At 46.3% G+C, this 121676-nt stretch overlaps 1 protein-coding gene across 1 annotated transcript; it reads left to right on the top strand.

The window, feature by feature from the left end:
- The first annotated feature begins 5629 nt into the window (after positions 1-5629).
- On the top strand, positions 5630-76580 carry Otoa (otoancorin). The gene is made up of 29 exons (XM_021635693.2): positions 5630-5716; positions 15896-15990; positions 16800-16828; positions 16921-16951; positions 17069-17096; positions 18695-18782; positions 19756-19887; positions 22544-22779; positions 25224-25327; positions 29485-29585; positions 32769-32908; positions 36088-36211; positions 38886-39101; positions 42213-42380; positions 43588-43728; positions 46111-46169; positions 46844-46961; positions 47887-47960; positions 48324-48459; positions 49369-49559; positions 52532-52625; positions 56156-56285; positions 57884-58071; positions 60099-60254; positions 68000-68142; positions 68603-68739; positions 69257-69354; positions 74179-74374; positions 76361-76580. Exons 2-29 carry the CDS (start codon positions 15900-15902, stop codon positions 76429-76431), a joined length of 3420 nt encoding a protein of 1139 aa, XP_021491368.1. The 5' UTR covers positions 5630-5716; positions 15896-15899; the 3' UTR covers positions 76432-76580.
- The last annotated feature ends 45096 nt before the right edge of the window (positions 76581-121676 follow it).

Genomic DNA, 121676 nt, shown 5'->3' with positions numbered 1-121676 from the left:
GAATCCAGGGTACCTCCAATAAACCCAGAAACGTGGTGATGGAGGAGACCTCATTAACAAGATCAGTAATCATTATGGACATTAACCCAAAACCTAAAAGTCCCAGTAGTCACAAGCAGTGACAGTGTGAGTGATGTAGTCACAGTGTACTATCCAGGTGTTCATTAACTATTCACATTAACGCCTGGGCAGAAGGGCCATAGACTGTCCATTAAGAGACACCCCTACGTCTCCACCTCAGCAGCCCTCGGCTGTTGTGTGTAGTCCTATGAGGGGTCGTGTGGTTCTTAGTGGTGTTCTGTCTTTTCCAGGACTTGAGGTTAGTGAAGTACAGTTAGAGCCCTAGATAGTGAACAGGGGAACACAACGACCCTAACATGCTTCTCTGGCAGTGGAGACTTGCTTCTTTATCTTGCTGTCATTAGGGGCTGCTGTTGAATCCCACCAGACCAGGGAAGGGTGTTCAGAAGCAGGTGGCTTCAGAGCAGCTCCTGTCTTCGAAGTTGAGGTCTGTTGAAAAAGGCCGCAGAAAAGCATAGAAAGCACATGTGTTTATGCATTTTAAGGACAATTTCTCGAGAAAATCAGAGGTTCTCTGAAGACCAGTTTATTAAATATGCCATTTTGTGGTTCAGAAACCAGACGCAGATGTATTCGCACGTGGTCTGGGAAGTCTTGGTGTGTTGTGACCACTGGCCACTAGATGGCGGTGTTGCTTACTGAGTGACAGTGGCTCACAGCCACCCCGCCACGTATCCCCCTCCCCGAGGGGATCACGCTTTCCTCTCCAAGTATAATAATGCTGCCTTGTGCGCTCCATTCCTGGCGTAAATGCCTCAAATCCAGTGAAGGTAAGGTGTTCGAGAAACCAAGAAGAGCTCCATCTTTGGTAGGCAGGCCTGCTGGTTGACCCTAAAGGTGAGTGGAGAAAGGAAGCACGCCTTGCACCTGGGATTCCTGGGATTCCTTGGAAACCCCTGGAGCCTTGGGAGCACCGATTACAGTGAAGGGAGGGGTGAGTGGACACAATACCCTAGTCATTTCCCTTTTGGATGAGCTCATTAAAACCGCTACTGTATTTTCCACCATCCTGTTTGAACCGGCAGCAGGTTGTTTGTTTTGTATAGCCAACTCGCAACACTTGATAAGCTGCGCTGGGACGTGAGTGAAACTTAGGTGTTTCCAGCCTCTGTGTGAAGCTCTCTCAGAATATGTCACTAGCATTGTACAGAAGTCAGGCTTGGCACCCCCACAGCACAGACTTGACTGCTCACAGACTTACAGCCCATGTAGCAAAGATCTAATGGGTTGCCGGATAGTTGAGTTGTATGTGCACGAGGACTGGGGAACTTAGGTCCCCAGGTAGTCATGGAGACCTTGGAATCCCAGCGTGTGGGAGCCAGATATCCCTGGAGCAAAGTTGCTTCCTAGGTTAGCTGGAACAGCAAGCTACAGGTGCAGTGGAAGCTCCTGCCTCAGTATATAAACTGGAGTGCAACTGAAGAAACTACCAGAAGTCAGCCTTGGACCTCAGCACACACATCTGCACAAGTACCTCACACCCAAACAGGCGCACGCGTGCGTGCACGCACTCACACACACACACACACACAATATATAACATGAATGAAGAATTTCATATTGCATCCACGTGAAGAGACACTTGTAGTGGAAATCCAGCACTGTGACATGAGATTCCAAGGTCTCTTGTAACTACTGGGCGGTGAGACATGGCTAAAGATAGCGCACAGGCTGAAGCTATGCACAGCTGCATTTCACCTGGTCAGTTTATCTGTCCTTCCAGGCAGGGATTCCAAAATTCTAGTAGCTTACTTTTAATTTTAAAAGTAAGCTAACTTGGGGCTAATTTTAGGTTTGTAAAAGTTACAGCTTTGATTTAGCGCTCATTTAATTGGCCCTAGTGCTACTGTTCAGGGGACCTGTCCCATGTTCAAGGCTGCTGGAGGTTTTGCTACTTTTTCTTAAGATTGTCTTCCTACCCTCAGTTTCCATTAAGGGCGTCCCACTCCACCAGCTGGTTTTTGTTTTTTCAAAGATTTATTTTTATTTCCTGCATGTGAGTGTTTTGCCTGCGTGTTTTTGTGTGCTGGCCGTGTATGCCTGGTGCAGGTGGAGGTCAGAAGAGGGCTCCAGTTCTTACAGAACGGGAATACAGCTCTGTTGTGAGCTGTCCTGTGGGTGCTAGGAACTGAGCCCAGGTCCTCAAGAGCAGCCAGTGCTGACACCCACTGAGCCTCCTCTGCAGCTGATTCTGTTTTTTAATTATCAGTGCTCACTGAAATAGAATGGCAACATTTGCTTTTCCATTTTTTTTTTTTTATGTAATCAAATCCATGTAGCATAAATTAACCAACCATTTTGTTAGGTGTAATCATTACAGTGCAATCTTTTTCCTCATCTAGCTCAGGAGCACTTCATTTTGTCAAACTGGAAACTACCTATTAAATGAACATTTTTTTGTCTAGATTTCTTGCATATATAGAACCAAAGTGTTTTTGTGTATGTTATGGGTGACTGGCCTATTTCACTTAGCATATACAAAGTTGCAGCCATATTTATAAAATTTTCTTTTTAAGACTGAATACTATTCCACTATATGGACCTACCACATTTTGCTTATCTATTTCACTACTGATAGAGTGCTTCCACCTTTCAGCTGTGTGTACCATGCTGCTGTGAATATGACTCTATAAATTCAAGACTGCTTTTATTTTTGGAGGGTGGGGTGGGAGCAGATACCAAAAAGTGGAATTACTGGGTCATATTGTAACTTACTCTAGTTTTATTTTTTTAAGGAACTACAATGATGAAACCGTTTTCTATTTCCACCAACAGTGCATGAGAGTCCCAATTTCTCCACAGCATTGGCAGCACTTATTTATGTATTTTAGATCACCACCGCCTAATGTGTAAGAGGCGAAACTATTTGATTCTCATTTCCTAACGATTAATGCATCATACTTTCATAGTTCAGTTTGGGGCATTTGGCTTCGTTTCCTGGTAAAGTGCACCTTGTAAATATCTACTGGTGCCCTGAACAACAGAATCCTTTTTCTCTGTGAAATCTCAGACTTCTCTGGAGAATATTATTACATAACTAGAATTTAAGAGTCCCTCTGGGCTTGAAAGTCACGGTGCCCTATTCAGATGAATCAATGCTTTCATTATAAAGTCATTTTAAAACTAACTTTCAATACCTGTAAAATGGTGGGCATGGCATTGGCTAGCTGAACTAAATAAGTTCTAGAACATAAATAAGAACAGAGAGGGTACCTAAAAGCTGTTATCAGACACCCTGATTAGGATTTGACATTGTAATACTGATTTATTTTTTGAGATGGGGTCTTGCTTTGTTGCCAGGCTGGTGTCAAACTCAACAGTTTGGAGTGATCCTTCTAGTTCAGCTGTTTGAGGGCAAGGGACTGCAGCCTTGTGCCACTGCCCTGGCTGGAATATCGTGTTTAAATGCCTGTGAGCCCCAACCCAGGGGTGGGCTGAAGGGGCCAAGACCACTCGACTGTCCTCCCAAACTCAGCTGCAGTTTCTCTTGTTTTTGACACTGATGCCTGTTTCTGGTCCCAAAGCCCTGCTGGGCTCTTGGGTTCCAAATATCACACTAGAGAAAAGAAAAACAGGCAAAACGAAGCCAATGTCGGTGAGCTTCACCTGTCCGGCCTGTAGCCGTGTGCACTGCTGTTGGTGTTTTGGTAGGTGTCCTCGAATGGCTCTCCAGTGGTGTGTGTGTGTACACGCCTGGTTCATGGGTCTTCGTGTGGCAATACATGCTTTTATTTCGATAGGAGAAATCATGCAGAGCTCACAGGCACCTGGTTTCTAATTAGAAGCTGACAAAAGATGCAAGATATGTCCTATCGTTCAGGGCTTGAGGACAAATTGATCCAAGGCCCGGGAGACAAAAGGCTGGTTTTTGAGGATGTTGGAGAAAGAATATAAAAATTCATTGATAGGCATCAGAACACCTCCGTGGGACCTTTCTGAAGGGAATGTTTAATGCTGTTGTGACAAAATAATGCAAAAATTAGGATGACTGAAATGTTTCATTAAATGGGAGAATTGCAAGAAAGCCTCTTGGGTCCATAATTTTGTTTTCACTGGGTAAGATGAAAAACAGGTATGCATAATCTCACTGATGCAAACCCATTATTTTAATGTATTTGTTTCTCATTTTAATAAAAGCACATATATTAGTAGTTGGCTTTTTTTTTTCCTTGTTTTGGGAATGAAAGGATTCTCTTGTGTTTTTTATTGTATGATCTTTTTTAAAAGACATTCCTTCCATGTTGCGATGGGACCCGGGGCCTGGCACGTGTTTATTCTCTACACTGAGCTATATCTTCAGCCCAAGACTATTCTCATGGGAGCATAATCTGTTCAGTCTATGGATGCTCATCTAGCTGCAGGCTTGCTGCTGAGGATCCAAGGTAGATCTCTGCCTGCTATCTCTGATGTGTGCATCTACTGTAGCCTTGCTTGTAGGAATGGCTTTTTTTTTCCTGGAAAGTTCCAAACATGTTTTTGTTTTTTTTTTTTTCAAATGCATGGGGTGCTGTCAAGTCTTATGTCTACTTGACACACGAACTAGAATCATCTGTAAGGAAGGAGCCTCTATTGAGAGAATGCCTCCATAAGATCCAGCTGTAAGGCATTTTCTTAATTAGTGATTGATGGGAGAGGGCCTAGCCCATTGTGGGTGGTGCCATCCCTGGGCTGGTGGTCCTGCGTTCTGTAAGAACGCAGGCTGAGCAAGCTGTGATGCACAAGCCAGTGAGTGGTACCCCTCCATGGCCTCTCTATCAGCTCCTGCTTCCAGGTTCCTGCCCTGTTTGAGTTCTCATCTTGACTTCCTTTGATGATGAACAGTGATATGGAAGTGTAAGCCAAATAAACCCTTTCCTTCCCAGCTTGCTTTTGGCCATGGTGTCTCATTGCAGCAACAGAGACACTGACAAGACATGGCTTCAGCAACTACAGACGCCACTTCCTCCTGCACACTGGATCCCATCTCCTTTATGCGAGGCCCCGCCTACCTTACAGTTTGTAAACATGCTTTTTTGTTGGGTTTTGAGATAGGGTTCACTATGCAGCCCTAGAACTTGTTTTGTAGGCTAGGCTGGCCTCAGAGATGTGTTCACCACACTGGGCTAAGACGAGACTTTTAAGGAGCCTGCTACGATGGTCCTATCTTTAAACAGCCCGTGGCCACATCACTCCAACTGTAATTTTGCTTTGTTATTGTTGTTTTTTTTGTTTTTTTGTGAGACTGGGTCTTAGCTTGTTAGCCCATGGTGCTGTCCCCAAATTCACAGTCATCCGGTCTCGGCCTCCAACGACAGGTGTGCTGTCACTCCACCCGGCTCGACTTTTAATTTTGAATGGTGTCTTTGAATCTGCATCCAAATAAACTCACTATTGTCACTGGTGCTGCTTTCAGCGAAGCTGACTGCCCTGTTCTGGCTGCTGTCCCGGAGGGTGCAGGGGGGGACCCCAGACAATCTGGCTTTGGCAGGGAGGGGAGTGGGGGAGCTGTGTGGGCAAGCGGTCCTGTCCTGAGAGGTGTGGCCCTGGCCCCACTGTGACCAGACACAGAAGTGGAACCCGCAGCAAATCAGCTGAGGACTCGAGGGCCAGGCGCCGGGAACCCGGAGTGGACATACAGAGGGACGGTAGGCAGAGTGTGAGTACACAAGGGATGTGTAGGATGATGGGAGGGTGTGTGTGTATGTGTGTGTATGTGTGTGTGTGTGTGATGACGCTTCTCAGAAAGGCATCAGAACCCGCTTAATAACAGTCACATCAGCAACAGAGGGACACCATTGTAAGGACACCTGCAGCAACCATAGCATCAGTCACACACATAACAGCAACTGCTGTTCGAGTCCGGAGAGACAGGCTGGGCTGGGAGCTTTGGGCATGTTAAAGGTGAGGAGGTGATGCTTAATGCTTGCCCGGCTCTTGTGAGGAAATGTGAGGAGATGGGCCCAGCACACACCGGATACATATATTTTGCTCTGGGTAGTGAACGCAATCCACACACAAACACACACACACACACACACACACACACACACACACACACACACACATGCTAGGTGAGCAAGCTCTCCCATTGAGCTAGCCCAGCCCTGCCGTGATACATTTTATGAATGCCTAAAAACTTGTTTTCATGCCATCCTCATGTAAAGATGGAAAAGGCCAGAGAGATTAAGGAATTTGCTCAGTCACACACAGCTAGAAACTGGTAATCCAAGTTAAAGCTGTGATCCCATTCCTGGGTTGCTTCTGGGTACTTGGGTTTGGGTTCTGGGATTGCTGAGCGTGTCGACATTTGCAGTTCCTCAGCCCAGGCTTGGCTCTGTCACCTGGCAGCTGCGTTAGCTTTGGTCTGCTCACTTGACTTTCTGGAAGGCTTTAGTGTGGCAATGCACGCATGCGAAGGGCACACTCCTGGCCACCTCATTCAGTGTTTCCAAGTGCCATGAATCCCAGGGAGCCTGCAGCTGGGTTTTAGGGTATGACTGCCATTTGCTTGCTGTGCGAACTCTTCAAATACATGAATTCACCTGTGAAACATAGCAGGGCTATGTTTCAGGTGAATAACAGGTGAATAGCAGGGCTGATGGAGTGAACAGGGAGGGACTCAATATGAAGGACACCTGGTGAGGAGAGCACACAGGAAGTACCGCCTCTCCTTCCTTCCATTTACGGAAGCCAGAGTCTTCTGACGATGATCAAGACGGGTGTGTCTGAGAGTTGCATTCTGGGCAGAGGGGGATAAATACTTAGGCCTCCATACCTCTCCCAACACACTCACTATCCCCCTGACTTCTGCAGCCCTAAGCTAGCAGATTCCAACATGAAGGACTGAAATAAAATGCAAGTTCCCTTAACTCGGGCTGTTTTCTTTTGCCTTAGCCATGAAATACCCTCGCTTGTTTTATTTTTGTTTTTGAGAAAGGATTTCACTATGTAGCCCAGGCTATCTGGGAACTGGATACATACATGTGGCCGGCCTTAAACTGGCAGTGATCCTGCTTCTGACATCCTCCACAGTACTAGGAGTAGATTACAGGCACATGGCTGCATAGCTTGTCACACTCTACTAGGAAATAATATCTTTTATTTATTTGTGTGTGTGTGTGTGTGTGTTGTGTGTGTGTAAAACCAGTCAGTGTCCATGGGCCCATGTGTGGTGCTCAGGCCACAGACTTTAAACGAAGCTGCCTCACAACGGTGGTAAACTATCTGGTAGATGTCTGGGTGGCGTGTCCCAGCTTGAAGGAACCTCCCAGCGTCACTTCTCATCTCACAGAAGACAATTGCCCGGGCTGCACACAGTCTGAGCAGCTTGTTTCTGGCTTGCCTGTGACAGGCAGGTTTTGAGATGTTATGTTGGAAGCCCCCCTGTTCCAGCTGGCAGGACAGCTGCCCACTCCCTCCGGCAACCTCTGTTCGGAGAAGCTCTGAGGTCTGTAATGACTGCTGCTGTCTTCCTCTGAGCTCCTGCCAGGTGGTTTGGTGGAGAAGGGGCGGGGCCACAAAGAAAGCTATCGGCTGTCCACCACCAAATGGCCCACACCTTGCCCGTTTCTTTCAGTCTTTTGACCAGCCCTCTAAAAGGGAGTACCCCAAAGGGCCTTTAATTGGCCTGGTGGGCTGGAGTTTCACTGGACTGAAGTCATTCTGTGCCCAGCAAAAGGAGTATTTATTTCGTAATCGTAGAGCTCTCACAGAGGTAACAGGATCAGCGTAGCCATCAGCACAAGAAGCCTCATTGTCTGGGAAACTAGAGGACGGTGAATGAAGCTGATGCCCCAGAGGCGTGTGACCAAAGAGAAAAGGGAAGGAGGCCAAAGGTTTCCCAACCACACGAAGCCAGGAAGTTATTGTTAGAGCTGAACGTAGCCGCTCCCGGGCCAGGCAGAATGTTCTAGAACACCATGAACTGTGGTTGTTCAGACCCTCTTAGAAGGTGGGGTTTTGGTGCCTGGAGGTTTTGAAGTGTCATGGTCTGCCTTTGCCCTGGAAAGTCAAACGTGCGCAATTGTTTTTCGATGTTTTGCTGTGGAGGTTCCCTGAGAGACAGAGCAAACCACTAATAAGTTAGGCAATGCTAATGAGAGTTGGACTAGGCAACGCGGAGGTGCTTGTAATTTCTGGATACCACGCCTCCTGGGGTTTTCTTTACCACCGGAAGTTCCTGCTAGTACCGGAAGAGGGTGCTGTTGCTCCCTCGGTACTGGAGAAACCGAGGGAACCGACGTTCCCTTTTAAGGTTCTTACTCTCACAATTTATACATTGACTCAGAAGGAAGGCCCAAAAAACAGTTTTATCAGAGCTCAAGAGAAAAACGTAAAAAGGGGAAGTGAAAAATCCCAGCAGCCACCAGGAGGAGGAGAGATGGAGAAAGTCATTCCTTTAAGTTGCTGATAGTTTACCAGGAAGGGACGAGCACTCCAGAGGATAGAGGAGGGATAGTGAGTGAGCCAAGGACAGAGCTCAAGTGGCTCAGGGCTGTGGTCTCTGATAGCACCCCTTCACCGCTGGGCTTCCTTTCACACGTGCTCTGTTCATCAGATGAGGGCAGCATGAGGAAGTCTCCCTCTACAAACCAGCTTCTTTCCTGTCTGTGTTGTCCAGCCTTTTCTAGTCTTTACCCTCCTGTCTCTTCATCACCTCTCTGGGGGTGTGGCCTGCCTGGGGTCAGCGGAAGCAAAGTGCAGTTTCCAGTCTTCATCCTGCCTGACCCCCGAGCATCCCCTGTTGCTCACCTCTCTCACCTGAGGTACCCCCGCCCCGTCACCATTCCTCTTAATTTTCTTTCCTGATTCCTCGACATCTGTCCAACAAACTTTTTACTTAAAGACAAAACAAATGGCCAAAAACAAACAAACAAACAAACAAACAAAACAACAATAAAAAAGCGGTTTCTACCGCTGTGTTTAAAAGAAGCTGAGGTGGAGAAAATGTCAAGCATTTACACAAAGAAATGTGGGCATGCGCAGTGGTGGGGACAGTGTCAGACATCATGTTATTGAGGATTAAAACTATTGTGCATGCTTATGCGGTCTGGATACTACAGGTCAGTCCTACCATGTGGTCGCTCACAATCAGATCTGGCAAAAATGTGTTCATGAGGTTTCTGTTGCAGACACACAATGCTTCTCAGTAAACAGTTTAAAACTCCATTTATGTATTGATTTTGTAGGTGGGTGTGAAAATGTAAGTTTCCTATGTGGAATGTTTATGCTGTCAAGAATTCTTTTTCTTTTTCTCCTTCTTCTCCTTCTTCTTCTTCTTCTTCTTCTTCTTCTTCTTCTTCTTCTTCTTCTTCTCCTTCTCCTTCTCCTTCTCCTTCTCCTCCTCACCCCCCTCCTCCTCCTCCTTCTTATTCTTCTTCCCATTTAAACAACCATTTGTGGTCACCATCAATATACCCAAACACCTGAGTCAATCAGTTTATAAAGAGAAAAGGTTTACTTTAGCTCATGGCTTTGGAGGCTCCTCCATGACAAGTTGGTGCCTTCAGTGCAATGGTTCATCGTGTCTGGAATGTTTGGTGGAGCATAAGTGCTCACCTCATCAGCCAGAAAGCAGGAGAGAAAGAGGGAGACTCCAGGGTGCCACAGTCTCCTCTCAGTCCCTTTGAGCACAATCTCCCACTGACCCAACCAAAGAACCTTCCACAACGTGCCACCTCTCAAAGGCTCCACCCCCTCCCAAGAGTACCCTCCTGGGGACCAAGCCTTTAACAGGAGCTTTGGGGGTGTGTGGGGGAACATCTGTCATCCAACCACAGTTCCATTCTGCACTCATGAGCTCTATAAACCAGGCAGCCATTTGAGTTGGCCAAAGGTGCAATTTGCTGATCCCTCTATTAGAATATTAGATGGCTCAGCAGTGGCACTCACTGCCAAGCCTGATGACTTGAGTTCTATCTCTAGAACCTGCATGGTAGAAGGAGAGAACTAACGTCCACAAGTTGACCTCTGACCTCCACATAAACCCTATGGCATACTCCTCAAGATAGGGAAATTATTTTAAAAGATGAGAGCTCCTTAGAAAATGTAACGGCACAGTTTCATTTTCAGATTTAAAAAGACTAACAATTATTCTTTGCAATATGTACACAGTCAAGGCTCAAATTTCCCCAGTTGTTTGTCTTTTTTTTTTTTTGTGAGATAAAGTCTGATGGGTAGTCCAGGTTGGCCTTGAATTTGCTAGTCAAGGAAGACTTGAATGTCCATCCTCTTGTCTCTGTCTCCCAAGTGCTAGGATTCCAGGTATGTGCCAGTACGCTTGGCTAATGTAGTGATAGGAATTTAGCCCATGATTTTTGTGTATGCTAGGTGACCTGACTGCATTCTCAGCCCTAATTATTTTCTTAATGTTATATTTGAATCAGAATTCAAATTAAGCATGCACAAGTGATGAATGTAGCCCTTAAGCCCACCTTTCCACTTTCATTTACTGAAGGGGCTAGGTTGTTCTGACAGTTTTCTGCTTGACTTTGCTGTTGGTACTTGTATAACAAGACATCGTGATGGTAGAGTCTTGCCCTCCTCGGGCCCAACCATGTGCCTTTAGAAATCTCCTTTCTCTCTGTGCTTATTTTTCACCTAGTTCCTGAGTTTAAAAATATGCTGGCTGCTGTGTGTGGATAGCTTCTGTCTGAACTGCTCCCCCAAACTGCAGACTCAAATCCTGCCTTTTCCAACGCCATCCGTACCATACCATGTATTCAATAGGCCCCTCAAAATTAGGACATCCAAAATGGAGTTTCAGTGATTCTTCAACAAATTGGTACTTGGATGCTGCCCCAGGCTCCTACTTTTTCTTTTCTTTTCTTTTTTTTTTTTTTTCACACGCTCAGACCAAAATCTTTGGCATCATTTATGGTTTCTCTTACCCTGTACATCAAATGTTTTGGTTTCACCTTTGAACACCCCCGGAACCAGCCAACTTTCCTCACCCTCACTGCCTGCAACTGAGTCCTCTGCACACCGCTCATGTAGGCTGTTTCCCTGATATAGCCACTGTTCTGTCCAAGGTGTTCTCTGTGTTCAGGATCCAGTTAAAATAAATGCCAGAGTAAGATGCTCCTGTGCTGGGCAACAGCAGGACATCTGAGAGGAGTCCCAGTGAGGATACAGTGTTGATGCTGTAGCAGAAGCCGGAAGCCTCGGACCAGATCAGTGACTCACTGCAATGAACATTTGCATGCAAAGAAGTGTGGACAGAAGTATATACTGCTGGACACACTGCTGAACTGCTACAGCTTTCACGTTGAGATATTTTTTCTTTTGGGGGTGTTACAAGGGCCGAGGGTGGGTACAGGGGGACAGGGAGATGAGTGGGATTGGGGTACATGATGTGAAATTCACAAAGAATCAATAAAAAGTTTAAAAAAAGATGTTCCTGTGCTAATGCCCTTCCAGTGGCTCTGCCTTGTTTCAAAGCCAAGCGTAGGTGCTAACCTAGGAGGCCAGCCGCTCCCAGTTTCACTGCCTTCCTTTCTCCTTCTTGTGTGGTTTATGGGAGACCTTGCAAATAAATCATACTCCTAACTGCAAAGGCCTTTGCGTTTCGTTTCGTTTCGTTTCTTTTCTTTTCTTTTTTTTTCTTTCTGGAACTTTCCTTCTCCCGATATTACTGTAACTCATTCCTTCCTGTCCTCAGACCTTCCCTGCTTGTTTTACCATGGTTCCCATTCCTTCCCTGCTTCTCTTTCCTCTGTAGCGTCCATCACTCCCTGACATAAACAGAGTTTCTTGATTGTCCATTTATTTTCTTCCTTGCTCCCCAACACATCAGTGGGGATTTGGCTCTGCAAGCTGCTGTATCCCCGGAGTGTAGAATGATACCTGGCCCTCAGTGCCGCTCAGTAAACATTTGATAAATGAATGCATGAAGTAATTATGCAGATATAAATATGTACCTCAGCCATGCCCGGATCTCTAAAAGAGAAGTAGTGGCTTTCTCTCCTGGCTAATTGTCTTTCTTAGGGAATTCACAGAGGGCTGTGTGGAAGACTTGAGGTTTATAATGAGTTGAGTTAGCCAGGCCAAAAGGGATCTCTAGCCAGGAGGAATCTTCATAGGTGACCTTGACCTGGGAAATATGACATCTTGGAGGGACAGAAAGAAGCCCTGAGCAGAAGCCTTGGGGAGTGAGGCACAAAGAAGCAGGTTGCACGACCACTGAAGTGTTTCACCCAGGAGTAAGAAGAGAGTAAGTGACAGTGACAGGCATAGATTGGAACTTTGAAAACTGCATCTGACCTCTTCGGGTATTAAAAACTCATGCTCAGAACTTGTTCCGAGCAAAGCTCCATCAAAAGCGACTAGTTTATTTCTCAAAGGGCAGTGTAAGGTAGGAAGGTTCTGGTGCTGGTTTGTTTTTGTCAACTCAACACAGACTAGAGTCCCCTTGGGAGAGGGAGCCTCAACTGAGGAACTGCCTTGATCAGATTGGCCCATAGGCATGTCTGTGGGACATTTTCTTGGCTAATGATGTAGGAGGGCCCAGCTCACCGTGGGTGGTGCCGGGCCTGGGCTGGTGGTCCTGGGCTGTGTAGGAAAGCAGGCTGAGCAAGCTGCAAGGATCAAGCCAGTAAGTAGCATCCCTCCACGGCCTCTGCCTCCACTGCCTGCCTCCAGGTTCCTGCCTTGGCTTTCCTGGATGATGGACTGTAAGCTGGGAGCCAAATAAACTCTTTCCTCTCCAAGTTGGCTTTTGGTCAATATTTTATCACAGTAACAGAAAGCAAGCTAGGACAGTACCACTGTCTACCCCATTTTATAGCTGAGAAAAGGGAAAGACACAGAGATGAAGCAAGTTGCCTGCCATCACAGAGCTAGTGAGTGGGCAGAGGTGGGACAGAAGCCAGCCTGTGTGACTCTACAGCCCCTGGCTTCCTTTGCTCTTAATATCTCAACTTTCAGGAGGTATGGCTTAGATGTAATAATATCCACCCATTAAAAACACACATTTCAATGAGAATTGGTAAGGGTGGCCTCTAGGTAATATCTGCTGCAATCAAGATGCAGACATTTGAGGGCTAGAGAAATGGCTCAATGGTTAAGAGCACTGACTGTTCTTCAAGAGGTACTGGGTTCAATTTCCAGCACCCACACGGCAGCTCACAACCGTCTGTAACTCCAGTTCCAGGGAATCCAACACCCTCACACCAGTAACAGGCAGGTAAAACATCAGTGCACATAAAATAAAAATAAATTAGAAAAGACATAGACAGGCCCATCGTTGGGACTAGAGAGGTGACGCAGTTCAGAGCACAAGCTACTTTTCTCAGCTCGAGTCCCAGCACTCACATGGTGGTCCTCAACTGTCTGTAAGTCTCCTTCCAGGAGAACCTGATGCTCTCTCCTGGCCTGCACACACACAGACGAAGGCAAACACTCATCAGCACACAAAAATAAATAAAATAAATTTCCATCACCCTTCCTAAACTTCTCTTGTGCTCTTTTGCAGCAAGGCTTACCACCATGCCCTCAGAGGGTCCCAGGTGACTCCTGACTTTGTAACGGTGGATGATTTTTCTTTTTTTAACTGTCTTGGAGTTTCACATGAATGGAACTTTGCACAATATATCCTATTTTTTTGTGAGCAGTGTACTTGAGCATGCGCCCATGCTTGTAGTAGCCTGAAATCGACATCAGGTACCTTCCGCAGTCACTCTTATCACCTTTTGAGAGAGGCTTCCCCATTTTGTGTGAACCCGGAACATGCTCATTCAGCAAAACTGGCTGGCCAGCAAGCCTCAGGGACCTCCTAGCTGTGCCTCGCTAGCACTGGGATTACAGGCATACGCCGCTGCCTCTGGCTTTTACTTGGGTGCCAGGGTTCTGAACTCCGGTCCTCACGCTCGTGTGGCAAGTGCTTATCCACGGAGCCACCTTCCCTAGTTCCATTTCTATATTATTTCTTCCCACTCTGTATTTTGCTGATATTCATTCTTGTGCTTGCATGTATCAATCATTTGTTGGTCTCTATTTTTTTCCCTCCATTCTATATGCTTTTCTTTCGTTTGGATGATTAAAATTGTTTTACATGTTGAAGTACGGATTGACAGGAGGTTAACAATGTGGAACGAAGCCTCACACATTCTTCGCCTAGTCTCCTCCCACAGTTTCTTGTGCAGCTAAAGCACGGTGTAAGTCCGGACAGTGCTGCAGGCTCCAGTGGCCATCGCTGAGGCCTGGAGGACTGTCTCGGCGTTTGCTGTACACAGAGCATTTTCTGCTCTAGCTGTGGGGTCCTAAAGGCTGGTCCACCTTCTGTGGTTTCATTCCTCTTATGTCAGATGGCATTTTCATTCTCCTTGTCTCGAGGAACCCTCCCTCAGGTCTCCAGAACTTTCTAGGTGTAGCTTACTCCTCTTCAAGTGCTCCTCCCTGGAAGTCTGGCTGCCCTGACTTTCCTGAAGCCTCTCCCTGCCTCCTCAGGTTGCACAGTGGCCTGGGGACTCATTGTGGTAGCAGGGAACGGTGGCTGAGCTCAGCTGATGTCTGAGAGACCTCAGTTCCTGATTCTTGCATTCAGCAGCTTGAAACCTTCATGTCATGTATTTTGGTTGGTTTTCTAATTGCCTAAGGTGGTAGGTTTAACTTCTTTTATTGCTGAGTGGTGATCCATTGGTTCATTTAAATATATATGCTATCTTTAACCTTGTGCCTATTGGACATTTGGCTTGTTCTAATATTTGGCTGTTTCAAATAAGGCTGAACCAATCTCTGCATCTGTATGTTTCTATTTCCCTGGGCAAAACCAGACATTGAAATCCCTTTTTCTAAATCCCCTTTTCTTTTCTCCTTTCCTTTCTTTTTTTCTTTCCTTCCTTCCCTCCTTCCTTCTTTCCCTCCTTCCTTTTTTTCTTCCTCCCTCCCTCCCTCCCTTCCTTCCTTCCTTCCTTCCTTCTTTCCTTCCTTTCTTTTTTGGAGACAGTCTTCTGTAGCCCAGTCTGCCCTTGAATTTTCTAGGTAGTTGAGGATAACCTTACACTTCTGATTCTCTATCCTTTTTTGCCTGAGTGCTGGGATTAAAGGTGTGTACCTCCAACACCAAGTTTATGGTGCTTGGCTAGAACTTAGAGCTTTGTGCATGCTAGACAAGCTCTCTACCAACTAAGCCACAACCCCAGCCCCTGAAATTCCTTGATCATAGGAATTTTAATTCCTTGTAATTTTACAAAACTCTGGCAAACAGTTTTCCAGCCACAACACCGCCACCATTTGATGCTGTCAGTCTTCCTCGTTTTTGCTGCTTTAGGGACCGTGTGTGTGGTCTCAGTGTGGGTTTACTTTATGTTTTATTTTATCCCAGGGAGTCATAGGAAGGAAGGTGACATGCATGGATTTAAATCACAAAAACAAGCATCTGTCCTGTCTGCTTATTAAACATCCACACATGGAGCTTGTTTTGAGCAGAGCCCTGTCCATATAAAGTGACTCACATTTGGTGTGCATTTCACTTTCGTATCTGTTTTAAAGAGGTTCAACTCTGTTTTCCCGTTGACCTGTCTTCTTACTGTACTGTGAGATTTCTTACATCCTGGATCCAGAGCACATGTGAAAGATGATGGAGCGAGCACTTAGAAGCACTACTCTCTTCTGGGTGTGGAGGAACAGGGGTAGTGGCAAGAATAGAAATTGGATGTTGAGGTCACTGGGGAAATGATGATGTGTCTTAGGTATACACTGGAATCATTAACTCATTTTAAACATTTTTTGAGGAATTTGGTTCCTGTGTGTTCCTTTTGCTACTGAATGTTCTTAAATACGTTTTCTTTTAAAGAAAAAGAAAGCTGAATCAATTCCGTGCTTGACTTAACTGCAGGAGAATGTCTCAGGCATCTGGGATGTACTCCCTTCTCCTGGTCCTCTTTCTGAGCCCTGGAGGTGTGGGTCAGAGAAACGCAAGCTCCAGGCAGGGTAAGTCTTGAGGAGAGAAACGCCATTTATAGCTTCCACACATTTCAGAGGGTGGAGCTGGGTATATCAGCTTGGGCTCATGATGTATTCAGGTGAGAGGGGCGGTGAGCTTTTGTGTGTCTGTGGATATGTGTGGGTCTTTTAGGGTTGTTACACATCGTTTTCTTTTTTATTAGTGAGTATTATTTATACAAAGTAACAAGCTCATTATGACATTTTCACACATACACACAGTTTGCTTCGGTGGAATTCTCCCCCAATACCCTTCCTTTCTCCTATTGCCCGTGGGCTCACCAGATCCCACCCGTGAAGAAAACGTGCAGTGCCTGTCTTTCCGAGCCTGGCTTGTTTTGATTAACACGATGATCTTCAGTTCCAACAATTCTCCTGCAAATGACATAACTTCGTTCTCCCTTATTGGCCAACTAATACTCCATTGTGCATATAGACCACATTTCCCTCACCAGCATTTTGTTGATGGATTTCCAGGCTGCCCCCACATTCGGGTAATTGTGAATCCTGCCTCACTGAGCATGCACGTGCAGAGATCTCTGTGGTGTGCTGCCTCGGCCGCCTCTGTGTGACACTGAGTGGATCTGTCCCAATTTCCACAGTGGCTGGACAAACTGATACTCCCAGTGACAGTGTGTCAAGGTTCTCAGCGGGGGGTTGTAAGCCAAGGTTTTCTCACAATTGCAATGATGACAACTCATGGAAAGCCTGTTGTTGGGCTCCCGTGGTAGCTACCTCTGCCTTTATGAAGGTCATACTGTTCAGTTCTAGTCACATATCCAACGGCTTTCTTACAGATTTGCATCCATTGTTGCAGAAAATGGCGGTGAGTGTTCCGTTTTCATTTTAATCAAAATCCCCTCCACAGGCACTGCCAAATTTGAATGTTATACTTGATGTTATCTCTTTGCCTTGTAGGAAGAAATAATAGAGGGAAGCTATCTGAATGGTAATGTCCCCAGTCTGTCCCCTTTCGTGCCTTCTGAGACCTTCAAACAGAATACGGATGTGGTGTCTGTGAAATGATTCCGTTTAAAGCTGTCTCTTCATTTTGTCCCCACTGTAGCATTACTGGATCTCATATACTTTGAAAGGTAATGTGCCTCTGAGGGGTTGGAAAAGATGGTATTTTTTCCTGCTAATAACCATTAGACGGAGTTTCTTACTTGAGAAAAGTAGTGTATGCTCACTGCCGAGAGCATCAACCAATGTACAGAGCTTTAGTTGACACACTTGCTTCCCAAACGTTCCTTGGATGTGGTTTTGGTAGCTTGAGACGCAGATGCCTGAAGCGCTCCTGAGGAGGCAGCATTGTTCACAGCGGTGGTGCAGAGAAGCCCTGTTTCCTCCACCTTGCAGGCTGGGGCCGGTTGCTATCCCTTTGGGCAGAATAGTGAAGCTGAGGCTTGGGGAAAGCAGGTTGAGGCCACACAGCTGGGGGTGGGGGTGGCAGGGCCGGAGGGTGGCACTGGTGCCTGGCTCCAGGGCCTGCTGCCACCACTGCCCTGCTCTGTGCTGCTCGGGCCTGTATGAGAGACAGGAGAGATGGGGTGATGTGACAGTGTTCCTGACAGGAAGCTATCCACATGAAATCTTAATGTGCATTCTCTAAAGAAGAGGAAATGGGGGCCTCGGACCCTTTCCAGGGACAGCCAATCACATCAAGGTGAAAAGCCCCTCAAAACATCCCTCCCCACTAAGAACTTCAAAGGGAGGTTTTAGATATTTTCTCTCAGGATACAATTTTTTTTTTTATTTACTAGCTATATTACCATCCATCCATCTATCTGTTTATCTACAACAAAAAAGAGATTACAAAAAAAAAGCTGTTTGTGCCTTTAATCCCAGCACTCAGGAGGCAGAAGTAGGCAGATCTCTGAGTCTGAGGCCAGCCTGGTCTGCAGAGCGAGTTCCAGAAAAACCAAAGCTGTGCAAAGAAACCCTGTCTTAAAAAGCAATAAATAAATAAATAAATAAACAAACAAATAAATAAATAAATAGAAAAAGAAAGGAAGGAAGGAAAAAGGAAAGAAAGGGGGAAAAAGCTGTTTGTAGGGGCAGGAGAAGGCTCAGTCATAAAGAGAATGAGAACCTGAGTTTGACCCCAGAACCTGCATATAAATTTTGGGCATGGTGGCACATGCTAGTAATCCCAGTCCTGGGGCGCTATAGACAGGGAATTCTTAGATTCACTGGCTAGCTAGCCTAGCTGAATCAGTGAACTCCTGGCCAAGGAGAGACCCTGTCTCCATGACACTTGAGGTTGTCTTCAGGCATCACTGTGAAAACAAATACATCCCTATATACACACAAACCTATATATATACACACAAACCTATATATATAAACACAAACATACACACACACACACACACATGCCTGTATACACACATGCCTGTATACACACACACACCCCTGTATGCACACACACATGCACACACACCCGTATAGATGCATACATGCCTGTATGTACACATAGCTCAACACACACACAGCTGTATGTACACATATGAACACGTCCCCTCCCACGTTGCCAGGTGAGGGGGTCTCTTACTTCTCAACATGGAGTTCCCTGGCATCCCAGCCCATTGACACCGTCCGCTCTGAGCCCCAGGGCACACAGCCAGGAAGGAATGTTTGCAGGGGACCTGGCCGCTGCAGCTGACTTTCTCCCATCTGTCTTCTCTTGAAGCTCCCATGTGTGGACTGAGGACCTGTCCCACGGAGTCCTTGCCTATCTGAACTCACGGAATGTGGCCTTCACCATCCCCAGCCTGCAGGTGTGCACGTGAAACCTGTCCCTGCCTTCTGCGATTAGTCACGTTCTATTACAAAACCACCTGTGGAAACTGGAGGGACTTCACCGATTAAAGAACAGCAAGAGTGTATTACTCCTATTATTCTATTACTGTAACACAATAGCCAGGCCCCTTCCATCACTGTAACAAAAACCCCAAGACAGGACAGCGAGTTTGAAACCAGCCTGGGCTACCTGAGACCCTGTCTCAAAAGACAAAGCACAACACTCGAATATGAGATACCTGACTAAACCGAAGTTCAGATAAGTGTGAACTTGGAGATTTACATACGTGTTATCTGTATTTTATACCCAGTGTCTGCCCACAGGCATTATTTCACACTGCCTTCCCAGAGCATATTTGTGTAAGGGACATTTAAGAAACCGAGGCTGGGCATACAACCCTAAGCCCAGCACCTGGGAAGCTGGAGCAAGAGGAGTGTGGATTTACGGCCAGTCCGGACCACATAGGGAGATTCCCACTTCCAAGGCTGAACGGCAGCAGCAACAAAACCCAAGAGCTCCTAGATCAAAAAGAAAACACGTTCGAAAATAGCAGAGGAAAGGCTGGCGGCCTCACGGGGCACAGATTGGTCCTATCTGAGTTTTCTCCTGTGCTCAGCGCTAGGGATCGAGTGGTAGGAAACCAGGGATTTTCAGCTTCCTGGCAGAGGCCTACTGCCTCGGACAAGGACGAGGCAGGCCGCAGAATGGGGAAATCAGACTGACCACCTGAGGGGGTGGAGTACGTCCACTGTTGTCCGTTTTTGTTTGTTTGTTTGTTTGGTTTTTGCACTTTCTAAATAGAATTGGGAGTCTGGATTTTGTTGGCAATAACCCCCCAGGTACAAGCTGCTTGACAGCCGGCGGACCCCAAAGGGAGTCTAACTCGCTAAGTCGCTGGCCATGGTGCTGACCCGCTGCTCTGTCTCTGTCCTCACTGCTCCCGTGCCCAGGCAGTCATGGAAACCCACCTGGAACAGTACCTGTACCAGCCCCAGAAGCTGCTGGAGGACCTGAGGGACACCGATGCCCAGCAGTTCCGCACTGCCATGAAATGCCTTTTGGAAGACAAGCGGGACCGCCTGGTGAGGCAAGCTTGGCCTCGGATGAGGAGTAGCAGGGTGGGGGGGGGGGCGTTCTTGACTCCTTCCTCTCTTCTGCGTCACCACTCTAGCTTGGGACTCTAGGACCTGGCTTTTCTTCTTCAGTTTCTCCTAGTTACGTTTTTCTATTCCTATGGGCACTAAGGGTACTGAGGGTCTTCTAACAGTTTGAGTTGGTAAGTGTCTGAGGGTGACTGCTGTGTGCAGTGAGTGTAGAGAGAAAGGACTGTCCCTGTCCTTAAGGTTACAGTGTGGGATGAAGACAAGCAACAGCTGACAATGACCACAAAACAAGCTTATGACACTCACAGAACAGAGAGTAAGGTCCCCAAGCCCCCAAATGCCCTGAGGCTGCAAAGCTGAGGGCTAGTGGCTGTTCATTGGAGAGAGTTAGGTGTGGCTCACTGCTCCAAAATGGAGTCAAGCCCTTGCCAAGTCTCAGTTTCTGCATGTGAACTCAGGATGGAAATCTTCTTCCTCTTCCTTGTCTTCTTCTTCTTTAAAAGATTGGTTTATTTATTTTTTAATGTGTATGAGAGTTTTTGTCTGCATGTATGCATGTGCACCACATGTGTGCCTTGTGCCCGTGGAACTCAGAAGAGGGCGCTGGGTTCTCTGGAACTGGAGGTTCTTGTAAGTATAAGCTGCTCTGTGTGGATGCTGGGAACTGACCTCTTGCTGACACTTCACTGACAATGACCACAAAACAAGCTTATGACACTCACAGAACAGAACCATCTCTCCAGCTCTAAAATGTTAAGATTCTTATTAGTTTTAATTCACATGGATTTGGGAAAGATTTAAACATTTTAATGGTTATATAGTTATTTTTTATTTGATTATTATGGTAGTGTTAGGGATCAAACCTACGGCCTCAGGCGTGCTGGGCAAGCTATATTCCTAACTCCTAATCTATCTTACTTTAATATTGGCTATTAAGATCTAACAGCCACTAGTTTGGTATGAATAGAATTTCATTTTGAAATGGACTTCAGCTTTTAAAATTAATTTAGTTTAAAAATCTATAAAAATCTGTTATAATGTTTATTAAGGGTTTTCTATATATGAGATTTTTTTCTAAGGGAATGACCAACAAGGGACAAATGAGTAAAAATGTAAGGTTTGTAGGCCACCCCCCAAGACACAATTAATTAATTTTATTATTAGGTATGGGTATATGCCAATAAAACTTTATTAAAAAACAAAAATCAAGCCATGTATCAGTTTTGGCCTGTGGGACAGATAGCCTGTCTGTCATTTTTTAAGGACTTAGCATGCATGGATTAATTTAATCTTCCCTACAGCATTTTTCAAAAAGGTTAAGAAGAATGTCACCATTGAAAGCCAGGTTTGCTGGCTCTTGCCTGCAATCCTGGGACTCGGGGGGCTGAGGCAGGAAGAGTTTTTGACATGTTCTGGGCTCCATAGAAAGTTTCAATTCAGACTAGACTACAGAGTGATACTCTGTACACACCACACACACACACACACACACACACACACACACACACACACACACACAGGAAAAAGGTCTGAAGGTTTAGCATAGTGGTCAGGAGCTGGCCTAGGATGAACAACATTCTAAATGTCATCATAGCACCTTCAAACAAAATAAAAAATAAGAGGTAATTTAACATTTTAATAACCGGGTGAGGAAACGGAGTCTTGGAGAGCATAAGTAACCTTTAGTGAAATATCTTAGAAGAAATGCCTCTGAGATTGGGAAACGGGTTCCTGCCTGTGGAAGCCATGGGTCCATCTCAAAGTGGTGTTTTCAAAATCTACGAAACAAAATACAGAGAGTTGGTGCTCTTGGAGAACGCTTACAGAAAGGCCCCGGTACAAACACAGAGGTAAACTGTGTGTGCCTTTAACACATCCACTGGTAGAACTCGGCAGCAGGTCCGGTGACTTCTGGATCCCTCAACAGGTGTTAACCGTGGAGATCTCAAGATGTCTGCATAACTGTTGTGCACTGTGAAAATGCCCACGATTCCAGTCGTGGCAAAGATCCTGCTCCCATTGTGAAGCCTGGAGCCTTCCCCTACCCCACTCCCAACCTCCAGGAAGCACCATAAGGCAGTTCTAGGTGATGCTTAGGTTGTCTGGTTGGAGAATGGGAAGACAGCAGTGTAGGGAGAGCAGGTGAAAGCCTTGCCTTCGATCGAAGGTGATAGAAAATTCTACTGCTTTCCACCTAGCCGCGTGGTACAAACCGTGACCCCAAATTTCTTTATGCTGTAGTATGTGATGCCTTTCCAGTGCTGTCGCATCGAGACAGCTTTCGTGTGGCTATCACGGTTGAGGATGCGCCCCATGAGCTCACGGGTCTCTATCCGATGGGACTATTTTGGGAGATGTGGTGGAGACTCCAGGAGGTGGGGCCTGATTGCAGAAGGTGGGTCAGGGAGGGGTCAGGTCTAGAAGATTTTGAACGGCCCTTCCACTTCTGCTTCCTGTTAACAATGCAGTGAACTACGCCCCTGAACAAGCTCCCCCTTAAGCACATGGAGCCACTCGACTGTGCAGCAATCCCTCTGAAACCCGCAGACCAAATAAGCGTTTCTTCCTTGAAGGTGTCTTCTCATGTACTTTGGCCACAAAGCTTCAGTGGCCCTAATTTCTCTCCTTCCTTCAGGACCTGAAGGACATTGTCATCCGCTTGGGGGACATTCGGAAAGAGGCCCTTCAGAGCCCTGGTGTGAACCGCAGCCTGTTGCTCATCGTCCTGGAGCGGTGTTTCCAGGTGTCGAACCCCTTGGAGTGTGTGGAGGTCCTGGGCAGGGTGCTCAGAGGGTCCTCGGGCAGCTTTCTGCAGCCGGACCTCACAGCCAGGCTTCCCCAGGACCTGCGCGAGGATGCCTTTAAGAACCTGTGAGTCTTTCCCTCCGAACCCTTGATTCCGAGTGCTGCTCACGGGCTGCAGCGAGGGTTCAAGGAGGTTAATATCCAGCAAGGGAGGAGATGGTGGGTGCAGGTAGGCAGCCACCCTCTGAGGCGGAGCTGAGAGATGCTTTGATTAAAGCTGCCTTCTCTCTCAAATTGGAGTCATCTGGAAACTATTCTAGTTTTTGCCACATCTAGCTGCCTCCTGCCCCGTGGTCTGTTTCGTGATTTTCTTTATTATCTTTCATCCTTTCCATTTAAAAAAAATAATTTGTTTTAGGGCTTGGGGAATGGCTCAGTGGGAATGCATCCGCCGAGCAAGCATGACCGGAGTTTGGATTGCCAGAGCCCGTGTAAATGGCCGGGGGATGTGGCAGTGTGCCTATAATTCCAGTCTGGAAAGACAAAGACAGGGCATCCCCAGAACAAGCTGGCTGGGGAGCCTAGCCCCATCAGCAAGCTCCGGGCTTGGCTCACAGACTGCCTCAATGAATAAAGTGGGAGAACAAGCAGTGAAGATTCCCACTATAAACATTAGCCTCCACAGGCACACACATGTACCCACACACATGCAACAGACGTGTACACCACATACAGATACCTGGAAAAGAAAAGTAAAGAAGATTTGGCCTCGTTTCCATAAATGAGAGACCAGTCTTTTTGTCTTAAGTAAAAAAATGATCTTAAGATACACTGAAAAACAGTGCCACTGTATCCTACTGTCTGCATGGCTCTCCTGAATGTCGCTGTCAGCTGTAGGCAAGGTACTTTGGATAATAGAGACTTATCTCTGGTGTCTGGGATGTCCAAGGCTGAGGCATGGTAGATTTGGTATCTCTCCCTTCTGGTTCATAAGACTATCTTCTTGCCGAGCCCTCTCCTGGCAGAAGAACCCTCTAGAGTCTCTCAGACAAGGCCGCTGATCCCAGTCAGGAGGGCTCTACCACGTGAGGTGATTTGCCCCAGGTCTTCTCTCCCCTTCTCACTCTACCTGCCCTCCCTTTTCTCTTTTTTATGGATGAGGAGAGTGGAGGGCAGAGAGGCTAAATGACTCACCCTAGGGCAGAAGCATTCCCTACCGACTGGAGTGGGATAAATTTCTCTTAAATGACGCTTATCACTTTGTATGTGTTTGTGTGTGTGTGTGTGTGTGTGTGTGCGTGTGTGTCTCTGTGTTTCTGTGTCTTTCCATTGCCCCTGCTTTTTCAACTACCCTTGCTCTTAAAAAACAAAAACAAAAATAAAAGGGTGCCGGAGACAGGGCCCATTGGTTGAGAGCGCTTGCTGCTCCTGCAGAGGACCTGGCCTTGGTTCCTGGCGTCTGTATCCAGCACTTGTAACTCCAGTTCCAGGGGCTCAGAAGCCCTCTTCTGGCCTCTGCTGCCACTGCACACAGGTAATGCACATACAGCTAAGCAGGTGCACACACACACACACACACACACACACACACACACACAGAGAGAGAGAGAGAGACACACTCAATCACAAGATACACACAAAATAAAATTAAAATAAAAACCCAAAGGAAAGGAGAGAAATAGACAATACAAACAAAGACAGCACTGTGTGGGGTTAAGGGAAAATGTGTACGTTCACACAGAGAATGACTGGGAGGTTTGGAAGGTTTTCAGCATGAGCAGGGAGACTGGGCAGCGCCAGAGGCTCTGAAACGGCAAGCCCTCTTTGTACCCCCTGGGGTCTCTGCGCTGGGTGAGAAGATGATGGTGACGGAGGCCATGGGGGTGGCATGGCAATGCCAAATCAGAGTGCATTGGCTCAGAAACTGACAAGACGACCACTCCACACCAGTGAGGGATTATTTGTCAAAACCCCAGAGACTGACAAGTGTTGGAGACTAAGGGTTGAGGGCTGACGGCTGAGGGGGTGGAGTTTCTTTGTAAGCTGCTCTCCTACAATGTGTGTGTAAAAGGCAGAAGCTAAGATCTGTGAAGGCTGTGTTCGGAGCCCGAGTTACCTCACATAATGCAATATTTTTGAGTTCTATCCATTTTCTTGAGAGTATCGTAATTTCATTTTCTTGAGACACGGTCTCATGCAGCCCATGCTAGCCTCAGATTTGCTGCAAGGCTGGCCTTGAACAGCCAACTTCCCTGATTCTGCTTTCGGGAATGTTGGTGAGTTACATAATTTAGACAGGTGAATTATAGGGCATGCGAGCTATACATCTCAAAAAAGTTTTTGCACACAGAAGAAGAATTAAGAGCCGAGGAAGCAGAGACAGGACCCAGAGGCTGCTCTTTGCAAGGTGTTTAGTTGTGAAGGGAGAGCGAGGAAAACAGTCAACACGGCAAAGGCATGTGGAGGGTTTCAGCACGGCAGCACCTGGGCACAGTGCTCTCATGGCTCCTTCAGGGTGGGCGTCTTCTACCTGTGTGTTGGTAACGGACACGCGGGTCTGTGTGCCTTAGATCTGCAGTGTTCAAAGATCTCTACGACCAAACATCAGCCCACACCCAGAGAGCTCTCTACAACTGGATGGCCCGGATCCTGAGGACACCCTTCAACGTCACTGGTGAGACCTGCTTGCCAGGGAGGGGTTGGGGGTTGGTTGGGGCCACTTCTAAGGGAATTCCACCATCCAGACAGTTGCTCCGCCACCAAAATCAGGGTTGATTTCATTGCTTTTGCGATTTTCACCCCGTCTCCTCTGCCACACTTCCTGAACAGCCTGCTCTTTAAACGCTGAACCTTCTGAAATGAGGATGTGTCTGTCTTACGAGCAACTATTGCATGTCCTTGGTTCTGTGGTGACGTCTTTCATTTGATGAGAGCCTTTGGAGTGGAATTACAAGTTTAAGACCTGTGTAAAATGTGTGCACTGAAGTGAGATAAGATAGTTTTTGTTAGAAAATTTCCTGTTGGTTCTTGGCAACCAAAGCAAAGATTCCTTGGGGTGCATTTGTTTGACAGATGTGCACTAAAATCTTGCTGAGGTCCCACGGTGGCCAAGGCAGAGACGGAAACACTGTAGAGCTTCAGGCTCTTCTATTTTCTTTCTCGTGTGTGTGTGTGTGTGTGTGTGTGTGTGTGTGTGTGCGTGTGCCTCAGAATATCAGGTGGAGAGTGACCAAGAAAGACACCTACTTTCAGCCTTTGACCTTCACGTGTACATGCATACACACAGGTCTCCACACACATATGAACACTCATACACACATGCACATCATGCACACATACCCGCGCCAACAACCGGTAAATGCTTTAACCTTTTAAACCTGTAGTCAGACATCAAATCTTGAAAGCGCTCACAGATGATAAATGAACGAGGAGGTCTGCATTCCAGGAAAGCTCTGCACGGAAAATTGGTATTTGAACAAATACAGTGTTCATATTTTACCAAACATTAGGGCTTTTTAATTTCTTTCCAATCACATAAAAGCCGTTCTTGATTTTCGGACTATATAGAACTTGGGTGGCCCAGGTTTGTCACATGGGCTGGGGTTGGCCAGTCTCTAAACTAAGAGAACCAGGGAAGACTTCGCCAGCGGATGTCATCTGGGTTAAGTCCACGATGAAGAGATTGACTCTGCGTGTGAGGCTCAGAGAGGGAAGACATTTGAGGGTGAGGGATGGCAGACGCATACAAAGGTTTTGGAGTGAGCATGAACGGAGCTGAGCGTGTTGGGAGGACATAGAGGAAGTCAAGAGGGGTGGAACACAAGACATGTCAGCCAGTCCTTTCCTGGAATTAGTCTCTAAGACTCTGGTGGGAGTAACCTTAAACCGTGTGTAATCAATGTCTTTAAACACGTGACTGAATTCACTCTGCCTAGTGCTAGTCATTGGCTTCCAGGAGCCTGAACCTCACACCACGTAACCCTGAGGAGGTCACTCAAGTTTTTTTTTTTTTTGGTCACTCTAGCTAGGAACCAGTTTTCCTTCTAGAATCCCTATGTGTCGCAAGTTCCATTATGAAATTACAGTGAATTCAAGTTCGTTCTATTTGGGCCCTATATTCCTTTAGTCTGTGAACTTCCCAGAGGCAACGGGCTGCACTTTGACTATTGAAATACTCCTTGCTTAGGGATCTTGGCTCTGCAGGATGCAGGTCACATTTGGTAGTTGGTTGGGAAAAGGCTAATTCAGCTTGGATCTTGGTGAACGTTGTGGTCCTTGTGGCCATGCCTTCTTTCAACAGCTATGCCAGATATCAAAGTGACAGCTACACACTTAAAAAACATTTATATGTTTGTAGTGTGTGTGTGTGTGTGTGTGTGTGTGAGTGTGTCAGGTTTCTTCCTTAGTTACTTCACACTTGATTATTGCAGGACAGGGTCTCTCGCTGAAGCTGGGGGTCACTGATTTGACTAGACTAGTCAGCCAGTGAGCACTGGGATCCACTTAAATCCTCACGGGGACCACTGGAGTGCTGGGTCACAGATGCTTCCGTGGATGCTAGGGTCTTTGTGTTTCTGAGGCACTACTTAACCGACAGAGTCCACTCCCCAGTCCCCAATCCCCACATCTCTGGCTCCCTAGCTTGAGGAGATAACAGAGCTTTTGTTTGGTTTGGTCTTCTGTGAATTATGTCTATCTCATTTAGACCTTGTCAGTGTCCATATCTCCTGAAACAGCTCTTGGGGACGGAATCATACGTCCTCACTTCTTCCTTTTCTCTAACTGCCACCAGTACAATGCTGTGTGTAAAGATCTGTACCAAAGGCCTGGGGCAGGGCAACCTACAGGTCACTGAAACTTGACATTGGATCCTGGCTGTGATTGTTCTTAGAGTTTTATTGACATGTCACAGATGGGGATTTCAAATGCCAGAACACAGTGACTCTGAGTGCCAAGAGAAAGAGATTATTTCTGGCTAAAGAGAGAAAAGATAGCTTAAGCTGGGTTTGATAGCACAATCCCAGGTACATGGAAGGCTCAGCAGGTTCAAGTTCAAGACCAGCCTGGGCAACTGAGTAAGACCTTGTGAAAATGGGGTGGAGTTTCTTGGTGGTAGAGCCCTTGCCTGGCAAGTGTGAAGTATTGGATTCAATTCCTAGTAATACCTAAAAACAAACAAACAAACAAACAAAGTAAAAACCGAAGGGCTGTGGAGTGCTTGTTCTGAAAGCCTGGACACCCAAGTTCAATCCCCAGGGTCCATGCAAAAAAGTCAGGCATGGAAGTGTGTGTTTATCATTCAGTGTTGGGGAGGGAGAGATAGGTGGTCCTTGGGGCTCACTGGCCAGCCTACCTAGCCTACTCAGTGAGTGTGAGGTAAGTGAGAGATCCCATTTCGAAAGTCAAGCAAGCGAACAATCCCCCAAACCAAAGCCAAAACAAAAAGGAGTTGGATACTACATGAGAAATGGCACCTGAAATTATCCTTTGGTACACACACAGGATCCACACACACATATATAAAATCTTTTAAATAAATAAGGTGGAAGGTGATTTAGGGAGACTCTAGCATTGACATTGGCCTCCACATACACACACACATGTGCTTTTGTGTGTTATATGGTGATCTAAGGTACCTTTGATGCTGGGACTCTTTGTGGCACTTTTTAATTCATTCAGCTGTCATCTATTGAGTCCCACCATGAGAACCCACGTGACATAAGCGCCACAGCCACGGACAGTCACTGCCTGAGAAGGTTTTTTTTTAATAACTCAGATGGTTTTTTAATAACTGAGACCAGAGAATATAGTGAATTCAATTCTTTAGTCAATAATCTGACAGGTCGAAGTCTGCTTGGCTCTCTTTAATTACTCCCTCATTTTAAGCCAGCTCGTAATAACGAGCGGGTTGTCATCCTTATTCCTACTATGCTTTGTATCTGACCGAAACCAAGCTTACCTGCACCCCAAGTTCTTCTGGGATCTCTGCTTGCCCGGAATGGCTTTCCTTAGTTTTCACCCACCTTCAAGACTGGGTTCAAATTTTCTTCTTCCTTGAAGCCTTTTGGATGTGTGTGTGTGTGTGTGTGTGTGTGTGTGTGTGTGCGCGCGTGCACATGTGCATGCCTGTGGAGGCCAGAAAACAGTGTCAGATACCCTGGAACTAGAGTTCTTGATGATTGTGAGTTGCCCAACACAGGTTGGGAACTGAACTTGGGTTCACAAGAACATTTAGGGCTCCTAATTATTGAGCCACATCTACGCTTCTCCAGCTTAGTTTTTGAGACAAAACCTACCTTCCTTCCTTCCTTCCTTCCTTCCTTCCTTCCTTCCTTCCTTCCTTCCTTCCTTCCTCCCTTCCTCCCTTCCTCCCTTCCTCCCTTCCTTTCTTCCTCTTTCTTTCTTTCTTTCTTTCTTTCTTTCTTTCTCTCTCTCTCTCTCTCTCTCTCTCTCTCTCTCTCTCTCTCTTTCTTTCTTTCTTTCTTTCTTTCTTTCTTTCTTTCTTTCTCTCTTCCTCCCTTTCTTTGTTGTTTTGAGACAGGATTTCTCTGTATAGCCTTGGCTGTCCAGGACTAGCTTTGTATACCAGGCTGGCCTCGAACTCACAGAGATCCACCTGCTTTTGTCTCCCTGAGTGCTGGGATTACAAGTATTAAAGGCAGGTCACTCTGCCTGCTTTTTGTTTTTTCTTTTGATGAGGGCTCTGGGGGAATCGAACTCAGGTCCTCATGATTGTCTGGCAAGCATTTCTTATTAGCCGAGCCGCCTCCCCATTTAGAAGCCTTTGCATGTTTGCTTACTTATTATTTATTTGCTTCTCTCTCTTTGTAGATGGTTCAGTTTCATGGGTCAGCGCAGAAAAATTATGGATTTTGGGCAGATACATGGTTCACCTGTCATTTGAAGAAATTATGGAAATTAGTCCCATAGAAGTAAGTTGGAAAGGTATAATTTTATGTCCTTATTGCTAATACGCCTTGAATGAGGAGTGCTTTAAACTTCCCGCGTTTGTTAAACTACCCTGTCCTGGAACTTGTACACTGACCTCAGCCCAACCTAGCTCTACCTTTTAAACCAAACTCTCAGAACAAAGCCTCAGAGGGTCAGTGGTGGAGTTGTATCTTAGCAAAGAAGAGCTAAGGGGAAAAGAGAATCATGGCCAACTGAGAGCTTTGACAGGGCCAACAAGCTATTGAAGGGAACACTGGCTATGAACCAAGACTCACGTAAGGGGATTTTTTATTTTTATTTTTATTTTTTGTACTCAAGAAAAGCCAAGGACAATAGTTATCGAGTTTCCAGTCCTGGGAATCCTGAGCTCAAGCCAAACTAGCGGAAATTAATGGTTGCTTCTATTAATAGTGATTTCTATTAATAGCTACTTCAGCAGGGGCAATGATTGGATCTGAGCTCTGGACTTTACAGAGGAGAAAATGTTTGTGGCTCACGTTACTTGACTTGTCAGTCCATTTGTCTCTTTCCTTCTGATGTTGACTCGATGGAATTAAGATCCCTTGGGTGTTGTGACTTTGAAATGTAGCCTCTGAAGAACACTCCGACAGAGGTTCCTAAAGAGTAGGGGGCTGGATTCCATCAAAAGAAAAACAAAGAGCGCAGGAGCCCCATCTTTCACCTCGAATCACATGACAGCCTGCTTCAGAGAGCATGAGGGTTAGAAAACCCAAGGCAAGGCTTGGTTCTTCTTCTATCACCGTGATGTGTGGGTGTATGCGTTGCCATGGTGCCTGTCTCAGGGCCTGACGACAGCTTTCAGCTGATTCTTTTCTTCCGAGAAGGGTTCAAGAGATTGAACTGAAGCTTGCATGGCAAGCACCATTACCTGCTCAGCCATCTTGCCAGCGCTGGTTCCTCCCTTTTACCTACGAGGCTAGGGGCACATCAGGCATCTACAGCTTTCAGCCTTTAGGAACTGGGGGATTTCTACCATCAGGCAGCCATGGGCAGCTTCTCATGACATACAAATATAGAGAGGGGTGGGCTTACACAGGGTCAGAGTGTATAATCCTCAAGGGAGGAGTTTATGGTCATCTACACATATATAAATTACATATTTGCACACATTTACATATGTGTGCAATAGTGTGTATAGACCCAAAGTCAGCGTCAGATGTCTTCCTTGATTGCTCTTCAGTTTTTTTTTTAATGTTATTTTGTTATTTTTGTTTGTACGGTGTTTTCCCTGCATATATGTCCATGTACCATTTGCAGGGTCTGGTGCTCATGGAACTCCAGCGAGAGCATGTAATCCCCTGCAATTGAAGTTTCAGATGGTTGTGAGCCCCTACGTGGATGCTGGGAATTAGACCTGGATCTTCTGGAAGAACAGCCAGTGCTCTCAGCTGCTGGGTCCTCTCTTTCAGCCCCTGCTCTCCCCTTTGTTTATGTGGGCAGGGTCTCTAGCAGAGCCCAGAGCTCGTCTACTCTGGCTAGTATAACTAAGCAGGTTGGCCCCCCGGGGTATCCTGTCTCTGCCTCTGAAGTGCTGGGATACAGGACACTGCCTCTCCCGTCGGATTCTTCATGTCACGTTTGGATATCTGAACCCTTTCCCTCAAGCTTGGACTTTACCCGCTGAGCTGTTTTTCAAGTCCATTGAGCACGTTTTGAAATACAGAATTAGAGTGCATTAACATCTAGAAAGCAAAGTCCATTAGAAATAGGAGGTAAAACCATAATAATTCCTATTGTAGTATAAAATGTGAGTTTGATACTCTTGGACATATAGGCAAAATGGAGCAGGAATAGAGTCTGCACAATACGCTTAGTACTCTGTGAAATATGTATGCTACACTTTCTATCTCGCAAAGAGAACACACACTCTGGCCATCACCACGGGGCAAATTTGTTTATCCACTTCAAAGATAATTTTTATTCTTCAAAGAAAAAAAAATCCATGGATTGCCTTGTCTGCCCTCAGCACAACAAACGTAGGAACACGTGAACAAAGATCAGCTTTGAAAACTTTCAACCACTGGGATATTACAAAGTAACACCTCCCTGCCTGCCCAGCCTGGTGGCCCCATGCAACTGCAATTCCTTCCCCAGTACCTAAAAAGAAAATGCTGATGAGGATACAGACAAGAGGCAAGCCTTAAAGTTGGGCATGGTGGGCATTCCTTTTATCCCAGCGCGTAGGAGGCAGAGGCGTTGCGTCTATGTGAGTTTGATAGCCAGCTTGGTCTACGTAGGGAGACCCTAGCTCAAAACAAACAAGTAAGGCAAACAAAGCAAATAACCCTCGACCTCGACCTCCCATCTGGCCCAGCTACAGTACTCCTGGGTATCACAGAGTCAGCCCTCACAGAGACACTTGGATGTCAGTGTTCAGTGTAGTGCTCTACAGCAGTGAAGTCATGGAACCAGCTAAATGTCCAAGAAGAGGAGAGCGGATAAGGAAGATATGGTCCTGTATGCGCAATGGGCTTTTAAAAAATCTTCTCACTTTTGTTTATTTGTAGTCAGTGGGACTGTTTACTCTTTAAGGATATTGTATTAGTATTGAAGAATTTTATTGTGTTTTGACTATCTTCACCTTCTGTCCCCTTGCACACAACTTTGAGACCGCTATTTTCTTTTGTCTCTTTCCCCATTAAGTCCAGTTTTACACAATGGAAATTTTCAGCCAGAGAATGAAGTTATGTTGTTTGCAGGAAATGAGTGCAACTGGAGATAATCATATCAAGCTAATTAAATCAGCCCCAGAAATACAAATATGCTTTCTTTCGCTTACGTTCCCAGATTTGGTACAGATACATAAAACCATGTGTGTGTGTATAAGATGTGAAAGTAGAAGTGAAATGTTTAGGGAACAAATGGGGTAAGAGGGGGAGAGGTGAGAAGGGTGAGAGGCAGGGGGATCAACACACAATATATATTCATAGAAACATCTTTGTGTAACATGGAGCCATGTACAATGAGTATATACACTGAACATTTCAAAAATAGTAAGCGAAGAGAAATAAAGTGATTTGAGGACTGGTAGCGCATAAGCATATGGCTGAGATGGGCACAGCACAAGCGGCCAGGATAGGTCCCCACTGGGTCACTTGACCCTCCTCACGGATCTCACCCATCTTCCCATCCTTGTCTACCAGATTGGGCTGTTTATCAGCTATGACAACGCCACCAAGCAGCTGGACACGGTGTATGATGTCACCCCTGAGCTGGCCCAGGCATTCCTGGAGAGGATCCGCTGCTCCAGCTTTGACATGAGAAATGTATCCACCATCCACAGGCAAGGACGGCCCTGGACCCTCTTGGTATTTGGTCTAAGTGCTGGGGAGGTGGCTCAGTGAGTAAATGCTTGGCAAATGAGTGCAGAGACCTGAGTTAGATTCCCCAGCACCCAGGTAAAAAGCTGGGTGTATCAGCATTTGCTCCCGTCACTGAGGGAGGACATGAGGTAGAGAGGAGGATTCTGGGAGCTGGCAAGTCAACCAAGCTAGGTAACTGATGAACTCCCTGTCTCCAATAAATAAGGTGGAGGGTGACTGGGGAAAACATTCTATGTCATCCACTACCCTCCACATGGAAACACACACATGTGGATGATTGCTTACACGTGCATGTGTGCACACACTCTAACACACATGCACACACATACACACACACTCAGATGTGGACAAATGCAGTCTACATACCAGCTATCTTGGAGTGACTACAAATCTGGGGTTCCCTGAGAATAGTCCCACACTTCTCTGCATTTGAAGAGAGGAATTTGCTTCCAAGGACTTGACACCCTTCAAAAATGTTTGAAAAGGGAAAGGGAACAAACCCTTGAGTGCCTCATGGAGCCCAAGCATTTTCTGTCACCTCCCCTGTGCCTCTTCCAACCGTGAGCTGGAGCTAGGCCATCTTCAGTACCCAGGGTGCCATTGCAAGGTGAACATGGCATTTCCATAGGTTGGAGCAAGTGTTGGAAGCAGCTGGTGGGTTCCTGTGTATGAGAGAATCTCTTGTTATCATTAGGCTGTTAGAATCTGTTTAGAATCTTGTCATGGTACCATGATACTCATCTCTAGCCATTTCTAGTCATGGATGCCTCACCCTGGAGGGAGAGAGTGGGTCAGGCAGGGAGGGAAGTGCTGAGGGGATCTGTTCTAGTCTGATTTTTGTTGCTTTGATAAAATACCAAGAGCAAGCTGGTGGTTTATCTCAACTTACAGATTGTAGTCCAGGGCAGGAACTCAAGGCAGGAACCTGGGGGTAGGAGCTGATGCCGAGACATGGAGAGGTACTGCTCATTGCCTTTGCTCTCCATGGCTTGCTCAGCCTGCTTTCTTATAGAACCCAGGACCACCTGCCCAGGGTTGGTACCATCCACAGACTTGCCTACAGACGACTCTGATGGAGGCACTTCTCTACTGAGGTTTCCTCTTCTGAGGTGACTCCAAGCTTGTATCAAAAAACCCAACCAGTTTACCGTGTTCTCTCCATCCTCTCAGAGTCCTGACCGTCACGGCTCTTCTTACCTTCAAATCTTTCAGATGAATCCTTCCAGAGTGAGTGTTCATTTGGAACTATGTCACAATCTTCCCCATCCATAATAAATTTCACCTATTAGGGTGGACCCTGTTTCACTATTTTACACACACACACACACATGTAACCTGGTAATTAGAGGACATGGACCCAGAGCTAGACTTCTTGGTTTCAATCCTAACTCTGTTCCTTGAGTGTTGTGACCTTGGCCTCATCATCACCTCCATGAACCTTTGAAGGACATTCAAGATGGAAACTACAGGGTTGGGGAGATGGCTCAGTGGGTAAAGACACTAGCTATGCAAGGGTGAAGACCTGAGTTTGAATCCCAGTGCCCACATAAAAGCAGGGCAAAGAGCATGAGCATCTGTAATGCCAGCTCTTCTATGGAGAGATGGGGGAGGTAGAAACAGGAGAACCCTCAGAAGCTTGTGGGACACACAAATGTCCCCCCCCCCACACGCACACATGCTCCTACCCATGAATAATAAAAAAACCCACCCATAACATTCACAGATTGCAGACTGGTTAAACTGAGTCACTCACATGTCCGTTTCCTTCTATACATGTGTGTGTATATGCATGGTGAGAATGCTTAGAATCCACCGTGAGCTCCGTGGTTAACTATAGCCACCATGGCTCCCAGAACTTGATCCTTTTCTCTAACTGAGATTCTGTGTCTGTTGACATCTCTCCCTCAGTCTCCGGTAACCACCATCCTACCCTTCCTGTAGCTTAATGATCTCCTGTGTCCATGCCCGGACACGCCACTATCATTCTGAGAGGGCTGAACCAGGCTGCTTGCGGTCAACCAGCTGGTCTGGCTACCCTGAGCAGGATGTCTTCATAAGATCTCTTAGAACAGTCACTTCCCAGTGGCTTAGTATCCTGGGATACTGGGAAGACTCACCAGTGGTTCTACCTGTCCTTGCTTTCATAGTCACCCTCATTCCTGCATCATCATATTTCCCATGATGCACTATGATGACTGAAATGAACCTAGTTACTAACTCTTTGGGGAGACAGGCTCATCCTGTCCTGTAGCTCACAGCATGCACTGCTGTATGCAGCTACCTGGAAGAGGAGTCAAGTGATTCACCAGAGGCAAATATCTCACAGAGCTGGCATTCAAACTAGTTGGCCCGAGTCTATGATCTCACCCCTAGAGATACTTACTGCTCCTAGCTAGAGCAGAGTTTGAGTCCCTCTGCTCCTGCATTATTCTGCCTGTTTCTTGCCTTCTGAAGTCTTAACATCATCGGTGTGGGTAGGTGGTAATGCATCCTGGGAACAGAGCTGCCATTCAGGGTGGATTGGGGAGGATTTTGGTGTCCTCCTTTCCCCGTGTTTGCCCTCTTAGGAGATGAGGTGGCCTAGTTGGATAGGTCTAGATTTAAGTTCCAGCTCCATTACTTGGGAACAAATTCCCTGATCCCTCTGGGTCTCAGTCTTCCCTTCTGTGAAATGGGATTATATTAGTTATTATATATTGTTATTTTTCTTGTTGCTGTGATAAAAAAAAAAAAAAAAACAACCGAAGCAACTTAAAAGGAGAGTTTCAGAGGGGATAAACCCATCATGGCGAGGAGCACATGGGGCGGATGCATAAAGCTACCACTCCTTACACCATGACCAACAAGGAAGTTGAAAAGACCAGACTATAACCCTCAAATATGTGCTCCCTGTGTGCTGCCTCCTCCAACCGTGGTTGTCACCAGCTGGAGATCTCATGAGCCTGGGGATGACATTGCACATTTACCCCATACCCTGGGCTATTGGAAACCATTTTGTTTGTTGAAGGGTAATGTGCAGGAAGAAGCAGGTGAGTGATGGCCTCCATGTTGACATGGCTTTCATGGTTTGGATGGTGGGGAAGGGTCCTGAGGCCCTCAGCTCTGAGCAACCTCGCCAGTCTCTCATCTTCTCATGCAGGTTGGGGCTGCTGGTCTGTTTCTATGATGATCTGGAGCTTCTGGATGCCACCCTGGCCCAGGTCCTTCTCCACCAGATGCTCAAGTGCAGCCGCCTCCAGGGTTTCCAGGCTGGCATCCAGAAGGTGAAAATGAGATTTGGGTCACGGTGTGTGTGTGTGTGTGTGTGTGTGTGTGTGTGTATGTGTGTGTGTGTCCTCTTAGAACAGTCAGACAAGGTCTCAAAAACAAAAACAAACCCATATATGAAAAGGGCTTAAGGATATAGCTCAACGGTAGGATTCTTGCACTAATTGTGGGTCCCTAAGTTTAACCCTGAGAACTGGAGGGGCAAAAATACAGTCACCAGGGCAAAGGCCAAGCTCATGATCTGAGTTTGATTCCCCAGAACCCACAAGGTGGCAGGAGAGCACTGACTCCTGTGAATCGTCCCCTGATGGCTGCTTGCATGTTGTGGCACTTGAGCGTACCGCTTCTCCATGAATACTCATTCATTATACAAAATAAAAGTCTCCAGTTGATCCCAGCATGGCAGGATGGAGGCGCTCTGGATGAGTGTCTACTATTTACTGAGCATCTAGACTTGTTTCTGGTCAAGTTAGCAAATACAGATGGCTCCCCCAACCCCCGCCTCCATTCTTTCCCCTCTCAGTTTATTTTAGTTTTTCAGTGAAGTCTGGTTATGTAGCCCTGGCTGGCCTCCAATTTGCCATCCTCCTGCCTCAGCCAGCTGAGTGCTGCGATTTCAAGCCCATGTTACCATAACATGGTAACATAACATAACATGGTAACATGTTACCAAACATGCTTTCTTATTTCTACATTTTTTTCCCATTGAGTTTCAAATCATTTTTAAATTAAAAAAATTGGAACCATAACATTAGAATACTATTAAAAGAAAATCTTGGTGAAGCCACCAGTAATTCCTCAGCAGTTTTTCCACACATTATCCCAACTACCTTGTTATAGCTGGCATCTCCTGTCATGGTCACCTCTCTGTCAAGGCCTGTTTTTGTGCCCAAGGAAAACGTGGGAGACACCTTTGGGTCACTGGGAAACAGGTTAGGGATGCAGAGCTCAGCAGTTCTCAGGCTTGAGGGCTCACTGGGTTCTGTGCGACCCGCTCTGATCCCTCAGGTCTGGCTGTGGTCAGGAGTTAAGCATTTCTAGCCACGCTGTGCTGCTGCTGCTTCCCGTGAGCAGGTGTTGAGAGCCACCGCTGACTCCTCCCTCCCTTCTGTGGCTTGGGAACACACAGCTCTGGGGAAGGAAGCCTGCTGACCTGACCCTGAACTGGTTTCTTCCACTTAGCTTTGCTGCCCCCGAGTGGCAGTTTCAAGATTGCAGCTTCAAGGGTTATGCATGTGCAACCTGAAACGCATGTTGCTTATACAAATTCATGTGTTGGAACAGGTCACTATCCTCATGCTTTACAGCTATCTGTCTATCTATCTTATCTATCTATCTATCTATCTATCTATCTATCTATCTATCTATCTATCTATCTATCTATCTATCTATCTATCTATCTATCTATCTATCTATCTATCTACCTATCCATCCATCTATTTAGTTTTGCTTATTTCTTGTTTCTGTGTGCATGTTTCTGTGTGTATATATGTGACGTGATGCCATGGAGGTCAGAAAACGACATCTGAGAGTCAGTTCTGTTTATCCACCTGTGGGGTCTGGGATCCTCCAACTGAGGTCATGAGGCTTGGTGGCTAACAACATCCACCTGCTGAACCATCTCACTGGCCTCTCATTTTCTTTGTACAGAGGCTGTGATGCAGTTGGTGAGTTTATTACCTTCCCTACCAGAATCAGATGGGAATTCTTGACTAATTAGGGAAGTGTATTACAACAAAAATAATCGTTAAGGCAGTCTTGGAGACATGCAGACATGTATAAGATATGATTTAAGTTGGAATGTAGAGCGTTAAGTAGTTCTGTGCATACTATAAATCTAAGAACTTTTACACTGTATGTTTCTAAAGGCATAGGACCAACTGGACAGATAAACACCAGCTTCCTTCTTCCCTTCCTTCCTCCTCTCCTTCCCTTCTTCCTCTTTCATCCCCATTGCTTCTTCCTTTTTCCTTTCATACCTCCTTCTTCCCTTCCCATTCCTCCCCACTCCCTCCTTTCTTTTTCCATTTCCTCCATCCCTCTTTCTCCCTCCTTCCTTTTCCCTTCTTTCTTCCTTCCTTTATTCTTTTTCCTTCCCCTTCCCCCTCCTTCTTTCTTTCCTTCTTCCTCCCTTCCTTCCTAAATCCACTTCCTTCCCTCCTTTGGGATGTGTTCTGTGACTGAGTTCTATGCTCATTTGATCATTTCCATAGTTACTTTCATGAGTCTGGATTTTCACTTTATCTTTCTTGTACTGCTAAGAATTATTTTTTTATGTAGATTACGCATTACCATGAAAAAGCCCCTGGGTAGTTCACAAAGAAAAGCAACCAAATATATGGATATAGAGCTCAAAATCACAACAGGAAGATAGACACTACAAAATGTGGTGGAGTCACAAGGGAATACAATTCTTCCTGCCATGCTTGAAGGTTGAGTTAACAACACATTAATATTTAAATGAAACCCAAAGTGAATTTTCAGAACATGAAAGCCAGGCCTGGAGGATGCATTTTCAGAGAGCCAGTCACTGTCTAGCCATGGCCAGGAATCCCTTGCTATGTAGTCCCTGGGCCCGTGTCTAGGGAGAGTCCTTACAACAAGATGTGTTTGGAGGGAGCTGCAGCCTTGTTTTCTGTCAACACCCATACCGGTTTGTTATCTCTCCAGCTCAAGGCCAACCTCCTGGACATTGCTACAGTGAACCAGACCCTCAACGAGACCCTAGGCTCTCTGTCAGATGCGGTTGTGGGTCTGACCATCAGTCAGCTGGAATCCCTCTCTCCTGACGCGGTACACAGCGCCATCTCTACCCTCAACCAGGTTACAGGCTGGAGCAGAAGCCAGATTGTTGTGTTGTCTGCCAAATACCTGGCCCAGGAAAAGGTCAGCTGGAACTTTCAACTTTCTTGAAGTGCGTGAGGGCTAGCGTAGTGTTAATCAGGTTGCTGTAACCAAATAACACAGAGTCGGTCGTTTAAACAGCAGGATTTCCTTCTCATGCTTTTGGGTAGCTTAATTTCGAGGCCTGCTGTTTTAGCTGTGGACAACAGACATCTTTCTGTGTACTTATGTGAACTCGGTGACAGCAAGCTTGCTCTGTCTCTGTTTCTTTGTGTATACATGTATGCTCATTCGTACAGGTATGTGTAGAGGCCAGAGGGATGTTGAGTTGTCTTCTTCCAGCATTTCTCTACTTTGTTTTACTCAGACAGGGTCTCTCATTGAACTTAGAGCTTGCTATTTTAGCTAGGCTGGCCAGACAACAAGCCCTAAGAATCCACCCATCTCTGCCTCTCAGCCCAGCGCTTTTTATGTTGGTGCCTGGAATACAAACTTAGGGTCCTCACGCTTGTGCAGAAAGCCCTTTGCTTACTGAGGGCCATCTCCCCAGGTCTGGTTTCTCTTCTGGTAAAGGCATTAATTCTGTCAGTTCAGACCCCTGCCTAACTCTGATTTTCTCATGACTTAGGGTTTCTATTCCTGTGGTAAAACACATTACCAGAAGCAACGTCAGAAGAAAGGTTTTACCTAGCTTACAGGTAACAGTTCATCCTTAGGGGAAGCCATGGCAGGAACCTGGAGACAGGAACTGAAGTAGAAGCTATGGAGGAATGCTTCTCATTGGCTTGCTCCCCATTGCTTGCTCAGCCCGCTCAGGACTACCTTCCTATAAGGCAGTACTACCTGAAGTGGCCTGGGCCCTCCCATGTCCAGCATCAATCAAGAAAATACCGGAGAGACTTGCCTATAGGCCAATTGAAGCATTTGCTCAATTGAGAGTCCTTTTTCCCAAACGACTCTAATTTGTGTCAAGTTGGCATAAAACTAACCAAGGTATCTCATGACCTCATTACAACCCAACACAGGGGTTAGGATTCAGGGTGTGTATTTTGGGGAGGGCACAAACATTCTCTCTGTAACAATCAGCACACACAGCAGAAGCATCTACACAGAAGATGTGTTGAGGAGGTGACTGGGGTTTGAATCTTTGTCATCTGCTTGTTGTGTGCATGATGCAATCACTTAATTCCTCTTCGTCCTAGTCCTTCTATTTATGGCTAAGAATAGCGCCCTCCCTCAGTACTGCTGCAGATTACTTGAGCACTGCCCAGGGAGGTGACTGAGCATGGGGAAGAGGGGACAGACTGTGAACTCGTTGATAAAGCTGCTACTCAGCTGTGGACACTTGCTGGACACACACCCAGAATCTTCTATGTTGTTATGGCTCTGGGACACACCTCCTAAACTGCATGCTAGCCAGATTTCCATGCCTGTGGCAGCTACCCGAGAGAACCAGGCTGAAGGAGGAAAGACTTGCTTTGCTTTGTGGAGTCAGGGATTTCAGTCTGTGCTCAGCTGGCTCTGTTCCTTTGAGTATGAGGTTGCACAAAGCATCATGGCAGAAAGACTGTGTGGAAGAGTAGGCTGTTCATTTCAAGGTGGCCAGGAAGCTGAAATCTTTCTGAAAATGCCCAAAAAGCCATGTCCAGAGCATGAATTACCAGTCTCTTAGGTGTCTCTCAATACAGGTTGGCAGGCAGGATTACCCATCACACGAGGGTCACATATGATGCTGTTTTGTCTCAGCCTTGGGCTGCGGGGAGGGAACTGTGAGGGAAGAAAGTCCCATTTGGAGGGCAGGAGCTTTGGTCCATACAGTAGCTGTCCTTCTAGACCTTCTTATGAGCTGTCTTTATGTTGGATCTAGTTAAAAAGGCTCCAGAACCCCAAGACTTGGTTCCTAAGCACGAAAGTGTTCCACACTATTAGCTACCTCCTAAGATGTCAACAGGCTCTTGACAGTTGATTTGGGACAAATTACAGTGTAACAATAATAATGAGCATTTATGAAGTGCTTACTGTATTCCAGGATCTGGTCTAAGTGGGTTTTTCATTTAGTCTTCCTGTCAACCTAATGAGCTGATGGGGCTAACAATCTTCACATCTGAGGTTATTCACGTGGGACACAGAGAATGTAAGGGACCGAATTGCCATTGTCACAGTGGGAGGGAAAGTAGTGGGCAGAGCCCAAGGCATCTGTTGTAGAGTCTGTTTATGAATGGTATCTCCACCATGGCTCCATGGCCACCGAACTGGCTAGTTTTTGTTTTATGTCAACTTGACACAAGCTAGAGGCATCAAAGAGGAGGCAGCTTTAATTGAGAAAATGTCTCCATAAGATCTGGCTATAGGCAAGCCTTTAGGGCACTTTCTTAATTAGTGATTGATGGGGGAGGGCCCAGCCCACTGTGGGTGGTACCATCCTTGGGCTGGTGGTCCTGGATTCTATAAGAAAGCAGGCTGAGCAAGCCATGAGGAGCAAGCCAGTAAGTAGCAGCCCTCCATGGCCTCTGCATCAGCTCCTGCCTCTAGGTTCCTGCCCTTTCTGAGTTCCTGTCCTGACTTCCTCCCCAAGCCAAATAAACATTTTCTTCCTCAACTTGCTTTTTGCTCATGGTGTTTCATCACAGCAATACTAACCTTAGCTAAGGCAACCAGGGCTCACACGTTTGTTTGCTTTGTACTCAAGGCCAAGGCCAGCACTCATTTTGTTCCTCTAGCCTTCATTTTGAGGCTCTGAAGTCCTTGGATTTTTCTGGACCTTGATTGAGGCTCCGGGGGTTCATGATGACATTTTCTGTGCAAAGAATTGCAGGGAACAGAGGGAGATTGTTTCATTTCCTCCTTGTTCTGGACAAAGAGGCTCATCTCTTTCCCAGCGTCAAGTAGCGAAAACAAAAGCTGATTAATAGCTCAAGGGTTAACACTTAAAAAAAAAAAAAATGTTCACCATGGGCTTGCAAAGTATAGCAGTCCACAGCAGACTCGTGTTTTGATATTTAACAGTTTTTTTCCTGATAAAAGAAGGGAAGTTATGAGTGTCTTGCTCCCTGTTGGATCCCTTGGCTTTTGGCCCCGTTCCCCCCAGGTACCTGCATCAGGTTGGTCCAGTAGATGTCTGAGAGCATGATCCCTTGGCTGTTTCTCCACTAGGTGCCGTCCTTCTACAGTGTCAGCCAGATGGGTGTGCTGCTGTCAGGGGTGAGCACGCAAGCCTTCTACAGCATGGACCACAAGGATCTCTGGCAGGTGTTGAGAAGCCCTGTTTCCCAGTACATGTCTGATTTGTCACCTGTCCAGCAGCAAGGTGTCCTCAGCAAGGTGAGGGGTAGATGCCTCGTCCTTAGCCACACGGGTCACAGAGGGCGTGGTTTTCAGAGTCTGTGAATAGGCTACGGCTTTGGGCCATTTATTTTGTCTGAGTTGCCTTGGTGGGTCGGGTGTTCTGAATCCAGAATGGGTGGCCCCTGGTGGCACCTTCTTCTCTTCCAGACAGATTATCTTTGACCATGTTACACTTTTCTTAGACACTGTTGCTTTCCTAGACAGTCTGACGTGGAGGACTTTTCGAAAACCAAGCTTCTTGACTGAGTTTCAGATGATTATTGTTTCTAAGGTCTGATACTGTGGAGCCCAGGCTGGCCTCGGGTTCGCTATTCTCCTGCCTTACAGGCGGGCACCCTCCATCACAGTTGGCTCTTACAACCTTTCAAACACGTGTTTGAATCCTAAAGTTTGCAGAATGCTTTGGACCCATTTGTGTGTTGATCTTTTGGGCATTTTGTTCTACCATGCCCATTGTGTCCGGTTACAGAATCTGCTAGGAAACCAATCCCAAGGTGCTTGTTTGAAAATACCAGACTTTGCGAAGATCAGTAAGGGGGTATGGTTAAAATGGACTATGAGTATATTAGTCCCCCCCCATTTTTTTTTTTTTTTTTTTGGTTATTTTGACCCAAATACCTGACAAAAACAAGTTAAAGGAGGAAGGATTAATCTGCATTTGTAGGTTTAGGGTGTCAGTTTGTGGTTGCTTGGCCCCATGTGCTTCGACAGAGTGTGGAAGTGTGGCTCAGAAGAGCTGGTCACTTCATGGCTGACCAGGAAACTGAGAGCAAGACAGGAAATGGCCAGGGGTTGTATATCTCCAAAGATTTATCCCCTACTGGTCTTCTTCCTTTAGGTAGGCCGCACTTGTTAAGGTTTCCACAATTCCCCCATAACAGTTTTACTAGCATCTATGGGAGTTAGTTTTCAAAATACGAGATTTTTTTTTGGGGGGTGGGGGTGGGGTCAGTTCATATTCCATCTGTAACAGTGGGTTTTAGAACCCCTCAGACTCAGGTTTCAGTCACATCGATCAGCTTTCAACGCACCGCTTTCAAGCCTCAGTTTGGTCACCTGTAAAATGGGGGTAGCAACAGTTTCTACGTCCTGTGGTTGCTAAGCAGATCAGATAAGTTCTGTGGCCCAGAACTCAGTGTCCCCTTTATAAGGCTGCCGCTGTCTTCCCTCTCAATCTCAGCAGCTGATGGAAACAGAAGATGCTGCCTCGGGCGTTGCAGAGGTACCAAGAGCTCTCTTTAAGGAGGTCTCTCTCTACGATTTATGGAAAGAATCCCGATTCAACGCCACAGTCCTGAAGGAAAAGGAGCTCCGAAGGAGCCAGGTAGGACTGCAGTGTTCTTGGGTCAATCCCATGTTTCTTTCTACGGTGATGGGAGTAGAACTCAGGGCCTCCCACATGACAGGTGAGCGCGTTTTCGTTGAGTTACGTCACCAACTCTGGGTACGTATTTCTTGCTGGGAGCGATCTGTTCAGGGTCAGTTTGGTAAAGACACTTTATTTCTTTGTTATTAAGCCCAAGAATCCAGGTAGTGTGTGGTAAGATGTCAGACGAGGATGAGTTCAGACGCCGTTTAACGGCTGGGAGAAGTGACTTCTCTTTACATGGCCTTAGAAGTCTTATGTGCAGAATGAGGTTGATTGCGGACAACAGTTTCAACACTGAACATCCGGCCCGAGAGCAGCCTGCTGGAAATGTTATGCACCACCGTGCTCATGGTTAGATAGTGCCAGCATCCAGGCTCTTTGGAGAGGATGCTGCTACTGAGACTAATCTCTGGCCGTGGAACCTTCCTCCGACTTCCTGTTGAGTCACTTCACTTCCATTCTCATTCACTTGTGGAATAATTTTGCATGTGCCTGTGTGGCATATATCTGTACATGCGTGTGGAGGCCAGAGCTCAGCCTCAGGTCACCTTTCCCTGGTCACCTTTCACTTTGCTTTTGGGGACCGAGTCTCTCAGCACTCACCTAGAACTTGCTGACTCAGCAAGGTTGGTTGGTCAGGGAGCCCTGCCCCTGCCTTTATCCCACCAGTGGAAGCACAACTTGCATCTTTTTGTGGGTTCTGGGGGCCAAACCCATAGCCTCCTGCTTGCACGCAGAGTGCTTTATTGACCGAGCCCAGCCATCGCTCCTGAAATGTTTAGATGTGTGTGTGGTGGTCCATGGCGTGTGGTGGGGGTCAGAGGACAATCCTGGGGATCCTCCCTCATCTTCTGTCTCGCTTGAGACAAGGTCTTTTTGTTTTTCACTGAGGCATACACCCACCTAGCTGCCCTAGGAGTTCCCAGGGATTTCCCTGTCTCTGCTTTCCATCTCTCTAGAGAGGAACTGGGATTACACATGTGTGCTACTGCACTGGGCTTTTACATGGGTTTGGGAGGTACAAACTCCGGTCTCCATGCTTGTGTGGAAAGCACTTCGCCTGTCGAACCATCTCTCTGGGCTCTGGAAATGTTTATCGAGCACAGGCTTACCATGTTCCCTGGACCACTTAGGAACCAGGGATGCAGAAGTGAACGGAACAGTGGGGCATCCTCTGTCGGGTCTTCCATGAGGCCGAATGATGGTGCAGAACTCTGCTGCCCTGTGACAAACCACTGCCGAGTTCAGCAGCTTGAGTATTTGTTTTGTTCTGGAAAAACTCACCCTTCTGTGGACAACCTTAAAGTATTTTTGTCCCAGTAGCTGGGCTGAGGGAGTTTTCATTTCCTGAGATCAGGAAGCCTGTGGGGGAGGGTTCCTGCTGTCCTTGGAACCACAGAGGACCAGGAACTTCCCTCCACCCCACCTCTTTTTGCCTAGGCCCTTATGAGACTTTAAGGCCCTCAGCTGTCACATCCCAGAAGCCTCTGTCTAACTCTAGCTCATAATTTACCGCGGTTGGGGAATTACGTTCAAAGTTTTAGAGTCTATAAAATAGACAAATGTCGCACTTGATCGCTTCTGCAAGTTAGGTGTTCTGTAAAATTCCATTCCTTAAAACAAATGACTCCCCTGCCTACTCTGTAGCATTCCAGAGTGCTCACCTGGGAGGGTTTGAGGGGAGTGTGTGCTGTGGGCCTGCGCTCTTTTATTGATGTTACTTTCTGGTCCACGCTGGTGCCATCATTGCTGCTGTTTAGGTTCAGGGCTGGCAGGTGGGCACACAAAGGGAGACCACCGGAGCCTTCACAGGGCAGCAGCTTTGTGAAGATAAGGTAGTTAGACTTCAACCCTGCTGTGCCAAGCCTCTGTTCTCCACTCGGCCTTTAGGGCAGCGCTTCTCAACCTTCCTAATACAGTTCCTCATTTTGTGGTGACCGCCCCCCACAAAATTATTTTTGTTGCTATTTCATAACTGTAATTTTGCGGCTCTTATGAATTGTCATATAAATACCTGGTATGCAGATGGTCTTAGATGACCCCATGAAAGAGTCATTTGACCTCAAAGGGCTTGAGACCCACAGGTGGAGAACCACTGCTTTAGAGCACAGAAGCTCATTTGGAGTGTGGTAGGCTGTGCTCTGAGATTGCTCCTGATGTTATTTCAAATTCTGGCTCGGCTTAGAATTTGAACTTAGTGGCTGGAGGGCCTTGGGTTAGTAATGACCTGGGGTCAGCCTCTGTTTCTCCATCTCTGAGATGAGGTCACAGGGTGCTTTCCCCATAGGGCCTCCATGTGCTGGGCTCCACCGCTGCTGTCCATCCCTCTTTCCTCAGGCCTTGTTCCTGTATGAACTTCTGGAAAAGACCACAGAACGGCCCGAGGAGCTCCTGAGGTAGGACAGTGTGACAGCCTGGCCCGAGCAGCTCTTGGAAGTCTTCTGCAAAGAAGCCTGATTTTGTAGCAGGGACAGCGGAGCTGTGGGAAAATACCAAACACTGAGTGAGGACCAGTGAGATGGCTCCGTGGCTTAAGGCACTTGCTGCTAAGCCTGATGTCTTGAGTTCAAGCCACAGAGCCAACTCTTGCGAGCTTTCCTCTGATCTTCACATGTATGTCGTATACATGCACATGCATGCACACGCACACACACACACACACACACACACACACGCAAATTAAAGCAACTTAAAGGAGGAAAATTTTTGTCTTGGCTCACCGTTTCAAAGGCTTCAGCCCATCATGGCAGGGAGGGGCAGAGTAGAACACAGCGGTCATATCATGGTGGGACAAAACAGTGAGGAAGATGAGAAGTAGGCATGTTCCCAAAGACCTGCTCCAGTGATCTATTTCCTCTATCTCTGCCCTACTTCCTGTTTCTAGAATCTCCCAAAGTAACCCCTTGAGGACCAAACACTGAAGTTCAGAGCCTGTAGGGGCATTAGAGAATCCCAGCGTGTTTAATGCCGTTAGTGCTCAGCCCATGTTGGGCGGAATATGCCTTCTTTGGCCTCTTCCTTCTTCTCCTCCCCTGACCCCCTTCTCAGAGGCCCTCGTTTTGCTTCCCAGTGCCGGGCAGCTGGCGAAGGGCGTGCAGTGCTCACACATCGATGCCATGAGTGCCCGTGTCTTCCTGGCCCACTTGCAGTACTTTGAGAACAACTTCTCCCTGCTCTCACCAGATCAGGTACCAATGGAGCGAGTTCCTGCTTCTTGCTCTCTCCTGATGCCAAGGCTGGGCCTGGGTTAACTGCAAAATGATACAGATATAATATTAAACTGGCTAGGACCAGATATAGAGAGCACGTCTGCTCTCAGGTTGGGTAACACTGCAGATTGTCTTCCTGAGTGGAGAGTAGGTGGAATTCCAGGTTCTCTTAATTCTTTTTGTTTCTCTGTGTAGCCCTGGATGTCTCACTCTATAGATCAGGCTGGCCTTGAACCCGGAGCTCTGCCTGCCTCTGCCTCCCAAGTGCTGGGATTAAATGTGTGCACCACCACTGCCTGGCTCTTCTGTTAGTTCTTATCTGTGAGCACAAACACCTCAGTGCCCTCTCCAATATTTGTAAAAAAATGCACGAACTCATAGCAAATTCCTCACTATCTGTGTGTGTACAGTTATAATGTTACTATATAAATCTATATTATTAAATAAAAATAGTTGTGTAAGGACTGGAAAGATGGCTTAGCAGGTAAGAGTGCTTTCTGTCAAGCCCAGAAACTCAAGTTTAGAATCCTTGGGATACACATGGTGGAAGGGGAGAAATTGTCTTCTGGGCTCTAAATACATTCCATGGCAAAACTTGCTCACACACATAAATGAATAAATATAATGAAAAATCAAAACTGTCACATTATATTCTGTTCTATTCATATGCCAGGAGTTTGACTTCCTGTTGAGGGACATTGATGCTATCTCATTCTTTTGTAATCATAAAAGAGATGGCTCATATACTTAAATGTATATATTCATCTCATTATTGCCTCATTCTCCTCAGCTGTTAGTGTTCAAAGGAGTGGCACCTACGCCGTGCAGCACTCTGGCACATAAATCGACATTTGTGAAGCATTGTCTGCATTTGATTCTATTATTGTTGGTGCTTATCCCACAGGTCAATTGCTTGGCATGGAAATACTGGGAAGTTTCAAGGTCCTCCATGCCTCCATTCCTCTTGGCCACCCTTCCGTAAGCGAGCCCCTTTCTGATTCATCCACCAGACGAGGGGGGGGGTGTCCCCAGAGTTTTCAGTTATCCCTCCCCCACCGTCCCAGGTTTTATTAAGAAACCAGAGGCAGGGCGGAGAATGCCTTAGACATCTCAGGACCTTGGAACCTGGGATTACTTCTGAGCTCTGAATAGACAATGTTTCACACAGACTAAATTAGAGTGTGATGGGCAGGAGACTTGCTTTCGGACACGAGGCATATCTCTGGGAGAGCTCTTGCTTTCAGGAAAGCCCCGGGGTGGCCCCCGGTGCTGATGCTACCTCTGGTCTCAGAGGCCAGAGCAGAACAGACACTGCTTTTCTCCATCTTCTGGTCTCTGTAGGTCCCGCTTCCTGACATCAATTTCCCCCTCTCGCTGTGTACGTTTTCTCATCAGCCTGGGAAAGAGACACTTGGACACGTTGGTTTTAGATCCCCACAAAAGGAGTCTGGTCATCAGGAAGGTGCAACAATGTCTGGTAAGAGGACTTCCCTGGGAGACGCTTTTCCCTGCTGCCCGGACTGTGTGCTTGTGTGAGTCTCTGGATGTGTGTGTGTGTGTGTGTGTGTGTGTGATGTGAATTTGATGGGATCGTGGGCCTGCAGTGATGGTGACAAGTCTGACTTGTGAGTCTCAAGGGCAGCACTGAAGTTATTATTTGGAGTGGCCGTTGGTTCTGGAGACTTCCATTTGGAGAGAGAACACTGGACAGCCGCTGTGCCACTGTGGAGGACCGGGTTCTTTTCAAGCCCTGTGAGCAACCGGTTCTGTGGCTTTAGCAAACCCTTCCTCTGCCTCAGCTACGTGCATGCAAAAGAACATCATTCTGCAGCTTGTGTGGGCATTAAGTGGGCAATGCCTTGCTGAATGCTGGGGTCCTGGACAGAATGCTTGGGAACTTTCTTTATCTTCCTACGATGATGGAGTGGATTAAGGCCAGTAAGACTTAGCACAGTGCTCGACCCACAGCAAACACACTGTGCTTGCTGCCCTTGGCATTTTGAGAAAGAGCTCTGGAGGCTCCGGAGCTGCTTCCTTTGTCATGCCATGATTTCTCTCTTATGTTGCTGCGGATGGAGCCCAGGGCCTTGTGCATTTTTGGGTGCTCTACTACTGAGCTGTGTGCCCTGCTCGTGGCTATCAAACTCCACAGTATCCCTAGAAAGGTAACAATGACAACAGATTCCATTTACTGACTGCTGAGCATGTGCAAGGCTGGGGGTTCCGTGAGTGGGCAAATCAGACTCAGCACCATCTTTGGTGGTCTGTGGCAAGGTAGGCTGTTCTGATCCAGAAAACCTTGTGGGGTTTGGGGGTGGGGAGTATTCTCAGCAGGTCACGAGCTTGATGCCAGCCGACATCTCATCAGCTACGCTTGTTGTTTCAGGATGGTGTCATTGCCGACGAGTACTCCGTGGACATTGTGGGCAACCTCCTGTGCCACCTGCCAGCCACCTTCATTGAGACAGGGATCTCTCGCAGAGCCTGGGCTACCGCTCTGCATGGCCTCAGAGGCTGCACAGCTCTCGGCTCTGAGCAGAAGGCGGCCGTGAGGTCCAGGCTCCTGGAGCAGTGGGGGTAAGAGGGGCCTGCTGGGCGGTTGGGGCTGTGGCAGGTTGGGTGAGAATAGCCCAGCTCTGCTGCTTCCTGTTCTCTGCAAAAAAGACCACCAGGCTAGGAAGAGACGCCTCTGCTGACATTGAACCTGTGACCTTTCACCTCCTGGCTTCAGGACCCCTGCCAAGTGGGAACAGTCATAGCTGGCAGCAGGCCCCATGTGGGCATCACCAACTCACCGTGGGGTTTGGAGGGGGAAGAGTTTTGAGGACGTGGCCTTTCAGGGGCCAGAGAGATGGCTCATTGGTAGAGAGCTTGTTGCACTGTAGTCCCAACAATTTCCAGGAGACATGTGAAAGTGTCAGGTGTGGTGACACGTGTCTGTAATTCAGCCTTGGGGAGAGGAAGGGCTCCATGGCCAGCCTGGCTAGCTTACCTGTTGAGCTTTAGGCCACTGAGAGGCCCTGTCCCCAAAAGACAAGAGGTGGATAGCCCTTGAGGACTAACACCCAGGGCTGTCCTCTCACACATGTGTACATGTATGCACAGGTACTCACACACATACACATACCCTCACGAGGACACAACACTTTAAATGCAAGGTACCAGTATCACACTGCTTTGGAGGCTTCTTTCTGAGTGCTGGGGATAGAATCCAGTGCCTTTTTCGGGTTAGGCAAGTGCTCTTCCAGTGGGTCTCGTCCCCAGCCCTCGTTGTGTCGAGGCAGGCTTTTTTTCTATGTAATTCCAGCTGGCCTGGAGTTATGTAGCCCAGGCTAGTCTTGAACTGTGATCCTCCCTCGTTTACCTCCCGAGTGGGGGGATTACAGGCTTGTATCACCGTACCTGGCAAGAGTAGTTTTCGGTTCACAGAGAAGTCGAGAGGAAGGTAGGCACGTCTGTGTGTCTCCTCTGCCCCTTGACTCTTCTGGTATATCTTCCCTGTTACACTGGTCCCTCCCAGAGCTGTGTCTCTCTCTATTCTAATCAAATTAACATCAGTGTTGGCATTAACATCCAAGGTCCAGAGTTTACACGAGGGTTCACTCTCGGTATACATCCATTAGGTTTGGGCAAATGCCGTATTCCTCATTAAAACATCATACTTAATATAATATATTAAACCTTTAATCCCAGCATTTGGGAGACAGAGGCAGGTGGATCTCTGAGTTCCAGGCTAGCCTGGTCTACAGAGTGAGTTCCAGGACAGCCAAGGCTACGTAGAGAAACCCTGTCTTGAAAAGCACACACACACACACACACACACACACACACACACACACACACACACTTACACACACATATACAAGCTGTCTCAGTGGAGAAAGGCATTTGCAGCTAAGTCAGATGACCTGAATTTGGTCCCTGGAACCCACGTGGTGGAGGGAAACTGTGGATTACTGTAAGCTGTTTTATGACCTTCACACATGTACCCATGGCATGGGCTCCCCCATAATGTAAAAATGATAAAATAAAAAATAAGCATATTTAGTGCTTTTCTATTTTAACAGCCTCTGCTCTGCCTGGTCAGTCCTCCAGCCCTGTGTCTCTGGTCACTGCTGATAGCTTTGTCTTCTCTGATGGTCATGTGAGGAGAGCATGCAGTATTTAGCCTTTTCAAATAGGCTCCTTTCACCTAATAATGTTCATTTAAGTTTTCTTCCTGTCTTTTTCATGGCTTGATGGTTCGTTTCACTCGCCCGGAATAACATCCCACTGTCTGGAGGCGTCTGGGACGATTTATCCATTCACCAACTGGAGGACATCTCTGTGCCTTCCAAGTTTTGGCCATTACAATGAAAGATGCTGTAAACATTTGGATGCATATATTTTAGGGACAGAAGCTTTCAAACCCCCTTTGTAAATGCACAGTTGCTGGGCCACATACGGTTTTGTAAGAAACCGTCAGTGCTTTTCACAGAGGCTGCCCCATCTTTTACTCTTTCTATCAGTGAGTGAGAATTTCTGTTTCTCTACATTAAGATACTGATGATGGGCCGGAGAGATGGCTCATGGAGTGAAGGTGCCTGTTGCTAAGGCAGAAGATCTGAATTTGATTTCCTGGATAATTTTGTGGAAGGAAAGAATTGACTCCCTCCACATGCCTGCTGTGGCACATGTCATCTTTCCATAAATAAATGAATATGACAAAAATGAAAAAAAAATATGTTGAGGCTGGTCAGTTGTGCCTCATGCCTTTAATCTAGCACCCAGGAGGCAAAGGTAAGTGGCCTCTGAGTTCAAGGACAGTTTGTTCTAAAGCATGAGTTCCAGTACAGCCAGGGGTACACACACACACACACACACACACACACACAGGAGTAGGGACTTTTTGACCAGCTTAAGGAGGTTTATCAGTGCTAATTTGATTGCTCTCATTTTAGAGATGTTACCAAACATACATTTCGTTGGAGACATTTATGATCTATCTAAGTAGATTCTGGGTCAGTGCCAAGTTCGAGAGATTTTTTTTTTTTAAATCTTTGTTTCTGTAAGACAGGTCAGTTATGATTTAGTCTCTTGTTGAGCAAGGGACTGATGAAGCGCTGTGTTATGTGGCCGAGAGCAGGTACTTCAATTCAGACTAACAAAGTAGGGATTCTCTAAGTTCAGAAACAGAATAGGTGGAGAATTCCACAGGTGGACTTCAGATATGGCTGGATCCGTGTCCCTAACTGGTGTTATTATGGGTACATTCCTCCTATCCCTCAGGGGGCCTTGGAGTGGCCCTCATTTTCTCCATGTGATGACAGATTGACCTCTAGGATCTCCTTTCATGGGATAGATAGCAGAGAAAGAGCCTTGTGGTAGTTCCAGCAAAAGTTCTAGGGCTGACTGATTGGCCCATCTGTACCAAATGCCTATTGTTCTTTTCCTTTCTGAGAAGACCTGACTGACAGCCTTTCTGGGTATGAAGGATGATGGGATGGATGATGGCATCCGGTATCCACCGTGACGTGCTTTTTCACTTCGCCACTCGCATCTCTTCCTAGACCTCCTCAGAACTGGACAGCAGAGACGACAAAAGACTTGGCACCTTTCTTAACATTTTTTTCAGGAGACGAGCTGCGCGCTATTGCCACAAAGGTACCCCTGTCCCTTATATCAGGAAGGCTGGAGGGGTCTGAAAGGGAGAGAGAGCGTGGCTGGTTATGACTTGTCAGTATGTTGACAGAATCTTAGGTTCTCAAAACTTCTCCCACGTCTCAGACGTCCCTGGCTTCATCTCAAGTTATCCAAGGCTCTAGGAAAGTGACCGAGTTTGGAGCTAGTTGGACCCTAGACTTTCCCCACACTGATGTGACCAGGGCAGCTGCTGTCACTCATCCTGCTGTCTGTGAGCACCTCACACACTTGCCCATTCTAGATCGTTTACCCAAAGGGGAGTAGTCACATGAACAAACACATCTGCTAAAGCAATGGCTCTTTCCTGTGTGGACCTCAGACACAATGTCAGTGAGTCAAAGTCAAGCAGCATGCAAAACAGGCCTGAGCCTGTCCGCCATCCTGTGCCGTGTGCCTCCGCAGCTGTGACCGGGCCACAACATAAAAGGAGGGAGTTCCCCGAACTCAGGGTTTTGGAGGGTTGGTCAGTTGGCGCTGTGTGCTTGGGCAGAACCTCACGGTGGCAGGAGTGTGTGCGAGGGAGGGCGTTCTTCATGCCTGGAGCCCAGAAAGCAGGGTAAAAGAAATACAGGACAGGACCAGGCAGGATGTAACCTTCAAGGACACGCCCTCAGGGACTTACTTCCTCCAAGTAGACCTGCCTCCTTCCCTTTCACCACCTCTCGATAAAAGTGTCATGACATGAACACATCAAGGGAGGGGTCTATTGATTGGGTCAAGCCCTCGTGACCTGGAAACCTCACAGACACACGAAGGTGAGCTTTGCTAATATAGACAACTCTTAACCTAGCCCAGGAGGCAATCATGGTTAATCACCTCAGCGACAGCAGAGCCACACAAGACTGTCACTGGCATGGAACAGGACAGGGTTGTTTCTCTCTGTCTGCATCCTAAGTTGGCTTCTGGGACTGGTCATGGCTCTCCTTACAGTTCAGGGCTCACACTCTAGAAAAAGGAATCCCATTCTCCCGATCACACTGCCGGCGAAGGCACATCTTCCGTGGAGGCGGAAGACAGCCGTCAGCTCTAGGACACACACCTCATGCTCTCATGCCCATGCTTGCACACACACAAGGTGTACAGCGCATGCGCTTGGTGGGGCCTGAGCAAGGGCCCGACATCCAATGCCACATGCTCACAGCATGTTTGTCTAGCCACAGGGGGGAAAACATCTTTTTGGTGTTCAAACATATAATCACAAGCACTAGATAGGCAAGTATTATATGCAGATCTGATATTTAAAAACTCACTTGTGAGACTGTAAAAAGCCCTCTATCAACATGGCAAGACCTCGGGAAACAGCGTGGAGTTATGAAACTCCCTGCGCTGCAATTGACTGTGGTGGTAGGGTACTCAGTACATGAATAAATATTAGCTAAATTAATTTTGGGCATGTGCAAAACAAGAGCAGTTTAGAAGTGTACAGGAGAAATGGTTAATGCTGAATTCAGGGTCATTGTTACTTCTAGGAAAGGGTGAGGTGGGAGGGTGAGGGGCGAGCCTGTCAGTTGTGGCTGTGATGTTTTATTTCTGAAGCTGCAGGCTGTGTGGGCATGTGGGTGCTTTGTTGGATTATTCTCTGTGCTTTGAAAAATAAGACAAGATATGCATACTTCTGGTTAAACAGATCCCGAGGGTCCCAGAGGCTCTTGGATGAAAAGCAGCCCCCTCTCCCCCTTTTTGTTTAGAGGCACTCTCTGCTTCTTTCCACAAAGCCCCACCCATGCATGCATACCCATCCCTCTTAAAACTAGAAAACAGAAAATCCCAGGCATTGGGCTGTGCACTTGGCATTAAAAAAATAAAATAAAATAAAATAAAAAAGTTGTAACCGCAATGGCCTTGGAGCTGGCGCAGTGGCTAAAGGCATTTGCTGCCAAGGCTGAAGACCGGGGTTTGAGCCCAGAGATCTGTCCACATGGTAGAAAAGGAGAAGTGACTTCCCAAAGCCGTCTTCTGACCTCCACAGATGTGCTGTGGCGTGTGCATCCAAAGGGATGTTTAAGAGGTAAAAATATTAACTATGAATGCAGTCACGAGGGATGGGGGGAGCATAGGAGCAATGCATCCTTAGGCGATTTCCTCACTGAACAAACACTAGATTGGAACGTATCACGCAGACTGATAGCAATGGGTGGCATCCTGCATCTCGCTGGCCCTTGGCCGTCCTTTTATGTAACTGCTTAATTAGCATTACCGCACACATGTGGGACCATCCCTGTACCCGTGGTCCATCCGTGACCGGAAGGGGACTGACTATGCAGTGTGTCAGTGTTGCAGAACCTCAGGGAACATTAGAGTGAGCTAGAGAGAGCTGCTTGGTGGCACAGGCTGCTAATCCCAGCACCCTGGAGGTTGAGGCAGGAGTATCGCAAATTCCAGGTCATGTAGGGAGAGCCCGTGCAGGGGGACCAGGGAGGAAGGGACATAGAGGTAAACAGATGGAGCCCTGAGGAGGCTCTGGGGTGGCTACCATACTGGCCTGTCTGACTCAGCGTCTATGGTGTTCTGGCCTGACGGTATATTTGGTAGGCATTTCTGCCATCCATTTCGGGATGAGAACTGCGCATGTGCTCTGTGACTCTAGTTCTGAAAGAGGCGGTGCTTTCTCTTCGGGAGCGAGGCTAGGTGATGGCGAGGCAGGGCCCTGTAAGAGAGCCTGATGCATCTCCTGGGCTCACAGGCAGGCTCCTACTAACCACAGCTCAAGTCTCAACAGAGCGGACTATTTCCATATGAGGAACGACACCTTCTCCTGTGTCTCCGAAACTCCTCCATTGTTAGCCCGTACCCAGAATTTGTTTGTAACCCTCCTTGGCCTATTTATTTTTATTTTACGTGTATGAGTGTTTTCCCTGTGTGTATGTCTGTGTACCACGTGAATGCCTGGTGCCTGAGGAGGTCAGAAGAGGGTGCTGGATTCCCCGGGCCTGGAGTTTTTGGAGATAGGTGTGGACCCAGCACGTGGGTGCTGGAAATAGAACCTGGGTCTCTGCAAGAACAGCAAGTGCTCTTACCCACTGGGCCATCTCTCCAGCCCCCAGGTTTGGCTCCTTTTAAAAAGGATAAATAATAAAGCTAAAAACGAAAGTAGCACCAAATCAAAAAAGACGTATGCAAACTTACATGTTTTTGGTAGCGATTACCAGCCTGTGTGGTGACATGCACCACTCAATAGTCCTGGAAGAGCTCGCATGTGCAGTCCTCTACACCCGGTCTCGCATTAATTATTATCGCTTTATATTTGCCAATCTGATGGGTGGAAAGCGATGCGTGCCTGTTAGTCAATGTTTATCATCTTGCTGCAGAAGTCAAATATCGTTTTGATAGGATTAGAGACAACGTTAGCTAAATGAGGGATTAAATTTATACAACAGGCTATTATGAAGGAAAAAAAAACTACCTTGAGGCATTAAGTAGTGATACAGTTTAAATTTTGATTTAAATAATGCATCCCACGTGTTTTGTCTTTTTTTTTTTTTTAACTACAGTTTCCTGATATCCTTCAGCAAACAGCTTCCAAGATGGTAGGGATGTTGCTCCCCAAAGAATTCCTCTGGGCTGTCTTTGAGTCTATTCGGAACAGCAGTAACGAGAGCCCCAGCTTTGACTCCCCCTTTGGTGAGTGTTTCTAGAGTGTCTGACTCTGAAAACTAGGGTGGCACTATTTTAGGCTGAGTTTGTATCATAACAGAGCTTCCTTCTCAAATGGCAAAACCCACAGGCCAGAGAATGACAGCTCTGTAACATGATTCGGAATCAGGTGCCAGGCTTGAAGGTTTGACGAGTGATCATGTGAAAAGCATTTCAATAGATTTGGCTTACACTTTTTTAAAGATGTATTTATTTGTAATTTATGTGTATGGGGAGTTTGTCTGCACTGTACCACATGTGGGCAGTTCCGTCAGAGACCGAAAGAGGGTGCTGACCCGTTGGAACCAGCATCCCAGAGGGATCAGGGATGGTTGTAAGTTGCCATGTGTGTGCTGAGAATTGAACCCAGGTCGTCTGGGTTAGTGCTCTTAACTGCAGAGCCATCTCTACAGCCTTAATTTGGCTTATTGTAAAGGATCAATATAGCTTAGCAGCTAAATGGGACAGGTCAGTAGGGTTTGAATTCTGATTTTGTCACTTACTGGCTGTGTGACTTCTCTCTAAGCTCTTCAGGCTCTTGGGACTCAGGTTCCCCACCCCTTTCTTCTTCTTCTTCTTCTTCTTCTTCTTCTTCTTCTTCTTCTTCTTCTTCTTCTTCTTCTTCTTCTTCTTCTTAACAGTCAGGGTTTCTTTGTAGCCTGGTGGCTTGCAAATTGCTGTGTAGTCCAGGAAACCTGAAATTCTATTCCGCCTGCATCAGCCTCTCTAGTGCTGGGGTCACAGGAGAGCCACCATGCCTAGCTGTTCACCTCTAAAGTGGGGTGATGGGAACTCTGGACTGCAGGGGTCATTTATGTGTTTAAACCTCCCCCATCTCCAAAGGGGTTGGCAGGTAGGAAATTACCAGAAAGTACCCCTTGTCTCCTGCTTTTGAGACTGGGTCTGGCTGTGTAACCCTGGTTGGGTTTGAACTTTGAATAGGCCAGGTGTGTCAGCATTTCTATAATCTGCACCGAGTGCCTGGTAAATACAGACTCTTACCCGGCAACGAGGAGAGCAGAATTAATCAGGGTCGGCAGTGGCCGTGAAGGGCAGAAGGATGCTGCTTACTCTTTTATTCAGGGTGAGACTTCATTGTAGTGTGGTTCTTTAGGGTCACCCCATAAGCCCAATAAACTCTCTGTTTCCTCACGTTGGACTTGGTTGGAATTGCACACTGGACTGTGAGTCCTATAAAGAAGGGTAGACATTGGGTTAGGTCTCCCCAGTGAAGAGTTCCAGCAACACAGGTTCACTCAGTGACCCTGAACCTCACAGGTTTGGTCAGCAAGCCCCGGGGATGCTTCTGACTCTGCTCTCCCAGCACTAGGATTTACAGGCGTATACCTGTAACCTGCTCAGTTGCCATTCGGTGAAGCCTCTTGGTGGATGCGTAAAACCACGTCCTTACCACAAAACGGCAGAGGTGGGAGCTCTGGGTTTCCCCACTATCAGCTTTTCCACCACCCCGCCTCTTGAGGATGGGTCAGACTAGTGAAGACTGTGATGTAAGGGGGCAGCTAAGACTTCACACCGTTCCCTTTCCTCTATCACTCCCTCCCATCTCATGTGTGTGCGCTCCTCAGGTTGCCATGGAGTTGTGGCTCCCTCTTCAGATGATATCTTCAAGTTGGCTGAAGCCAATGCCTGCTGGGACCCTGAGGTCCTTCTCTGCATGGAGGGGGACACTTTCATTAGGAATGTGGAATTGCTGGGAGCTGTGAAGGGTTTCAGCTGGCCTCAGCTGAGGGCCCTGAAGGAGAAGGCAATCCAGGTAAGCCTCCCGGGAAAGCTCGATGGAAACAACACAAGCGCCAGTATCCAGCCTTAGCCTCCCTGCAGGTGTGTACCCCTTGAAGTACCCTGTAGGTGTGCACCCCTTGAGGCGCTGCAACCTATACCATTTTATTGAAATTTAGTAGTGTGGCCATGATTTCCTGAGCTGAGAAATGGGCAAGCTGTTAGTACTTCCGTCCTAGGGCAGAGGCACAGCAGAGAGGATGTGCGTCTCCGCCAACCAAGTTCTGGTCTAAACCGCTTGCAGGAACGCTACCTTTGTTTCCTCCCCTTGGAAGAACCCCAACAGCTGTCTGCAGCTGGCCTCCCCAGCAGCTGGTGCAGATTCACCCTAAAGCAGGAAAAGGGTGTGAAGGTAGTTTGGAAGTAGCTTGTCATTTTTAAAAAGTTTCCTTTGAGGGGCTGGAGAGATGGCTCAGTGGTTAAAGCACTTTCCTTGAAAGCGTGAGGACCAAAGTTTAAAATTGGTGAAAGCAGGAGGAGAAGGGGCCCCAGCATGGCTCCAGCCCTTGGGAGGCAGAAATGGGGGATGCCTGGAGCAAGCTGGCTTAGCCCAGCAAGCCGGACCAGTGAGCTCTGCGTTCAAGTTAGAGGCCCCGCCTCTCTTTGTAGCAGTGGTTCTCAACTTTCCTAACGCTGCTCCCCTCCCTTTAACACAGTTCCTCGTGCTGTGGTGACCCCCAACCAAAAATTTCTTCACTGCTACTTTATAACTGTCATTTTGCTACTGTCAGGACTCATAACTTAAATATCTGTAGGGTTGTTGTGTCTGCAGCTCTCAGAACATGCAGACACAAGTTTATCTCGGTTCACATTATCAGTTACAAAAAACCACATAGCACTCATTATTCAGTAACTTGTCTTCCACAAGCAACGTGTTTTTCCATATCAGAAAGATAAATATACATCAGTGTTTTGTGACTGGTCTTTATTTAGCTAGTCTTAAGCTTTGAATTCTTTGAGTTTTTTTTTTTTGTTTTTTTTTAATAAATGCCCCACGCCAGCCAGCTTTCCACTGCTGTGACAAAGTACCTAGGCCAAGACAACTTCAAAGGGAGAAAGGTTTATCTCGGCTCATGGTTTCAGAGGCTTCGGTGCACGGCCAGCTGGCTCTTGGCTTGTGTCTGAGGTAAAACGGAATACCATGTTAGAGAGGGCATGATGAAGCGTAGGTGCTCACTCATGGCAGCCGGGGGAAGGGAGTGATGATGACTGACAGACAGACAGACAGACAGACAGACGGACGGGGGCTCTCAGCATCCTTCAAAGGCTGTGCCCACACAATTTTTTTTTCTTCCAGCTAGTCCGCACATCCTAATAGTCCATTTGTCTGTGGACTTATCAATGGAGTCATCTCTCAATGAGGTTATTGTCCTCCCCATGGCCCAACCACATCTTGGTAGCAATCACCAGCTGGAAACAAAGCCCTCAGCACACGAGCTTTTGTGGGGAATGCTTCGTGTTCAAGCCCTAAATAAGCCTTTGTGCACGTTTGAACAGTCTCATAATTTTCCTGGGATAACTTCCCAGAACAACACCCCTCCTCCCCCAGTGAAAGACTATCAACCTCTGTAAGGATTTTGGCACAAATTGGTACAGCAGGTTTTGTATGTGTGTGTGTGATAGATAGATAGATAGACAGACAGACAGACAGAGAGATTCACTCTGTGACTGAACTGCTATAAAAGACCTTATACTGGTTAACCTGTAAACAACAGAAATGTATTTCTAACAACTCTGGGAGCTAGGAAGTCCACAATCAGGGCACTGACAGATTCAGTGTCTGACGAGTGTGAATTTTTCTTAGGTGATGGTTTCCTACAGCATCTTGCACTAATACAGTGCAAGTGGGCAGGGATTCCATCTATACGGGTGGAACCATTTTCTAATACCATCACACTGGGGATTTGGCCTCAGTGATGGATTTTGGGAGGATATAAAGTATAGATCACAGCAGGTGCGGTCACTGATGTTTGGTCTGGTCTGTTTTTCTCCCACATAAAGGTTTGGGACTTGCCCTCCCACTGGAAGGAACACTACATTGTCTCTCTGGGGCACATTGCTTTGGCTCTTAATGAGAGTGAGTTGGAGCAGTTGGACCTCAGCTCCTTAGACACTGTAGCATCCCTGGGCCAGCAGACAGAATGGACCCCAGGACAGGTGGGTAGTTGTTCCTGTTTTTTTTTTTTTTTTTTTTAAGATTCTAATTCTCTTAATTGATTATGTTTGACTTTATATCCCTGAATAAATATATAGCACTTATAATAGCTTCTCTTATATCCTTGCTAATATTTCCATCATTGTTGTAATTTTTCAGCCTTTCTCTTTCTCTCTCTCTCTCTTTCCTTCCTTCCCTTCCTTCCTTCCCTCCCTCCCTCCCTCCCTCCCTCCTTCCTTCCTTCCTTCCTTCCTTTCAAGAGATTTATTTTGATTGTTAAAAATTTATGTATGTGTTTGTCTGTCGTGTGCGAGAAGGTACCCTTGGAGAGAAGAAGAGGACACCAGTTCCCCTGTGCTGGAGTTACAGGTGGTTATGAACTGTCTGATGTGTGTGCCCGGAATTGAACTCTGGTCATCTGGAGGAGCAGTCAGTGCTCTCAACCACTGAGCCATCTCTCCCGTTCCTCCCAGGATGTATCTATGGATTGATTTTTCTCCTAATTAAGGGTTATGCTTATTTAAAACCCTAGTAATTTTTCACTTGCTCTGAGACAAAGGCAGGGAAACAATGACACTTAGTAATGTTGTCTAATTGATGGGCATTATAAATGTCACATCATTAAAAGTTTGATTTAGGTTCTGGATGGTGGTGGCGCATGCCATTAATCCCAGCAATTGGGAGGGAGAGATCTCTGAGTTCCAGGACAGCCAAGGCTACATAGAAAAACCATCTTAAAAAAAAAAATCCAATAAATAAATAAATAAATACACAAATAAATAAATAAACAAATAAACAAATAAATAAATATATAAATATTAATCATATGCCTTTAAAGAATACTAGGCTTTGCTTTGCTCTGAACTATATGTAGGTGTTTGCTAGTAATTTTTATCTTTTTGTTGCATTCTTCTGAGCTTTCTTGGGATGGAGTAATCTTTATTTTGTGGCTAACATACTTCCTTCTGACTCTTCTATGGAATATTCCTATTTTCCATTTATTTCACAGTCTCTTCACTCTGGCTGGTGGGAGAGAAAACTTCTTTCCAACTCCACATGAACCTTAAGAACTGCGTAGCTTGCTGCCATCTCCTGATTCTTACTCTCTGTGTGGTTTCATTCCTGACATCCAGGCATGTGGAGATCAGGACTCAGTGCTCAGAAAGACGTCTTTGCTGATTTCTAGAACTCTCACCACAGAATTTCTTCCTCTTTCCTTGCCCCTGAAGTGAGAGGTTCTTCGGTCTTCCTGAACTTGGTCTTCTCTCTCATCCTTTTGTATAATTATTTATAGAAAAATCCAGATTGTCAGTTCTTTGAGGCTACTCTAATGGGAAGAAAACATTCTAAGAGTTTGATTTCATCTGTCTGGGGACTATCTGTGATATTTATACTGGCTTAGGCTAGATCCTGGGCACAGAAATTGTATCCATAAAAGATGACTAGCACATATTTTTTTCTTTAAAAATATATGGTTACACATGCATGTTTCATCACATAATAAATATGTATTGAATAAATGAATGCCAAGATACTCTCATCTTCTGGAGGTCAAGAGAAGTGGGTTGCTACTTGGTAAGTGCTGAGATTTGAACTGATGGGGAGTGCGCTTGCTAGGTTTGCTTTTTGACCTCAGATCTATGTCTTCAACACAGCTAGACCATTAGGCTCCATTGGTCTTTCCTGACTTATGATGTAGAAAGCGCCTCTAAAGAACAATTTTAGGCCTCACCTTTTTTTTAACCTTGTTTGATGATCCCTGGTTGTTCATTATTTTAATGCCATTGCTTTCTATATTTTGTTCGGTTTTCTAGTTGTTTATGATGGGCTGAAAAATCTGCTTGGTTGCTGATCTCCTGTGGTTTAAAAAAGCCCTCCCAGATTCTAGTTTTGATTGGGTGAGGCTTTTGGGATATCTAGTTACGATTGCCTCCACGTTAGCTTCGTTCTTGGCCAGCTCTCCCTCAGTGGTTATTCTCAGCATTAGGTACACACACACTCTGCCTAACTAGGAGCCCCATCAAAATGTCTCTCTTCTTTCATTTATTATATCAGAAAGTCCCATTGTTAACTCTGCTCATGGAGTTGTTCAGCTCTGAGCAGTCATTCCTCTGTGGAGTGGAATACGTGGGTTGGTTATGCCTGCTGCTGTGGGTGGAGTTCTTTATGGCCACATGGTGATCTGACAGTAGGGGAGGGTATGTGGAAGACAGAGCTCTTCAATCAGAGTTTCTAAAAGCCCGTAGCTACAATCTGCATTGCAGGAAGGGGCTTTACAGAGGAAAGTCACTTAAAGATCTTGAGATGGACGCTGGACAGATGGTTCAGTGGTTAAGAACATTTGCTGCTCTTGCAGAGGACCTAGGTCCTGTTCCCAGAGTTCACAATGTACAGCTCACAACTGTGCCTTACTCCAGTTTCAGGGGATCTGATGCCCTCATGCACAGGTACTGGCACACCTATGGTGCAACACATACACTCAGGCACATACTCAAACGTGTAAAAAAAAGACTTTTAAAGATTTTGAGATATGAAATGATCCTGACCGGTCTAGTGTGATCATCATAAGGAACCTTGTAAGAGAGAACCAGGAAGCCATAGCCATAGAAGGCGACTCAACAATGAAAGCAGTGAGAGACAGGGGCTTTAAGGTGCTAGGGTGATGGTTCTGAAGATGGAAGAGGTGGCCATGAATTAAGGAAAGAGCTAACCCCAAGGAAATGGAGTCTCTCTAAAGCTCTTAAATGGAACACACCCTGCCGATTTATTTTAGGACTTAAAGCCTCCAGAACTATGAGTGAATGCATATGTTTTACCACCAGGTGGTAATCTGTAATAGCAATAAGATGAAACTAATGCAGAGTAGTTGGCAAAAGGAAAAGTAGTGGTATTATTAAACTAAGGGGGGATGGGTGTTGAGCAGGCCAAGCCAACGTCTGGGCTCTTCTCTCACAAGGTTTTTGTAATCAGAATGGTGTTGTCCCGTGATTCTTTTCTTTTCTGATTCTTTTCTTTATCTTTCATGAAAAGTATAGTGCAGATTGCCTTGCCTGGAGCAGGAGCATTGCCTACAAATATTGGTATTAATTGTCCCGGAATAATCATGTATATTCTAGTCTGGACATTTAAGGGAATATATTTTGACTTATTACCTTACAGGCTGAGCTTGCATTTTCTGGGTTCTAGGTATAAGGACAATTTAATACCACATCTTCAAAGCAAAAAATACATACATACATACATACATACATACATATATATAATATTATATGTTTTATAATAATATGTAATATATTATTGCTGAACAATAATATATAAAGGTCAGTAAAACTTAATTGTTGTATTAGTTACTCTTTTTCACTATTATGACAGAACACCTGACAGGGAGCAATGTCAGAGGGAAGGGTTTATTCTAGCTCACAGTCTGAGGGGACATATTCCATTCCAGTGGGGAAGGTGTGTCTTCAAAGCAAGGAAAGCAAGGTTTCATGAGCAGGAAGCCAGCTGGTTGCACTGCATGGGCAGGCAGGAAGCAGGAAGTGAACAGGAAGGTAAGCCAGGCTATAAACGTCAAGGCTCACTTCCCAGTGACTCACTTTCTCCACAATTACTTCCCTTTCTCTGAGTTCATTTCTTTGTTTGAAGGATGAAAAGGATTAAACCCAGTAAACTGAAGTTCCTTTCGCCAACACTCTGCAGTCCCGTGGTTCTCTGACTCTAAAACTGGTTTTGACTAGTTTGTGAAGTGCCACCTTCCATTTCTGATATTAAAATGATTTTATTTGCAGCCTGGAATAAACCGAAAAATAGATCTAACTTAGAAGCTAGAGCATCTCCTTCCCCGCGCGCCAGTTTTAATTCCCGCGGATGGCAGCGAGATATATCAGTATGTTTGAAAAGGATATGAAAACGTAACATTTGCATATATCATTTGCAGTCAGTTCTTCAACTTCAGCCTCCAATCAAACCTTTAAATGCGTGTTTCTAGATTGATAGTCAGACCTGCAGGAACTACATTAGCAGATAGCAGCTTAAAACCGAATGTAAGGGGGGAAAATCTATTACAGAAGCCAGAGGGATGAACAGAGAGACTGAAATCTTACAGCTACTCATTTTTCAGTGGTTAATATTGCCTACAAGTATTGGTGTTAATTGTCTCAGAATCATTACCTATACACTGGCCCAGACATTCCAGGGAATATATTTTGACTTATGACCTTGCAGGCGGAGCTTGCATTTTCTGGGTTCCAGGTGCAAGGACAATTTGATGCCACATCTTCAAAGCAGTTTTATTTGAATTGTAATTCTGCACCTTCATTTTTAAAATGAGCATCCATGATATTTTTTGAGGAGCACAAATTACCACAAGTCAACTAGTAAAACCTGACTTCATGAGAAAAATCCCGTCCATGGCCGTACTGCTGTGAACGAGCCGGTCTTGTCTGATCTTAGAAGCTAGGCAGGGTGGGGCCTTCCTAGTGTTGCCTATATGGCAATGCCCGGGTGCTTTTGAATCTCCACTGTTTTTCCCCTTCAGAGGAAACATCTTCATTGGCTAGGACGACTGTGGTGTTTCACTGCACGGGTTTTACCAGTTCCTGTTTGTGTGTGCCCCAGGGTGACACTAGGGGTCTTTCTCACTCTCTCCCCAGTTTATTTGGGGTCTTTCAGTTGAACCCAGACCCCACGGATTTGACTAGTCTAGATAGGCAGCTTGCTCTGGGGATCCCTGTCTCTGGCATCAGAGGACCAGAGTTACAGGTGGGCTTCCACGCTGATCCGGTGCTAATGTGGGTTCATCTTCACACTTGCGTTAACAGGTCCTACGAGCCGTGCCTTCTGCCTCTGTCTGGTTTTTTCAACATAGAATTATTAGTTGAGTAGCAGACTAATACGGCTTCAACCCTTTTATACCTCAGTGGGTTATTGGAGAAAGAGGAACAATATTAACCTTTGGCTAATAGGGCTGTGGTGATGACTAGCTGAGGCAGTGTGGGTAAAGCTGTCCGGATGCTGCTGCAAAAGCCGAGTGCTCAGCAGGCCAGCTTCTCTACCCAGCATGCGTGTTACCGTGCATGCGAGCTGAAGCCAGTGTTCTGGACTGTGAGCTATGTAACCATTGAGCGCAACTCCTCAGAGACCAGTCTGTCAGTTTCTTGTTGCTGTGTAGCAAAGCACCCAACACAAATAACTCAAGAGAGGAAAGATTTATTTCATTCATGGCTTCATAGGGTCCCATGGCTTCGTGTGCTTGGGCAGAAAGTCATGGTGGTGGAGGAGGGTGCTTCACTTCCTGGTGGAGTGGATGTGCAGAATAAGGAAGGCACTGGGGACCGGGTAGAATCTTTAAAGGCGAGTCACAGTAGTCTCATTTCTTCTAAAGCCTCACCTTCCAGAGTTTCCACAACCTTCCAAACCAGTGCCACCAATGGGGGAATCAAATGTTTGACTTAATGGACATGTCATTTCACAAGTTTGTCTCGTGAAGGCACCAAAACTGTGCCTTTTCCGAGATGCATGTGTTTTTCCATGATTTCTACGGGTCACTCACTCTGATGGCCATTTATTCCCTCGATTTATCATAAATTATATAGCTGACTTTATGCTAGGCACTTGGAACACAGTGACAAGCCAAGCATGACCCTTTGGGGACCTACCAGTGAGACAGACAGAAGAGTGATCAAGGGGAAGTTTTTGAAAAATCGTGACAAGTGATACAGACGGAAGGCTCATAAGAATAATGAGAGGGGGTACTGTTTAAGGTGAGGCAGTCCAGGGACATAGCTGTCTCTCTGTGAGTGAGGACATTAAATAGACCCGAGGGGGGGACAGCAGCAGCCACGTGGAAAGTGGAACACCACTGCAGCAGCATTTTAGTATTTCTTGGCATTTTTCTCGGCATTCTATCTAACCATTGAATTGTGTGATGCAGATGGCTGATATAAAAGAAGAGAGGAGGTTGCCTATGTCCCATGACCTCTGCTCCCATTGTAATGCTGGATGTTCCTGCTTGGATGCCTTTTCCTTATCTTTGTCTTCTGACCTCTCATCGTCAGTCTTATCTGCTCCGAAGCATCTTATCAGCACGGAAGCATCCACACTTCATTATGTAGCTCAGTCCCAAGGAATCAGCTTGGATCCTTTTCAGGTCCAGTGTAGGGAAATCAAGTGAATCAGGGCCCATTTATTTATAAGCAGCAACAAACCCAACACAAACCAACCTGAGTGAAGGAAGAAATTCGTTGATGTTTGTTTTAGCTACTGTTCTATTACCATGACAAAAGGCCATGACCAAGGCAACTCATAAAGGAAAGTGTTTAATGTAGGGGCTCACAGCTTTGGAGGGTGAGCCCAAGGCAGTCATGGTGGGGAGCATGGCAATAGTCAGGCAGGCAAGGTTCTGGAGCACTAGCTGAGAGCTTACATCTAGTCCACAAGCACAAAGGAAGGAGTAGGGTGTGGTGCTAAATGGAAACGGTGGGCTTTCAAAACCTCAAAGTCCACCCCCAGTGACACACCTACTTCCACAAGGCCACACCTCCTAATCCTCCCCAAACAGTTCTATCAACTGGGACCAAGCATTCAATCGTATGAACCCGTGGGGACCATTTCCACTCAGATGATCACCTTGCTCATAATAGGAAAGTTCAAGTTCAGAGTGCAGGCATACCTTCACCCAGGAGCTTCCGAGCTGTTGCTGGTAATCCAGCCTTTTCCATATTGAGGGACTCTGCTTTCTTTTGCATTTGCTTCCTTCTGAGGTAGGGGGGCCTTCTCAGTGTCATGGGCTCTAGAAGATATCTGTGTATAGCCTCCCAAGGATCCCCGTGTGTTTCTTTCTGAGTTCAAGAAGCAAAACAAAAGCTCTTCTGATTCACCTAGCCAACATAGGCCTAATCTAGAATGCTTAGTCCCCTGTTGGAAGAACTGTAGGGGAAGGATTAGGAGATGTGGCCTTGTTGAAGTAGGTATGTCACTGGGGGTGGACTTTGAGGTTTTGAAAGCCCACACTATTTCCAGGCACCGTGGCCAGACAGAGAAATGACATGATTGGCATAGAACAAGGCCTGTGGAGTCCGTGATGCAGTTGGCTCCAGCTAAACCACATGGGGGAGAGTGGTTTTCCAGCGGACTAGTCATGAGATTCGAATAGCTTCTCTGCTGGAATTATGTAAGACCCTGCAATCAGACAAACTTCATTAGAGACAGCCCTGTGTAAAATTTCTTTTTAGCACCAAAATCATTTATATTCTTTGAAACTAAAGATCGAAGGAAAGATATAGTTTTGTAGAAAAGAAAGAAAAGAAAATTCATTCTAGCTTGAGCTTTTGATGCAGAAATGACATTTTAATTGGGTTAAAACACAGAGGATAGCTGGGTTTAAATAGTTGGAAATACAGAAGCACGTTTCCTACGGAGGAGAGGCTGGAGAGAGGCAGGGAGGCAGGACTTAAGAGGTTTTCTGGAGAGTTGTGGAGACAGGTGCCAGAAATACCCAGCTCTGGATGCTTAAGAGCTTGAATGGTCAAGCCACCTGGAAGTCATAATGGTTTCCAGAAGAAAGAAACTAACATATATTTCTTCTTCTTCTTCTTCTTCTTCTTCTTCTTCTTCTTCTTCTTCTTCTTCTTCTTCTTCTTCTTCTTCTTCTTCTTCTTCTTCCTCTTCTTCCTCTTCTTCCTCTTCTTTCTCTTCTTCCTCTTCTCCTTCTCCTTCTTCTTCTTCTTATTCTTCTTTTTTAAACTAGGCTAAATCCATTTTGCAGTCATTCCTTGAAGATTCAGGCTACCGTATCCAGGATCTGAAAAGCTTCCATTTGGTTGGGCTTGGTCCTATTCTATGTGCCATGGACACCACTAAAATACCACTCATAAAGACATCAGAATTCAGGTAACTAAAACACCTGTCTGCAAAATGGCAAATGTTCCATTTACTCACACATTCACCATTTCATTCATTCATTCATCCCTCCATCAATTTATCCATCCATTCATGCACCTTGTCACCTCTATTCCCACTCCTCTATGATCTGTGCATACATGCATCCCTCCATTCATCCACCCATCTTCTTATTCATCTCTCTGCCTAGCCTTCTCCCCATTCATCTATCTATCCACACACCCACCATCCACCCATCCATCCATTTACCCATCTGTCTACTTATCCATCTGCCCATCAAACCATCTACTCATCTATACAGCTGCTTCCCACTTTCTAATCTTTGTCCCTTTCCAGGCTAAAGTAGGCAACGGATTCTCTGGCTCCTGTCTAGTTGCTGAGATTATCTATCTTTTGTGCACTGCTCGATAGAGAGTCAGCCAGACTCACCAGGTTCCTCCTCTCTAACCAGGGCAGTGGTAGCCAGAATTGGGACACTGCTCTGCAGCACCCCTGTCTTGGCTGGGTTTAAGAAGAAAGCGGAAGTTGTATTTGGGAGACCCACAGAGTGGACCAGCTCCGTCTTGCAGGAGCTTGGGACCATTGCAGGTAAGAGGTCTCTGGGCACATCCTCTCTTTTCGAATTTAAAATTGGGACTAAAGTAAAATATAACAGAACAAAGTAATAATCCTTGGGGAATCCACGGGAAGCCAAGCTGAAGGGGTTCTTGGAGAACCTGGACATCAAGACTTAAGTTGCAAGGGACTGTGTTCGTAAGCTTGCATTTTAAATGGGCCCTCCCAGGGGTTCTTATGCACACTGTGGTTTCAAAAACACGGGTCTAGAATGTGATTTAATTGGCCCCTAAATAGATTTATACCCAGTCTTAAAGTGTGTAAATGAACCTCCTTCTGGGTATACACTCCACTGTAGGAGGCCAATCAGGGCTAATGTGACCCACATATTTTCCCGAGTTGATTAAGGAACTGGATTCCCTCTTTGGCTTTCTGGTGAGGTAAGGAACAGTGCTTTCCTGGGACTCACTGCACATTATGCTGAACCATTAACAACTCGGTAGAGTTCCGGCAGCTTGAGCTAAACACGTGTGATTCTTTCTCTCCCTAGCTGGATTAACTAAGGCAGAGCTCCGAATGCTAAACAAGGAACTAATGCCACATTTCCAGCCGTCAGCCATAAGATGCCTGCCCGGTGAGACATTCAAAGTAGGTGCTCATTTCTTCAGGGAGCAACCTCACTTCAGATCATGCAGGCAAATAGACGACAGGCTTGGCTTCTCGGCCTTCCAGCCAGCCCTTTGCTTTTAGGGCCAGAGAAGATCTGTGTGCGAGCAGCGAATGCCCACAGGATAATTTCAGATGGCTTTTTTAGTATATGTGCTGCCGAAGCGAGCACTCAGGTGGCTTTTAAAAAGGTAGCTGCATTGATTTGTTTGTTTGTTTGTCTTTAATTAGTTAATTAATTAATTTTACATCCTGGTAGGAAGTTCTCCTCCTTCCTTCCCTCTCAGTCCCTCTCTCTGCCCTCCTCTTCCACCATGCCCCGCCTTTCTTCTCAGAGAAGGGGAGACTTCCCATGGGTACCAATCCACCTCGGCATATCAAGCAAGACTGGGACCATCTTCTTCTGTTGAGGCTAGACAAGGCTGTCCAGTTAGGAGAAAGGGATCCAAAAGCTGGCAACAGAGTCAAAGACAGCCCCTGCTCCTGCTGTTAGGGGTCCCACATGAGGATGAAGCTGTACAACTGTTACATACGTGTGTGTGTGGGAGGCACGGCTAGAACCATCCCATGGATGCTCTCTGGTGGTGGTTCAGTTTCTGGGAGCCCCTATGGGTCCAGGTTAGTTGACTTTGTCTGTTTTATTGACCTCTCTGGCTCTTTCAATCCTTGCTCCGCCTCTTCCATAAGACTCACTGAGCTCTGCCTGATGTTTGGCTGTGTGTCTGTTTTCACCAGCGGCTGCGTGAAGCCACTCGAGTGACTGTTACACTAGCCTCCTGTCTCCAGGAATAGCGGAATATTACTAGTAGTATCAGTGGTGGGCTCTGTCTCATGGCATATGATTTAAGTTGGGTCAGTCACTGATTGGCTGGGCCAACGATTCTGCGGGGGGGGGGTTAGGGTCCCCTCCCTCCACTAGAAGTCTTGCCTGGCTGCAGGAGGTGACCACTTCCGGCTCCATATGCCTCTCTGCTAGGAGTTCTAGGTTAGGGTCACCACCATAGACTCCCCAGCCTCACACTTTGCACCCCCATTTCAGTTCTCCCTCCTAGCCCTCCATTTTCCCCCACTGCCCCTGATCCCTACCCCTCATTACCCTCCCTCTATCGGCTTCAGATGTCTATTTTATTTCCCCTTCTGAGTGAAATTTCAGCATCCCCCTTGCAGGCCCTCCTTGTTACTTAGCTTCTTTGGATTGTGGGATGGCTATGTTGTACTTTCTGGTTAATATCTACTTATAAGTGAGTATATACCATGCATGTTTCTGGGTCTGGGTTATGTCACTCAGGACGATATTTTCCTAGCTCCATCTATTTGCCTGCAAATCTCATGATATCCTTGTTTTTAATTGCTGAGTAGTACTCCATTATGCAAATGTACCGCATTTTCTTTATCCGTTCTTTGGTTCTTTGGTTGTTTTCAGATTCTGGCTATTAAGAATAAAGCTGCTATGAACATAGTTGAGCAAGTGTCCTTAGGTAGAACATCTTTTGGGTATATGCCCAGGAGTGGTATAGCTGGGTCTTGAGGTATTGCTGTTCTCAATTTTCTGAGAAAGTGCCAGATTGATTTCCAAAGTGGTTGTACAAGTTTGCACTCCCACCAACAATGAAGGAGGGTTCCCCTTGCTCCACAACCTTGCCAGCCTTTGCTGTCTGTCGTTTGAGTTTTTGATCTTAGCCATTCTGATGGATCTAAAATAGACTCTCAGAGTCATTTTGATTTGCATTTCCCTGATGACTAAGGACACTGAACATTTATTTGTCAGGTGGCTTTTTAAGAATTTTTTTTAATTAAAAACATTATCTTATTATTCTTTTTAGCCATGGTACTGATTTTCCACTTCTGGAGGTACGGCAGGTTCATAAACCCTGTGCAAAAGCCCCGGGGACAGATGCGTTTCAGGATTCAGAAGCTTTTGGGTTTTGTAAAGGTCACCCCAATGCATGGTGTGTGTCTTCACACCTCTAGCACGTCTGAGGGAGCAGTCACAAGCAAACACATTAATTTTTTGGGAAGAAATCCGTGACTAGTCACACTAAACACACTATAAATAGCCTCTTCTTTATTCAGGTCCAACTTTTGCTGGTTTGTAGTAAACTTTGGGGGGAAAAACGTTTTTTTTTTTATGTCCATTTTCATAGCTCATGGGCTTTGGATTTGCAGACAGGGATCACAGGGTTTTAGAGAACGGTCTACTCTGATGAGATAGGGGTGACCTTGGCGTTTTATTGTATGTGTTTGGGTGTATGTTTGTGTGCACGTGCATGCAGAGACCAGAGGGCAACCGTGGGTATTGTTATTTTGTTGTTGTCAACCTTTTTATTTATTTGAAAAGATTAAAACTAACCATTTAATGCCTGTGTGTGCGCGCACGCCACAGTGCATGTGTGGAGACCAGAGGATAACTTGAGATCATTGGTCTCTTCAAGCCCAGTCTTCAGGCTTAGCAGCAGGGCCTTTACCCTGATGAACTATCCTACTAGGCTCACCTTTTCTCTTTTAAACTTTCATCTTACATGTTTGGGTGTTCTGCCTGCATGCACACCCGAGTACCACATATGTGCAGTGTCCAGCAAGGCCAGAAGAGGGCGTTGCATCCCCTGAGACTGGAGTTACGGTTGGCTTGAGCCTCCGTGTGGGTGCTGGGAGTGAGGAATGGAACCTGGGTCCTTTGGAAGAGCAGCAAATGCTCTTAACTGCCAAGCTCCCCTACGCCCCAACCCCCATTCCCTTCTTCAGACAGCATCCTTCGCTGGTCTAGAGCTCAAGGGAGGGCTTAGACTGGCTGATGAGCAAGGGACTTAACTGCCTCTGTCTCCCCCCGCACTGGGATACTGGCTGAGGATGTCTCCCCAGCCTTTTCTGGGGAGATAGCGACTTAATATATTGTTCACTTTGCTTAAACTTGGTATGGTAGCCCAGGCTGGCCTCCAACACCATCCTCCGTCTCAACCTCCTGAGTGCTAGGATTATGGGTTTGTGCCACCACTCTGGGTTCAGTTTTGGTGCCATTGCTTTCGGGGTAACATGGGGACGCAGCCTGTCTACCACACCGGGATGCTGGGTACCTCTGACACTTTTGCACCCTGCACAGATACTTGGGGGAAATCAATAGCCTCAAGTCCGCTGCGTTAGTTACTTGTCCTGTTGCTGTGACGAACAAAGCAAAACGGACAGAAGCTACTTAAGGAAGGGGCTTTATTTCCGCTCAGGGTGTGGCGGGTACAGTGGTTTACTTGCCCAGCTAGGCCCTGTGTCTCAAAGGTTCCACAACCTGCCGAGTGCTATCAGCTGAGCACTAAGTGTTCAAGCACAGGGCCCGGGGAGGGTCACGTTCGGAGTATAGCTGGCGCATCGTCTTTGCTCAGGCAGTTTCTGATTCCTGAAATTTCTGTCTCAACTACATCACGATGGCTCCAGGCTAGGCATATCTGGGGGCTGGAGATTCTCTGGAAAAGAGGTTACAGTATAGTGCCTTCAGGGGCCAGGAAAGTGATATCCCAGCTGCAGTAGGCTGGGTGTAGAGCTCATCTGGAGAGCCTTGACTACACAGAAAAGGGTGTGTGTGTGTGTGTGTGTGTGTGTGCGCGTGTGTAGCCAATTTGAATCGGCTAGAGGCCTAGGGATTCAATCTAGCTTGTGGGTCACAAGTCAGCAGCAGTGGAAAAATAGATAATTTTTGCAATACACACTCGGCTAATGACGGTTGTGAGTCAGCACCAGCAGAGGGAAGGTGGCGGTGTCCCAGACAGAAGGAAGGGCACAGGGGCTGCTTCAGTCCAGGGGAATGCAGATCCTTGTTCCGCCCAGAGAGAAGAGCATCTGCAGGGAGGCTGGAGAGGCAGGCAGGATTCCCAGCCTGAAGGTGCCATTGCTGTGTTCAGGAGCCTGAGCTGTGTCCCGGGGTGGTGGGGAATATACAGAGAAGGGCTGTAAACAGAAGAATTCAATTTCAGGAGGGATCTATTTGGATAGGAGCAAAGTGAGTGGTTAACAGGAAAGAAAGGGATAAAGGAACAGAACCATGAATTCCTAGCTTTTGGGGGGGGGCTTTAAAGCAGTCAGGAGATGTCAGAGGCTCTCCTGCCATGCTATCTATCTCTTCCTACTCTCGCTGGAGCTAGCCACTGAGCCCCATCTTTCGAAGCTATGTGACTTCAGAAAATATCCTGCCCACAGCCCTGAAAATCAAATCGCAGTCGACCCAGCAGAGTGTCCCACTTCTGATGTCCATGGCAGCATTAACAGAAAAATCAGTGCCCCTTGCCCTCCTCTGAGCTACCAGGATTCATCAGCGTATTCTGGCAGTCCTAACAAACTCACCTTGCAGGTGCCTAGAGAGCGGGATCTTGGGAAGATCACACGCCTGGTATGTGCTCAGATTCAGGCTGGCATTCAGTCAGAGCTCGCTTCTTCAGTGTTTCCTCTGGTGCAAAGTAATTAACAGCACTCACGTGGAAAGCCAAGACCCCTTTAATGCTTCTAATTACTTCCAGGCAGAAGTCTCAGCCTGGAGTTAGAATGGCTTAATACCCTGTAACACTTGGGGAAAAAAATCTTCCACGCTCTCTTTTTTAAGAGGCCTGGAGTTCAGCTGCCGTTGGTGGACAAATCGAACAGGATTCAAAGATAGTTTCTTTCGGTTTTTATTTAATGCTTGCTTACGGTGCAAGGGTATGACAAAGTTGTGAAGCTTTGAGCAGATGGATAAACGAGGAAAATCCGGAGAGGATGTACTGACCCCCGCCTCCCACCCTTTCCACCCCGCCTCTCGCCCCCTCCACCCCCGGCTCCTGGCTGCAGGAGCTGTCCACGGAGCAGATCGCTTCCTTGGGTCCTGAGAATGCCGCCTCGGTGACCCACTCTCAGCGCCTGCAGCTCAGCCCGGCACAGCTGCAGAGCCTCCAGAGGGCACTAGATGGCGCCAAGACTCACTCCTGGCAGAATGAGCCTGTGAGTGCCAGTCCTACCTGGCCAGCCTCCACCGGTTCTCCAACAGGTGAGCACAGCGGCACCTGCCTCAGACCCACCTCCACTCCCCTTCTCGGAACCTTGATCTACCCTGCAAGGTGGGGAGGTTCCCCTAATCCGGGGTGGAGACTTGATGGACACACTGAGTATTTGCTCTCAAAGATAAGTTCCCGCCAAGCTGCCTTTGAACGCCCGTGTCAGCTCTTGCATCTTTGAAGCCACCTGGGGAATCTTTAAAAGACTTCGGAATTCCCCGGGTGTGACCCAGAATCCACCGGATTGGAATCTCTCCGGACTAAATTCATTTCAATGACTGCTTTCATCTGCCTACTTGCTGTCCAGGGTGAATCAACCACTGTGTATCTCTTTGATACCTACCATGTAGGGACTGAGAATATGGATAGATGGAGGTAGGGCAGGTGATGCCCCTTGTCAATAAGATCTCAAAGCCAGAAGGCCAGGGAGGCAATCAGCAGCGGCAGATGGTGGCGACTGCGGGCTAAGCAAGATAGGGAGGAAAAAGGAAGGAGGGGAGGGGAAGGGGAGGGAAAGAACAGTTTCCCAGAGTGGATGCCATGACCCCTGGTGCTAAGGCTTTCTCTTCTTACTCTCCCTGACTCCTTTCCTCAGCCCCTCGCTCTCCCACACCTTCCCTGACTCCTGAACTGGGTGGACTCCACCTTTTGACTAATTTGTGGGTTTGTACTTCTGGGCAGACAGTTTAGAGCAAGCCGAGTGCATCTCCCTTGCCCTGACAAATCCACTCGTGGAATGGGGAGAGAGGACACGGGGCTGCCATGACTCTGAGGAGGTGTGGCAGAGAGAGAAGATGATGGAGGCGGAGTCTATCCTGAGTGAGAAATAACCCCGAGAAACACCCAGGCCCTTCCTTAACAACCCCCGTGCTCACGCCTCTCCTTCCACTGAGGACGTTGAATTGGGGGACCTAACAATTTGTGTGGCCACAAGTGGCACTTCCAAGTAAGAGCCATGTTCTTGGATAGACTTACTTATCGTTTGCAAATTCTCACTGAAACGTAGACTTCGTAAGGCCTCTTATACGGTGAAACAGAAGGTGGAAGAAGAGTATAGTTTTTCGTATAGAAGGCCTGAAAGTAACGCAATAAACCTCGGCCTTTTGTCTCTGGCCTCCCAGCTTTTCCGTTCCTCTCCCCAGGGAGAGGAGCAACCCATGTTGTCAGGACCTGGTGCATTTGTCTACGTAGTCTAGACACACACAAACAACTCGAGTCTCCAGAAGCCTTGCACTTTTAAAGGGCTTACCGTACCCTTGTCCTGCGCTCTGCATTTTGGGTCTGTGGATCGGGCGATGCCCCTTGGAAACTACCCATGCCCTTCGTGGGAGCAGAGCAATGGCTGGTTAGAGGGCTGAGACTTAAGTCTAAGCAGACCCACTTGGATTCTCAGCTGGGTTACCGTGTTTTCCATTACAAATGATGCACCTGTGCGGTCTGTCCCAGTGCTAGGTACACGTTTAAGTTAAGAGACATAGTCCAATCCTCTGCCGAGGCAGGGACCTGTTTTCACTTGAAACATCATCGTCAGAAGGGGGCAAGGCAAGACCCGACATTCCCTTCCTCCATTTACCCCTCTAACCCGCCGCCCCAAGACTGCCATTAGGTGAACACTTTTTAGGACCCTGGACCCTTTCTCCATCTCTTGTTTGTTAAGTACCTGGGAGCAATTCTTAAGTGCAGATTCCCAGGCCTCCTCCAAGAGTTTCTAAATTGGCATGCCCAGCAAAGCACCCAGACATTTGCATCTTGGACAAGCTCCCCCGACTCCTTCGGTTAAGGTGGCTCAGGCGCATGCTCACACAGTCTCATTTTGTTCAAGTTCCTCTGTCACTCCCATTTAAGGGATGAAGGAATGCAGATCTGCAGGTGAGAGGCCTCATTCCTGAGAGAGAAACGCAGGGAGGGGGCCATGTTGCACCCACCCTCTGTACTCTCTAGCCACCTCACGGGCCTTCTTGCCTTGTGTTTCCTTTTAGGAGAGTCTACGTCCCAGGCTCTTTGGCTTGGCTCTCCTCTGCTGCTTCTGATGACCAAGCCCCTATGCTGAGTGGCCTGTTTGGTGCTGTAAGAGGCTGGTGAAGCTGTGTAGAGAAAGAGGCTGCTTTCAGACCGTGGGAGACCTTTACCTGAAGAGCCTCAGTGAGGGCAGGGAGACCCTGGGGCCTTGGAAAAATAATTATTAAAAAACATCTTGCAAATTCCTAAGCCAGCCTGTCTCTCTAGTGGGTGCTTTTTTTTCCATCCCATGTTGGCTTGGAGACAGAGAAGCTGTAGTGATGAGGGAGGGAGGGAGGGAAAGAGAGAAAGAGAGAGAGAGAGAGAGAGAGAGAGAGAGAGAGAACACCCTTTTAGCCACGGCGTGATCTCGTTTCCAGTCTGGCTTGATTCCCCTTCCCTGGAGCACCAGGCGGCGTTGGGTTTCTCTTTCGACACTTAGCTGGGCTGAAATAAATGAATCTCTCAACAGAAGCCAATATTCCTGCCTGATTGCTGCGACTAATTGATGTTTTGGTGGGTATCACATTGCTTGGAAATTAAAACATTTAACATGGCTCAACATTAAATCAATTTTTAAATACATTTTCCAGATGTTTCTATTTCCTTGGGAATCAATGGAGTTAACCTTTCTAAACATTTTTATTTTATTTTTTAGTAGAGGGTATGGTTTTAATCTGTTCTTGGCTTTGGTGAATGGGCTGAAATAAAAAGATATAAAAAATATTGGATATGTCAGTCATTGAAGAGATTTCTGACCAGTGCAGAAAACTCAGCCCCTCCCTTCCCCCAACTTGCTTTTTTTTTTTCTGTGACGAACTTCTTCCTAGAAATTGCCAGGTTTTTTTGATCTTAGGGACAAGAAGTCAGAGCAATGGAAAGGGCGGGGCAGCATTGGCCTTTCCCACTGACTCTTATTACCAGGTGACCATTGTGCCAGCTGGCAGTCTTCATGTGGTGAGTGGAGGCATCTTCGTTCCTCTCTCTCTTTTTTAAAATTATGTTTTTATTTTATGTATATGGATGTTTTGCCTGAATGTGTGTCTGTGTTTTACATGGGTGCCCATTGCCCATGGTAGGCCGGAAAGGGGAGTTGGATCCCCTGGAATTGCAGATGCTTGTGGGCCACTGTGGTGGTTTGGATGAAAACAGCCCTCGTAAGACCCACACACCTCGTTATTGGATGCGTGGCCTTATTGGAGGATGTGTGCCCCCAAGGGTGGGCTTTGGGGTTTCAGAAGCTCAAGCCAGACCCAGTGGCTCTCCCTCTCTTCCTGCTGCCTGCTGATCCAGATGTGGCGCTCTCAGCTCCCTCTCCAGCACCGTGTCTGCCTGTGTGCTGCCATGCTTCTCGCCATGACGACAGTGGAGTAACCCCATGAAACAGCAAGCCAGCCCCAATTAAATGCTCTTCTTGTTAAGAGTCATGGTGTCTCTTCAGAGCAATAGAAACCCTAACTAAGGCAGCCACCGCGTGGGTCCTCTGCCGGCTCTGCAGCCTCCGTCCTGGGTTACTCAGTGAGACCTTCACAGAGACCCCATGTGACGAGGAAGAAGGGGGAGGGGAGCCAGCGTGCTCCCTATGAAAAACTGCGGCTGTTTCCCACGATGCTGATGGAGTCCCGCAAAGAATGGCCATTGTAGAGGCTGGTGACATCTGTGGTCACATGGAAAACCGAAAGACTACCATGAGGCAGGTGTGCTCCTATGGCACATCTGAGGTCCTGTTTGCTTTTCTTCCATCATGGTGTGGAAGTGGCAGCCAGTGTGTCCCTTCAGAAAGGCCTTGGTGCTACCAGCTACCCCTACTTCCTACAGCCTTGGGTATCCTGGAAAACTAATGACAAACAAACAAAAAACCCTCTCTTGGTCTACCTACATGTGTGGGGTTCTTTTATGTGCAGGTAGGTAGGTGTTCGTTTATGTGTGTGAACTTGTATGTGCATGTGAGGGTCACAGGCCAAGCTTGGGTGTCTTTCTCAGTCACTGCCAGCTGTGTTCTTGAGACAGGGTCTCTTGTTGGAACTGATGATTTGGTCAGGCTGGAGGGCCAGTGCGCTCCAGGGCTCTGCTGTTCCCACCTCCTCAGAGCTCAGGTCACAAGTCCGAGACACCATACCTAGATTTGACCTTACTATTTTTAATTTTTGTAGCCCATTTTTCAATTAAAAATTTGAAGCTACGATATAATCTCATCACTCTCCTTTCCCTTTTCTCCCTATATTTTTGTTCTTTTTAAAAAAAATAAAATTCGGGTTCTGGGGATTGAATTCAGGTAAGACATGGCAAGCAGTGTCTTGACTGAGCTATCTGTGTAGCACCCTCCATTTGTGGGGTGTGTGTGTATGTGTGTGTGTGTTTGAGACAGGGTCTGACTGTGTACCCTATGTTGGGATCAGCAAGCAGGCACTTCTACAGGCAGCCCCTGGGACCTGACAGACCGGTTATCAGGCATTTGGAAAGACACCCAGACCACCTGCTGACCACCTGGAACCACCCGCGCATGCTCTGGATCACCCTATAAAGAGAACAGGAGCCCCCCCTCTCTTCTCTGCCTCGTCTCCCTGCGACCCCTTACCCCCTTCCCCTAATAAACCTCCCACGTGGAACGATCTCGTGGTGTGATCTGTGGACCCGCGTGTAACCTCCACATTCGTACATTTCCTAACACCCTAGGCTGGCCTCAAACTCCCACCTGCCTCAGGAGTACAAAGTTTACAGGTGTGTTCCCTGCCCGAGCTCTGCTTACTTTGTGGCTTTTGCTAGTCATCTGTTTTGATCCCTGGTTTCTGACCTTCCTGGTAACCCCTCCCTCTGGATAATCACCATGACGGAGAGCTGACCTCATCAGGCTGCTGAAGGGCCGGGTGCTTACTTCACGGTCATCAGGACCTGACTGGGTGGGTTCTGAGGTGATTCCCCTTTGCAAGACAAGGAGCCTGAGCCCCTGAGAGGTCGAGGAGCTCTGTGGAAGGCATCCCATGTGGCAGCGGGTTGAATCGTGACGTCTTCACCTCTGTGCAGTGCTGCCTCCTGAAAGGGGTGACTAACTTTTCTAATAAGTTAGATCAGAGAAAGATTCTGTAAATCCCTTCACCTCCTCTTCTGGCAGGAGGCCAGCTTGCCTCACAGCACAGATAATTGGTGATGGCCTCAGGCAGAAAGACAAATGTAGCTTGTGCCCTGCAGGACCCCCGGGGTGTCAGGCTGAAATGCCTACTCCCTCGAACGCAGGGAAGCCGCAGGTCACACTGGCAGGTGCCGTCCCATTCACCCTTCAATGTCAGCTCTCCCAGAGGACTCAGCCTCCACCTTGGCAGGCTTTTCGGTAGCAGCGGAGATGGAGGTCATTTGCATTCAGAGAAGGGTGTGCTGCTGGCCATGGTTCTGACTGGGAAGGGCCCATGACTTTTTGGTTATTAACCGTTTTGAATATCATCTGGCAGCTCCACTTTTAGGCCACTCAGACTCTGAGCCTGGCTTGCTGAGGGCCAGAAGTCTTTCTGCAACCTCAGCCTGCCAGCTAATGGAGGTTGAACTCAGTTTTTTTTTTTTTTGTTGGTTTGTTTTTGTTTTTTGCTCTAGTTCTGGTACCCAGAGGGTCAGCCCCAGTAAATGGTGATGAGCTGTACTGCCAAAGAAGGGTTGTTCTGTATGCATTAGAGAGGAGTGTAGGGAGGAGATGGGTGAGAGTGGCAAGGTCTTATCAAGTAGTTGCCATTTCTTTGCCCTTAGAAGTACGTTGCCCTTGGGGCTGGAGAGATGCCTCAGAGGATGGGAGCCACCTGCTGCAGTTCTCAGCACCCACATGGTGGCTCACAAGCATCTGTAACTCCATTTCCGTGGAACCAAACACCCTCTGACCTTCAGAGACACTAGGCCCACATGTGGCGCACACTTATACATTTGGCCAAAACCACTCATGCACATGAAATAAAATTAGAAATGTACTTTGTCCACCCTTTCTTCTTGAGGGACCTTACAATTATCTGTCTGTCAGTGGTCTACCTAACATCTATCTGCTGAAGTCTGACCTAAGGAAGAGTTTTATGGGCTAGGTATGTTAGCAAGCCCTTATAACTCCAGAGTCTGGGGGGAAATATTGTGACTTCAAGGTCAGCCCCAGCTATATAGTGAGATCTTATTTCAAAAGATCAATATACACTGAAAAGTTAAGACTTGCCAGGTCACACGGCACACTTGGTTGGGACATCTAGAGTATGGCCTGGGAATGAGTCCCCATGAAGATTCATTTTGCATGTCTGGTGATTCTGGAGACTTGTCAGTCACCACAGGTGGTTGATGAGGTGTCTCTGTCTTCACTGCCTCAGGTGCTGGCTATTCCAGAAAAGGAGGTGAATCTTTCTGACCCACAGGCATAGCTGTCATCAATGGTAGGTGGACTGTATTTAATCCTCACCCCCTTCCTGGGTTTTTATGAGGCAAGCCAAGATGCCAGTGACCTAAGGATCATGGTGGAGCTGCCAAGAGAGATCTGATGTGGGAATTTCCTTCTAGCCTCTGAGACCTTCTGGCACATTCCTCCATGTAGCGGATGACACAATACTCCCAACAGTTCTGCCCAGTCCCTTTGTTAGAACTACACACACAAGGTGTTTGCCCCAGAGTTTGATTCTGTGAGTCATAGTGTCCCCTTAGATAAAGTCTATATCTCTACCCAGTTAAATTTCAGTTTTGGTCACTGCATTATGAGGAGACGTGCCACAGTCTAATAGAACTTTTAAAGGGGCGTGCCTGATGTGGCTTGCTTCTTTGTGAGAAGGGGCACATGGAACCCAGCTAACCTCTGCCATGCCCAGTGAAGCCTCAGTTAACCCAAAGACCCCATCATGAGGAGCACTCCACTGGCTCTTTGCACAGGGAAGGTCCTTTTCTATTGCTAGGTAGATGGTACACTTTATCTCTTGAATTGCCCTTTCTGTCACCTATTCGGTACTGGGGCCCCATCCACTAAGCTCCTCTGCTTCCTCTGCAGTGCTCAGTAGCTGATAATGGTCCCTCACTACCTCTCATTCCCATTTATTTTTCACCTGTCAGTCCAGGGGCCCTAGAAATCGGGTCCCAGAGTAAAGTTGTTAGAGTTCACGCTTCTAATGTGGAAGGTCTGCACACTTCGCCAGGACAGACTTTGTATCTAAGGCCTCACCAAACTATTTATTTCACTGGAAACTCACTTACCACAACAGTCCCTCAGTCTCCACAGGTCAGATTTGTATTCAGCTGTTGGAGTAGAGAGGGAGCCTCCCTTTCCTTCGGGAAATAAAACAGGTTAACCACCCTGAAATGATGGGCAGAGAAGATGTAGGAAGGAGTGAAATTCAGAAATGAACCTAAGAGGGCTGGCTAGTAAAGGGTGAGTTTTTGCAAACACAGGATCTGACCCCCAGAATCTACATAAAAAAGCTGAATGTAGGCCTGCAGGTCCAGAACTGGGAGGCAAGTTACATGTATGTTCTAGGAGCTTGCTGGTCAGCCAACTTACTTTAGCAGGCCAGGGAGAGACGATTCATAAAATAAAGCTTTAAGGTGGACGGTGCTGGAAAAGGAATTAAACTTGAGGTTGTCTTCTGGCCACAGCATAAAATTGCACACATCTTAAACACACACATGCACACACACACACACACACACATGTACACACACACTCAAGCACACACACAGAGAGACAGACAGACAGATGGAAAGAAAAACAGACACAGAGACAGACAGACACAGAGAGAGACAGGGAAAGACACAGAGAGACAGACATTGAGAGAGACACAACGACGCAGACACAGAGAGAGACAGTGGCGGAGAGAGGGAGGGAGGTACGGACAGAGGGAGAGGTAAACTAAGAAAATGCAGTTAAGGAATGGCATGTGTCTCAGCAGTTAAGAGCACTTGCTGTTTTGTTCTTCCAGAGAATCAAGTTCGGTTCTCCACATCCATGTCAGGAACTCACAAGCAACAGATTAGAACCCCAGAGAATCCAGTGCTCTCTTCTCACCTTTCCAGGCACCTATGCATTCCTGTGCACTTAAACACTGACACACATTAGCACAGGAATAAAATAAGTAAAATGGTCTTGATACTGAATGTGGGGCTCACGTGCACACCTGCAAAATCTCTCTCTCTCTCCTGTCTGTCTCTGTCTCTCCGTCTCTTCCTCCCCCTCTCATAACCAGGCAAGTGTTCTGCTGCTGAGCTACACCCTCATCCCTTCCAAAGAGCTTTCTGCTGTGGATGGCTCTGAACAGCTTCACGGGGTACTCTCCATGGAAATCTTGGCCTTGAATTTGGACCTGGTGGTTCTGAGGCTCCGATAGGTTAACAGGGCCGAAACTTTATTTTTCACTAGAATGGCAACGCAGCAAAATAATGCATGAGGCTGTGAGCCCCAGACCCCAGACCTGCTCAGGAGGCCCTAGTAAGTCTCTGCCCTCTCTCCTGGGCTGTCCTTCCTTGGGAATTGGGTCTCAAGGGTGTGAGTCATACGTACCCACATTTGGATTGTGACCTGCTAGTTTAACTGGGCAGATTCTTCCAGTGCCCCAGGGCAGCCAGTGTCATCTCTTTTTACCTTTTTCCTGATTTGGCATCATCAAGGACAAGTATTCTGGGTGTCCAGGAGGGGCCTGTATTCTCATGTGCTCGGCATTTGCTCACACAGCAGCCTGCTGTCGTCAAGCCTGATTTTGTAGCTGGCATTCAGCAGTGTCCTCTTTCAGCTTGTCAGGAGGACCTCTCCTGCCCTTACACAGATAAAGCCATCTTTGTCCTGGTTGGTGCATGGCCAGGAATTCAGCATCCATGACTGTCCCCATAGTCAAGCGCCCACACTTACCTGGTGAAGTGTGCGGCTACCGCCGTGAAAACAAAACAAAGCTAAGAACTAACATGTACTGAGACTGAACTGAGTCCCGTGAATGTGCTGTCAGAGTTCTTCAGCCCCCTCTTTCTCCATGTCTTCTCTCTCTAATCAAGTTGGTTTTTTTATTTGCTTACTTTTTCTTTTGAGGGGGGCAGACAGGGTTTCTCTGTGTAGTCCTGGCTATCCTGCAACTCTCTCTCTAGATTGACTGGAGTGACATCACAGTGACCTCGCTCAAGGATTCCTTATTGTATTTAGTCAAAGAAGCACGAGAGCAGAGATGCTGGAGAACCGGATCTGCCAGAGAGAAACAGCAGAGAGGCTGCTTAAGTCAAAGCTCAAAGATAGTAGTTGGTGGGAAAAGGGAAGAAAAACGCACACTGACTCCACTTTTATTTTTATTGTGCTCCTATAACTGTTCCAATGGGACCCAGCAGCAGATTGGAGGGTAGCAGAAAGACATCAGGGTCTTTCTTCGTCCAGCTCCGTCCTGACAGACTGAGAGGTGGTGGCAGCTTGGATCCCCTTAAAGGCCACTGTTCCTGTTGGGCAGCTTTCTTACAGCTAACTTCTCTCTGGGTCTGGAGACCCTCTCTCTTCCTGTCCTTTCTCTTTCAGATCTGTTGGGCAAGAGCTCCCGCTGTTGCTAATTCCTGGGCACTTCACATCCTCCCTGCTGCTAATTCCAGGGCACTTTCCCATCCTTGCTTTCTCTTAACCTTGCCCACAGTCCTGTAAATAGTTTCCTGAACTGTTCTCAATTGCCCAATTTGAGGCGATACACCTGTTTCTTTCCAGAAGACTGCTTCATTTCACACAGCTACTGTCAAAGAATTAACCCTTAAGGGCTGCAAGGGGCACACTATGGAAATTTCCCCTGCTTCCCACCTCTATAGAGGCAGAACCAGGTCAACTGATAATGCCCATTGTCTCTGTTCAAGTTTGTCTTAGATGGCACGGAGATGCAAATCTCTTAGCAGTATGTGGGGACAACTGGATACTGTCCTTGCAGTTAATGACTCTGAATACAATCGTCAAATGTCAAATTAACCGGGGTGCTTCCTAAACTGATTTAGTCAGGGAGCAATCCCAGTTCCCCAAACAAAACCTCACCAGGATGTCCGCCTCTGGGCGCCTCCTAATTGCAGGTTCTGTAGGTGCCTCATTGTATGTCCTCTCACAGTCCATTTACACGAAAGCACTAGTGGGTAATTGTGGCAGACAGCCTTGGAGAGGGCCCCAGATAATTCTCCCCTCCTGGTGTTCAGGCTCAGGCCCAGTGGACACTTAGATCTAGCAACTTGCTCTTAATCAGCAGGACATAGAAAAGTGACGGAATGTCACTTCTGAGATAAGGGTGCTAAATGCCTGGCCCTTCTGTCTTGCTGGCATCAGTCTGTCTTGCTTCCTCGCTCTGAGAAATCAGTTCCCACACTGAAAAGGCAGGAGTGAGAGTGAGGGTGGATTCTGACAGTGCCTCGTAAGTTGACTCCTGCTGTGGAGCCTTCCCTGAAGCAGAGGACCCGGCTGATCCATGTTCCAACTCCTCAGCTCACAGAGACTGAAGTAATAAGCTAGTGTTCGAGGCTGCTAAGTGGTGGGATAATTTCTTACACAGAAATAGGCCCCTGATAGCTCAGTGTGGATTTTACTGACGAGCCCAATGAGGGAGGGCGGGAACCAAAGTGTCATTTACATTGCATTTCTTACAACAAACAGACAATTGATCAATCTATGAGAATTCTGTGCGTCCTCAGCTCTTTCATCGTAGAAATTTTCTTCCCTCCTTTTGTTTCCTTTCTCTGACACTGGAGAGAGAAACTACCTAGTAAAGTCAAACATGGAACATTGAAGAATGATTGCTTTCTTTCTCCCTCTTCAGAGTCTCTGTAAGCATGTAGTTGGGTTCTGCCTCAGTCTCTTGTGTGCTGGGCTTACAGCAATGCACTATCATGCCTGGCTTTCATCTTGTAGTGGTGAATTCTATTTTTTTTTTCCTCATCACTGGGAAGAAACCCAGAACCTCATGCATTCTAGGCAAATGCTCCACACTGAATATATGCCCAGTCCAAAAGCAAAATTCTGTAGGCATTTGATTCTTTGTCCATTTGGCAGAAATTTTAATTAATTAATTAATTGATTAATTTTACTTTTGCCTACAAATTTGCTGTCAAACTTCTCACGTTCGGAAGTGGGGGGTGGGAAATCCTCTGTGTTAAAACACAGCTTATCTTTCTTGGACAGAACAGGCAACAGAGATGTAAAATAGTAATAGCTGGAAACTATTCAGGACAAAGGCCTCTCAGCTTCTTGTGTAGCTCACCACTCAAAAGCGAAAAGGTATTTTACATATAAACAAAACCCAACTCAAATGCTCTGATGATGTTCAAATCGAGTCACCATGTTGTGTGTGGTACAACCACTCTGAAAAGCCCCGGGCGTTTAGAGGCGTTCGATGAGGCTGCAGCAGAAGCAGAATTAGAGAGTCAAGGATATGTGTCTGTTGAACTTGACGGAATCGTTTTCGAGATCAAGGCTGTGAAATTGTTCCGGCAAAACAATGGCGTCTCCGTGGAGTGTGCCTGCTGCCTGCATTCTCATGTGCTTGTTTCGTGCAGGTAGGTTCTGGGAGGGCAGAGGTGCTGTGACATACCTAAGGTAGAAGAGGGATAAACGTGAGCTTTTATGTCACAGTTTGAGACACGTGAGCTGGTGAGAGAAACGCAGCGGAGTAATTACAGTAATAGCTAAACAAAGAAATATAAAGGGAAGCCTCAAGAGACAGAGTCATCAGAAACACGCCAGACCATGGCACCAGTGGGTAACCTGCCCTTGGCTCTGCCCTTGGCTGTAAGAACAGCTTCCTACATGTTGTTCCTCCTCAGACTTGCTTCTTGTTGCACTTTGCATCTGAAATCTCTCCCAAAATCTGGAATTAAAGGCTTAGTTAGTCCCTGCTTGATGATATTGGGAGCTGAGGTGGGACCTAATTTTCTAGTCACCAGGGCTGCACCCCTCCAGATGAAAGTTACATCCAGCCTTTTCTTTCTTTCTTTCTTTCTTTCTTTCTTTCTTTCTTTCTTTCTTTCTTTCTTTCTTTCTTCCTTCCTTCCTTCCTTCCTTCCTTCCTTCCTTCCTTTTTTCAAAACTTCATGTATAATCTTTCTTTAAACCATAACTTAAACACACAGCCACTCAAACATATGCATACATACATCATTTAGTCAGAGAAAGGGGAACGCTGACTACATATTGAGTTGTAAATAATAATTAGGTGAAGCTTTTGCCTTGTAAAGTGTTTTTAATTGAAATAGAATTCTATGCTTCCCCTTCCTCAAACCCTTCTCAACTGTCCTCCTTCAAAATCTTCCCTTGTCCTCTCCGCAAAGGTCAAGTTGACATCCTCTTTTCCTTCGATGGTTATTATTGCATACATATGTATGTGTATGTACAAATATATATATATTTGTATGTATATCTATATCTATATACATACAACTGGCTGAGTCCATTTCTGTTGGTTTTAGGGCTGACCACTTTGCATTGGATAGCCACTAAGGGGGCTCATCCTGGGATAGGTTAATTCTCCATCTCCCAGAAGTCATTGCTGCCTATAGTTCTTTGCCTTTAAACTTCCTGGCCGTGAGCTGAATGGCATCCTCTACGATCTGCCCCTGTCATGGTGTTCTGTTACCTTATTCCAACATGAGCCAACAGAAACATTTCTTCTTAATAAGTTGATTCTCTTAGGTATTTTGTGACAGTGATGAAAACTAATTAGCATGCATCCTTAAAGCCTATTCCTACCTAATTCCAGAATGATACTTAAAACAAATTTGATATAGCCATACAATGGAATATTACTTAGCAATTAGAACAGTGGGTCTCAACGTGTGGGTCATGACCCTTTCACAGGGGTCACATATCAGATATCCTGCATGTCATATATTTACATTATGATTCATGACAGTAGCAAAATGACAGTTATGAGGTAGCAGTGAAATAATTTTATGGCGGGGGTCACCATAACATGAGGAAATATATTAAAAGTTAGGAAGGAAGGTTCTCGGCATTAGGAAGGCTGAGACCCATGGAGTTAAATGAGTTAAACCCACTGAGTTAAATGAAGCACAGACTTATAGAGACAGAATATAGAATGACAGTTCTTAAGACTCAAGAGCGATGGGGGAGGGACTCTTATTAATGGGTACAATATTTCGGTTTTAAGAGAATGAACAGAATTTCGGAGGTGGGTGGTGTGGATGGGTGCTGTTATATCACTGAATTGCACACTAGAAACAGTGAAGACTTTTAAAGAAGAATTACTGATATGGGCTACAAAGTGGATAGATTTTGAAAACCTTATGCTAAGTGAAAGATGTCAGACCCAAAATATACCCCACGTATTATATAATTCCATTTCTGTGAAATGACCATGGTAGGCTGATCTATAGGACAAAAATAAACTACTGCCTGCCAGAGGCTGATGGGAGGGGCTGGGAAAATAGGGGGTGACTGCTGACGGGGATGTAATTTCCTTTCAGGGTGATCAGAATGTACCAGAATAAATTATACTGAAAGCTGTACCCCTTCATGAGTATGTGAAAACCCTCTGAACGATAAACCTTACCTGGTGAATTTTATTGTCTATGGATTGCATTTCAGTTAAGGCTGTTAAAAAGCGGGCTGGATGAGAGGCTCGGGTGTGGGTGTGGGGGTGTTGCTCGTTAGCTGGGCCCTATTCGGTGAGGACAAACCCAGTCTGGTTACACAAAGCTCAGGGCAAGCTGTTCTCCAGGGAGGTCTTTCTGCAAGGCTGGGCTCGCTGAGGCCAAAGCACGCTTAGGCGTTCTCTGTCGGCGGGTTTCACATTTGCAGAGCCAACCAGTCATGGGCTGAAAATGATCTAAAAGCACTGCGTCTGACTGGGCACTGAGGTGCAGGGCTGAATCCAGAGGAGCCAGCCTGGGCTACATACAGCAGCTTATTTGAATAGCAGCAGCAGCAGCAAGGAATTACATCAGCACTGATCAGGTGCAGCCTTTATTTATTTATTTATTTATTTATTTATTTATTTTTGCCATCATTCCATACATAACGTGGTGTGTATGGGCCATCCACATCCTGTCGGGTATTCTGAGTCATCTAGAGATGACCAACGGGAGGATGGCGAGGAGCTGACATGCAGGCATCCTGCAACTATACATGGGGCTTGAACATTCCTCTGGCTTTGGTACCCAGGGTGTATTTTGGAACCAGCCCCCACAGATACCAAAGGACAACTATGTGCTGTTTCAGAAGAGATGGGTGCAGAAGCAGTTCTCCTCGGAACCTTGCAATGGCTGTCCATGGTTTTCAGAACCAGAGCTAACGTTCTTAAAGTCACACACGCGACCCGGTGCGCGCCATCTCTATCCCCTCTCACCAGAATCCTCGCTGTTCCTCCCGTAGCCCACACCTTCTGTTTCTATGGGGCTGGGTCCTTCCTGGCTGCCCTCACTGCCTCCACGGCACACCCACCACGTTCCTCAGGACCTGCTCACTTATCCCGTTTCCGGACAAGCATCTCCCTGACCACTTCATATAAGAATGTGCTCTTGACATGTCCTGTCTTTTTTCCCCTGCCTCACTTTTCTGCATAGCATGCCTTCTTTGTTACTATGTGGTTTCTTCAGTCTTTTAGTCAGCTTCTCCCACCCCAGCCCAGAATGTAGGCTCCGAAATGCAGAGACTTCAGGCTGGGTACCTGAAGTACTGAAGTACTCTGGGTATCAGAGGCTAGGGCGTTAACAGAGACTCAACTAATCCTTACCAAGTGGATGAATGGAAGCTTCCGTGTGTTCAAGAAACCCATGTTCTCTGTTAAGGCACCATTTTCAGCTGATAAATAGCACAGGGCAATGCCATCCATATAGGTTGCCAAACTGAATTCATTTTAAATTGCCAACTCTTGTCTTACACAAATGGGGGCAATAGTCCCCGTATTGGTACAATTGCCCTTCCTTTTAGCTCTGCTTCTTAGGTAACTACTGGAATTGTTAAACATAATGTTATTTAAAAAAATCATTTAAATTTTCATTTATTTTTACTTTATATCTACGAGTCATAAACATATTTTTTGTCTATGGTGAATGTCTGTCTGTGTACCACATGTATGGAATATCCATGAAGGCCAGGATATAGACATAGCCTATCCTTAAAAGCTCCCATCTTTAAAAAAGAAAATTGGACACTTTAAAAGTATAATGTATCTTGACTGTGAGTTCCTATAAAATAAAAAAACAAGTTATATATTTCCAAAATATAAACTCACAGGCTAAAAATTCTTATTTCAAATGGAAGAATCAGGCCACAGCTAAGAGTGATCAAAACAAAACCTGGAATCTGTCAAATCCCCATACCAAACGCCACAGTTCCATACTCAGCATCTTGCTCTTGTAATGTAACTGGCTGGGCTCCAAAAGGCTTGGGTAGCCCCATCCTTCTAGCTCTTCACCTTAGCACACATAGCTTCTCCCTAGGCTGGATCTACTCCCATGCTCGCAGCCCTCTTTGATAGACATTCCAGAGTCCTAACAATTCCAAAATTTATCTCTATCTATCTATCTATCTATCTATCTATCTATCTATCTATCTATCATCTCCACCATTATAGATTGTGTTAGGTTGACATGTCTCTGGACATAGTGATTTATTCTAAAACCTCAAAATTTAACAGTGTGTATCTTTATGATCTCCTAGAAGCTCCCACAACTAATTATTCATATAAAATCTGTCCTATATTTAAAATCAACCTCATCTAAAATGTACTTGGATGCAATTTAGGTGAAAAATCCTTTCAGCTATTTGCATACAACGCTGTAAGGCCGAAATGTGGTTTTCAGTTTGCCAACACTAAGGTTCTTCGGTATGTATTTGGACCCTAGGCTCCTTAGCATGTTTGTCTGTAATACAATGGTCTCTTTTTTTCAGTCCTATCATACATTTTGCAAAGCAGCCAAGTGCTGAGCTTTCTGAGAACTATATATCTTCTGCAGTTTCTTGGTAAAAGAGAAATCAGAAAGAATGGGTCTTGTGTTTACAAGGTATGGAAGTGGAACTCCGGAGTTTAAGAATAACGGAGGTCTGAGATTAGTCAGTGTAGCTGTGTAAGCATGAAGACCTAAGTTCAAATCCCTAGAACCCATGTAAGAGTAATACTTGTAGAATGAACATCTGGAATCCCAGTGGTCCTGTAGGTAGGAAGTGAAACAAGGGGGACCTCTGGGGACCCCTGGGCCATCTAGCCTTGTCTATACAGCAGTGAACAATATAGCCTGGTGTATACAGCAGGGAACAGAAGGAGACCCTGTGTCAGACAAGGTGGAAGACGAGGATCAACACAAGGTTATGACCTCTGCATATGCCCCATGGTGTACACATGTGTGTGGACATACACACACACACACACACACACACACACACACACACACACACACACAGAGAGAGAGAGAGAGAGAGAGAGAGAGAGACCCAAGACTTAATAATAGGGAAAGGCTTTATCTGCGCATTTAGAGCTAGGAACCAAGGCCTATTTCCACCTGCAAGAGGGAGGTAGGAAGCTTAGGCAGTAGCAGGTAGGTGGGTGATGCCCCTAACCACACCAGACACCTAGGATTCCTTTAGCGAATTGCAAAGTAGCATTAATATTGTGTAGATAAATGTAAAAGAGTGACTCTCCTTGCCAGGGTAAGTGGATATCAAAAGACAGCCTTCCTTGAGGCTGAGAGCCTTTGGGCCAGGCTAGGTGGCTTAACCCACAAAAAGAGCACAGACCACTGGGTACCTGTCCCCATTGATCACCTTGGCCTGGGCCTTTGTACAATGAGGATCAAAACAAGCATGACGGTATGCACTATCATTCCTTACTATAAAATCCAGCAATTCAGCAGAAAGATGCATGTTTAAATTAGAAGGAGGTATTTTAAAATTTAAATGAAGTAGAGCTAGGCTTGGCATATAACAAGCAATGCCATCCTTGGCGAAAGGTGTTACACGGCATGAGTTAAAGTCTACGTCCATCAGGTCTAGAAGCTTGGCTTCAGGTTAACTCAATCAACGGCTTGGCTCCCTCCCTAGAGAAGGAATTAAATTGCTTGATTGAATAGGAGCTTGTGTGGCACACCAGAAGAATCTGATTGTGCCCGTGTTTATTCTAAAGCTGATTTGAAAACTGACACTTGAATATATAGGTAAGAGGAGCCAACTTGGTTTGAAATAGTCTTTTTTTTAATTCTTTTTTGGTTTATTGGTAACTACGAGGTGATTTATTTCCCTCAAATAGTTCAAAGCCTTTTCTGTTTTCACCCAGGGAATAATGTTTTTATTCATTCCAAAGATGTAATATTTCTGCTAACAGCGGAGAAAGATAACGAAGATAAGAACCCCCAGGGCTCTTTGAAGACAAAATGGTATTCTGAATTGGATATTCATTATTGTGAGGGAATAAATCTCTAAATCTGGGTTTTATGAGTTTAGGTTTGTTTGTCTAATGGATTTCTTTGTTTAAACTCCAGGTGCATGCATGATCCTTTTGAAGAACTGGGAGATGGACAAACGCGGTTTGATTTATAAGTCTTTTCAAAGGCATTTGAAAACTTGTTTTGGGTTCAGTTAAGCTAAGTTTCCCCACTCTAAAGCAGATGCAGAAATGACTGTTCTTCTTGTTACACCTGAAATGTGGGACCAGATTTTCAATTATAGATTCTTTGACTCCAGAGTGGGGAAAATTAGAGGTTTTCTTGAGGGGTTGGGAGCGAAGGTAGGGTGGGGAGACAGGTCCTAGTGCGTAATTGCAGCAGCTCTGGCACAGGAGTCCCTGGATTAGGATTGCTGGCCCAAGAGGAGATTATTCTTCAATGATTGGTACTGTTGTGATCATTTAGCAAACTATGGGCCGAAAGGACTTAGTGTCTATCAGCGTTAGTGTCCATGCACTCTTGTTATCTGTGCATATGGACAGCTGGCTTGAGGCTGAAATGTCCCTCACAGGCTCAAGTTTCACATGTGTCTACAGCTGGTTTGGAAGCTGTGAATCCTGTAGGAAGAGGGGCCAGATGGTCAAAGTAGGTCATTCGGGATGAGACTTTAAGGATTGAAGTGGCTCCTGGTTCCTGTCACTCTGTCTCTGCTTCCAGGTTTGCTGTGCTGTGAACAGGATCTGCCACTCATTCCTGCCATCGTGAGCTCAGCTCTGCCATGTTTTCCCAGTGCCCTGACAAACAAAGGCTCTGATTTATTTTTGTGAGCAAAAATAAATCATTCCTTCCATGAGAAGTTGTTTCTGTGGCCAGGCGTGGTGGCACGTGCCTTTAGTCCCAGTGCTTGGGGAGGCAGAGACAGGTAAGTCTCTGTGAGTTTGAGGCTAGCCTGATCTACGAAGGGAGTCCAGGACAGCCAAAGCTGCACAGAGAAACCCTGTCTCAAAAACAAAGAAACAAACAAAGAAGTTGTTTCTGTTGGGTGCAGTGTCACTGTGGTGCAGAAGTAAAAGCACAGGGATGAGATTGTGGACACACTTGAAGACACTTGGACCAAGGGCTATAGGAAAACAATGTGAATTGTTCTGGACTTAGGCTGAAAAAGGCAAAGAGAATTATGGGGCTGGATGGGTTGGTGGAAGAGCCCCACACTGTCATCTTGAGAGCTCTGCACAGGCTCTCAAAGGAGATGTCATTTATGACAGACTGGGAACTTCAGCCGCACATCAGCTTCTAGGCTAACGGGCTCTGTGTGAGTTAAGGTTCCTTGCTGCAAAAGAAGTGGGACAGAAGCAATTTAAAGGAGGAAGGATTTATTTTGCTTATGGTTTTGGAGAATTGAGTCCACCATGTCAGGGAGAGTTCCTACGGTGGCCAGGACAAGGTGTAGCTCTCCAAGAAAGGTCTCCAGTGACCTGCTTCCTCCAGCTGAACTCCACTTCCTGTCTTCCATCCTCTGCCATATTGCCACCGCATTGAAACTCTGCCAAGCGGCTAATCCACTCTTTGGGCCAGAGCACTGGGCATCTAATCCTCTCTGGAAAAGCTCTCAGACACACCCAGAACGTGCGTCACTAACCTGCCAGGTGCTTCTCCATCCAAAAAAGGCACATACTGAAGATGAACCATCACAGGCTGGAAACTTGGGTTCTGTAAATGGAGGTGCTGTTAGAGCGTTGGGTCCACCCGGCTTTGCATGTGAATTGTATAAGGTTTTAGCAATTCTGATGACGCATGAAGTAAGCTCAAGTATCACTTAATGACAAGAATCCATTCTGAGAAATGCTCCATTAAGTTGTGTCCCAGGTATGGGAACATTACAGCTTGTACTTACACTGATTAAGACGCCTTCCGTATCACTTAGGTGACTCAGTCTCATGGGAGCATTGCTGTACTTGTGGTCATCAACAGAAACATAGTTATTCCTTAGGAAGCTGTATCACGTTCTTCCTCAAAGCCTCTGGAAATGAAGCAACCATGCTCACGTTGGATGGCCATATTAATTTTTAAAGCTGCATTTGGTTTGGAAAGTTGAAACCTCTTATTTTGAAACAGTTCAAAACTCAAAGGAGGTACAAAAATAGTGCAGACATGTTCTTTGCCCACTGCTTGCTTCCCTGGGTGATATTTACATAACCCTATTATGTTGTCGAAACCCGGAAATTGATGTGGGCCTAATACCATTCCAATTGATTTTAAGCTTTATTTATTTATTAATTCCTTAATTGATTTAACTGGGAGTTATCCAGAAGCAGCTTACTGCAAACCTTGAATTTCCTTGTTGAAGAAGTTTGCGATTTGTCTCCATGATAACTAATGGCTCATCCTTCAGAAATTTTCGTGCTAAGCCCCTGTTGTGAAGGAGCTGGTGTGATTTGCCTTGCCATGGGGCACATGGGATGGGTAACCAGGGACAACAGGCATGGGGCCAGAGGGAGGTCAGAGATGTGTCCAACACCAGAAAAATCTCAACCCTGAGACCAAAAATCTTATCCTGAGACTGGTAGGAATAGGACCGCTCCCTCCCTGCTTCTGTACCTACATGCCCCCGGGCATGTAGGCTGGTGACCCTTTACTCTCAAAGTAGTCACAGGTAGATTGTCTTAGAGGTGCTGTCACACTGAGCTGTAACACTTGAAGGGCTGTTTTGGAGACACCCACTATGCCTCTCTTTCTCTCTCTCCCTCCTCCCACCCCAACATTCACCACTGGATCCTTGGACCTGCCCACCCAGTGGCCTTGTGCCCATTTTTTTTGTCCCTCTTGGTGAAGGGCTATAATTGCCCAAAAGAGCTGTAACACTCCTTGGAGAAGGCCTTCTCCCCGGGCACTCCCAGATGGACCTGGCATCCTGCAGACCCTACCTGTTCCAGAATCTGCTTCGTTCTTCCCAGCTCGGTGTGACAGTGCCTGGGCCCAGACATCTCCAGGGACTGAGCAGAGCGCAGAACCACACCTCGTTATTGTGACCATTTCTTGAGAACCATGTATAGGCAATGAAGATTAATTATATTTTATTCTCCTCTCCCTCTCCCTCTCTCTCTCTCTCTCTGTGTGTGAGTGTATGTGTGTGTGTGTGTGTGTGTATGAAACAGGTGTAGCTAAAAAAGGGAATTGGGCATTTCTTGGAGGCTGGGACTGATGAAGAAATCATGGAGGGATGCTGCTTACTGGCTTGCTGAGCCTCATTTCTTAGAGCACCCAGGACCACCTGTCCAGGAATGATACTGCCCACAGGCCAATCTGATGAGGGCATTTTTTTCAACTAAGATTCCTTCTTCCCAAATGACTTATCTTGTGTCAAGTTGACAAAATACTAGCCGGAATAGGTTGGAGAGATGGCTCAGCTGGAGCTGGGGTGCCTGTAACTCCAGCTCTGGAGGACTGAGACTGGTGGATCCCTAGGGGCAGCCAGTCTAGCCAAATCAGCACACTCCAGGTCCGGTGAGAGACTCTGCCTCAAAAAAATAAGATGGAACGTGACTAAAGAGCATGCCTGGTATCATCCTCTGGCCTCCACACGCACTGCACACACAGATATACACACACACACACACACACACACACACAGAAACACACACATACATCAATAATAATAATATAAAAAAATAAAAGATCAAGAACTGCTAAAAGACTACAGTGTCTAAAACCCTTTCCGATAAGAGGAGAGACACAGCTCTCTCCTCAGCGTTGCAGGAAAAAAGTCCCCCAGACCAAAAGAGTTGACAACTGAGAGGACTCATGTGACCTCGGTCTGGCACTGATGGAACGAAGATAAGATTTGGGTAGGGAAAGAGTAGATGGACAAAGACGGAGAAAAATCTATCCAACCTGACCAACAGCAGCATGAAAAAGACAGAAATGGTGAGGATATATCACCGTAACGATTGCTGGCTTTTAGCATTGACTGTTGGCCGTCTTTCGACATTGAGGAAACTGAGGTCTGGAGATATCCAGATGGCACACTGTTTCTAAGACACTGGTTCAGCTCACGTCTTTGACACATCTCCTCTAACCCTGTCCTTGTTCCTTGAGTAGTCACTCTCTTTCCGACAATTGTGCATCTCACCAACTTACCTTCAGTTCTGGCTGGTGAGATGGCTCAGTGGGTAAGGTGCTTGCCTTGCAAGCCTGGTTACCTGAGTTTGATTCCCGGGATCCATGTAAAGGTGGAAGGAGAAAAATGACTCCACAAAGTTGTAATCTGACCTCCACATGTGTTGTGCTGTGTATACCCTCCCCCACACATACACAGAGACTCTAATCCTCCTCCTCCTCCTTCTCCTCCTCCTCCTCATCATTATCAACCACCTCATACCTCTAGTTCATCCACTTCTTTCTTTCTACCCTGTCATCCATCAGTCTGGGCTTCTAGAACATCTCAACAGGACCTGGTCTCAGCCTGTCAACTCAAATCCACATTTCCTCTTTTGCCTCCTGCCTGGTCTGTTTTCTCAGCGGAAGCCAGAGAATCCTCAAACAAACACTTATCTGATCAAGCTGCTGTGTTTATTAAATCTTCAAAAGCTCCCTTACAGTTACCGAAGAATCCCGGACTCTTATCTTAAGCTCTGAGGCCCAGCATGGGCTGGTCCCCGCCAGCCTCTCTGGTCCTATCTTCCTTCTGATCCTTAGTTGCTGTGCCCCAGCCATGCAATCTTCCTTTCATTCCTTTAACAACTTCCTTGGTTTCCTTTTCCATGGTTTTCACTTTTGCTACCCTGGCTACTTGAAATACATTTCCTCCCTCATTGCTCCGACCCAGTTACTTATCTTTCCATTTTCACATTGAATATCACTTCTTTTACTCTCCGGATTAAAGTGAGCTCCTGGTCCCATTTAGAGCTGCATGGTTTTCTTTGGAACATTTCACAGCATGTAAGCACATATGTGTGTGTGTGTGTGTGTGTGTTTTATTTAGCATCTATAGCTCCCTAATAGAGCATAAATTGCGCAAGGTCAGAGACTGTGTTTTTATTTTTTACTGTTGGGTTTCCAGGGCACAAGCAGTACTAGTGTACAAATAGCCACACATATTTGTTGAATGAAGGAATACATGAATGGCACATAGGATTGCTGACAACTCTAGCTTTGGGGATTTTTGTGTCTCCCTTCTTTCCTCTCCCCCCTTTCCTTTCCTCTTCCCTTTTCTTTCCTTTCCCTTCTCTCCCCTCCATCTCTTCCCTTTCTTTTGTTTTCTTGGCACACTCTTGTTTGTAGCCCAGTTTGGCCTCAAGCTTGCAATCTCCCTGCCTCAGTTCATGAAACCATAGCATCATTTTAGGTTACTTCTGTTTTCAGTTGGCTTATAAGGTACAGATTTCATCACAGCCTTTCAACTATTAACATTCACCCCATCATCCTCTTTTGTGTGTGTCTGGTGTCTCATCCCCGTGTCCGTCCTCCCTCCCCTCCCCCGTTAGCCCTCTCCTCCTCCCCACGAGGTCCCCGCCTTCTGCTTTCATGCCTCGCTGAGATCATTGATGACGTTTCCTCAGAGATGACCAGAGTCAAAGTCACGTTTTTAACCTAGAAGGCATAAGAATCTAAAGTGAAAATCTGAAACCAGTGTCAGGTGCAACACCATGAGTGGATGACCGTCTGCGTGGCTCAGAGTCTCTGCATTGGTGCGAGACATTGCCTCTGAGTCTGCAGCAGTGAACTTGACCACAGACATGCCGAGCACACTGCCAATAGCAGCCAGCAATTGAGTAGTGAGCAGCCGTGTCAGTCCTAAAAGCATAAGATATTCTTAGATGCTTATTTTTATAATTGGTTTTATTATGGAGTTGCTAAAATAGGCCCAAGCCATATGTCTTCTCTATCAAGAGAAATCTGAGCACTGACTGCAGAAAATCAAACACTGGCAAAGACATTGAAAAGCTACTTGTGTGACTTTGGAAGTAAGAACTGGTATTTTTTTTTTTTTCAACTCCAAAGAAAAATCTGGGCTTGGAGCAGTCCAATATGAAATGCAATCAAACACAGTTAAAAAATTGTTTGTCTCTTCATTTGGGGTCAGTTCAGAATCACTGTGAAAGGTACAGGCAATAATAAAAAAAAAAAACCTGGTGGAGCCTGGAGCTAGAGAGAAGGTTGGAATTATTTTTGGGTCAAAAAGAGGCAGCCAAGTCGAAAAAGGTGTCCTTATTGAGTGGCACCATCAAATAGGCTCAAAAGATGCACTTGAGAGATTGGTGGAGAGATACGGATGGACAGTCCTTTATATTTTAATGAAAGAGAACTGGGCTAGTTTGTCAGACTTACACTAAAGCAGCCTGTGAGGTCATACCCATTCACCTGCTGCTGAGCAATTGTCAGCAGGTAAAGCCATGCGTGTGTGTGCACATGCATTTGTGTGTATGCACACACACAAATGCACAGAAATGCAGGGGACAGAGGCTGAAGTTGGGTGTCTCCCTTCAGTATTGTTCTTAGCTTTTGAGGCAGGGTCTCTCCTCAGCTGGGGGCTCAGCCCTCGGCTAGGCTGACTGGCCAGTGAGCTCCCGTTTGCCAGTCTGTGCCTCACAGCACTGGCATTGCAGACTTGGGCTGCTGCATTTTCAGCTTTTCCGTGGCTGCTAGAGCTCGGAACTCAGGTCCTCATGTTTGTGCAGCAATGATATTTGGTTCCAGAAACGTGTCCTGCCTGTGTTCTCGAGGTGCTTTGACCCTGGAAGGACGGAGCCAAGCATAATCGACAGCCTCGGTGCACCCGGGCGGAGGCTGACTTTCCTGGAAGGATGGCTCAGCACTGCGGTGTCTTCCCAATCACCGTCTTGCAGGGAGCCTTTCATGCCTTGTTTTTCCTGACGGCAAGTAATTTATTCTTCCATGAGAACAATTAAACCGCATCTTTAGTGATGTTTTTGAAAGAGGGGGTGTAACTGTCTGCTCGTGGTAGAAATTTAAGCAGCACCGAGGCTGCTCAGAGGAAATGAAGGCCGCCTTCTGATTGGAGACCTCAGAAGCAGGGTTCCACGACTGCGTGCATGGGGCCTGCCGGCTCTGTGCACGCCTCCTTTCTCCGAGGCAGCAGTGACACTAGATTTTCTACATTTTCAAAAACAAGCGGAGGTGAGAGTCTCAGAGAATTAACCTTTTCTCTCTTTTCCCCTTTTCCGTGGGCAAGTATATGCTGTGCGCATGTTGGCATGCATGTGGGCACATGAGCATGGGAGTGTGTGGGCACACGTGTGGAGGCCCAGTAGGAACCATCCCGGGTCCAGAGCTTGCTGAGATGGCTAGTCTCACTGGCCAGCTTGCTCCGGGGGACCTCCTGAGGCTGGGATTCCTAGGGAGCCCCCGTGCTCACTAAGCATTCATGTGGGTTTCCGGAGATCTGAACCCTGGTGTTAGGTGCCACCAGGAATGCCTGGGACCGTAGAAGGTGAGACCTTGTGGTAGGTCCTGAAGTCATTGGGAGAGTGCCCTTGAAGGGGATCATGTGACCCTAATCTCCTAGCCATACTCTGCTTCCTACTTCATGATGTAAGCATTTTGCTTCTCTTTGTGTTCCCTCTATTGGTACCCCCAAAGCAATGGGGCGATTGTTTCACCAGAACTGTGAAACAGAGTAACTCTTTTCTCTTTGTAAGCTAATTGCCTCATGTGTTAATTACAGCAACAGAAAGCCAACTAAACAGTCGATCACGGAGCACACACTTATCCCCTTCATTTTTGTTCTATGGCTTACTCTCGGGTCAGGCTTGGAGATGAGCTTGCTCGATGTTGCATTGCAAGGAGTGGGGCCCTGACTGCCTGAAGCAGGCAGATCTTTCGGGGTTCTGCCTAGCTCCGGAGCTACGGGATGCTTTTCCTGAATGGCATCTCAGCCAGTAACTGAGCAGGGGGCCTTTATCAGGGCTGATCATTTCTCTGGTAAGCAATTTTTGCCAATTTCAGAATAGCAGAACTTTCGTTAGCTCTGCACTGTGCTTTAATGACCTGTTCGGTCCAATTTCTTCTCCCCTCTTTTTCTTTCCTCAGTGTTACTCCTTAGTAAACCTTTTACATTCTGTCTCTGTGTGAACTTTGCAGAGAACCCAGTTAACACAAACATTATTTCCTGGGTCCCATCTCCTGAGGAGGACTGGCATTAGAGTTGCCCCCAGTCTTTTTGTATTATAAATAGTGCCGAATGCAAATCTTTGTAAGAAATCAGGAGGCTAGACTCCTAAAGGCTCAATTGTGGATTTGTTTAAAACTTTCATTTAGATTTCTTTTGATACAAATTTTGTAGCTATCCCCTCCTCCCAAGGCAGAGAGAATCATTTTCTCATAAATTGCCAACTGTGCTGTCACACTAAAAAGTGTTTCCGACTTTATGATGTTTATAGTTGTTTTAAATTGCCTTGCTTTTTTTTTAAAAAAAAAAGTAAAAGAAAAAATTATGTGCATATGTGGGTGCCTGTAGTGGAGTCACAGGCCATCATGAGCTGCCTGATATGGTTGCTGGGAACCAAACTTTTCATGCCTTCTGCAAAAACATCAAGTGCTTTTCCCAACCAAGCCATCTCTCCTTGCTTTTCCTTTATTACTAATGAGATTGAGTCTTTAAAAAATAACTGCTTAAAATGAGGAATACAGAATGGCTGAGAAGGACTTAAAGAAATGCTCAACATCCTTAGTCATCAGGGACATGCAAATCAAAACAACTCTGCGATTCCATCTTACACCCATCAGAATGGCTGAGATCAAGAACTCAAGTGACAGCACATGCTGGCAAGTTGAGGGGAAAGGGGAACAAAGGGAGAGGGGTCAGTTGGTAAGTGATGAGAGTTCTTTTCTGAGGACTAGGGGACAAGGATTGGGGGGAAGAAGGAGGAAGGGTGGAGATGAGGGAGCAGGATATGATTGGGATGTAAAATGAATAAATTAAAATAAATGATGTCCAACAAATGAAAAACAGCATTTCATATTAAGATGAGCATAGTATAAACAATTTGTAATCGGAATTTTAAAGAGATAACAATTTAAACTTTTTGCCTATGGAGGACTACTTTGTGCTAAGTCTCAGACATCTTTGGTACAAATTCTCTTTCCTGTGCTATTAGAGAAAGTATGATTAACTAGATACAACTGGGCAATTGGACATAATGAACTCATAGCAGTTATGACAGGACAAGACCCACATAAGCTCACGCCAGACAAAATCCCAGAATATAGGGGACGGTAGAAGCCCTACTCCCAGTTGAGGAGCAATTGGTAACTGATAATCGCTGAAAGAGAGAGCAGGAGAGACAGAGTTTTCCTTAAGGATGATCCTGGTAGGTTGATCATAGCCTAGTGGATGGCTGTATAGTTGAGTATATAAACAGCACAGATTTGACTCAGTAGGTTAAAATAAAATGAAGACACAAAATTGGGTGGGTATGGAGAGATGGCCTGGGAGTTGCTGGTGGAAGGGGCTGGATATAATGAGAAGGCAAGGTCTGAAATTCCCTAAGAATTAATAATGTTTTGAGAAGTCTTGTACATTGATTTGAGGAAGACTTTTCTTTTTCTTTTATTTTTATTTGTGTGCGTCTCTCTGTGTGTTTATCTGTGTCTATGTATGTGTGTATGTTGTGCGTGTGTATCTGTATCTAGGTATGTCCGTGTCTCTGTGTGTATATGTGTTTTGTCTCTGTGTCTGTATGGGTGTCTGAGTCTAGGTGTATGTCTGTGTTTCTCTGTGTGTCTGTGTCTATGTCTCTCTTTCTCTCTTGTATGTGTGTGTGCAGGTATCTGTGGAGGTCAGAGAGGGCCCTCTGGAGCTAGAGTTGCAGGCAGTTGTGATTAGAAAGATGATAAAGAGCTTCACAGCTAGATACAGAATCACAAACTGTTTTGTTCAAGTTCATGAAGGAAGAGAATTTGGACACTGAGAGAGGTCTTGGAAGAAGTATGGTTTAAACTGGACCGAAAGAATCAATAGTTTTCTGGATAAGGGCAAGAGAGAATGATTTTGGTACACTGTTTCATTCGCTTTTGTAGGCTGCTGTGACAAAATGCCACAGACAGTGTGGCTTATAAAAAGTAGAACTTTATTTCCCACAACTGTGAAAGCTGGGAGATCCAAGATCAAGGAAATGTGAAGTCAACTGCAGCCAAACAGATGCTGCTCTGTCTGTATCTGTCTGTCTGTCTGTTGTTCTGTCTGTCTGTCTCTCTCTCTGTTAGATGGCATATCTTGGCTCTCCTCCATGCAGTCTCTCATTCTCCACTGGGCTCGCTTGGGCAGGATTGTCTATGTGGTGACAGGGTCCTAAAAGAAAGTACCTACGTGCAAGACCTCCAGTCCTCTGCCCTGGATCATCACTCGGTAATTTCCACCACTTTCTGCTGGCTTAAACGGGTTGCACAGCTAGCCTAGATACAAGGAGCGAGGAAGTACATGCCAGCTTTTGATGGAAGAGAGCCACAGAGTCAGACTGTAAGGAGGATGACACAAGATGGATGCACACTGAGCACTTTTTTTTTTTTTTTGGATGAAATCTGTGTTATTGCTCTGCACAGATTTTAATCCTGAAGATTTCGGGATCGCACGTCTTACTTTGTCCTTTGGTTGGCACCCTCTGAATGCAAGGTTGAGAAGGGCGCCGAGGATGATAGGGTACCCAGAGGGTCAGACTCGCTCCTCTGGGTTCAAGAAACATGGCAGGAATCCCTGTGCTTTTGGCACCTCCAGGTTTCCCAATGAGGTGCCGTGGAGGGCTTTCACAGAGAAGCGTAACTTGTTTGTAGTCGCGAAGCTAATACCATCACCACAAGCTGAGCTGTGAAGAATCCCAGACTTGTCTAAATTATAATTTGTTTGTTGGGCCTTGAGGGGGATCTGGAAAGCCAGCTCCAAATCCTCTCACAGCGCACACAAGCGTATTTCCCCAAACTGGCGTTTCTCTTCTGAGCGTCTTCTAGGACAGCATTTCGTCAAGTATGGTGTGCTGGTTGCAAAACGAGTGCTTCTCCATAGCTCGCCTTTAGGCTCTGCTCTCCAACATCCGGGCAGCAGCCACGGCTCTCCTCTGCCAAGATGCTCTGTCTTCAGGAGGGCTAGGCGGGAGGGGGTGCTCACCGCCGATCTCCCACCCTGCATCACTCTAGCAACAGGCGTTCAGTATACTGGCAGGTGCAGTTCATGACGGACGGGTTGCTGATTGAGACTGGACACATTTTAAAATGAGCTAACCTGAAGCATGGCGCCAAGCAAACAGAGGCCAAGGGAGATGACTAGGCAGTAAAACTCTTTTGCCTGGAAAGCTTTGAGAGCCTTATTTTGAGTTCCTCGAAACCCAAATAAAAATCTGGGAATGGTGACATACACCTGTGAGCCCAGCAATAACAAGACCCGAGGCGGAGGCAGGTGGATCCTTGCAGCTTACTGGCTAGACAGCTAGCCTGCTCTACTCGCGAAGTCCTAGGCCAACAAGAGACCCTGTCTCAAACACAGAGGTGGAAGTCACCTGCATCCCATACTTGTATGCATGCTCTACCTCCTCTTCCCAAGCAAATGAATATTAAGTAGATAATAGGGTAAGAGTGACATCGCCAAACTAGCAAAGGTGTAAGTAGTTGTAAATGGGATTCTAAAGATTTATTACTTACACAGCATTCTGCCTGCACATGTGCCTGTGCACCAGAAGAGGGCGCCAAATCTCACTCTAGATGGTTGTGAGCCACCATGTGGTTGCTGGGAATGGAACTAGGGACCTTTGGAAGAAAGACCAGTGTTCTCAACCTCTGAGCCATCTCTCCAGCCCTGTAAGTGGGGTTTTAAAGGCACGTATTAGGGTGTGTTCTGTGCCTCACTGTACTAAAAGTCCCCCCCCTCCCACTTAGTCGGAAGAGCCTCTTGATTCTAAGGAAGAACCAAGAGTGAGGAAAAGTTGGAAAAGATAAGATGTCTGATTTTTCGTATCTCATTGCGTTCTAGGCTCACATGTGATGTTACAGGGCAGCATCCATATATGGCCTCTCTCCTCGGCACCTGGCCTCCACCTTTACAGGCTCAGACCAGCCGAGGGTCCAGACTGGGGGCACCATCCTTATTTACAGCATGCTCTCAGCGCCGCTCCACGGAACCCAGAAGGAATGCCAAATCTGGGGATGTGTATCCCTTGGTTGCATCCTCCCTGAGCTGCCAGTTCAGACCGCTCCTTCTAGGAGGCAGCCTGGAAGTCAGACAGCGGGCTTGGGAAGACTGCAGCAAGGTCAGCAGAGGGGGATGAGGGCTCAGGGAGATGTCTCGGCTATAGTGGACAAGCAGCAGGCTTGCTGAGATCCCATTCCGAGGAACCGAATGCCATTTTCTTTAGCTTCAGTGACAAGGAGTTGCTGTAGATGGAAAGTCACCCCATACGGTGTGGGGTCACCCCATACTCCTTCATATAAGACCGTGAAAGAAGCCACAGAGACGGCCCACCCTAATGACTTCCCATTGGAAGCACTTCCCATTGGCACCATCAGTGCCACTGGGGTTACCTGAAAATGAGCATGAAGAGAACAGCCCACAGGGCAGAGGTGTGGTGCTTGGTGGCTGTCTCTGGGAACAGCTCACCAAAGGCAAGCAGGGGGAGGATGTTGCCACGTACAACGGACACTTAGTGTGACAGACTTTAATTTTATTTCCCGTCTGAGAGAAAGTTGGCTTGCCCTAGCCTCAGACAGAGAAGAAGGTGTGCAAAGAAAGGCTTTGCTCACACCTGAATGCCACAGCCAAAAACTTTTCAATTTAGACATTCAGCCTTTCATAGAGATTCCTTAATCTTTGGAGAGATTGCGGTGTACTGAAATTTTCTGGTTGAATGTTTTCTTTTAGGAAACAACCCCTTAGGAACAGAGGTCCAGAGTTAGAGGCAAAAGCAATTCAGAACTACAATTTTTCTAAGATAGCTAACAGTTCCACTTGAAATGATCAATATGATATAGAAAAAAAAATGGTTCCTTGGTTTCCGAACCAATTTTAATTTTTTTGGAATTTTTCTTCTACAAGTGTCTTAAAAAGGACCAATTTTGCTGTTCATTGACAGGTCTACCAAAAGTCTCACCACGAAAACTTTCTTGGAACATTATTTTAAAATCACTAAAGTTTGGCAAATGCTGGGAAGAAGTACACTGAAGCAGCTTCCTTGTTTTGGATTTCTCATTATTTGTGACACGTTCCTTAGCTCTCTAGCTCATCAGTCCTCAAGTCCTGCGGAGTGCAGGGACATTCATTCACCCAAATGTTCATTGAGGACCCAATATCTGCAACTGTCTCCATTAACCTGGAAAGCCTCTAAGTTTTCATTCAGCACTGTCTATTATGGTTCTCTGCATCCAGTGGCATGAGGCCACTGACCCGGGAAGTAATCTGTTGCCTTAAGCATTGAGGATATCTCTTGGATGAGAACGCCGTCCCTCTTGGACCTGAGCAAGAGATGTATTTACACTTTTTAGTCATTTCGGTACAGAAATAAGATAGCACCAGTTTCCACCCATTAGACGGACATACAGTGCAACAGGTGCTATGGTGGCCACCTAACAACAATGGCGTGACAATCTGGAGTCACCTAGGAGACGAGGCGCGGGGCAGTAAAAGGGCTTCCGGATTGAGTTAATTGAAGTGGGAAGACCTACCTTAGTTCCACAGACTGGGGTCTCAGACGGAATGAGGAGGAGAAGGTCAGCCAGCTGCCTCCCCCCTGCCACCACATCCGTGCTACCACGAGACTGTCCACCCAAGCCCTGAGCTAAAACAAACCCGTCCATAGGTTGCTTCTGTGAGGCATTTTCCTGCTGCCGTGAGATAATAACCAGGATAGATGACACGGACCTCTTCCAGCCCAAAGCTGGTTCAGATGTCAACATGAGCGACACTGCACATCCCCTGAAGCAGTGGGAAGGGTTTTGTTGTCCCTCTAATGGGGCCTTCTGGAGAGAGCAGAGGTTGAGGCAGAGGCAAGATGTCCTGAGGGGAGAGAGAAGGCCAGATGCTTTAGCACTGGTTAGGGTGTGGGGCTCCTTGAGGAGAGCTGTGTGCCATGAAGGGCCTAGCGTCAAAAGAGGGAGAATCGAGGCTTTCTTAACAGCTTTCTCCAATGTAAGGCAGAAGAGGAAGGGGGGGGTAGTTTGGAAGATGTCAGATACCCAGGATCAAAGACAAAGTCATAATTACACATTTATGGTAGAGTACCTGTGACACAAGGTGCACACCTTAACCATTTCAAGCACACGTCGTCTTGATAGTATTAAACACATTTACCGTGTTGTATAACCCAATCACCATCCCTCTCTGTAACCTTTTTTATCTTGTAAAGCTGGAGCTCTGTCCCTATCAGCTCTTCCTTCTTTCTTCTTCCCAGCACCAGGCTTCTCCCAGTTCCCCTGAACTTGACTAATCTAGGAGCCCCTTATAAGTCAACCCATGTAATGTTTGCTACTGGCCTATTTCACTTAACATTACAACCTCAAGGCTCACCACATATAACATGTAGATCTCCTCTATGCTTAAGGGTGAGTAATATTTCATTGTATATTTTTGTACCTCATTTTGCTTCTCACTCATTTGTTGGTAGACATGTGAATTGTTGTCCTTGTTTTAGCAGCTGTCAAAACAAACATGCAAAAAAGGAACCCGAACTCCTCTCTCTTTGTGTACTCATCAAGGTCCTGCCTTCAACTTTTTTGGGTTATATGCCCAGGACAGAAGTTTCTGGATCATACAGAAAAACAAACAAACAAAACAAAACAAAACAAAAAAAAACAAAACCAAAACCAAAGATTTATTTACTTATATACAAGGCTGCTCAGCTCAGAGAGCAAGACAGGAAGCAGGCAGCAGTGCAGCTTGAAGAACACAGCAGCTGGCTGACAGGGCAGGCCTGCAAGGGCGCGGCAGCCGGTGGACAAGCGGCTTACAGTGTATGCGGGTCTGCAGGGGCGCCATTCTCAAGAGAAAACAAGAAAAGAATGGCCCCAGCGTGCGGAAGGCGGCCATTGCCTAGACAGCTCATAGCACTTGTGATCCACCCGACCAAGTAGGATGGACCCTATCAGACAAAGGGTTTTTTGTTTTTTTTTTTTTGGTGTCAAATTATATGATTAATAAAATGTTTCATTCTAATCAATTATTTTGTGGGAGGGGGGTGCGTTCCCCATGAGGCCATATGTGCAGAGTCTATGGCTGTTACTCGACCACATCCAGATCAATTTGTCATTGGTAGAAAATGCAGATGAAAAAAATTCCTCTTCCCTCAGATCAAGTTCGGCTCAGTAGGGAAGCAACAAGAAGAGAGATGTCATCACAGCTTAGGTCTCTTTCATGGGACACTGAAGCCACCGGGGATGTGAACCTCTTGATGTGATGTCAACTGGCACATCAAAGCATCAGAAGCCGAGGAGGCATCCCTCGGTGTGCGTGCTTCTCCTGAAAGGAGCAGATGAAGCGGAACTTGAACCTGTTTCAGTCCCAGCCCCATAGTCGTAAGCTGGACCATGCTACAGCTTTGTCCTTCCTACCCCAAGAGTACCCATACATTAAAGGATGACACCAAACAGCCCGTGCTCCAGCGGTGCCTGACCTGATCTTATGACTTGGACCCGAGACTCCCAAAACAACACTGCCGCTTTCAGAAGGCCTCACCTGCCCCGGAAGGATCTGCCCCTCCCGTTTTAGAGCAGGGACCACAGCATTTCCTCTTTCCCCCAGTTAGACGCTGTGTAAAATCACCCATGTCTTTCTTGGCTGGGGCCACGGTCACCCGTTTAGTGCATCCTGACTGCTTTGAAAAAACAAACAAACAAACAAACAATCACTTTCCGTCAGTCCCTTTAGAAACAGCCCCTGAAAAGTTGGTTTTCTTTAGGCTTTAACTGGAGGAAATGTCTGTCTGGAAGGCTGCAGTTGGCCACAGCTGGCATGTTCATGATCACATATGGCTCCCTTGCATCTTGCAGAAAGTCGGCCAGAATCCTGGAAGGAGTCTTGGCGAGTGCCACGAACGCTGGCCCTTAGAGGAGATTTTATTTGGTGGCAGAATGGATGCCGACTATTATGGTCCTCTTGTTTACACAGAAGTTCTCTGCCAGAAAACAAACCCACAAGTTCTTGATGCCTGAATTTGCACTGTCTCGAGAAAACGAACACTCTTTTCCAGAACTGTTTGGCGGGGTTCAGTTACTGCTGGACATACTCAGGAAAAAATGGTCACTTGGAGGCAGCAAATATTGTCACTTAAGTTTTCCCAGTTACCATAAAGGTTGTTGGAGAAAAGCCAATAACTTTGGGCCAATAATTTTCCTGTAGGGGGATGGTTCCTTAGACCTAGCAGAGCTAAAAGCAGGGCTAAGTAGAGACCTGGGCTGGGACTGTGACAGGGCCTCCTCAGGGTTTTTAATGTGAAAAATCTGAAGAGCCTCTCTGAAGTTCTTCAGCCTCCAAATGGATGTCGCCTTAGAGCAGCGGCTCTCAACCTTCCTAATGCCGTGACCTTTTAGTCCAGCTCCTCCTGTTGTGGTGACCCCCAACCATAAAATTATTCCATTGCTGCTCCATCCCTGTAATTTTGGTACTGTTCTGAATCGTAATAGAAATACCTGATATGCAGGATATCTGATACGCAAACCCCGTGAAAGAGCAGTTCAATCTTCAGGGGGGTCGAGACCCACAGGCTGAGAACCACTGCCTTAGTGGCCCGTGCTTATAATCCAGCTCTCCGGAGGCTGTGGCAGGAGGATAGTGAGTCCTGGACCAGCCCGGGCTCCACGCTGAGCCTCGTCTCAAGATAAGCAAACACATCTGCCCATGGGTTCCCCGAGTCTTCCCACACTGGCTGAGCCTCATTGACCTCCAAAGAAGCCACGTGTAGCTACGGAGGGCTCAGAGGCCGAGAGCTCGCTCCACAGTTGTGAGGACTCAGGTTCAGATCCCAGCACCCGCAGAACAAGCTGCGTGCCCCACGGTCGCCGGAGGATTTCCGGGATTGCTGGTTCCAGTGCTGAGACTCCAGCAGACCCTGCCTTAGCGGGACAGGCAAGCGAGCGATGGGAGAGGACACAGACGTGCCCTTCTGGCTTCTGCCCACACAGGTGTGCTCGCTCGTGCACGCACGTGTGCATTCACAGGTGAGTGTGCAAATACATAAAAATCAAAAATCTAAGACCCGTAAGGAAAACAGGTGACACGAATTTACCATTTTCGGGAGGATCTGGTGCTGGTATAAAACCTCACTTTAACTTTTGAAAGTGAGCAACGGTGTGTGTGTGTGTGTGTGTGTGTAATTTTACCTCTTTTGGGGGGAGGGTTCAGAATCCGGACCTTTGGTGCTATTTCGACGAGCATTTGAAGTGGGCTTTTGAAGGTGGCTCAACAATTTCAGTCCTTCCTACCAGCCAAATCATAGCGCTCTCATTAAAGTGTGATGCGGGGAAATGAAAATTTTGTTTTATTTACAATTCTGGATCTGCTCCCTCTCCCATTTAAATAGGCCTTGCATCTCAGAATAAGTTATAAAATAATGAGACCAAGGCTCTCCTTTCTCCCTTTTCCAAAAGATTGCTTTTAACTTCTATTTATGAACAGGATATGTAGTTCCAATGTAGAGTAATTTAAATGCAAAAGTTTTGGTGTGTCTATTTCTGTTCATTATTTCTGATAGGAGGGGCCTGGCTCCCTGGGCTGTGATGTTCGGAAGGGAAGAGCTTGAGTGCTCCCATTTCTGTCCCACCTGCTACCAATTACTTGCCATCATTGGTTTAGGTGATTGAGTCTTCCCGAGGTCTTCACATTTCAGTCACCCCCTGCCCTTTAAAAACAAGCCAACAACAGTCCCTGTTCCCTTTACTAGGGAACCCACTTGGACACTGAGCTGCTATGGGCAACATCCAAGCAGGGGTTCTAGGTTATATCCATGAATAGTCCTTGGTTGGAGTATCAGTTGCAAAAAAGACCCCTGGGCCCAGTGCCAGGCCGCAGAGGGGGACAATGCAGCCAGTTCTGATGAGACCGGATAAGCTAGGGTCAGATGGAAGGGGAGGAGGACCTCCCATATCTGTGGACTTGGAGAGGGGCATAGGAGGAGATGAGGGAGGGAGGGTGGGATTGGGAGAGAAGGAGGGAGGGGCCTACAGCTGGGATACAAAGTGAATAAACTGTAATTAATATAAAAAATAAAAATTTAATAAAAAAGAAAACAAACAAAAAGCCAACGAACCAACCAATCAACCAACCAACTCAGGAGGGCTAATCAGTCCAGTCCCAGTCCTTAAAACAATCAGCACAGCTTTGCATTTATGTATGGGTTCGCCAAGGGTAAACAGATTTTTATTTAAATGTTATTGCTGTTATTAGCATCCGCTGTTTTCATTATAAAGACACAGAGATGTCCTCTCCTAATCTAGTTTATAAATTACGCTTATTACCTTTGAATGCCGAAAACAATGGTTTTTTTTTTCTTCTGTTCTTCTCAATGTCCTTTTCCTTTTCACTTTTTAAACTTTCTTCCTTTTTTAATGGGCTGGGAATCTCCGGAAGCGTTTGCTCTTTCTCAGTGGCTCCCATTCCTGTGTCCGCTGGGTTTCCACGCTGCGACTTCCAGGCTGAGTGAGCCTTCTTTGGATTAGTCTGACGTGGCATATTACATATTATATATCTGTTTTATTACCACTTTCTGTCTATGGCCATGAATACTGATTTCTGTTACATTAGCTATATAAAGTTTCCTGTTTAAAACTACATTTAAATAAAAGAGTGAATTGATTTAAAGCAGGGGTTGGCAAACTTTTTTTCTGCAAAAGGCCCACACAACAAATATTTAGTTGTAGCTGAAAAGTAACCAGGGATCATGCATAAACAGAGGGGCACAGGCAGGAGGCCACTGCAGGCTTACTCTTTGATCTAAAGGAAACCATTTTGCAAGAGTGTGGGTAATAAATGGACAAAGCACGACTCACAAAGCCGAAATGTCAGTGCCTTAACAGTGAGAAACTTTGATTCAAGCTACCACTCTCCTCAATAGATATTTTAAAATTATTAGTGTATACTCATTGTACACAACGACCGATCTCATCAGGGCATCCTCACACGTGTGTGTCATATGCTGCAGCACGAATGTTGCACGTTCTGTGGCCCTGCTGCTCTGCTTCAGGCACACGACAGTCCTAGGACCACTCATCCTCATTCTGGAGAAGGCTTGGTCTACCTGGAGAGGCAACTAGAACGAGCCAATGACGGCAGGCTAGGAGAGACGTCTCAGAGCGCCTCCAGATCAGTGTATGTGCTCAGAGGCAGGAAGCATCCTGCCGGTCCCGAGACACTGTCCTTTCCCATCTGTGGTGGCTAACACTGACGGTCAACCTAACATGATCTAGATCACCTAGGAGACAAGCCTCTGCCCTGCATCTAGACTAGTTTAATGTGGCTGAGTGTGGGAGGTACCGTTCCATTGGGCTGGGGTCCTTATTGTGTCTCCTTATTGTGGGTACCCCAGGACCAGCTGTCGCAAGCTCTGACTGTTATGAGCCCTCACCATGATGGACTGTACCCCTGGAATAGGATTCAAAACAAAACCCTTTCTCCATGAAGTTGTTTTTGTCAGAGTATTTGACTGCAGAAAGAAAAGTATTTATTCTTTCCGGATTGTCCACTAATGCCATTTAGCACTTTGTTAGCCTGTGCCCATCTTATAGATGAGGAAACTGAGGTTCAGAGAGGTTAAAGAATCCCTGAAGGTCTCATCTGGGGGGGGGGGCAAGGTGCAGGAGGAAGGATTTGAATTAGTCTCACCCCAAGAGTCCTGTACTTACCCGCAGGTGGTAACTTTGTCCCACTGACACCGACTTAGGAAACGGAATTTTCCTCGCAGGGTGGAGGGAAGCCAGCCCAGGCTTTGGAAAGCTGTCAGCTGTGCCCATACCTTTACAGTCTTCCTTCTCAAGTTCTGCAAAGTTGACTCCCCATACTATGGGCAAGAATTGAGTTCTTTCTCTGCTTAGCACAGGGCTGGGCCGACTAATTAGCCTGAAATGAAACTCGAGGCTCCTTGAAGATGGAAGGCCACAGATTCACCCATCTGTCTGCTGATGTTCAGCCTGATAATTTGGTTACCCAGGAGGCAACCAACTACAAAGTAAGACTGACAAGCGATGGCAATTGTGCCACACTTCCAATGGTTCATGAGATGCCCCACACTCTTCTACACATGTTACACGCGACGCAGGCCACATACACCTTTCCATCGACTCTTGGAGATGGCAGTTACAACGTGCCGCACGCTGGGTGGCTTAAGTCAGTAGACATTTACCCAACGCTTGGATAGCCCAGAAATCCAAAAGCAAGGTGGCGGCAGGGGGTTGCTCCCCTCCGTGGATCCGGGGTAAAGTCCTTTCTGTCTCTTGTAGTTCCCAGTGGCGGTTACTACTGTCCCTTGGCCTGTGGCCGTATCATTCCAACCTATACCTATACTTTCTCCTTCTTGTGGTTAGATCTATGTCACCATCCCTCCCTCTCTTCGAGATGCCAGTCATTGAAGTTAGGGCTGCCCTGATTCTGTATCAACTCTGTTATGGTTGAAGCTGGTGTGTTCCCCATGGCATCCTGAACAAATGGCCTGCAGCTCCTAGCTGTGTTTTGGGGCTGAAAAGCTTGGCAGGTAGATCAAGGTCACTAGGTCACTACAGGTGGCTGCTGCATTGATTTATTGATTGATAGACTGACTGACAGGCCCTGCTCTGTTACCTTAAGCTGGCTAGGATCTTACCTACTGATGGTTGGCTTTGAACTTGAAATATGCGCGCCTCCCTCAAAAAAAAAAAAAAAAAAAAGCTGCGATTAGTGGTGGGAATCATTGTGCCCAGCTTGTTTCTATTTTAACACATGGAAACCAGGAGGCCTTTTGAGTTTAAGGCTCTGTGCAGAACTACAGCTTTAGCTGCAGCTAAAGCTCACCAATTGACCTCAGGCATTCTGGGCATCTGTGCTCTTACCTGCTGCGCTGACAAAGGCTTGGCTGGCCAAGCAGCCTGACCCTCTTGTGGCTGCCTCAGTGGCCACTCCCAGAAGCCCGAGGGCGGGGCTTGCTGTGTATAGGTTCTCACGCATTTGAGAAGGGAATCTTGTACTCATTGTGGCTGGTCGGGCCCAGGACCAACTCTTACTGCCACCTGGGTAATTGGTTTTCTGTGTTCATTTCAACAGTGAACAATATTAAACGAGGCTGCAGATGTGATGGAGATAGAAGCATTGTGGAAGGAACAAAGAAATGTTAATGTGTGGAGTCTCGGGTCTAGGGAAGATGAGGGACGTGATAATCGAATATTAAAACAGAGGAGATTACACTGCAGCTCTTGTGCCATTCATCATTGCCTTTATCCTGGGCTGGTGGCAGAGCTCGCAGTCTGATGAGACTTGGGCATTATCTCTGTGGTTTATTTACATCTCAAATCAGGTTGTACTGACAAGAGAGAAAGAAATTCCAGGGAAGAAATGTAACTAAGTGATATATTTCTTGCAGAGAGTGCAAACAAAATAAAGACTACCCGGTTCAATATATCATCCCAGAAACAATCCGAATGCTTAAGTCTTCACTTCATCCTTCTTGCCACGAGACCGTCACGTACCCCTGGAGGCCACTTCTCTCCTGTCCTTTACCTGTCTGAATGCCTCTTCCCAACCTCTCTGTCCCCCACTTTTAGACACTGGTGTCTTCTCAGGGTCTGTTTCCCACAGCACATCACTCCCTTTTCTCTGCCTAACCTCCTGGGCCGCCTCCTCCTCCTCGTGGCTTCATCCCAGGCAGGCTTTTAGCTAACAATTCCAAAACCTTCCCCGGCACCTATCACTTACTCTTTTTCTTTTCTTTTCTTTTCTTTTCTTTTCTTTTCTTTTCTTTTTTCTTTTCTTTTCTTTTCTTTTTTTTTCTCCCTGAGTTATTTAAAACTCTTTCTGAACAGATAGAGGCTAAGCACCCCTTATCCAAAATGTTTGAGCCATGAAGTGGATTTTGGAAAAATATTTCATACATTTAATGAAATATCCTGGGAATGGGACCCAAGTCTAAACTCAAAATTACACTGTCGTGGACGAAACCTGAAGATAATCTTAAATAGTATTTTAAGCAGCTCCATGCACACACACACACAAAAAAAATTCACAGCATGGATCTTTCTACTCATGGTATGTCATGTTAGCCCTCAAAAAGTTCCAAATCTGGGGTACTGTGGGTATTAGACTTTTTGGGTTAGTGATGCTCAGTCTCATAGTTAAAATACAGGTGATATAATCTAATTCTCCATCCTCTTTGTCCTGCATTTGACTCATTTTAAAAAGATTCATCAGTTTTATTTCATGTGTAGACTTTGCCTGCACGTATGTGTGGACCACGTGCGTGCCAGGTGTCTGAAGAGGTCAGAAGAGGACATTGGCTCTCCTGGACCTGGAGTTACAGATGGTTGGGACTCACCTTGCTGTTGTTGAGATCCAAGCCCAGGTCCTCTGAGGATCGGCCAGTGCTCCAAGTCCCTGCCTCACTCTTTTTATTTTCATTTTTATTAATTACATTTTATTCACTTTGTATCCCTCCTGCAGCTCCCTCCCTTCTCCCCTCCCAATCCCACCTTCCCTCCCCCTTCTCCACGCATGCCCCTCCCCAAGTCTACTGATAGGGGAGGTTCTCCTCCCCTTCCTTCTGATCCTAGTCTATCAGGTCTTATCAGGACTGGCTGCATTGTCTTCCTCTGTGACCTCAGGGGGAGGTGGTCAAAGAGCAGGCCAATCAGTTCATGCCAGAGATAGTCCCTGTACCCATTATTATGGAATCCACTTGGACACTGAGCTGCCATGGGCTGCATCTGTGCAGGGGTTCTAGGTTATCTCCATGAATAGTCCTTGGTTAAAAGATTTTTCGGGCTGTAAGATGTCTCATGGGTAAAAGTACCTGCTCCCCTGCCTAAGGACCCACATGGGAGTGCACAGGTGTGTGTGTGTGTGTGTGTGTGTGTGTGTGTGTGTTAGAGAACAACCTTCAGAAGTTGTGTTTCTCCATCCACCACTTGAATCCTGGGGACTTCCCTTTGCTGGAGAGCAAACACTTCTTTTGGTTTGTTACAACTTCTTCCAAAAATACGAATGTTAAACACACATTCATCATTCTTTTTTGTTTAGATTTTTTCCATGACAGGGTGTAGGGAACATTTCCATTCTCCTTTCTTTCTCTTTTTGAAAATTTATGATTGCACGGCATTTGATTGTCCGGGTGTCCCATAATTTATTTAGGCCGATTCCTACAGGTGGACAACTTTCCAGCGTTCTGTCACTCTCTGGAATGATTGATGTCATGTGTCAACCTCACTGGGAAGCAGGCATCCGGCTATGAGGCCTAACAGTGTTCTGGGTGTGTCCAGATGAGATTAACTTTGTGCCTGGTGTAGCTGATTGTTCTTCCCTCCCCCCCCCCCGCCCCCGGGTGCAGGTGGGCCTCATCCAATCTGTAGAGAGCTTCCTCCCCCACCCAATCAAATACAGAAGAGGAAGGAATTCTCTCCCAGCCTGCTTGTCTTGTCTTTGGACACAGCTCAGAGAGTAATTTACAAAGTGGGCTTTCCTGGTCTTCTGTTCTCAGCTGCTGCAATTGTGTCAGCAAAATCCTTATCCGTTCTCTGTCTCTGTCCCTCCCTCCCTCCTCTTTCCCTACCTCACTCTCTTCCTTCTTAGTTCCCTCCCGGTCACTCCCAGCACTCTCTACAGATCCCACGACTACTCAAGGCCCTCAGATGAAACGGTGACATGTTTATATGTAGCCTGTGCGCAGCCTCCTGTGGGCTTTGTGTTCTCTCTAGGCTACTTACAGTAAGTCAATGTAAACACCTCGGAACTAGTCGCCAGATTAAGAAAAAAAACCCGGACATATTTATAGTATATGCCTTTAAAAATATTTTCTATCTAGTATTTTTTGAATCCGTAAGTATGAAACCTATGGATACAAAAGGCCAACAGTGTGTGCTTGTGTGGTGTGTGTGTGTGTGTGTGTACATACGTATCTTCTTGGTTGTGCTTCTGGGAGGACATTATCAACTACCCTTGCATTAGCACAGTGTAGTAACGAGAATCTTTGTGCTAGTGTGACCTCACTCATGCCCCTGAATACCCTTAGGGTAAACTTGCCAAAGTGGGACTGGGGCACAGAGGACAGGCACACTCGTAATTTTGTTAGAATGGCAAGTTCTTGGCAGTGACTGTATACAGCCAAATCCCCTTCAAACAGTGTAGGAGACTTCTTGTTTTTCACAGCCCTTTTCAACAAAAGGTGTCATCATATTTTTCAGTTTTTTTTTTTCCCCAAAGATAGATGAGAAATGGTTTTCGGGTAGCCAGGTTGCATTTCTCATGCTGTGAGTGAGTTTGAACATCTGCTTGTATATTTAAGAGACGTTATTTATCTTCTTCTACGAACTGAATAATCATTTCCTTTGCACATTTGTTTTGATTTGAGTTCTCTTCTAGGGCCAAACTGCAGATGATTATGATTAATGTTTTTTTGAGACAGGATCTTGCTAAGTAGCCCAGGCTGTCCTGGAATTCACAATCCTCCTGCCTCAGCCTCTTAAGGCTTGGAATCACAGTGCATACCACCACACCCAGCCAAGTTCCACACTTTATTTTATTTTATTTTTTTTTATCTTCTGTACATTGGCGTTCTGGGTGCACAGATGTCTGAGTGAGGGCATTTGACCCTTGGGACAGGAGTTAAGGACTGTTCTGAGCCACCATGTGGGTACTGGGGATCTAACCCTGGTCCTTTGGAAGAGCAGCCAGTGCTCTTAACCCCTGAGCCATCTCTCCAGGCCCAAGTTCCATGTTTTAATGGTCAACACTTTTCTAGGATGTCTTAGATATACCTCAGTTTACCATAGCCCCACCCAAAGAGAACTCACAGCCCTCCTCCCCTTGCTCCAAACTGTTGTATCTCTCTATCCTGAGTGATACAGCGAAGTGACCCAGCACAGAAACTGAAAAGCTATTCTAGAACTTTTTCTTCATTGTTTGTCCAAGCAACACTGTAAGAATTGCTGAACCAGCTCCTTGACCATGACAGGTAGGATAATGAATAAAGGCTCTTATCCTTTTTATAAAAGTCTTCGTCATTCCCAGGTGGATGACCCCAAGCCCATGTGCACACAGATGTAACTGGATTCAGAACAAACAAACAAACAAATGTAAAGGGAGGGCAGGAAGTTGGGATGGAGATATTGTTGGGGGGGTTGTGGGGGTTATGGGGGAGCTGGAGGGCGTCGAGGGATGGAAAGGATCAATATAAATTGTAGACATGAGTGAAATTTTCAAAGAACAAGTAGAAATAAAAACAGTGAAATATTAAAGAACTTTAAAGCTACCCCTTCCATCTCCGCTCTCTAATTAGGAGCTGGAAACTATGGCAGGGCCAATATGGCTCACCATATGCGTTGAATAAAGTTTTATTGGAACACAGATCAGTCATTTGCGCATCATCTGTGGCTGCATCTACACTCAGATGGAATAGCTGATTAGACTCGATTGAGATTCGAAGTCTGAAGGGCATAAATATTTACCGTCTGGCTGTACACAAAAGACCACTGCCCCAGGCCATCTCCAGAGGTAAGTACAGTGCCTACTGGGTGTGAATTCTTTCCTCTAATGTAAGTCTCTCTCTCTCTCTCTCTCTCTCTCTCTCTCTCTCTCTCTCTGTGTGTGTGTGTGTGTGTGCTTTTACCTTAATGATGTCTTATCTTTCTGCTTTTTTCCACCTAATTGGGTAAGTCAGTTCCTTAGGATAAGACTTTCTCTCTCTCCACACTCTCCACACACACACACACACACACACACACACACACAGAGTTGAATAACTTGTGTTATAGAATGCAATTTGTGAAGCTAATTCTCATGCCTTACATGTTTATCATGTAAAATACAAGATTCACTGGCAACGGTCTCCTCTTGGTTGACGTTAGGTTAGCAACAGCTTCCCAAGTCTACAGCTTATCTATAGCACCTGTGTGGCTGCTCTAGCCCCCCCCCCAAACTCATCCCCCTTGACCTTGTGCCCACAGACTCATATCTCACCACCTCCATCTCCAAGCACCTACAAGTCCTTCTCCTGAGCACCGATGTGTCTTGGAGGTTTGCCCACACTAGCAGACACAGGCACACCTCACTGCCCACACTGCTTCGTCTTCAGCCATTACCGCATTGCATGACCCTCCAGATGGGGGTGTCTGGACTATTTAAAGCTTCCTTTCTCCACCATAAACAAAGCCACACAGCCTTACATTCACCCCTTTAGGAATGATTTTCTGTGGCTAATGTTATGACTAGAATCGTTGGGGGGGAAAAGACATTTTAAAAATGAAATTTAAAATCTAGTCCCACCGTTGAGTAGGTTATGCATGATTCAAAAATTTAAAGTGGGGCCAGGGAGGTGGCTCCGTGGGTGAAGTGCTTGCCTTGCGGGCGTGGAGATCTGGGTTGGATCTCCAGAACTCATAGAAAGCCACAAGTCGTGGTGGCACATATCTGTAACCCTGGCACTTCTATGGTGAAATGGGAGGCAGAGACATGAGCATCGCTGGGAGTTTGACATCCAGCTAGCCATTCACGTGCAGCGGGGAACAAGAGAGCCACCCTGAAGCAAGATAGAAGCCCGATGCCCAAGGTTCTCCTCTGACCTTAGGGAGCATGCACGTGTTCACCAATATTTGCACACACAGACTCATACATAAACTGTACATGTACATACACATAAGCATAAAAATGTAAGAAAATGACATCCAAGACATACATTGCAAAGTCTTGCTCTCATCTCTTCCTTAATCTTCTTTTCTATTTCTTTACCCCTACAGGTCGCTACATTCTTGTATATCCTTCAGAGTATTTTTATTGAACATAAAGCAAAGAAACACACATCCCTCTTTTCTTTGTCACACATAAAGTAGCATATTTTACATACATACATACATACACACAAACACACACACGTATACCCACTTAACATATCCAGGAGGCCTTCCTGTAACTATGAGCCTTCTTCTTGTCTGTGCATAATTATTTGTGTGCTTATTCTCTTTTTATAGTATAGTATTTGCTTCCTTTACTGTTTCCATACCTTGCTGTACCATAGTTTAAGTAGTACCTTTTAAAAGAATCACTTTTCTTTTTTTTTATTATTGTTGTTATTATTATTGGTTTTTTGTGTTTCTTTTTTTTCTTTTTTTTTTTTTTTTTTGAGACAGGGTCTCTCTGTGTAGCCCTGGCTGTCCTTTGTCCTAGACTGACCCTGAACTCACAGAGATCTACCTGCCTTTGGCTCCCAAGTGCTGGGATTAAAGGAGTGTGCCACCACACCTGGCCAAGAATCACTTTTTTCTATTATCTTGCTACGGACACTAAGGCATGCACACTTTAACTTTCAACAGATGAGACCAGGCCACCCTTTAAAGGGACTGTGCATTTTTGCCTCCTGTGGGGGTCCATCAAAGAGATCAAGGTTGCCACAAGCTTCTTACTGCATCGGACCCAGCTGCTCCTGGTTCCTGGATTGCTGCATTCTCTGCTTTGTGTCCTCTATGCTGTCTTTGTGGAAACCCTGCCTTGTGCCCAGGACACATCCAGCAAACATCTTTCTCCATGTTTCACCTTGAAAACTTGGGTTTCAGCCCCCAACTCCTGCAGGCAGAACTGATCATTCTTCTTATAGTCACGGAGGCTTGCTTGCTCCTGTGATCATGCCTGTTTGCATCATTTGCTTTATTTCTGTTTTCTTCACCAAAGAGAACATATCTTTGTTCATCTTTGTGTTCCTAAAACAGAAGACAGTGTCTGTGTTGGAATAGATGCTCAATAAATGTTGGCTGAATGAATAAATTAATGAGCAAACGATCCCTCAAAACAGAGACGAACCGATCAAATTGAATTTGGACAATGACTGCAAGGGTGTGTTTATCCACTGGTTTGCCAATCATGCAGATGAGCTTATCTTCGTCTACTGATGAGGTTTCAGTGTAATTTGCATGCCGGAGGGGGAGGCTGTCAACTCACAGAGGATTCTTCTCAGCATTTGTCATTCACTGTGGAACATAAGCTTGCTTTGGGGTTTATGCAGCACAGCGTCGGCCAATTAGAGGAGATGGCAGATTTGGAAACAAACATCTGCTTGGTGCCGGGTAAATAATATTCAGAGTCTGGTGTTCTATGTCTGTCTATGTGATCCATTGGAATTCCATACACTTTTGCATTTGGCCATTTAGGGCTCACAGAAATGGTGTTTATGACCTAAGTTACAGCTACGAAAGCCAGCCTGGTGACTTTCCTCATTACCCATTTCCTCATTGGGCAGCAGGGGTGTTTCCAGTTGTGTGGCATCTGGGACTAGAGGTTTCAGTCACGTTGCATAAAGGAAGGCAGAGAAAGGCACCTACCTCCACATTATGTTCTCAATAACATATATATCTGGATTTATCTGTCTGTCTGATTGTCCACTCACTTACTTGCTCATCGATTCACTCATCATCCATCCATCCATCTATCTATCTATCTATCTATCTATCTATCTATCTATCTATCTATCTATCTATCTATCTATCTATCTACCCATCTGTCCATCCATCCATCCACCCATCATATCTATCTATCTATCTATCTATCTATCTATCTATCTATCTATCTATCATCCATATATACATCTATCATCTATCCATTCATCTATCATCCATTCATCCACTGTCATCTATGTATCCATGTATCTATGTGTCTATGTCTGTCTGTCTGTATCTATCTACCTACCTATCTGTCTGTCTGTCTGTCTATCTATGACAAAGTCTTACTCTGTGGCCCAGGCTGGCCTAAAACTTGTTATATAGCTCAGGCTTCAACATCCTAATGGTGGGACTGCAGGTGGGCACAATTATCCTTCTGGAATAACCCTTCTATAGAAAATTTCTGGAATTCCATCTGCTTTTGGCTGTTGCTAATTGGTTCTCTACTTTTTAGGAACAAGAAAGCCCAGAGAAGTGGAATAAGGTGAATACCATTGTCTACTTCTCTTTCTGCAATGAGGTCTTTATCAGATGTCTTCCCACGCTGCAGGGCTAATATAATCCAGTCCTATATGATTCATCAAACAAGCTGGATTGGGAGGATTTATGCTGGGCTTTCAGCTAGTAAAGGGTATTTCTTCATGTTAAAGCTCATCAGCCAAAGCCTGTGTCATTCCCAGAATACTTCCCTGCCTCCTCAGAGCAGCCATATTTGACAGAGGCCCTGGATGTGACACAGCTCAGGGTGAAATGGCCATGAACTCGGTTGCTCTTGTTTGAAAATGAAGCCATTGAGTGCATTGGTATCACCCACACAATTTATAAGAACAGCATCCAAAATGCTTCCTGGGGAAATAGGAAGGCCCGGGCAAAGAGCCTGCTGCTGGTGGGTTTGAATAGGCAAAAAAAAAAAAAAAAAGCCAGAGAGTGTAGGGTGTTTTCTACCTATTTTCAGGGATCTGAACAAAATTAAACAAACAAGGGCCATTGGGTTTCAACACAATCACCAATGGAACTTTAAAAATATTCATGTCTGGTCACCACTCATGAGTATTTTAAATATGCTTTCTATGCTATTCTGATGTGAGGTTTTGAAATAAGTCTATGATCTAGTGTATAGATCATTTGAGTCATCAGACCTTGAATAAGAATTACTTTCTTTTTTAACAAATTTATCACATCAACTCTCTCTCTCTTTCTCCACCTCTCTCTCCCTTCCTCCCCTCCTGTCTTCCCTCTTCCCTTTCTTCTCTCTCTAGTCAGAAATTCTTAAAAGCTTTTTGTCACTAAACCATCTGCTGGAGAAATCTCCCACTAGGTTTCAAATGCCAAACCTTTCCCACTAGCATTTTTTTTCTTTATGATTTTTTTAAAGGAAAAGAA

The sequence above is a fragment of the Meriones unguiculatus genome, chromosome 14, assembly GCF_030254825.1.
Source record: "Meriones unguiculatus strain TT.TT164.6M chromosome 14, Bangor_MerUng_6.1, whole genome shotgun sequence".
Lineage (NCBI taxonomy): Eukaryota > Metazoa > Chordata > Mammalia > Rodentia > Muridae > Meriones > Meriones unguiculatus.
This window is presented reverse-complemented; position numbering and strand designations above follow the sequence as displayed.

Excerpts from the sequence above, each read along its gene's own strand:
- Otoa (XM_021635693.2), top strand. The coding sequence starts at position 15,900 with ATGTCTCAGGCATCTGGGATGTACTCCCTTCTCCTGGTCCTCTTTCTG. Across the intron at positions 15,991-16,799 it reads AAACGCAAGCTCCAGGCAGG|ATTTGCATCCATTGTTGCAG; the intron begins GTAAGTCTTGAG and ends GCTTTCTTACAG. Across the intron at positions 68,740-69,256 it reads GGAGCTTGGGACCATTGCAG|CTGGATTAACTAAGGCAGAG; the intron begins GTAAGAGGTCTC and ends TTCTCTCCCTAG.